The 109,233-nt window shown below is 36.8% G+C and overlaps 16 protein-coding genes across 17 annotated transcripts; 8 read left to right on the top strand and 8 right to left on the bottom strand.

Annotated features, from left to right (window-relative positions):
• Positions 1 to 1,076: 1,076 nt before the first annotated feature.
• On the bottom strand, positions 1,077 to 4,005 carry LOC118433986. Its single transcript, XM_035846542.1, has 5 exons — positions 3,682 to 4,005; positions 3,295 to 3,601; positions 2,755 to 3,226; positions 1,990 to 2,687; positions 1,077 to 1,686 (listed from the first exon to the last, which is right to left on the bottom strand). The coding sequence occupies exons 1-5, from the start codon at positions 4,003 to 4,005 to the stop codon at positions 1,565 to 1,567; spliced, it is 1,923 nt and encodes a 640-aa protein (XP_035702435.1). The 3' UTR covers positions 1,077 to 1,564.
• An 820-nt stretch (positions 4,006 to 4,825) lies between these two features.
• Positions 4,826 to 8,856, bottom strand: LOC118433984. The gene is made up of 4 exons (XM_035846540.1): positions 8,571 to 8,856; positions 8,043 to 8,511; positions 7,195 to 7,952; positions 4,826 to 5,489 (listed from the first exon to the last, which is right to left on the bottom strand). Exons 1-4 carry the CDS (start codon positions 8,800 to 8,802, stop codon positions 4,957 to 4,959), a joined length of 1,992 nt encoding a protein of 663 aa, XP_035702433.1. The 5' UTR covers positions 8,803 to 8,856; the 3' UTR covers positions 4,826 to 4,956.
• Positions 8,857 to 9,601: 745 nt separating this feature from the next.
• Positions 9,602 to 12,753, bottom strand: LOC110843117. The gene is made up of 5 exons (XM_022089082.2): positions 12,319 to 12,753; positions 11,922 to 12,228; positions 11,379 to 11,850; positions 10,585 to 11,282; positions 9,602 to 10,325 (listed from the first exon to the last, which is right to left on the bottom strand). Exons 1-5 carry the CDS (start codon positions 12,607 to 12,609, stop codon positions 9,790 to 9,792), a joined length of 2,304 nt encoding a protein of 767 aa, XP_021944774.1. The 5' UTR covers positions 12,610 to 12,753; the 3' UTR covers positions 9,602 to 9,789.
• A 6,204-nt stretch (positions 12,754 to 18,957) lies between these two features.
• On the bottom strand, positions 18,958 to 21,825 carry LOC118434144. Its single transcript, XM_035846953.1, has 9 exons — positions 20,991 to 21,825; positions 20,806 to 20,904; positions 20,580 to 20,740; positions 20,411 to 20,501; positions 20,185 to 20,353; positions 19,937 to 20,115; positions 19,700 to 19,859; positions 19,512 to 19,642; positions 18,958 to 19,422 (listed from the first exon to the last, which is right to left on the bottom strand). The coding sequence occupies exons 1-9, from the start codon at positions 21,003 to 21,005 to the stop codon at positions 19,111 to 19,113; spliced, it is 1,317 nt and encodes a 438-aa protein (XP_035702846.1). The 5' UTR covers positions 21,006 to 21,825; the 3' UTR covers positions 18,958 to 19,110.
• Positions 21,826 to 21,831: 6 nt separating this feature from the next.
• On the bottom strand, positions 21,832 to 24,217 carry LOC118434143. The gene is made up of 2 exons (XM_035846952.1): positions 23,699 to 24,217; positions 21,832 to 23,630 (listed from the first exon to the last, which is right to left on the bottom strand). Exons 1-2 carry the CDS (start codon positions 23,763 to 23,765, stop codon positions 21,856 to 21,858), a joined length of 1,842 nt encoding a protein of 613 aa, XP_035702845.1. The 5' UTR covers positions 23,766 to 24,217; the 3' UTR covers positions 21,832 to 21,855.
• Positions 24,218 to 25,095: 878 nt separating this feature from the next.
• Positions 25,096 to 25,984, top strand: LOC110863599 (protein D2). The gene is made up of 3 exons (XM_022112947.2): positions 25,096 to 25,446; positions 25,512 to 25,643; positions 25,707 to 25,984. The coding sequence occupies exons 1-3, from the start codon at positions 25,215 to 25,217 to the stop codon at positions 25,922 to 25,924; spliced, it is 582 nt and encodes a 193-aa protein (XP_021968639.1). The 5' UTR covers positions 25,096 to 25,214; the 3' UTR covers positions 25,925 to 25,984.
• A 267-nt stretch (positions 25,985 to 26,251) lies between these two features.
• LOC110863407 (protein D3) lies at positions 26,252 to 27,362 on the top strand. The gene is made up of 4 exons (XM_022112706.2): positions 26,252 to 26,357; positions 26,463 to 26,709; positions 26,852 to 26,983; positions 27,052 to 27,362. The coding sequence occupies exons 1-4, from the start codon at positions 26,280 to 26,282 to the stop codon at positions 27,270 to 27,272; spliced, it is 678 nt and encodes a 225-aa protein (XP_021968398.2). The 5' UTR covers positions 26,252 to 26,279; the 3' UTR covers positions 27,273 to 27,362.
• Positions 27,363 to 34,439: 7,077 nt separating this feature from the next.
• On the bottom strand, positions 34,440 to 40,571 carry LOC118433783 (monocarboxylate transporter 12-B-like). Its single transcript, XM_035846009.1, has 7 exons — positions 38,762 to 40,571; positions 37,733 to 37,972; positions 37,452 to 37,613; positions 36,973 to 37,119; positions 36,520 to 36,768; positions 36,282 to 36,407; positions 34,440 to 35,945 (listed from the first exon to the last, which is right to left on the bottom strand). The coding sequence occupies exons 1-7, from the start codon at positions 38,784 to 38,786 to the stop codon at positions 35,788 to 35,790; spliced, it is 1,107 nt and encodes a 368-aa protein (XP_035701902.1). The 5' UTR covers positions 38,787 to 40,571; the 3' UTR covers positions 34,440 to 35,787.
• Positions 40,572 to 40,647: 76 nt separating this feature from the next.
• Positions 40,648 to 49,312, bottom strand: LOC118433782. Its single transcript, XM_035846008.1, has 7 exons — positions 49,207 to 49,312; positions 48,741 to 48,945; positions 48,127 to 48,307; positions 42,901 to 43,016; positions 42,503 to 42,832; positions 42,263 to 42,434; positions 40,648 to 42,192 (listed from the first exon to the last, which is right to left on the bottom strand). The coding sequence occupies exons 2-7, from the start codon at positions 48,939 to 48,941 to the stop codon at positions 41,114 to 41,116; spliced, it is 2,079 nt and encodes a 692-aa protein (XP_035701901.1). The 5' UTR covers positions 48,942 to 48,945; positions 49,207 to 49,312; the 3' UTR covers positions 40,648 to 41,113.
• LOC118433784 lies at positions 46,102 to 47,910 on the top strand. The gene is made up of 5 exons (XM_035846010.1): positions 46,102 to 46,353; positions 46,419 to 46,727; positions 46,784 to 46,869; positions 46,947 to 47,169; positions 47,271 to 47,910. The coding sequence occupies exons 1-5, from the start codon at positions 46,179 to 46,181 to the stop codon at positions 47,423 to 47,425; spliced, it is 948 nt and encodes a 315-aa protein (XP_035701903.1). The 5' UTR covers positions 46,102 to 46,178; the 3' UTR covers positions 47,426 to 47,910.
• A 363-nt stretch (positions 49,313 to 49,675) lies between the features above and the next one.
• On the top strand, positions 49,676 to 52,989 carry LOC110843024. 2 transcript variants are annotated; one of them, XM_022088966.2, is made up of 9 exons: positions 49,676 to 49,998; positions 50,167 to 50,279; positions 50,408 to 50,588; positions 50,667 to 50,818; positions 50,918 to 51,106; positions 51,578 to 51,740; positions 51,814 to 52,289; positions 52,411 to 52,606; positions 52,692 to 52,989. In XM_022088966.2, the coding sequence occupies exons 1-9, from the start codon at positions 49,953 to 49,955 to the stop codon at positions 52,880 to 52,882; spliced, it is 1,707 nt and encodes a 568-aa protein (XP_021944658.2). In that variant the 5' UTR covers positions 49,676 to 49,952; the 3' UTR covers positions 52,883 to 52,989. The 2 variants fall into 2 exon arrangements, with proteins under 2 accessions (XP_021944658.2, XP_035702491.1); XM_035846598.1 differs by having other exon boundaries at positions 49,960 to 49,998; positions 50,167 to 50,211; positions 50,319 to 50,588.
• A 1,229-nt stretch (positions 52,990 to 54,218) lies between these two features.
• LOC110863272 lies at positions 54,219 to 55,311 on the top strand. Its single transcript, XM_022112533.2, has 2 exons — positions 54,219 to 54,379; positions 54,608 to 55,311. Exons 1-2 carry the CDS (start codon positions 54,320 to 54,322, stop codon positions 55,046 to 55,048), a joined length of 501 nt encoding a protein of 166 aa, XP_021968225.1. The 5' UTR covers positions 54,219 to 54,319; the 3' UTR covers positions 55,049 to 55,311.
• A 648-nt stretch (positions 55,312 to 55,959) lies between these two features.
• On the bottom strand, positions 55,960 to 58,823 carry LOC110842436 (cholesterol 7-desaturase). The gene is made up of 8 exons (XM_035845120.1): positions 58,466 to 58,823; positions 58,196 to 58,391; positions 57,758 to 57,952; positions 57,532 to 57,617; positions 57,334 to 57,426; positions 56,770 to 57,004; positions 56,326 to 56,499; positions 55,960 to 56,189 (listed from the first exon to the last, which is right to left on the bottom strand). Exons 1-7 carry the CDS (start codon positions 58,709 to 58,711, stop codon positions 56,414 to 56,416), a joined length of 1,137 nt encoding a protein of 378 aa, XP_035701013.1. The 5' UTR covers positions 58,712 to 58,823; the 3' UTR covers positions 55,960 to 56,189; positions 56,326 to 56,413.
• Positions 58,824 to 85,102: 26,279 nt separating this feature from the next.
• On the top strand, positions 85,103 to 87,616 carry LOC118433943. Its single transcript, XM_035846466.1, has 4 exons — positions 85,103 to 85,639; positions 86,552 to 86,792; positions 86,928 to 87,020; positions 87,111 to 87,616. The coding sequence occupies exons 1-4, from the start codon at positions 85,213 to 85,215 to the stop codon at positions 87,580 to 87,582; spliced, it is 1,233 nt and encodes a 410-aa protein (XP_035702359.1). The 5' UTR covers positions 85,103 to 85,212; the 3' UTR covers positions 87,583 to 87,616.
• A 15,294-nt stretch (positions 87,617 to 102,910) lies between these two features.
• LOC118433974 lies at positions 102,911 to 104,981 on the top strand. Its single transcript, XM_035846529.1, has 3 exons — positions 102,911 to 103,665; positions 104,599 to 104,839; positions 104,927 to 104,981. Exons 1-3 carry the CDS (start codon positions 103,050 to 103,052, stop codon positions 104,979 to 104,981), a joined length of 912 nt encoding a protein of 303 aa, XP_035702422.1. The 5' UTR covers positions 102,911 to 103,049.
• An 8-nt stretch (positions 104,982 to 104,989) lies between these two features.
• LOC118433990 lies at positions 104,990 to 105,821 on the top strand. Its single transcript, XM_035846570.1, has 2 exons — positions 104,990 to 105,074; positions 105,159 to 105,821. Exons 1-2 carry the CDS (start codon positions 105,025 to 105,027, stop codon positions 105,628 to 105,630), a joined length of 522 nt encoding a protein of 173 aa, XP_035702463.1. The 5' UTR covers positions 104,990 to 105,024; the 3' UTR covers positions 105,631 to 105,821.
• The last annotated feature ends 3,412 nt before the right edge of the window (positions 105,822 to 109,233 follow it).

The following is a 109,233-nucleotide window of genomic DNA, read 5'->3' as shown; positions in this document are numbered from 1 at the left end:
CGACAACGGCAGATAAAACCTTTTAAATTAAAAAAAATGAAAATTTAACTCTACAATACGAACTTTCTCCGTTTTGGATTTTTTAAACCGGTTTCCGTTATTTTTAAATTCAAATAATTTCCCAAATATGATTAAGTGGAATTTAAAATCCGACAAACATTATTAATTAAGCATTCGCTTAGAGAACAACTATTTCAGAGAAATTAATCATTCATAGCAAGAAATGTAAAATTCTAGCTCAGAAACAATTTTCATTACAAATAATTTAAAACTTGGGTTACGAGTTTGATAAAACCGGTTAATTCGAAATCCGATTTAAAACCGTTTTAAAAATTCCAAAATATAAAAATTTCATCATTAATTACCATACTCCGGGCAAATATTTTTTTATCCTACCCTACTCGTGTTGAGCTCAACACGAGTAAGTATACTATCCAAGTCAGTGGGGTATGTTAATTACTCACCATGAGTTTTCATAAAATCTCTTCTAGCCAACGGCATCAATGGATTTCCATAACTTGCAATAATTTCTCCTCCTTCTTTCACCTTTTTGAAAGTAGTCACTATCATGACAAGGGCGGAATCATGATGACGATACAAAACGTTGGCGTCAATGCAGCTGTGCTTTATTTTCGACGGGGGATCCAAACACCGCAAGAAAAGAATCCTCCTTGACAAAGTTAGCTCGAGTGGAGTTACACTCATAAATCTTCTTGATTCGAGCAACGTTAACCTTCGTAATTTTGGAATCTTCATTATCTATCAAGGACTTGAGGTCTGGTCCAGCCCACATTTTGTAAAGGTCGCGGCCAAGTGAAGGATCCAGACGGATCTTATTTGCCATAACACCAACGATGTATTTCAGGGTGGATGTGTTAAATGAAAATGCACTTTTTTCTCGTGGGCTGACATACAGCGCGGCGAAGGGTTTGCTAATCAGGAGGACTGTTCCAGGTTCGAGATCTTGAGTAGCAAAGTATCCATCGCCTTCGCCAATGCTACTCTTCCCGAGTTGCTCCCAGATTTTGATCAAATTCGATCAAGCTATTAAATACTTAGTGCCAACGTTTTAATACTTTTGGACTACATATTTTATTTTAATTTTTAATTTCACCGAACAAAATATAGCTGCTGCATTTTACCAATTTATACATTTTTTTTACAAAAGTAGAAATAGCCGAGGAAAATTTAAAATGTTATTATTCAAATATGTTTAGCTTCCCTAATTAATCAGTATCGGTGAAGTATTCAATCCCAAATTCTTTCAACTCCTCCGGAAGCGTGGAATAGGCTCCTTCACGAATATATTCCAAAGTGCCGACATAAAGACGGCAATGTTTCCTTAGTTCTTCCACCCATTTTTCCAGCTCTGCCTTTTCCTTGTTCAATTCCATACAACAAACCAAAATGCTTGCGACAAGGGAAGGATGCTGATGGTTGGTTGCGAAGTTCTTGAGGACGGCGTAAATCTTCTCCATGATGGGCAAACACACGGAATAGTGACCTTCATCTACCAATATCATGGCGACAATCACATGGATTTGAGGATTCACTAAGGCCAAATTCAGGTCGGGCGTGGAAGCAAGAAGACTTTCCAGTTCGGCGATTGCCACCAAGTCGCTGGGTTTAATTTGGGGACAATATGGGTTCGGTCCAGTTCGCATAGGCGACATTTGCAGACACACCCTGCAAAAAATATACAAGAGGAAAGTTTTTATTTGTATAAATGCAAACTACATGTGAAAAAATCTCGCTGAAATATGTTCTTAATATTTAAGGACGATAAGAATATTATAAAATATTTACGAAAAAAACGTAAAGACGATTTTAAAGTAAAAGTACAGGGATTGGTGTAGTGAAATTACTCGAAGTCCACTGTTCGTTTCAGTACCATAATTTTTTTAGCAGTTTCTCACCCTAAAATTTCATCAACGATTGACAAAATTAACATAATTTTGAAAAATACAGACTACCTGCACTTGAACTTACTCATAATTTCCATGCACTTTTTTCTTTCCAACGGCTCCAATGCTTCAATATAGCTCGCCAGAATTTCTTCTCCTTTCTTCACCTTTTTGAAAGTAGTGACCATCATGATAAGACTGATATCATGGTGATGATACATAACGTTAACATCAATACAGCTGTGATTTATTTTCGACGGGGGGATCCAAACACCGCAAGAAATGAAAGTTGCGGCGCGGTCAGAGTTGCGTCCGCGGTAGTTAATGTTGCAAATATTTCGGATTCGAGCAATGTCAACCTTTGTGATGTTTACGTCATTATCCGTCAAAGATTTGAGGTCAGGTCCAGCCCACAGTTTGTAAATGTCTCGGCCAAGATCGGGATCCAGCCGGATCTTGTTTGCCATAACGCCGACGAGATACTCGTGAGTGACAGTGTTTAATGAAAATGTTGGCTTCTCCTGTGGGTCAACATACACTCCGGCGAAGGGTTTGCCAACAAGGAGAATTGTTCCAGGTTCGAGATCTTGCGTGGCAAATAATCCTTCGCCCTCGGCAAAGCTGCTCTTCCCGATTTCAACTGGTCCCCGAAATTCGGAGATACGGTCAACCAGTTCGACCGGTAAAGGTGGCTGAGGCCCGGCAGACGTTCTTGGTGGAGGCCTTCGCACCCCACAGATAAGTTCTTTTCCGGGTGGTTTTCCCAGTTCAGGAATCAGCGATCTGGATGAAATTAAAATTTTCAATTCCAATCATTAAATTGTAGATAACTTTGGATTTTAAATAGCACCTCAATCTGAGAATATCTTTACTCTCTTCTCCAAGCGATGGGTATTCGTTCAGCTTTTCGTCCAGAAATTTGCCACCTTCAGCGTACCGTCCAAGTCCAATGAGAGCTTTGGCGTGACGATAGATCGCCTTGACATGAGCATTGTTGATCTCAAGGACTTTTCCAGTGCAGATTAAGGCTGGATTAAAACATTCCAATTTAATCAGACAGGCCGCCTTGTTGGACAGAATGTCCACTACGAGTGTCAACGCTGCTGGAGTCATCTCCTCCTCAAAACCAGGCAAGTATTCTAGGGCAACATCGTAGAATCTGATGGCATCAGTTGCTCGATTTTCGACGAAAGCCTTGTTTCCAACATTCTTCAGTTTGGTAGCAGTCTCAAGGTCACTTTGGCCAGGAGGGAATTCCCAAACGAGTGGAGAATCGAACAGGGCTCGAGATTCCTGAGGCAGATCTGATTTCCAGTGGACACCTGGAAATGACATTTACATATTGATAAGTTAGATTACACACGAATCCGAATATGTCCAAAAATATTACCAGAAAAGAGTGCTTCCATTCTCTTTGGACTCAGCAACTCGACATCGGCCGGATTATCAACAACCAGTCCAAAGCTAGGCATTTGGGGAAAAGGCTTTTTAAACACGGGATTCTTCACGATAAGCACCGTCCCCAAGGGGAGGACCGCCTCGAAATCAGATTTGACCATTTTAGCATCAATCGAGTAATTGTTGAGAGCCAGTCGCATGACTTTCTCTCCTTCGAGATCCTCCACACCAGCGTCCACTCCTTGCATCTTGCTCGACGCGGTTATCGTTCGACAAAGTAAAAACTTCCCCTTCAAGATCTTCAGGAAAAACAAAGTATGATAATTAAATCATGACTTTACTCAACTTTTGACCTGTCATCACGAAATGTGTCTCTCACCTGTCCCACATTCTTCACCAGCGTGTCGATACTGACACAATTTTCCATTTTCAATTCCACCCCCATACTCTCGTCGTAGGTGGGGTCGGCGAAGTGGGTCTCTGGAGATGATAAGATCATGTAATCGGTTTTTCCCAATTGCTGAAGCACTATTTTCATGTCAATGCGATCCCGATGGATTCCATTCATGACGGAAATGACGTTCTCTCTTGTTGTTGCGTAGCTGATAGCTTCGTCGTCGGTGAATTTCAAAATTTTCCTAGCCATGCACTCCTCCGGTTGAAGTTTTTCAGGAGTCACACTAGTCTGATCAGAGCCCTCCATGGCGTGGCCTTATTTTTTGCAGTGTACTCAAGGGGGAAGTATTTATCAACTTGGAAATATGTACAAGTTTTTATTCTGCTCTTTTCACTTTTTTTCTCGATGCTGCGGTGCGATTCCCTCGTTCGCTTTTGTATTTCTTGGTGCCCCGTCAAAGAAAAGCTTCTGAGATTAGGAATTGTTTTATTCGGCACTATTTTATTTTATAATCTTTATTTGCACCAAACTTAACATAGTTGTTGCATAGCAATTTATGAATATTGTGGGAGTAATTAAATAATATTTCCTCTATTTACATGGATTTTACTCAATTTCTCCCTCAAATGCAATGCCACCAATTTTAAATCACACGGTGGTTCAATTAAGTGGTTGAATTGCTAGTTGAATCTCACTATTTTAAATAATCAGGAAAGTTATGAAATCTCTTCTGGCCGTCCAATAAATTATACAAAGGGATGCATTTGAATTATTTTTTTTACTAGTTCCTGTGTCTCTTCTGCATCATGAATATGAATGATCATGATTCATGACCAGATTTCTCGTTTTCGTTTCGATTTATGTACATGTTCCAAATATTTATTTTTCTACAACTTGTTCGCAGGATGTAAACATATATATGTGTTCGAATAATGCAAAATAACTGAGGATGAGCCATGAATGTATGACAAACTAAATTACTGAAATGTCCAGACAATTACAACACATGGTAGTTTGTACATGATAATATGTAATTAACTAGCGCTAAATAAACCAGGAAGGTTTGTTTTTTATTATTATTAATTATTCCAATTTAATTATTACTTGGATTTTATTAGTCATTAAAGTAAGTTAAACACCGTTCAGAACCAAACGACAAAACTTAACCATACATAAAGTAGAAATTCCCGAGGAACATGTAAAATGTAATTATTCAAAAATGTAAAAAACGTGTATTTAGCATGGCTAATTAGTTATTTAGTCAACATCATTGAAGAATTCAATCCCAAATTTTTTCAACTCCTCGGGAATTGTGGGTTCACTTCCTTCACGAACTTCTTGCAAAGTGCCAGCGCCAAGAATGCAATGTTTCCTTAGTTTTTCCGCCCATCTTTCCAGCACTGCCTTTTCCTTTTCCGTTTTCATACAACAAATCAAAATGCCAGTGGCAATGATAGAATGCTGATGGTTGGTCGCGATGTTCCCGAAGACGGCGTAAATTTTCGTCAACATGGCCAAACACTCCACGTAACGTTGTTGTCCGAACAACGCGAGGCCAACGCCATGAACTCGAGGATCTGCCAAAGCCAAATTCAGGTCGGGGCTGCCCTCATGAAGATTTTCCAATTCCGTGATTGTTGCCAAGTCGCGTGCGAGAATGTGGGGACAAGATGGGTACAAATTCGTCATGGCGTCGAAAGCCAGACTTCCGAGGAGTTTCTCTCTCCTTGCAATCACAGCCGAGCTTTCTGATAGGTCAAGTTTGCAAAGGCGACATTTGCAGATAACACCTGCAAAAATATATAAAGGGAAAGCTTTTTACATGTATGTATAAATTCAACGGAATCATCGCGGAAACTAGAGGTGAGCTGGATCGTCATTTTTTGAGATCCAATCCGTCCAAATCCATTTCACCCAAAAAAATTCAGATCCAATCCATCCAAATCCAATTCACCCAAAATTTTTTAGATCCAATCCATCCAAATCCATTTGGCCCAAAAAATTTCAGATCCAATCCATCCAAATCCATTTGGCCCAAAAAATTTCAGATCCGATCCATCCAAATCCGATTCATCAAAAAAATTTAAGATCCAATTCATCCAAATCCAGTTGGATCGAATCAGGGCATGGATTATCCAAACAAATATATATATATTATATATATTTATTATATATATTTATATATATGTAGTATATATAGTATATATATTATATATACTCATAGTTAGTGTTCGGGATAAATCTGATTGGACGGTATATTTGTCACTGTGTGTGCCATGCAAAAGTATGGCCCAGTTACTGTATCGCAGTGTTAAAAAGTACACTTCCTGATATTCTTTATGGTGACGAAATTTATCCAATCGGACCAAATCCAATCCACTCAGATCCTATTCATCCAAATCCATTTCACCCAAAAAATTTGAGATCCAATCCATCCAAATCCAATTCACCAAAAATTTTTTAGATCCAACCCATCCAAATCCATTTGGCCCAAAAAATTTCAGATCCAATCCATCCAAATCCATTTCACCCAACAAATTTCAGATCCGATCCATCCAAATCCAGTTGGATTGGATCGGGCCATGCATTATCCAAAAAAAATGGATATCCAGCTCACCTCTAGCGGAAACATATCTTTACTGTTTAAGAAGAACTAGACAGTTATCAAATACGTACATAATTAGGAAAAATGTGAAAGGATTTGTAACGCTCCCTATTCGATTATGGGATTGCGTGTCCTGATTCACATCCACTTTCGCGGATGCCCTTTTTCTTTGTGATGTTGTGCAAGAAATTTGTAGTAGAAACTCACTTTTTTATAAGAATTATGATTAAATTTATTTACATCAATACCGACTGAAAAATATTGACTTTACAGAAATGCTCGTATTATGAATACGTGGGAGAGCTAATGCTATTATTTTAATTTTAACTAATTATCTAGAGAGGAACTTATTATTAAGTTTCCGAAGATTTAAACCTTGAACTTGATCTTGATGATCACTAAATCTAACCTGCTGATCTTGAATCTAAAACTACACTTTCCTTCTCTTCTCTCTCTGCTTACTCTATATATACGTGATCACATAAGCCACGCCTACTTGATCACTACCTTTACTTACGCTACATATGCACAAACTACGCCCTCATGATCATGATGACGTAGGCATCATTCTGTGCTCCTCATTCCTATCCTCTCTTCCCCTTCGTGATCTCCTCCTGCACACAATATGGTTTGGACACACATGAGAGGCGAGATACATATGAAAACTACATCTATGTATTTTGAATCCCTTGACCTTTGAAATGCTGATGTCACATTTGCATCAGCGTTCCAAAGGTTGCAGATTTAAAAAGAAAAGTGATTTTGTGTTTCAAATTTATTTTAATGATTCACTGGTTCGTATCTTTGCTTAAAATTTGTGATCCCAAATTTAATTATTGACAAAATTAACCTATTTTTGAAAAAATAGACCAACGATGATAATTACTCACCAAGACTGTCCATATAATCCTTTCTCGCTAACGGCTGCAATGGGTCAACATAGCTGGCCAGAATTTCTTCTCCTTTTTTCACCTTTTTGAAAGCAGTGACCATCAGCACAAAACTGGAATCGTGATGATTACACATAACGTTGGCATCGATGCAGCTGTGCTTTATTTTCGACAAGGGGACCCAAATGCCGCAAGAAATTAAAGCTTCGCGGTCTTTCTCAAAGTTGTTGCTGCGATGATTAATGTCACAAATATTTCGAATTCGAGCAATGTCCACCTTTGTGATTTGCATGTCATTCTCCGTCAAAGATTTAAGTTCAGGGCCAGCCCAAAGGGTGTAAAGGTCACGGCCGAGGTCAGGATCAAGCCGGATCTTGTTTGCCATAATGCCGACGAGATATTCGTGGGTGATGGCGTTCAAAGTAAATGCTTTCCTCTCCCGTGACTCAACGAACAAACCGGCGAAGGGTTTGCCAAAAAAGAGAATCGTTCCAGGTTCGAGATCTTGCGTAGCAAAGAATCCATCGCCTTCGCCAATGCTGCTCTTCCCGAGTTGAATTGGTCCCCGAAATTCAGAAATACGGTCTATCATCCCGACCGGTAAAGGTTCCTGAGGCTGATTCTGATTATGTATCACTTGTCGTGTCCCACCACGGCCATCGGTATTAAACTCCGTGTCTATGACCACTATCCGTGGGATACGGACCGCAATAACAACATTTTTTCCGGGCCGTTTCCCCAGTTCAGGAACGATTGATCTACATAATTTTAAATTAAGTTACATTCTACATCATAAAACAACTAAATATTGAAGTTGGTTTTTCTTCATATTTTGGACTTCAAATAACCTCAATCTGAGAATATCTTTATTCTCTTCTCCGCCGAGCTGACTAATCTTTTCATCCAGGAATTCGCCACCTTCGGAATACCGTCCAAGTCCGATGAGAGCTTTGGCGTGACGGTAGATCGACTTAACGTGAGCGTTCTTGATCCCAAGTACTTTTTCAGTGCAGACTAGAGCTGGATTAAAACATTCCAGTTTGATAAGAGCGGCCGCCTTGTTGGACAAGATGTCTACCAAGAGTGTCGAAGCTGCTGGAGTCTTCTCGTCTTCTCCCTCCACAGATAAGTACTCAAGAGCAAGGTCGTAAAATCGGATCGCGTCGGTTGTCCTATTCTCGACGAAAGCCTTGTTTCCCACGTTCTTCAATTTGGTAGCAATGTCAAGGTAACTTTGGCCAGGAGGAAATTCCCAAACGAGTGGAGAATTGAACAAGGCTCGAGATTCCTGGGACAGATCTGACTTCCAGTGGACACCTGGGGAAAAAGGTATTAACAAGTTATCTAAATCTGAATAAATCGTGTCCAAATATTACCTGGAAAGAGTGCTTGCATTCTCTTTTGACTTAGAATCTCCACATCGGCCGGATTCTCAACAATCAGTCCAAAGACAGGCATTACGATCAGTCCAATGATGGGCAATGCGGGTGAACTCTTTTTAAACACGGGGTTCTTCACGATCAGCACCGTCCCCAAGGGGAGGACGGCTTCGAAATCGGATTTCCCCATTCTAGCTTCAACCGAGTAATTGAATAAGGCAAGTCGCATAGCGTTCTTTCCTCCACGCCAGCGTCAACTCCGTTCATCTTGCTCGACGGGGTTATCGTTCGACAGAGTAAAAATTTCCCGTATAACACCTTCATTTAAAGAAGATAAAATAACGATTAAATTACGACTTTTGCATTACTTTTCACTAATTCATCCCACAATTCTTACCTGTCCCGCATTCTTGTGTTTCGATACTGACAGAATTTTCCATCTTCAATTCCACCTCCATATTTTCGTCGTACGTGGAGTGAACCGTTGGATAGTGCAAAACCATAAAGTCATTTTTTCCCAATTGGTCAATGACCATTTTCATGTCAATGCCATCCCGATGAATGCGATTCATGACCGAAATGACGTTCTTTCTTAACGTTGAGTAGCGGATAGATTCATTGTCGGTAAATTTCAAAGTTTTTTAGGACGATGCCCTTCGCCTTTTGAGTTTTTTTAGGACCCATCATCTTCTTCGAGTCGTGGTCTTCTTTTTGCAGTGGGGGTGTGTACTCAAGGGGGAAATATTTATGAGCTGGAAAAAATTGTGCCTTATTTTGTATCTCTTCTCTTCCTTCTTAGCGAGGCGAGGCTTAGTTTAAAATTCCCTCCTTCCATTTGCACCTCATTCGGTTTTTTAGAAAAGCTGCATGAAATTAGAAATTACTTAATTCTTTACTACTATTATTTGAATCTTTAATTGCGCCTACGTAACTGCAGCATGCAATACACACTAGACATTACATGATAATAGTAATAGATATGTAAACAACTAGTGCTAAATAAACTAAGATTTGTTAATCAACCATTTCAATTTAAATAGTAATTACATTTTATTGATCATCCATTAATTAGTTAATGGATCAAATTAAGATAGCATCGTTGAAAACCATAACACAAAAATTAACCATACAAAGAGTAGAAATAGCCGAAAATGTAAAATGTTATTAATATTCAAATACTAACAAAAACTTTAACTTTGCATCCCTAATTAATTAGTTAGTCAGTATCGGTGAAGTATTCAATCCCAAATTTTTTCAACTCCTCCGGAATCGTGGGATGGTCACCTTCACGAACATATTCCAAAGAGCCGGCATAAAGACGGCAATGTTTCCTTAGTTCTTCTGCCCATCTTTCCAACACTGCCTTTTCCTTGCCCATATTCATACAACAAACCAAAATGCTTGCGAGAAGGGCAGGATGCTTATGGCTGGTTGCGATGTTTTCCAGGACGGCGTAAATCTTCTCCATGATGGGCAAACACACGGAATAGTGACCTAGGTCTACCAACACAACGGCGACAAGGGCGTGAATTCGAGAATTCGCCAAAGCCAAATTCAGGTCGGGCGTTCCTGTATGAAGGCTTTCGAGTTCGGCGATTGCTGCCAAGTCTTCAGCAACCATTTGGGAATGGCATGGGTAGAAAATCGGGATGCTGCAAGCTACCAGATCCTGGAGGATTTCTTCTCTCCTCGCAATCACATCAGGGTTTTCAGATCGTTCCAGTTCGCATAGGCGACATTTGCAGATAAAACCTGGATAAAATGAAAGCTTTTTACATGTACTTATAAATGCAACATTTAGTAGAAATATGTTTTCAATATTTTCGAAAAACGATAAAATAATTGCGAAATATTAATGAAAAAACATACAAAGATTTGAAGGGAAATGTAAAGGTTTTTTGTGTCGAGTTTTTTGTATTCGAATTTTTCACAAATTTCTCAACTTAAATTTCATTTAGTTAGATAATGACAAAATCAATATATTTTTGAAAAATAGGCCGCCTGAACTTACCAGTACTTTCCATGGTATTTCTTCCCCCCGACGGCTTCAACGGGTTAACAAAACTCATAAGAATTTCTTCTCCTTTTTTCACCTTTTTGAAAGTCGTAACCATCATGATAAGACTGACATCATGATGATGATACATAACGTTGGCGTCAATACAGCTGTGATTTATTTTCGACGAGGGGATGTAAACACCACAAGAAATGAAAGTATCGTCATCCTTGTATCCACGGGTGTTAAAGTGGCAAATATTTCGGATTCGAGCAATGTCCACCTTTTTTACGGGGTCTTCCTTATCCGTCAAAAATTTGAGGTCAGGTCCAGCCCACAGTTTGTAAAGGTCTCGGCCAAGATCGGGATCCAGACGGATCTTGTTTGCCATAAGGCCGACGAGATGTTCATGGGTGGACGTGTTCAATAAAAATGTCTTCTTCTCCTCTGGCCGAACATACAGCCCGGCGAAGGGTTTGCTAACCAGGAGAATCGTTCCAGGTTCGAGATCTTGTGTGGCAAAGGCTCCTTGGCACTCGCCAATCTCGCTCTTCGCGTTCCCGAATTCAATTGCTCCCACAAATTCGTAGATGCGGTCAAGCATCCCGGCCGGTAAATCTAACTTAGGTTGATTATATTTCGTTCGCCGTGGGTTACGGAGAGCAATGACAACGTCTCTTCTGGGCGGTTTTCCCAGTTCAGCAACAATTGATCTACATAATAATAAATTCAGTTAAGCTACATTTAAATTCTTAATTCTCATTCAAAAAATATTTAAGTTTGTTATTCTTTATATTTTGAAATCACACCTCAATCTGAGAATATCTTTATTCTCTTCTCCTCCGAGCTGCTTGATCTTTTCATCCAGGAATTCGCCACCTTCGGAATACCGTCCAAGTCCAATGAGAGCTTTGGCGTGACGATAGATCGACTTAACGTGAGCGGTGTTGCTCCCAAGTACTTTTCCAGTGTAGACTAGAGCTGGATTAAAACACTCCAGTTTGATCAAAGCGGCCGCCTTGTTGGACAAGATGTCAATTAAAAGTGCTGACGAGGCTGGAGTTATCATCTCCACTTCTTCCATCACAGGCAAGTATTCTAGAGCAACATCGTAAAATCGGATCGCGTCCGTTGCCCTGTTCTCGACGAAAGCCTTGTTTCCCACCAGCTTCAATTTGGTAGCAATCTCAAGGTCACTTTGGTCAGGAGGAAATTCCCAAAGGAGTGGAGAAGCGAACAGGGCTCGAGATTCCTGGGGCAGATCTGACTTCCAGTGGACACCTGGACCAAAAATTTATTATTAACGTAACTACACGAATATAATTAAGTGATGAATGATGTGTAAATATTACTTGGAAAGAGTTTTTCCATTTTCTTCGGACTGAGCAACTCGACATCGGCCGGATTCTCAACAATCAGCCCAAAGATGGGCGTTAGGCTTGTAGGCTTTTTAAACACGGGGTTCTTCACAATCAACATCGTCCCCAAGGGGAGGACCGCTTCGAAATCCGATTTCCCCATTTTAGCTTCAACCGAGTAATTGAACAGGGAAAGTCGCATGGCTTTCTTTCCTTCGACATCTTCCACAGCGGCGTCCACTCCGTTCATCTTGCTCGACGGGGTTATCGTTCGACAAAGTAGAAACTTCCCCTTCAACACCTTAAGTAAAATCAAAATAAGATAAAAATTAAATTTTAAAATATGACTTTGCACAACTTTTGACCTGTCATCACGAAATCTGTCGCTCACCTGTCCCACATTCTTCACGAGTTTGTCGATACTGACAGAATTTTCCATCTTCAATTCCACCTCCATATTTTCGTCATAGGTGGAGTGGTCAGTTGGATATGATAAGACCATAAAGTCAGTTTTGCCCAATTGTTCAAGGACTATTTTCATGTCAATGCGATCCCGATGAATGCGATTCATGACGGAAATGACGTTCTTTCTTGACGTTGAGTAGTGGATAGCTTCGTCGTCGGTGAATTCGAAAATTCTCTGGGCGATGCCCTTCGCTGATTGAGTTTTTTTAGGACTCATGTTCTCACGAGAATTCTACTAGTCGTGGTCTTATTTTTGCAGTGGGGGCGTGTACTCAAGGGGGAAATATTTATCAACTTTGAAATATTTCCTGAATTTTTGCATTTGTTGTTTATTCGCCAGATTGAGTTTAAAATTCCCTCACTCTTTAATTCTTTGTGCCCCTGATGAAATTGGAAATTTTACTTTGTTCCGAAATTGTATTTTAATCTTTAATTGCATCGAATTAAATACATAACGATTTATGCATAATTACTATTCAACCGTGGGTTAGGATATATATATTTATGCACATGAATATTACTCCAATTCCTCTCTTGCTAAATGCAAATAATATTTGCATGTGCATATTATCTATATTATAACCTGGAAATGTTTGTCTGCAACGGAAGTGAAATTAATTTTCCGTGACGGAAGTAAAAATGGAGAAAGTTTCACTTCCCTCGCCAACAGGCATTTGTAGCTAATTATATAAATAGATATAATAAAAAAATAATTCGTTGGAATTATGAAAAATCCGACTCAATTTTCACGAAAATCAAATACGCTCTCGCCCGGCGGCAGACGGGCTTATACGCTAGTGTTACATATGCACATACAAACGTATGAAAACCCGTGTTCAAACCTATTTAAATATGTCACAAATTAAAACCCTGCCCATATGAAATTTTTTATAAATTTAATTTAGGATTTTTTATTAACCTTTTGAAAACATGTCATAATTTGTGTGCAGATTATGTTCAATTATCCTTTCCTCCCGATCCTGCCAGTTGCTGTAAACGCGATGAAAGAAATGATAAATGGGACGATGACCCCATAATAGAACACGGATGGATGTGTTATCCCCCAACCTCTGGTCATAATGCTGCGTAACAGACGGTTCGGGTTGGTTAGAGGGAGAGCATAGCAAAACGGTCGGTGCCACCATGGCACCGTTTCAATCGGCCAGAGCGTATCTGAAAAGCAAATAAAATTTAGTCAGAAAATGCATCTGCAAGTTGGATTAATGCAACGTAAGACTGGGTTGGGGCAACGTGAGATTGGACTGGGGCACGGTGAAAATTGCATGGGGTAATATGAGACGGTCCTATGTTAATATTGCAACGCTTATTTGAGTATGTAAACTAATTATCTACCTTATATTCCTTCACCCGGAGGAGAAGGAGTAAGAGAGATGAAGGAGAGGAAGCCTTCATCTCCTTAACCCTTCATTCCACTCACTTCTCATTTGGGCCTCCCTCACTCAGCTTCACTCACTCGATCAAACTTTTCAACTCCCTCACTCAGCTTCAATCTCCTTCACTCCCTCATCGTGAATGAAGCTTCAATTTACGAAAATTGAGTGAAGCTGCACACAGGTATGAGCAAAATTGGATTTTTGGTGGTAGTTGAAGCACCTGAAAATAGGGTTTTTTTCATGTTTTTTACACCTTTGAGTGGGTGTGGCGGGCGCAAATAGGGCCATGGCATCAAACCACTTCAGGGTTTTAGTAGACTCATAGGGTACTCCAACATATGCAAAGGGCATCAAAATCTGAAGATGACATGTAGAGGGTCTCTCCTCCTGAGATGCATATCAAGTTCATGTGGAAAATCAGACGAATTATAGAACCCAGGGGATCACTAATTAAACGGCTATAGTTACGTATGCATGTGCAGGGATTAAGGCATTTAGGTCACCACTCGCTCGACGCAGTCCGCCCGGACTCCATCCCATCCAAGATGTTCGCATCATACCTGAAAATTATTAAATTCCATTTTGAATGTTGCAAATTTCTAGAATGTGCACCCTTCGAATTCGACATGAATTCAGGGCGGATGATTTTGACTAAAAATCTGCGTCACATTCGCATGTTTAGACTTCAAAGCGTGCTCTCCGTTGTTTACGTGGGAGCCATGTTGGCCAATATTTGCTTTGGTTGGTTAACGTTGACCGAACGGTTGCAGGGATTCGTCTTTTTTTCCTTGTATTTCTTTTGCTCCATCCAAAAGTGGAATTGGAACCTGGATATTGCAGGGATTCAGGTGATCAACTCGTTCCTGGACTATGAGGATGAACTATTGGCTGGTAAGGCGATTGACCAGTTTTTCAAAAAAAGTAGACTAATTTTGGAAATTTAAAACTATTAGATAACGCCCCGCCACCACTCTCCCTTGGCGCCAAAATGATGCGGATTTTCATACCTGCCGGGGAAATCTCTCTATCTGCCGTTGCTCTGCTACAATTCCTGCTACTGCGATATGCCCCTTGTACGCCTCCATTCATCATGTCGATGCAACCAAATTGTACGAATAGGGCGGGATTTAGTGCGGTACAGCTGGGCGTACATCTGTTCGAAGGGTGGATGTTCTGGCATATGATGATGGCTGCTGGATGCTGGTTCGTCCACGTTTTCTTCACGGGAATACTCTCGCTATTAAGTTACTTCAAGATTCTTAACAGGTAATTATTCTGGTCCGTAGCACACATGTTAAAAAAATATTTATTCATTCAAAGTTCATTCATTCAAAGCTTTGAAGAAAAAATTCATTCCTTATTCAACATTTATTCATTATTCACCATTCCCTCATTATTCATTTTATTCAAAATTCACAGTATAAGATGAATTTCTCGACTTTCCCTATGCATTAAGCATTGAGTTAAAAATGAATGATGAAAAAAATATTCATTCATTATTCATTCACACGAATTGAATAGATATTCACTCAATATTCATTTATTCAAAAATCAGAATAAAATATGTCAGAGGTATGTTTTCCATGACCTAAATAGAGCTTTCTAGAATGGCATAAAATTAGACAAAGCATTTTTTATCCTAAAAACTATTATCAACAAAATATTCATTCAATATTCATTCAAATTTTAAATATTGAATGAATAAATATATTAATTCATCATTAAATGAATGAATGTGAATATGTATGGTCTGTAGAGACGGTCAAACTTGATAATCGCGCAGTACGTCACGATAAATCATTACTCAGACATCGCGATGCCCGGATTTCTGGCCTTTCCCCTCATCGCCGTCAACTGTCTGACGACCAATGTAGTCGTTTTCACCTTGGCAGCATTCGTCAACTCGGCGTCGGAAAAGGTGATGGAATCCTTGGGGAAGAAGGCGGGTGGACTATCGGGGAAGAAATTGTTGATAAAACGACAAATTCGGGGCTGTTCCGTCCTCAAGGTGAAATTCGGATCGAACTTTATCGATCGCGGGACTCCGCTGGTGATGCAGACGTTCTGCATCAATCAGACGGTATCGCTCACATTGATCAAACAGGGAAAAAAGGTTCATTAGGAGTTGGTGGACATAAATCAATATGTAAATATGTATGTACATAGATCGGTTTGGAGCAGATTGTTATTAACTTAATTGGCACAACTATGCAAATATGATGCCCACAAATGTTTAAGATTCTGAAGATGCTGCATCGTAGATTTTTAATCTCAGTCTACCCGTCACCCGTATTCATTCTTTAATTGCAAATTTCTAAAATTGTATCAATTTCATGCGTTTTTAGATAAGTTCGATGTTTTAATGTAAAGTAAATTTTTGTCTTTACAGAATCTCGAGTTTTAACAAATAGCTTATTTATTTTCCAGAGAAAAATGTAGGAGTGTGTGACCTGAATCGTCAGTCCTCTAAAACTGTGGGTGCCGAAATATGCTCACAAAATGTGGGAGAGTAAAGTGGAAAAATGAACCGACTGAAAAAACTCATTTAAACTCGGAGTACATTTTTATTTTAATGTAGGAAAAAGGTGTAGGTGTACACGTGCAGAGATTGCATGCAAAAATGAATTTAGAAGTCAATGACTATTCTAGAACCGAACTAAAATTTTAACTCTAATGGTCAATGAGGAGAGTAAACTCAAAATTAATATAATTATCTGATGTCTAAGTTACATCTTGTAAACTGAAACATCCTAAAGTGGACTACTCCGTCCTATGTCTTCTAATGTTGCGACCAACTTTTGGTAGCTAGCTCGTTTCAATTAAATGTTCATTGTGTACAAGGACACTTCGACCCAGTGTCGTTGATCAGACGACCCTGGGCTGGAATGTCACAAGAGGATAAAAAATACCTTAATTATCTCGTCAAAAAGAGAGCTGAAACTGTTTGTCTCATACAAAATTCTTGGACTACAAGTGGAGTCAGCGTTTCAACAAAATTGTTCCCAAACTCTAATCTCAATTACATTAATGTTTAAAAACATGAATTGTATTTTTGTAGATAAATAATTATGCTAATTTTAAATACAAGAATTCCATAAATGCGGAAATGTGAAATGTCCTGGAGACACATTACAGTTGGTTTATTTTTAGATGTACAGTTACATAAGAGTAACTGTTGTACTTATGTAACAACGTATGTATGTATGTATGTACATGTCAGGTCAAGACGATGTAGCGAATTCCATAAGTTCTATTTTTAGAATGAACTGTAAGGAATTGTGCGCGAGTACCTGAAAGTTCTATGTTTAGAGCTTTCAGGAATGCGCTTTCAGTTTTGGCGTTCACATTGAACGTACACCCGCTTCCATCCCGTCCGACCGTTTGGCATAAATACGGCCGCCGTCTCGGCAGCATTAACATCTAGTAACATGGCAGAGCCTTACAACCTCTGCACAAGACTGTATAGCGATTCTCAATCTGCCTCAATTGAGAATGTGAACTTGTAAATATTGTCTCAACTAACTGTATTAAATTGTCCCAAGTAGTAATTAAGTAACTGGTAGTATCAATTGACAAATATGTATTTGCAACTCAAAAATAGTGAATAAATGTTATTGTCGTTATAACGTTTAAACTTAACCAAACCGTTGTTCTGAGCAAGTTAATTCACATACAAACCAGCACACTTAAAAATCATTTATCAGAAATCCATCGCAATATTTAGCACACTAAATCACACATTTCACTAGTTACTCAACAATTAAAGATTTTTGCGTCCTCCTCTCCAACCTCGTTTTGCATCTTCCCTTACAAATTGAGATCCAGTTTATGCTCAAATTATTAAGTAGAGTCAGCTACTTATTGTGATCGTTTTGTCCGTCCGTCCGTCTGTCCGTCTGTAAGCAGGATATCTCCAGAACGAGTCAACATAATCAAACCCCGTTTTCGCCATTGTGCTTCTAATTTTTAGTTCTCGGTCGAGTTCGAAAATGAGGTCAATCGGACCACATTCCACAGACCAAGGGGGTGTGGTCTAAATTAAATTTAACTTTAATTTTCATATGGGGTGTCATTTTAAAGGAAATTTCACCACGAATCCAACGGCGTCAAAATTTTTGACCTTTTGACCGTGACGACGAGGTCACAGGTCAAAAGATACGTAATTGTCATATGGGGTGTCATTTTTAAGGAAATTTGACCGCGATTTTGGAGACGCTGATATTTTTGACCTCATCACCTTGCGGACGAGGTCAAGGGTCAACATAATATATAATTGTCATATGGGGTGTCACTTTAAAGGAAATTTGACAACGATTTTGAGGACGTTAATATTTTTGACCTCATGACCTTGAGGACGAGGTCAAGGGTCACAAATAAATAATTGTCGGATACGGTGACACTTTAAAGGAAATTTCGATCGGTCTGACGCTACTTTTTTATATTTGTTTGTAAGGGTTTATTTATTTGAGCAGGTACCGAATACAAAAACACTGAGAAGACCAGCAAAAGACAATAAAGGCATAGGAACGGGAATGCTTCAATGTTTTCCGAATGAAATAATTGCATCGTAGTGTAACAGTAAAATTTGCAAGCCTGACACTACAAGCGCCGCAACATGGGGACAGAAAAACAATGTCCCTATTACATATCTGCTGTCCATGTTATATAAACCCCTCCCTCCACTATCCTACATGCTAATGTCCACAGAGATCCCACGGCTTCCGCGGCCAATGTTATATCTATACAGCTAAGCAAGAGAATATTGGAAATTGTTCTTGAATTTAGTTAGAAGGCTAACACCGTCCTGATAAATAGAGTTTGAATAACCGTGTACACTCTAAATAAAGTTGTGGAAATTCTGCTCTAAAGGTGACCAAATTATACCACAATATTGTGTGAAATTTGGGACTGCTACGTTGTTATACAAATTTTACCCAACTCAGTTGGCCAATCACTTTACTCATTAATTGTGTAAAATTAACTAAGTATATTGTTAAATTTTGACCAATGCCAGCTGACAAACTTCATGCAATTAGAGAGTAAAATTCACACAACTCGAAACTAATTTTTCCTTCATTCATAGGTAAATTTTACTTTTATTTTTACTAGAATTTACTCCTTAGTTGATGATTATTTACTCCTTGGTTAATTAAATTGCACTTGAAAGTAGATTAAATATTACACCTTTATTTAAACCATTAGCATAATTTACAATATTCATTACATTTTTCACACATAAGAATTAATATTTATGTATATGTAATTAATTAAGCGTACGAAAAATACTGATAATTATAAACGCATGAAAGCATAAGATAAATTATCTAAAATATTATTTGAGAGCTAAGTGATAAAACGCAAGATGGAGGAGCTGTAATTTCGTTGATTTTGAATACTGAGTGGTCGAAAAAACTCCAAACGCCGTAGCATTCTTCAGGAAATTGCAATTGTAATACATGGAATATTTTGAAGCATGTATCCACCGCCTTGACGAGAGTTTCCGCAGCTATGAGTCGTCGTTCTACCATGATGTATGCTTGCTGAATGGTCAACGTTTTCAAATTTCCGACGCACAAAACAAATGGCTGCTTCCTGGTCAATTCCGATAATCGAAATGCTTCCAAGTCTTCAGTTGCCTGAAAAAAGCATTCAAAAATATTATGAATGAATTGAAAAATAATTATAATTATAATGCAATTAATTTTAAATGTTTCTTGAGCCTTACATTTACAAACTGGAGGAAAAAATAGGAAGACTGTCCTCCTGTAATTCTACGCCTTTTCTTTCCACTTCGAGTATATGCAGAATTCGACAATAAATACGGTAGCAAAATAAGTGAGCCGTTGTTGACTTGGTCTACGAAATTAAATATTATTATACGATTATTTAATTTAAATATTTTACACTCATTACCAGTTGTCCAATTATTGATATGCTGTTCAACTCCAAGCTCGTTTGTAACGTCTAATTTTGTATTTTTAGCGGCTTGCCAAATTTGTTGACCTATTTGAGTCCAGTTTCGAAGCATCAGCTCATTTTTCTCTGGGTGGCGAAAGGAGAAATCTTGATCAATCTAAAATGCGACAGATCTTGTACTTAATAATAAAATTATAGATGCTAAAACTTTTACATTTAATTAATTAATTATACCATTCCAACAGTTTCTAGTAGACGAGGCCACTGCGAAAGGGTTACCGAAATATCCTTTGTATTCCGAATCTCTGCCGTCCTCATAGGGTAGGTTTGCGCCATATATTCTAAAACCTGACTCTGGGGACTAGATGAGTAAGCCAGCCAAGATTTTTTCCCTTCGTCGTCTTCTGACGGAGCTAAACAAATTGTCAAAAATTCCATCCCATTTGAATTTTGAAGAAACTGTCGATAAAATGCAAAATTACCGTATGATTCAGAGCTACTGCTGACGACATTTATTGACAATCCAACGCTGTACTTCTTCCGTAAATGCCTTAACCTTTCTTCAATTAGTCCTGATGCTGGAATTCTTTTTCGGACACTTGATCCTGTCGAATTTGATATGATGACTGTCGACGGACTATAAAATAAATTCTGAAAAAAAATCTTATTAATTTGATGAGAAATGAGTTAATTTCAATGTTTACTAACCATAATATCCTTTTGTTGCTGATTTGATAAATTTTGAAATAACTGAGATGCCACACATTCTGCGAGGTTTTGTTTCTCGTGCTTGGATGGACTATTTACATTCAAACATGATTTCATTAACTTTACCACCATACTTACTTATATGGACAATATAGTCGAGATTACTTACTAATAGCTGTACTGCTTGACAAGATAATTAACAATGCGGCGTTTAATTACGGTCTTAATGCGGTAATTGATGACATTAGTTTCTCCAATTTCTTCTAACAATTGCTTGCCTTTTGTTGTACCTTTCTCCTCGTCAGACTTTAAAATAATCGACTTGATATCCTAAAATCACAAAAAAATATTATGAAAAAAACGCTAACAGAAATTAATAAAAAAATGTTTCATACAAATAATGGTTGCAAAATAACAACTGCTTCCGCTTGATCCACTGTCAAATCTCCAACACTCTCAGAATTTTGAGAATTGACGCTAATATTGTTGTCAATCTGTAATAAAAAAGATGGTTTAACAGCCAATTACATAGCTGTGAATTAAAACAAAATTTGAATGCAATAAAATTTATGGTTCTTACAACTATTATTTTCATTGTTTCCTCCACTTGTGCTCGCTCTGCTCGCTGTTCAGTCTCTGAGCTAGATTTCCCTAACTATATATACATATGTACAAAAAATTCTTTTAAACTAATTCAATTGGGCAACAAATTAAACCATCACCATGCGGGTCATCCAGGTTGTTGACAACCAATAATGGATATTCTAACTCTAGGGTTTTAGGGTCAATTAAAATCGGTTTCCCAAAATCAGATATTTTAAACAAAAATGAATTAAAAAAATATTCTTCACATTTTACCAGCTTTCCAACAACATGAGCCTTCTCGTCATAAATTAAGCACAAACAAATTTGCCAAAATTGCAACTCGGAAGCAGAGTCATTCAAAATGAAATAATTTCCAGATTTAACTTTTGTGCCATTAATTGTGAGCGAGTCAACAATAAGTACATCGTCGTTTGGATTGATGGAGAGTTTAGAAAATCGAACACAACCTTCAAATCGTTAAACATTGTCCTTGACCCGGACTTGTAATTTATTCCACTGCCTACTTCTTCACATAGTGAAAATGCAATGTTAAGTGATATGCGCCTTGCAATAGTCTTGGAAATATTTTTGAAATTGTACGAGTTTTTGCCAATAGTTTTTGCCAATCGATGCTTTGCTTCAAACCGCATGCACCAATATTGTTTAAGAGGTCCCAAGTGCTCTACAGCGTTGGCGTAGTGTAACAAGTGATGGAATTTTGGGGTCAAGTTACTATGAGCCAAGTTAATGAATGTTTCATGATGCTCAGAAATTAAATAATTTAGCAACTTGATCCCTGGCCTACTTATTTGTGGTGCCATTAAGATTCTAATAATCCTACGTAACCGTAAAACTAAAATCTAATGCTTATCGTCGTTAGACAATTTATCACCAAATATGGCGGGGAAAATTAAGAAAAAGTGGCTCATTTCCGATGCAGAAAAGCAGGTTTTTTTGTCTCCTTCAACAAAACCGATGTCAATTTCTGGTAATTTGGAAATGGAATGAGAATAACTTTTAATGGACGATGATATCCTGTGGTTAATTTCTGTAAGAGAGAAAAAGCCGTTTTGGCACACATGCTTTAAAAACAGTTTTAATTCCGTTATACAAATGCCCTCCAGTACATCATGCATAATATCTGGAGCAAAGTTGGATGTAATGTGAAAACCTTTAATATCATTTAAAATAGTCCCTTCCCTAATACCTGTCAAGCTAACATTATTAATTTGTAAATCATTTTCATAGTCTTCTAGGCTTCGTCTTTGTGCGATTACTTCCTCAATGGCAGTGAAAGTCTGCTGCTTACCCATCTTACAAAATCTACATCTAAAATTTGCGTTAAAACTTTCTGTGAACCCAAATAGTGTATGCAAACCAAGATTATCGCCACAAAATTGAAGTACTTGTACATGTGTAAATGGAGTCTTTGATAAAAACCTTAATCTGGTGGAATTTATGTGTAAGGAGTTTAATTCAATTACAATTGGTTTGAGAATTAAATTCATTCCATACTCCTTTAAATATTTAGACTTTACAATTAAAAGTGGAAAAATGTTATGTAACTGAACTTTTAAATGTGGAAGAAAATTGGAAATAGTAAAATAAAACATTGCAAGTTTATGAATTTTGGCTTTGGATCCTAACGGGTTACATATTTCTACATCATCATAATAAATTTGCAAACACAAAGGATTATTTTCGAAACTTCGAAATAATTTTCCTGACATAAAATTTTCAAAAATTTCTGTATTTGAATTTTGCCCTTGATAATTTGTGTTATCAAATTTTTTAGAAAGAATAAGGGGGAGCGTTTCGGACAATGGAAATTGGTAGGAATTGTCAAACTTTTCCATCATCAAACCAGAACTTCTATTGTATTTAAAGTGTGACCCTAACCTTATTTCTTTCGGGTCAACTAAAAGCGACCCTTCTCTTAAAAGTTTTTCAATTTGATACTGAGAAGAATTATTACTTGGAAATGGGTCTTTCAATGTATTTAATTTTGTCACAACTAGTTCTGGGCTTGTGATTTTGATAGACAACTGTTTTGCAATTTCAATAATACTATTAACTAAAGAGTTAGCAGCGCAAAGAATGTTATTGCACTTTGATAAAGAAATTCCTCCTGACATTTGTAATGACTTAACAAAAATAAGTTTATAGTCGGCATTTACTTCCTGAATTTGCTGGGGTGAAAATATTTCCTGATTTATGTTTGACATTGTATTTACATCATCAATATTTTCTGTGTGCGTATAATTTGAGAAAAATGATCTAATCACTGGACAAACCTGTCTTTCAACATGTTTCTTAAGATTAAAAGAGCAAGTAAAAACCATTGAACATAATGGACAATTTAATCTAACCCTCCCATTGTTTCCAGTAATCTCGTGTACATCTCTAACATGAATCCAATAATCTTTAAAAGAGGCAAAATAACTTCCGCAAATACTACAAGAAAAACGTTGTAAATTTAATTTGCTTGACCTCAACTGACTAACCTCTCTAACAGCTGCAATTAACTTTAGTCGGTGACCAACCGATGGTACAATTTCAGCTAAGAGACGCTCCTCCATGGACCCAGCGGCACAATCCGTCAAAGTCTTCAAGACGTTGTCGTCGACGTCATTATCTATTGAGAATTTGCAAAATTTTTATTATGTAAAACCTTGGTATAATAATTATTTGTGATGTCCTTACCCTTAAACTTCTCAAGATAATGCGTGAGAGCACAATTATGCAGAGCACTTTCTAATAGTTCTGTCATGTTTGATTAGTTTTATAATTAATTATAAAATTTTAAGTGGTGAATAAATTATAATCTCTTCAACTCGGTCGTTATTTTCAAGTCTTCCACCTCGCGGTGGCGTTTGGTGGTGGCATACTGAGCAAACTTTTTTTAACCACTTGTTGTCCAATATTACCCCAAACTGTTGGTTAAATTTTACCCAACAATTGTGTAAACGGAAATTTACACAACTTTTGCTTAAAAATTGGCCAACTTATTAGTAATCTTTACCCAATAATCACCAAAAATAATTTTAGCCAACACGAAGACAAATTTAGACCAACATAAGTGCAAACTAAAATTACACAATCCCGTTGTGTAAATTTTGACTCCGTTACAACTATTTATTGGCCAAATTTCTTGCAAAAATTACCAATTTTCTTTTGCACAACTGGTTGTGCACAACTTTATTTAGAGTGTAGATTCCGGTCAAACTGAATCTATTTATCTACTAAATAGATAGTTAGGCCAATATCAACCAACGAGTAGAAGATGTCAGTATGCATATCAGATTATGCTACATATAAGCTTATTTGGTGAACGAGTCCAAAATCCATAAGGTCGAAATATTTACAGATAGGTAAATTTGCTCGTAAATATGTATGTATTTATACGGTGGAAATTGCTGTGGAGTGAAGTGGAAATATTTAACCTAACGAAATGATAAGGAGTTTTGCCAATAGCTTTTAAACATGTTTTTGATAACATACTCATTAAATTGCTTGGGTAACAACGAATGTTTATTTAGTCATGACTTACATTTGTAGTTCTGACATATTTTCCAGGGAATACATAAAATAATATTCGTGGTTCATTATTTTAATACATGATTATGAAATAACCTCTGAATACAGTTCTGTATAGTGGAGATCATGGTATGGTAATGGTAAATAATTAAAAACATGACCCAATTATTGGGCCAATAATATGTATGTTGATGTTAGAAAATAGATACTTAGGTATGTATCCATGAAATAAGTGTTCATCCGATTATTTTGCATTGAAAGGTAATTTTAGAAGCTATGTGTAAAACTGAATCTTTGACCTAAAATTGTACGTAGCATAAAAATCCAAAATATTGAATATAAATATTTATTCAAATCTTAATTTACTAAATATATCTTCCCAACAATTTTGCGATTAATGACCCCCTCAAACCTTTACTTCTTCCAGCATAATATCCCCATTAAGCTCTCCTGTAACAATTAATTACCCCCAATCCTGCCTTAATTTCAGCATAATTTAGCAATAAAGTCATGTAATTCAAACAAGTTTCGGAATTTCATTACCATTTACATACATACCATTTGCTCCTCAGCCTCAAATTAACCACCTAATCTAGCAAAATTTCCAGCGCCCTGGACATCTTCCAGTCCTCAGCCAACTTTCATACCTAATCCGCAGTGAAAAATATCCATAAAAAGCAAAATGCGTCTCGCCTTCGTCACCGCCCTTTTAATCTGCCCCATCGCCTCTCAGCTTTTTAAAGGTTCCGCCGTAATAAACTTTTCGGCGGGAAATGATGCCAAACTTGAGGTAAAATTTGGCGACATTTCCATCGGCAATGGAACCCGTTTGACGACCAAACAGGTCGAACGTGCCCCCACGACGGTCAAATGGAACGCGGATCCGAACAAGTTCTACATCGTGGCAATGATTGGTATACATAAATCATGTAAAATTCCCGGGATAAATTTCTGAAAATACATGTTTAAAATTTTCCAGATCCCGATGCACCCACAAAAGTGGTGCCCGTCTTTGGCGAAATTTTGCACTGGATGGTCGTCAACGTTAAGGGAGGTGACATGTCGACCGGGAAAGAATTGGCGTCATACCTTCCACCAAATCCACCACTTGGTTAGTTAGTATTCGGAAATTATGAAATTTTGAAAAAATACATATGAATATTAATGTTTTTAGGTAGTGGTGCTCATCGTTTCGGCTTCGTCGTGTATGAACAACCCTACTTGCAAGGATTACGGGGAAGACTTACATTTGCGGAAAAGTTTGGACAAACGATCCGATCCCGGTATCGATTCTCGATGCAGAATTTTGCAAACTTGTATAATCTTGGGGATCCCGTGGCACAAAATTATTTCACCGCGGGATGGCTGGATGCTCCCGTTTTTGGGGCATAAATTTCTAAAATGCAGTTCAAATTGTAATGGTCATAATAAAGAATGGATACTTATCTTCAATTTGCATGCCATTTTAATTTATCATGAAATTTCTGGTTAACATTTTCATAAATTATTAACGGCATTGTCCAAATATTCCAACAATTCGGGGTTATCGCTTGGGTGACAACTCTTAATTTCCTTAATAATCATAATAAAACAATTGAAATCTGGCGAATAATGAAATCAGAATATTGAATACCTGTTGTACCGTGTGGTCAATTGGTTCGTATTTAAGTCATACAAGTAATTAATTAGTAATGAATGAATAATGCAGCAAAATACCTGAATTACATAATTTCGTCAATTAATATGTATGTACCAGTTGCCATTGTCTCTCACAGTATCGTGTCAACGTTCCCAGTCGTCTCAGCACATCAGTGGTTGCCACACGGTAAGAAAATAATTCAGCAAATTAGTTCGCAGTTTAGGCCTCGTTTTGATATCCATTAAAACCAAATTTGAATTTCGTTTGATACTCATTTACTTACATATTCAGTCCGACATGATGGCCCTCCTATTGCCCACCGTCTTCCTTCTCGTCGCCCACACCGCGTCTTCCCAAGTCTTCAATGGGTCCAAAGCAATCAACTGGTCGGCCGGAGATGCGACCTCGCTCGAGGTCAAGTATGGCCATGTCGCCATCGACAATGGGACTCGGATGACGACCAATCAGGTCTCCGAACCACCCACGACCGTCAAGTGGAACGCTGACCCGAATAAATTCTATGTTCTTGCCATGATTGGTAAGTATTCATTTTTTTTGGTAACAAAATTTGGTAAAAGATTTGAATTTCGCGGTGATTCTTGTGGTTACCAAGAAGTTTTGTTACCAATTTCTTTTGCGTGACCAAACTCGTTTACTTCATAAGGATATAATTTTTTAAGATCCCGACGCTCCCGCCTATTTTGTCCCGCTCTTTGGCGAAACCGTACACTGGATGGTGGTCAACATTCAGGGCGACGATATCTCGACGGGAGAACAATTAGCGTCTTATCTTCCCCCAAGTCCTCCGATAGGTTGGTCAAAGATAGACAAAATTCGGTACACATTTTTAGCGCGGTTTTGAAAATTTGTTTTCTGCCAGGCGGTGGTGCCCACCGATTCGTCTTTGTCGTGTATGAACAACCCGAGTTGAAAGGTGTCCGGATAGGATTCACTTTTACGGAAAAGTTTGACGCCACGGTGCGATCCCGGTACAGATTTTCCATGCGGACGTTCGCCAACACGTACAACCTTGGGGAACCCATTGCGCAAAACTATTTTACCGCGGGATGGCTCGACACTCCTCTGCTGATTGGGGTGTAGTGTGAATTTTGTGAAAAAGGGGAAACTTTTTGGAAAATTGTTAAATTTGGAATGATGTTTGGCTGCTATTAAAAGAATTTTGAAATATAACGCTCGACAACGTTTAAGCATGCTAAATTCGAAACCGCACCCACACATACATACTTATAGTTTATTTAGAATTACTTAATACACGATCAGCCAAATGTTTCGGACATGCCCAGGAAGTTTGTTTGTGTGAAAATTTTGTATATAAGTATTATTCGAAAGATGTCAATAAGTGAAATAATAATATAACTAATACATATATGGTGGGATATAGCCTACACGTGTAGGCTACCCCTTCATAACACAGTTTTGATCCGTGATTCTCCAGAATTTAACACAACAATAGATTGGGACTTAACACTGCATGATATCGAACAAAATCCAAAAACTTTGGCGACTCACTTATAAATTCGAAGCCAACCATAATCATCTTTAAAACGCCTGAAATTTGCCTTCTTCTCGTTCACATCATTTCGTTTCGTTCTTCAATTACGGTTTAAGTAAATAAAAAAATTGCATAATACATAATGTATGTACTTATGTAAGTGTGCAAATATCTTACTAATTGAGACGCTCGTCTAGACAACAAGGTTTGAGTAGACGCTATAAACTTGTATCAATTATTTCAGTCGCTTTAATAAATTAGATTTAAATTCAAATAGTGACTTTCACTCCTACATATTTCCAAGGGTCAATAATTCAACGGTTAAATCCAATGGGTATATGTGACTGAAAGCAGTCACGTATAAATGTGTGTAGAATTGGTCAAAGTAATTATTTTTCGGTTGGATAGATCACGAGATATAAAACACCTTACCAAGCCCACCAGAAACTTTATTTCATGATAGGGAAAGTTTATTCTGATTTATTTAAAGCTATGAAAGTTACATAAACCTTTAAGCGACGACAATCCCCAATATGATGAAAAATTTTATTAATATTCAACTGGCACCTTGTCGCGTATTTTATTTACTTACATACAATATGTACATAAACGTTAATTATTTCTCGTAATAACCAATTAAAAAACCGATTGCATAACTCATTACAAATTCTCCCGTATACGTGGGTGTTTTATTATTGATTTTCAAAAGGTATGTTCCGCACTGTTTCTGACCAAAATTTTGATGAAATAACAAACTTGGAATACATTTAGGAAGTCGTGATTTTTTTCAGCTCAATCGGTTAAAAGGAACACTCGCAATAAATCATCCAAATTTACCTCGAAAATATGCAAAAATTTACGACTTGATTCCATTATCATCCCAAAATCGTTTCCCCTTCATGCTTTTATTCAACGTTTGAAACGGATAATAATCACTAAGGGTCTAGGCTGGACTGTACGGGGGGTGGTTTATGACGGTGAAGCGTTTTTCGTCTGCAGCAGCCCTCGAAACCAGCGAGGTATTTGTTGGCGCGTTGTCGTCTAAAAAAAGGCCAACTCTTTATTTTGACCTCACGTTTCTCTTCAACCGCAGCACGCAGCTCCGTCAGGGTTCCTGCATAGGCTGCCCCATTTATCGTAGTATTTCCAGCAAGAAATTATGTAAGAAGGGGACCTTTTGTATCATTGTAAATAGTCATAATCAATTTTTTGGCAGATTTTTACGCTTTTGCTTTCATGGGCGGTGGCAACCCCCCGTGCTCCCATTGCATGAAGTATTGTTTAGTCTGCAGGTCATAATAGTAAACCCAAGTATCATATGCAACTACTAAAATATGAAGCAGGTTCCAGTTTTCATTTAATAGGTTAAAATTGGCATTGCAAAGGTCAACTCGATCTTGTTGTTGAGATGCCGAAAGCAATTTTGGTACCCAACGGGCGGAAGCCATTTTCATACCTAAGTCTTCAGTTAACCTTTTAAGCATTTTGACCATGTATGTCATGGCGAACAATTTTACACGAAGTGCCGGACGAAAACACAACAATTAAAAAGATCCGTCCTTAGTTACATATATCAATTTTTTACGAAATTTATTAAGTAATTATTGTCGACTTTTAATCACATCGCAACGTTAAAATATTCGGATTACATCCAAAGACTGACTTTTTCTCGAGTCGTGATTTTTAGCCCGAACCAGGGCTTATGTAATTGTCATGTCAGTCGAACTGTCGAACGAGTTAACCAATTTTGACCAAATTTGGTGCAGACATGTATCTGGGCAATGCAACGACCGAGTTAGAAGATGGGTTCGATCAGAAAAGTTTTGAACCGGTGGGGGTCATATAAGTGGGTAGGGTATTTTGCACCAAAATTTCAAAATTGTTGTAGAGAGCTGAAATTTGATACAGAGGTTGCTAATGGCTCCTAATAGAAAAAAATAACTTCAGGTTGGAAAAATTTTAATCTTGAGGGACCCTGTGGGGTGACCCATACTGATTTTTAGAAATTACTTTAAAAAGATGAAATCCGGCACAATGGTACTTAATGGCTTCTAATTAAAGAATATGAAGTTAAAAGTGAGTAAAGTGCAACCAGAGTGACCCTATGGGGTGACCCATACTGATTTTTCAAAATCATTATATCGAGCTGAAATTTGATATGGAGGCTGAAAACCACTGCTGGATGGCACATACATACAGCTTAGAGCTTCAGGATGTTAAAGAAGCCCACTGGTCATGGTGGTCAAGACACATGATCTGTAACTTGCTCAAAAATTTGGGACCAAATAATAGAAACTATCTAACAAACTTTTAACCATCCACAACACGGAAGTTGGTGATATTATGTTGGTCAATTCGGAAAAAAATTTAGAAGCGGGCTCTGACTTATTGAGTCAGGGACTATGTCCCTGACTCGGGCTATATGGAGTCTGCACTGTAGGTTTTATCTATTAGGAGCCATTAGCAACCTCTGTGCCAAATTTCAGCTTTCTACGACAATTTTGAAATTTTGGTGCATAAGACCCCACCCACTCAGATGACCCCCACCGGGTAACCAGTTAACCGATTTCGCCCATCTTCGAACTCGATTCCTAACTTTGTCCAATATGCACATGGTAAAAATTTCAAGTCGGTAGCTTGTGTTTAAAGAGAGTTATCCTGTTTACGGACGGACGGACGGACGGACATGACCGGTTCCATAAGCCCTGACTCGGGCTAAAAAGCTGTGAAAATTATTATTTTCGACTTCCATGTATGTCATGGTCAAAGTATTTTCTTGCAAAAACAATCGCCATGACTTTGATGGTATTGGTCCTGCAATGCAAATTTTTGCGACCATGACTAACATGGTTTTGGTCTTTCGATGTGTAAAAAATATGACATGAACACCATGGTTTAGGAAACTTGGTGTAAAATTTTTCTCCATGACATTCATGGTCAAAGTTCATTCCCCATTTTCGACTATAAAATGTAAATGCTTAAAAGGTTAACGTGGAACAAATTGTTGGTTTTGGAACACCCATCTTATCTGCTAAATAGGACAGTTTCAATCGTGGATCTCTAATTATTGGTTCCTCTAGTTTCTGGAGCCTTTCTGTGGAAGAAACTGATTTTGGGCGTCCTGGCGACTTTTTGTCCGAGACCACTTTTCGTCATCATTTGAAGTTACTGACCCAATTTATATTGTGCTTTGTGTTGGGCAGTTTTCATCGTAAACTTTAAGCATGCGATCATAAATCTGCGACACCGATTGCCCTTCCAGCGTTAAAAGTTAAATCACACTACGATATTTAATTTGCAAATCTGACATTTTTTCCGTCGAGGTAAAGTTTGCTGATTTATTGCTAGTGGTGATGTTAACCTAAAGAGCTGAAAAAAATCACAGCATCCTAAATGTATCTGAAGTTTGTTATTTCATCAAAATTTTGGTCAGAAACAATGCGGAACATACGTTTTGAAAATCAATAATAAAACACCTACGTAAATAAGAAAATGAATTTATGCACTGCGTAGTAGAAATACATAGACAGTAAACACGTGATTAATTAAAGTATGTATTAAGTGTCGTACTAGATTTCGAAGTAGGGCATTAGAACAGGCTGTGTGTGAAAAAAAACGATTTATTAGAAGTTCTTGCGTCCTTCACACCGTGCATTGTAAAATACATTCATAAAATAAATTCCAACAGTTATAATAAACTGGCGGAAACGGAGTTTTAGAAAATTTCCAAAACTCCGTTTCTGCATTTAATACTGCATTGAATACGATAATATGTTCGATGTCAATCATCGCAAAAATTTGACATTTTTGACGACTTGACATTCATGGCCATTGACCTCCTTTGACCCTGTGACCTTTCGCCCAACAAGGCTAGCTAACGAACTCCCGCTTAAGTACTTTTAAAATTAGATGTCGATATTCGCAAATAAAAATCAAAAAAGTTTATTAAATTTAAGAGTCATCATGCTGACGGACGGACAGACGAACAAATTAATATCATTTAATAGGTCAGTTCCATCCACTCGTTAATAATGAACCAAATTTCGTCTGTGTGCATATGACGATCGTCCATTTTCATACGAATGGCCAGTCACGTACGCAAAATAGAGAAAACCCTCGCAAAATAGTCCATAAAGAATTGTTGATTACTTTGTTCAGAAGCGTGTCACCTAGTCAAAAGTTATACAACTCACTCATATGTATGTATGCATGACTAATGAAGGCAAATTTCAACGCCACCTTATACATACATCTTGGGCGTACAGCTTATTCGGCATCGAAGACTACTTGCAAAAAGTCACTGAAAAATTCTTCCGAATACTTAAAACCATGTAGATTTTCTGGGTAGATTTGCCAAAAAATCCGGAAACGTAGCAATTTCTGTTGATCCCCACAGATTGTCGTTTTTAGCTCAATGCCTATGACACTCAACCTTTTCGTCGAAACTCGAAAATTGTAAAACAACACTTAATATTCTCCACACGCAGAGTTATATAAGATGTAAAGACACCTTAATTATCGCATAAAGTAAGTATATACGTCCAATTATCGCAGAATTACCAGGCCAGCCACATCACCACTTTCCCCATAAAAAAAGTAGGCACGTCAGCCACCTCGACGATAATTACTCGTAAATATTCACCCAGGAAGGAAAAATGTGAATGCGGACAGTTCGCGCGTTTCCAGTCATATGTACAAAGTCGGACGAGTTATTCCAAGAATAAAATCATTACTGTCCATTCTACATAAATCTTGACCTGAAGAAGCACATAAGTAAAACTGTTCCATTTCAACTAAACCCATCCGGGGGAAAGAATTTGTACCATTTCTTCGGTATTTTTGTAAAAAAAACTCTTGTAAAAAATGGGATTGTTTAAGCGCCACGTCCTATTTCGAATGAAGAACGCGTTACTGACAAAAGCGTATAAAATGAATTTACTCACGTTCGAGGTGCTCTGCGCGTTTTGTACCGTTCCTTTAAAAATATCCTGGGAGGAGGAGAAGGTCGTCGAAGTACGGGGAAAATTGAGACTAACGGTGATCAAATTACTGGACCTGTTTCATTTCGGGAGGACGGCCCAATTTCTGGTGGGGTTTGGGTTGAGGATGGCAGGACTGCAGGTGGGGCCTTCGGGGAAGTATGTCATGACCGATAAGCTGCTAGATTACGGGTGGATGGGCCCCATCATGTGCACGATCCTGTATCGGTTCGAGTTCCGGAGGAAGGCAAAACAAATAGTGGACTTGATGAATGAGACGCATCAGTTGGAGAGGGAGGCAGAGGAAGATGGTGAGAATTTTTTGGAGAGGCATTTTGAGATTTGAGTTATTATGTAAGTAATTACGGAGCTTCACTAGTGGTCACTTCCGGATTTTACGAGAAGTGGTCAAGTGTATCAAGCGATTCCCCGAAAAACACGAAAAGCCTGCTCGTTTGAACCTTGCCAAAATAAATTCTTGCAACACTGTTGAAGCTCTCCTGGGTTTTGGACATGTGTTGATTTTAATTTTGTATAAGCACATTAGTAAATATTTAAAAAATAAGATTTCGGTTTAAGGTATATCGATTTGAAAATATCCAAGTTTAATTACGTAAATTAATTTTATAAACCTATTCGTAACCCTCAAAAACCATAATTTATCAATTCAGGTTTGAATACCGTCTACACGAAAGGATTTTTCGGCAAGGCAAGGTCTACACGTATTCGGCGTATTCCTGCGTCTTCTCAGTGCCCATGGCAGCGGGAATGTTCTCAATGCTCAATCCATGCGAACCCGCCTTCGTCTCGTGGCAATTTCTTGCCTGTAACTCAACCACATGGACCCCATCTACTGACCAGGAATTAAACATCGTCCGCATTTCAGGCTTAATTGAAACTTTAGTTTGGTATCAGATTATTACGCTTGGAACGATGGCAAACTTATCGACGATGTTTTATCTAGCATTAGCACTTAGGGCATTCATGGTCAATGCGGCAAAGTAAGTTCAAAATTCGCACATAACTGAAATATAAACAATTTTAGTTGGGTTATGAACCTATATTGAAGTTTGTGAAATACTAAATCCCAGTTGTTTTTGGAAACCAAGATTACAAATTAAAGATAAATAAATTAACTCAAAGATTTGGAATACAACAGGGCATAATGAGATAGGGGTACAATGAGATCGAGCTCGTATGAGCACCCTAACCTTCATTACAAAAATCTGTCAATCAACTTTTTATGAATTTCTTTACAGAACCAAGATCGCCTATTTCGGCGAAGTGACGCTTCAATACTACCGCCGCTATCAAGTATACAGCACTCTGTTAAATTACTGCATGTCACACGTCGTAACACCTACAACGATCTGCGCCTGGACGACCATTCTCATCATGGGCTGGTACACCATGCTCCGCTACTTTGGGCGGGTGTCCTTCGCCCTCTACACGATCCACTCTCAACTTGCCCTCAACGGAGTGATTTGTCTCCTCACAGAATTCAAAAGCGCCGGGGATGCGCATGACTATTCGCGAAGCCTACTTTACGATTGGCGCTTTTCGCTCGGAAAGAACACTAATTTGAAATTGTCGAAGCGATGGTTGAAAAGCTGTGCCCCACTGAAAGTGCGGATCGGTGCGACCAACTATTTCGAACGTAGTACACCCATGATTATAGGAAGTCTTTGTGTGGAACAAGTTACAAATCTGATTATGGCTGAGGCAAAGAAGTAAAAGCTTGTATGCTTGATTAAAATGTGTATGTAGAAAGGTTTTTTTATTACTTGTTATATTTTAAGTTATTTATGATGTATCAGTTAAATATACATATTTTTTAGCCAGTGGAGTTTCTAAGCCTTTTAGGGGTTCCAGTCCCGGGATTTTATTCCCGAAATCCCGGGATTTGAAGAATTGAAATCCCGGGATTTCGGGATTTTTTAATTTGTCATTCAAGATTGAAAATGCCCTTCTATTTGACTTTTATTAGCGGTTTTACATAATTTGGGGTTATATTATTGGGAAGAAAAAGTTTAGACGAGCATAACCAGTTAAAATTCATTCTGAACTCCAAGATTAAGCTTTAAACATAATGTGAAACCACATTTTTTTATATGTCGTAGATAAATATATTCAAATCTTCTAGTTTGCAAGTAAAATTTTAAATATAAACTGGAACTTGAAATTTTCTAATTTCGATGTCAGATTTAACCTTGAAGGAATAAAGAAACCTTACCCTAGGTATAATTATAGAATCTGAAATCAGTTATACTCAAAAAAGCTAATATGTTAGAAGTGCATAGTTTCGAATTTTAGTCGATCAATTTAAGTCAGAATGGAAGGCTTTCTGAACGATGTAGTTCATATATGTGAACTTGAAATTTTTGAAGTGCTAATTTTATGTACAATTTTAGTTATTGTATAATAGTACCCAAACAATAAACGCGTAAATTTATTCATTTCAGGTTAAAATGCTGGCAAATTGTTGATTAATTATTTACCCATAAGTTTTCTGGAATGAAATTATTAAAATTTTTCTTGACACCTCTCCAAGAGAGAAGGCAAAAAATTAGGCTACCACATTACACCGTAATTTTACATTTACCATAGCAGGCAAAACAATATAATCGCTAATTTGTGCTGCTATCATATTCATTTTGAGAAGGCCAGAAAATTCCATACCTTATAATAATAATTATGGATGCACAGATCCCAAAAAACATAAGTATATAGGTCCAGCAGTATTATGAATATGCATATGCTGTCCTTTTTAAAGTCATGTACCCTTTTGTATGCTCAAATTTGACTTTCTGGGCTAATGGGGTACTGTTTGAATTTCGGGAAAAAATCCCGGGATTTGGCACGGCTAAAACCGGGATTCCCGATTCCCGGGATTTAAAAAATCGTCCGGGATTTTAATCCCTAAAGCCTTTATATTAAATTAATTTTTTTAAATTTCGATACAGAAATTTTTTACGTTTCAACGAAGTACTGAAAAAAATTGTATGGTTGTTACCTTCTTGCTTTTAAATGAGCAATTCAACAATGGACATAATGCTAATTTTATCTTGATAACTAATTGATAAGGTGGACATTCGAATCGTGTTACACTATCTAAATATTTCGATCAAGAATTACTTCCAAGGGCAGATGAGAAAACAGGTCTTCCAGTTTCCCATTCGTGTATCCAGCGGAGTGGGTAGCACGGAAGTGCTGACAGGATGAAGAATGCCCCCACATATTGGAAGGTACTGTCCATGTTTCCCGTCGTGTCATTCAGCCACCCTGATAATAAATTAAAAAATCAATTAAAAATAATCTGACATCAAACTATTCAAATTTTTATAAAAAGCCTAAACCAGTTTTCGGTTAACCGATTTTACTATTCTTCAAATTATAGACTCATGTAGTTTCAAGGTAGGCCGAATGGTGCGTATTAATCACATGGCACTTGGACCGAATTTCGAATTAATTTACATATTTATTAAATACACTGAATCATTTGTTGTCGTGCTGAATCATTTGCCGATTTCGGTGTGTTTAAAGTGACGATATTTCTATGTATTGCTACTTTTTTTGTGCATATCCGAGTCAATACATGCATTCCTTGTTGCCACCTACCTGCGAAAGCATTTCCACAATAGAGCGAAATCCCCATGAAGAAAATGTTCAGACCAAACGCCAAGCTGTACTTCTCCTTTCCCATGTATTGGTAAACTACGACGGAGCGGAGGGATGCGAGCACGCCTAAGTGTGTACATTAAAATGGACTGTTTAAAACCTTCAAAATTTCAAAAATCTGTCCCTATCAATTCCAAGTATTGCATACTCAAATAAATTAAAAAACCCGCCAACTAACCAATCATTTGTCCATATAATGCCGCGTAGAGAGCCAGCATCCAGTACTTTGTCGCATACACCGTCATCATGGTAACAAATCCGCCAAGCGTTAACGCCACATTTATCAGCATCAAGGAATAAACCGCTCGATCTGAATTTGCCAAAATTCCAAACCCAAATCGAGCCAAGGTGTTAGATCCTCCAATAATTGCGGGAAGCCAGGTGGCTTGGTCCCACGTGGCGTTAAATGGTGGCGCCATGGCTCGGTCTAAAAACAAACTGAATAGTTACCATTGTTACCAAAGTATTGCCGACTTCAATTTTCTTATCCGAACATGCAAAAATTTCTCCAAGAAATATTAGTTTCAAGATTTTTTTAAAATATTACGACTAAGTGAGTAACCAGCACCATATTTAGAATTTTAAGAGATGTTCTGTCTAATCATTTACATACATATTACTTACATATTACCTGCAATAAACGCTGATGGCATAAAATATCCCAATGCACCGAGTCCTCCTGTTACGCAAAGTATCCAACAAGTCGGCGATTTAACAAGTTCTTTCAACAAAGTTGTGTCTGATTTCCGGTCTGCCAGAACCTTGCAGACCTTTTCAACTGAAACGAAAGAAATGGAAACTTCACAAATTTGACAAACTCAGCGTTTTCGATCATTCAAAATTCACATGGAAAATTGAAATTTATGTACATACACTGAAAGAATAACCATTGTGGCGTTTCTCCTCAACATAAGGAAAATTGAAGATCAAACTTAGGTAAATTCAAGGAGAAAGCCAATGCTAAAAATTGATTCTACATATAAAAACACGTATGTATGTATGTACATAATTCTCAATATGTGTCGATTTTTAAATACGATAGGGAGTTTAGGTGAAGTTGCACTGGTCACGAATTTTTAATAAACGAATAAATTTTCCAGTCTACTTTACCTCGTGTCGGACATTCTCTGTACAGTGCTCCAAATCCTATCGAAACGATACAGCATCCCGACAAGAATAGCATAGACCCCTGCCAACCGTAATAACCGACTATCCACCCCAAAACTTTTGGCGTTGCAAGGGATCCCAAAGCACTCCCAGTAACGGCCAGGCCTAGAAACTTTGTCAATTAAATTTATTTTGAAGAGCAAATTTGTTTCCTTAAATGTTTCCACATAATTTTTTATGTCAAATTTTTTTCATCAGATTTTTGCATATACATCTGTATTTACCAGTCGCGAAGGGAAGATTGCTCGCAAAAAACTTCCCTAAAATGATGATACTGACGGTGAACATGAGTCCAAACCCGACCCCGACGAGAAGCCCGAATCCTACCAGGAAACCTGTAAATGATGGAGCTTCACCCCATGACCACGCCCAGGAGAGGAAGAATCCAACCGCGGCCGTTACAGATCCCAGGATTGATACGGTGCAGAAACCCAAGGTGCTACATAGGAAGGGAATCATGGGGCCTACGCAGGAAAAATATTTCTATTAAATCCATAGAATATAAAGTAATAGAAGAAGCACTCTGCTCTTTGCTAAGCAAGTAAGGGGGATGACTCTCCACGTCACATACGAGAGGTCGCCAGATGCCCTCAATGTTAAACTAAATGGCAAACTCACAGAGTTAACTCCTACTCCATCTGTGTGTGACGTGGAGCATCTCTTTCTGTGTCTTTATATCGTGGTGGTTAATTATTCGTCGCTAGAGCCCTCACTAACACTATCTCTTACGCATTTTGTATTTACCCCATTGGCAAATCCTACCCATTGATTAAATCTTACAGTTTTCAGTTTGGGACGGATATTTATGAAGGGCAGTGTACATAGCGGATTTTTTCTAAACTCATTGGTAAAACCATTGGTAAGCTTCTACATAAAAAATCCAAATTATGCTACTGTGCGGAACATTGGTCTATACCATATCGCCACCGTTTTCACTATGAAGAATTATCAAAATATTATCAAACTTGGCTAACGTGTGTATTGGTAATGCTGAAGTCTCAAGTAGTACAAAAATAATTGTCAACTTTATGCTGTTTCAATTTGCTAAATGACTTTGACTTTCGCTCCACCTATGAATGTACATGTACTTCCTTTTCTGACATAAATTAAGATAAGTGAGATTTCAACACTATGGCTTATCTCATCCTCAGTTATGTATTCCGGTATAAAGGGTGGTATAAAATATGTACCGCAAGGTAAATATATCTTGCCCACACGCGTACATATGTATTCAAATCATAATAATAATTTACCAATTATAAGTTGCGTCCCCAACATGACCGAACCACAGAGATGGAATTGAAATTCAGATAAGGATTTCTGCTCCGTAACTTTTTGGGTGAGGACGCCATACGAGAAAGATACGCCATCAAGAACAAAATTATTTAGCAGGGAGGCCGCCGCAATCACCCAGGCGGATCCACCATCCAGAGCGTATTCGACTTCCTGTTCTTCCCATATTAAGGCCGAATCTCCAGGGGAATGTTTTTTCTAAATTAATTAGCGAATTAAAAAAATTGCATATGTATTTATTTTAATAGGAAATACATATATGTAAATATTAAAGTAGGTTAAAAATCTGTCTTAGCCGCAACCTCATCGTAAATAATTACAAAACGAAATGAGGTCGGATACCGCAATTAGGTAAATTCATACATTAATTCAAATTTTAGAGGTACTTATCTTAAGATTAGAGATTAAGATATAATACTTCCAACTATTACGTTACCTTGCGAGTAATAATTAAACTTAAGTATTGACTTTTACCTCAACATTATTTTGATTGTGATAACCATTCCCAATCTTTTTAATTTTACCACACTCCATAATCAATTATTGAGATATTTTAGAAAAACTGGAGGCTAAAAACCCGACGTCCAAGAACAAGAAGATACAGATATCAAAAACATACATACATCCAGTTTTATGAAGGGTAACTTGTTTGTAAGGCTTACATATGCACTTTTTCAACAAGTGATACTTAACTACATAGTTTAAGACCACATTGTTCTACTTACATAAGTTGTCTCAATTTAAACTTTTTATTAATTTATTACTGGCCATTAAACTTATCATGAGTTGGACAGAGTGGTATGAGTATGACTTCATAATTTGTCCTCGCTTATTTATAATCAATCTGCTGAATCGAAACGGCTTTTTCTTGCGTTCTATTTGTTGTAACAATAATTTTGTACAATGTACATACAATATGTATGTATGGTAAATAGTTATTCGGGTAGATGGCGGAGACAAAATGTTTATTTATGTATACAGAGGGTGGTTAAAATGTCATGCTACAACGGAAAATTTTTCGATGGAAAAAATTCGTAAATTTCCATTAGTTACAGAAATTTTACAGAAAATGTACCACCAGACTAATCCGGTTGGAAGTTGTTACCTAACCAATACCAGTACGGAGTATGTACATATGTGACTCCACCAGATTTTTAACAGTGGTGGTCAAACATCTCAAAAAGTATACCACTACAAAATAATGTTTTGTTTATTACCTCTTCACTTAATCCTAATTTCGTAGCTGACCTAAAATTTGTCAGCCGTACTGTGTCGGCGGCACATCCACCACGCAGATCCATCCCCCTGGATTAGAAATGTATCTGATTTTTTTTGTGCGTGGACGGATTGAAGTCGCGTATTGTGTATTGATCCCAATACAGATATGTTACAGAAATGATTGATGATGAATGACAGCCAAGACAATGATGAATAATTCAGTTATGTTCCCACATCATCTGGAGTCATTAAAAATTGCCTATTTTTCTGCTTATTTAAATGGGAGGAATAACTGAGTCGTTTAAAACCAGTTATGGTCTTTAACTACGCTGGCAAAATTTACATTATTCATTAGATTTTCAGATAATGAAAAATGTCCATGGCATGATTTTACATTTAAGAGCTGAACACCAAATTTCTACTGTGCATACATACATAAGATTCAAACTTGTAGTAAGGAATTTCAAATGAAATTCTTACCACCATTTAACCAAATGTCACTGTGCATCACAAATATGAACCCAACGAACAAAAAAATTACTTTAGAGAAAAACTGACAGACCAATTATAATAAATGATTCGGCACCCGGTCACTTAAAAATTGTTTGACACACAATCCTGTTAAATGTACTTTACAATAAATATTTATTTTATCCATTAACTCAACAAAATAAATTCAATTTCATCATTACTCAACTTTGGATTAATCAAATTGTTGAAACCAGTGGCCGCGGGACAATGTCCCCACGGTAATTCTATGTCCCCAGCATCTGCCCATATTAGATAAATTCTTCCCTCCCCTATCCAACAATGTTATTAATAATGCCCCAAGATCCCCCCACAGTTTCCGAGGCCACTGGTTGGGACCAATCCGTCTGGAATTAATTTCTTCGGTTGACAGAAAACATGATGACAATAATCCATCCTACACACATCGATTTAATTCAATGTCACATGAAGGTAAAGTGGTATTATATGTACATATTTGATATAAATATTTTCATGGATTCAGCATCATCCCCATTTCTTTGTAAATTAGTATTAAATAAGTTTTTCTTAATATGTGTAGTTTCAAACACAATATTATTTATAATCTATGTAAATCCCAGGGAATTATCCTCCAATTTATTTATACTTTTTAAGTACCCTACAATCTCTCCCGCTGTCGGTCTTTGATTACCAACCGGGTTTAACATTTTTGCCAAAACTTGTCCAACCCCAGAATCCCACACACTCGACAAGTTATCCCCAACTAAATTTAATTTTTCTAAAAAACATGACAATAATTCGACATCTTGTCCCCCCTTGTATTTTATGAGATGAAATACAGCTCGTTTTTCATCCCGCTCAAAATTGTGTAACACCTCGCAGAATATTAACCCCGCGGAATAAATATCCGAAGCGGAAGTGTAATTATGCAGGACTTCTTCCACCTCTGGGGCACGGTATAAGGGCGTCGATACCAAGCTGTCATTACCCTCTAAATTACGGGACAAGCCGAAATCACCAATCTTAAATATCGTCACGTCCTTTTGTAACATTTTAAACAAAATATTGGCCGGTTTTAAATCGCCATGGATAACTTTAACCTCCGAATGTAGATAATCCAGTCCGGAAGATACTTGACGGATAATGTCCATTTTAAGGGGAGGATTTAATTGATGCTTTTCCTTATCCAGAAATTGTGCGAGATCGCCATCGCATAATTCCATCTTTATGAAGAGCGTGGTTGAGGTGGGTTCGTTTTCATGGGCACTTATCTGCTCAGGTTCTCTCCATGAGTCAAAATAACGGACCACGTTGGCATGCCGCCATGTGGAGGAAGTCTCTAAAACTGTGTCCTTGATTATTGGCTCCTCAAGTCTGGTTACTTTGACGGCAAATAACTCTTTTCCATGTCCTTCGGCGAGCCATACCGAGCCGAAGGACCCCTGGCCAATAATTCGTTGGGGGACGAGGTGACTTGATGTTTTCCAAATTTGCTTGTAAGAAGGATCGTTTCTATTACTGTGGTCACGTAGAAGTGATTGTCGAGCGGAAAAAGTTTGCGTGAGAGTTTCTGAGATTTCAATGATTTCTTGTTCCGTGGGGAAAACGTTATGTTCAGGTATCGTCGAGTCAAAGATGGTGGTTGAATTTGTCTTGGCCTGAACAATTAAAAATTTTGCGGCACCTGTTAAGCACATTATGATTAATAATTTAATTCAATGTAAAAAAAACGTGAATAAATTTGGGGCACGTACGGTAAATGGCTAAACGTTTTACAGGGCAAACATCCTCAAAGTTGAATAATTTTCCTCCTGAATTTTGGCAATCTGTACGCCAATATTTGGCGAACAGTTTTTCCGCACATTTTTTAATAGTTTCACACTTTTTGGCTGCATGCCAGCGTTCCGCAGAAAATTGAACGGCGTCCTTTAAGTAGAAATTAATAGTAAAGTAAGCATAATGTTTACTTTTGATTAAACTGGGTATTCTCGTACCACAAAAATATCCGTATTTTCTGGGATTGTTAACTTCGTCAGTGCTTGAACCGTTTGTGTATGATTTCCAAGGGAAGGGATGGAGCCTAATTTGCCCAATTGGATTATCCTGGTAAACGTTTTACTGTAGTCGAGCTGACGAAAAGTCCTTTCCAAGGCGTCATCCACGCTGCGAGGATCTGACGGGTTTACTGTTGGGCTGTCATCCGCCTCGGTTACCATGGTAACGGGGTCTTGCTCAATTTTGGCGTTTAATTTAGCATCGCATCTGTCAAAGTCCAAAATATCGGTGGGCAACGGGATAGAGTCGCTACTCGTGGTGGGACAAACCTATCGTAAATTTGAGGTGGCGTTAAGTTAAAAACTGACTTAAGATGCATAAATTTATTTTTAATTACGGATTCAAATGTCCCAAAAACTGAATTAATTATAGCTGTCTCTTTATCATTTGGCCATTCAGTTGGTTCGTAGGACCAAGGATTCTGATTTTTGTTCAGCATCCATTTCGATGCTCCTATTAAATTGATAATAATAATTTCTTAAAGATAGAACAATTACTAATACAATTAATGAACGTATTCACGACAACGCCCGTGTGAAAATGAATATGGCGAATTCGGCAGGATTCGGCAAAATCATCCTGCATAAACCATTCTGCACAAAACTTTATGGAGTTTTCTGCACAAATCTAACTCAAGATTCGGTGAATAGAATATGCAGAAAAATGTTTGCAGTTTTCTGCATAAATCGAAAAACGACAATTGACTGGTGATTTCTGCGGAGCAATTTCTGCATAAATTTTTATGTTAATTTATAAAAGTTATAAAATGCGTAACAAATATATTTATTTGCAAGTTTTAGAAGAAATTATTTTATTCAAATTCTACTGTATTCATCAATTGTGTTGCAATGGACAAACTTCCTTGGTTATCATGTTGACCAATGAACTTAAAATTTTCAATATCCGAAGGTAAATAAATTTGAACATTATTGCTTACATAGTTAATTTTAAATGATTTTGGAGAATTCGAATAATCAATAGTACTGCATCTTTTTACAAAAACCAACGCATTGCTAACACCACTAAGTATGATAATTTTAAATATAACAAACAATTTTCCATTAATTTTTACAACGGAGTTGACATGTTGTTTTGTATCACTACTACAAACATTAACAAACAATTTTTTATATAAAATACAGGATTTAAAACTAAAACCTTCAGAATGTTGATGACCAATAATTTTAAGCTTAGCTTTTTCAGAGGTACTAAAAATATACAATTTTTTGCTTCCTAATAATCTACAATTATCAATGGAATAAGAATTTTTAAAAAATCGCTTGCATTCAAGCAAAGATTCATGAAATTGCTTAGCCCCACTTCTCCGAGACTGTAGACCTTTTGGGTGCAAATAGCTCGATTAACAATTTGAGTACTGATTTCTCTAGTACCACAAAAACTATTTTTGAGAATACCATTGTAATTTTCAAACTGAAATAGAGAATATCCCCAAAGTGGGCCCCATTTTCTCACATTTTCCGCTGCGTGGGTTAATAAATGAACATTAAAAGAACAATAACTTTGGCCATAGAGGTTTGGAATAAGCATTGAAAATTCTTTGATTAATATTTCTGCTACCAATATTTCATCCATTGTTACACTATCTTGACACAAAATCGAAATGGAATCTACAAGTTTAGCAAAGTGTTTTAAAAAACAATCTTGAAGAATTCCTTTTAGCAGCGGCACCGCAATTAGCATCCAATTTTTCCATTCGTGTGCCTTCCAATATTTAATGCTGCTGAGATCCCTTATTGTCCTGCTGCAGTTCTTGGGAATTTTGCATCTTCTTAATTTTTGATTTATTTGATTTTCCTTATTTCCAATGTAAAAGATTTCCTGATGATTCTTGGGCAAAATCCAGGCAAATGTCAACATTCGTACGACTCCCAGTAAAACAGTGTGCATGTAGTCAAAAACGAAACCATCGACGATTGAAAAATGTGGAATTTTCAAGAGAGGGGAGGCCAATTTAATTCCATAACGATTTGAAATAGATGATCCAGTTGATAGCAAGTCTCGAAGTTCCAAAAGCTGATTAAAAAAATGTTCCTTGTTTCGATTCGCAGCAATTTCAGTTGGCGGAAAAATCCATTTATGACTTCTGTCCCCTGTGGACAAATTGAGCCCTTTAGCCTGACACCATGGACAACTATACTCCCCATTGAATTGATTAATTCCTTGCAAGGGGGCACGAGCGACGGAATCGGCTGCAAGCATTGGGAAAAATATTTTACTTTTAATTTCCACCCCATTAAAATTCCATTGGATTCCTTCCTTTGATAATTGATTTGATTGATTAATTAGTGGGTCAAGAAAAAGTTTGAAATTTGGCTTGCTATCATTAAACCACAATCCAGCCAAAATGGTGTGCTTTCTTCTTAAATCGTAATCCAATTCGTTGATTGAAAGAAGTAGAGGCCAAATGCATGACTTGGAAGAGTTGAAAATCGAAACGCCGTCCGTGTTGATGCAACAAGTTATGTCAAATTTTGATAACTTTAACTTTTTATATGCTTCTCCATCCATTATTCCGGATGACTCGTTATTATTAAATTGACGTTTGGCAAAATTCTTTTTTAAACATTGTGCAATATTTTTTCTCTCCAATAGTTGCTTCATGATTGTTGCAATGTCAAATGACACGAAAAAGTTGCCGTCCTTTGTAGCATTCCTTCCAGACTCTTGACAACTGGCGCAACTTCCGTTTGTCTCCAAAATATTTTGACAATTGGAGCAAAAGGGGATCTTTTTTGCCTGATCGTAGCAAGGATTCAGTTTTTTGCTTAACAAGTAGACAGATGAAGGAATTGTTTCCCCTTGTGGGAGGTGAAAATTGATTAAGGTCAAGAGGTCTGATAACGCTGATTTGCTAATTTTGTGTCGAAAGGCATATCCAAAAATTAACAAGCAGCTTTCATTTGCAGTTAGTTGAGAGTTGGGGAAAATTGGTTGAGATTGGGATTTTTCTTCGCTCTGTGAACAAATAAATCATGGGGTCATATTATATTAATTATTATTTATAAACATACTTATCTTACGTCATCATATTCTTCATCACTGGATAAATCATCAATCCCTGGCATTGAATTATCATTATAAGCAACAACCTGTATGAAATAAGAAGAATGTAAACTATTGTAATGCCAATAAAAAATTTAAAAATACATTATCATCCAGATTGGTTTCTTCCTCATGTTGTGGGCTATTGCCGTTGACCTCCTGTGTATTTTGAGTTTCATGTTGATTATCCAAATTACGACGAACGCCCTAAAAAACAAAAAATGCTGTTGCTTAACAAGTTTCAACTAAAAATTATTTTATTACCTTTTGACTAATTCTGTAACGCGTTCGGCGAGGGACGAAAAGTGACCTACTTGACCCACCAGTTGGAGTAAAATATTTTTTATAATTTTTTCGTGTTGACATTATTATTTAATTATTAATTATTGAATTAACTTTTTATATACGTACACATCGTAAACTTATTATTTTGTTAATTCAATAATTGAAGACTAAATACTGCCCTAAGCCCATGCCATCGAAGTTTAGTATTTCACACATGGTCAAAACTTTTAACTTTTTTCTTAAAAAATAAACTTAACATAAAATAAAATGTCGTTTTTATTGGTCGAATGGTCAGAAGATGACTTTAAGACATATTCTGTTGTGTCAATTGACCAATTAGAAGACGGAATTTTGCGTGCGAATCCTGGAAAACTTGTTGGAACTGTCGTTGCAATTAAATGGAAAAGGAACTCTATCCATCGTGGTCTCGTTTTACAAATTGGTAATTATTTTCATTATTTTCGAACAAATTAAAGTGATATATTTAAAATAATATATTTTTTAAAGGGAAACACAAAAATCTCTCTTTGGAAGCTGACAAGTTAGCCGTAAAAGCAGCTGACGAAGCTTCAATCATTAAAGAAAAAGACAAGAGCAAATTTGATAACTCTTCACGAATTAAAAGTAATTTTTGCAATATATTTTTTGAAATTCTAATTTTATATGAATTAATATTTTTTCCAGTGCAAAAATCTAAAAACCGAGCCAATGAAATTACAGAAATTGCATCCCAAATTCCTTCTTCTCAATCAGTTGACATGAGTTTAAATGCGGAATTTGCTGACCCTCCTTTGGATAACGAAACAGTATCAAAAGGTGTTATATAAGTATATAATACTTCTATTTACAAATTAATTGATTCGGATTTTCAGAGAAGTATGATCGTCTCAAAGGACGTCACGATAGGTTGAAGGAGAAATATCGCGAGTTGAAAAAATTGGTAGAGAATTCTCACGAAGTAAGTCATATGTGCGTATCTACATTCGCAATGGAATGATTTTAAATAACATTTCTAAGTGACATAAATTTTTTAAGGTTGAATTATATGAAGGGTCTGGAGTTACATTGCCAGCTGCTGAATTAGCTTCGATAAAGATTATGTCGAATAAACCAACAACCCTGGCCAGGAACTTGTTTCGTCGACTTTTCTCTCCGGAAGAACTAGCGAGTCATTCCCTAAATGGAAAAATTTGTAATGCAAACCAATTAGCTCCCCCACTTCCAAAAATTGACACAGCCAAATCTGATGCAGTAATTAGTAAGTGGCAAATTAAATTCTACAACAAAATCATATCAAATTTTACAATATGTATAATTTATTTATTTTTGATTTACTAATTACGGATTCCCTTTTTCCAGAATTTGTTCTTAAAGAAGAAGGATTCGACAACTCACCAAATGCTGACATTAATGAGGCCAACAAATCGTTTTTGAAGAACAAGAAGGCGGTAAAGCGAGAGATTAAGAAATCTCTATCGGATTTCCTTAGAGAGTGTAAGAAACGAAAAGATTAAAATATTTAAAAATATTTTTGCTTTAATAGTTTGTGAAAAATTCTAAAATAATTTAAAGAATTAAATAAATATCTTTTGACGAATGAATTCTACCAAAAGTTTTATGCCTAATTTATTCTGCACAAAAGTGGGCCAATTTTAGCTCCTAAAGTTTTATGCATAAACAAAACTGCAGAAATTTTTCTGTAGCTAGTTTTCTGGCTAAAATTTTCTGTACAAAAGTGGGCCAATTTTAGCCATAATTTCTGCCGAATTCGCCACTATATTTTCTGCAGAATTTGGCTCATTTTTTTCACACGGGCGTCCTATTTCGCAATTTCGCATCGCAAATAATTTAGTCATGTGCTAAAGACTTGTAACGTGAGGGGATTCGCAAAACACGACTTTGCAAATCTCGGAAATATGCTTCTAAAAAATACCTGTTTGGAAATGCATGTTTTTATTGCAATGTTTTTATTCCATGAATTTCTGTAATTTCTCACACTGGTGAAGATGAGCCTGCGAAATAATTTTGCGAAATACCTATGTAAAAATATGTTGGGTATTGGGTAATAAACTTGTGAAAAAAATCCCATAGTTTTCTGGCAAAAGTTTTGCGAAATTTAGCAAATTTCGGAAAGCTTCGCATGTTATGCTCAGTTTGCGAAGGTTGACGTGATTACGCTCAATTGTAATTGATTGGTAAATGATTAATTACTTACTGAGTATGACCACCCTTTTAATACTGGGTAATTGGTCGACCCTGCCAAATTTATTCCTCTGGATTAAGTCCTCCTCAGAAAATATAGCGCTACACAGTGTCTCCGCAATCTTTGATAAGTCAAAGTGAAGAAAAGCATTGGCCCAATGAGTCGGTAAGATCTCAATCTTCTCTTCCAATACCTGAATGTGTACAAAGATTTCAGTAAAATATTGCCCTCTAAATAATTTGGAGACAAATCCTAACCTGCAGTTGTATAATAATGCTCTACTTTTGGATAATGATTAAGGAGACGTTTTGTTACCAACGGGAAATAAGTCAAAAACCGACGTAGTTATCAAAAAATTCAATACTTTCATCTACAAAAATCCTATTTTGAATAGTAAAAATGTTTAAAATAATTAAAAAGTTTTTAAAATTACAAATTGTGTTTAATTAACGACGTCACGTCTGTTCTGCACATAAGTTTTCGACCTATTTTCCATTAGTACTAAAACGTCTCCTTAATCATTACCCAAAAATAGAGCAGTATACATACATATCTTACACCTCTGTTACATATGTACAGTGCTGATTTTTAGATTTCAAATTATTTACATAAAATCGTCAACTAACCATCGCTTCCTCCATGAAAGGCAGGAAATAAATTATGTGATCCTCGACAGTTTTATAGGACACGGAACTCTCCCTACACTCGTTTAAATATAACGTCCTGCTCGCCTTAACAATGCCGGGACATCTTTCCAGAAACCGTTGAGCTTTCTCGGGTAGTTCTTGTACGTCTCGCCCCATTCGGCGTTTCCGGTCCGTGTTCATTTCACTAATATGGCAGGGTCTTATGTAAATATGTACAGTACATATATATGCACATGTATAAAGAGGGTATTCATTATTCCCTCGTATCAAAAAATCATTTACCAAGAAAATCAAGGCGTCGTAAAAATCGAAAGCGTGATTTTCGTGATTTTTAATGAAAGAATCTTACCACGCTTACAAAATCTCGTAAACGTCATTACTTATTTTACGATACGAAGAAGTAATGAATTACCTCACGATATAAAAAAATATGGGATTTTCTTACCGAAAATTATTTCCAAAGTGTAGAAATTCGAATTATTTTTGTAACTGCAAAATTTAACTGGGCATGAACTGATTGAATAGAATATCTCTCGTGTTATGAACATACATATGTACATAAGATGACTGCTAGCATATGTACCGCATCTCCTTCATGAAACCACTCCATGCCTACCAAACATACTCTCATGAAGACATCATGAAACTTTCATGAAACATTTCATGGGCACTTTTCATTCATGAGAGTTTCATTCATGAAGCTCTTCATGAAGATTTGCATACACATATGTATTGTATTACAGCTTTGAATGCACACCATTGGATGGATTACCTCATATTGTGTAGGTATGTATTACATAATAAGGATGGAGTGACTCTCATGTCCAGTTTTCGCGTATGTGCTTATATACATATGCTAATTTGTTCATGAAATGCATATGTGTAGATACTCATGCTATACCGAGCAATGTGTTTATTGCATTTGTAGAGATGAATAAAGCGTATTTTAGTACTTAAAAAATTCTGATTCTGTTCGTCTGGATATTTTTAATAAAAAAATTAATCTTCGTTTTGATTAAATTTGGAAAAGTGTTAATCTTTAGTTTACTGAGTAAATTCGCATTTTCTTCAATCTTTACCTGATTAAGTGAGAAGTTCTCTTGTGCCAATATTTTCCAAGAGTTGCATACAAAATAAACGCATGTTTCTTGTTAATACAATTATCTGCTTAAACAAACCTATTAAATTATTATGCCACCGACCAAGAAGTTTAAAATTGAGGACCCGATTGACCTGAGTAAGTCAATAATCCTCTAAAACAAACATTTGTATATATCAGTCGATTCTATTTCTTGGACATGATTATCAATAATTTTTTTTTCCATTTGCGTATAAAAGAAAATAAACAGTCATATGTATGTACATATTTCAGTAATATATTTATTGATCTGTCTTAAACTTACAGAAAAGAAAAAAATGGCAGCAATAATTGAGGCAACGTTTCCATCCTGTAATAATGAACTTAGCCAAATTAATAAGTTGTACTATATATTTAAAACGTTAGAAACTGTACCAATTGTAAGTTAACCAAATGAATTTCCAATTTTATAATTTCAGAGGATTAATTCTCATGCATGTGTGGAAGCCGTTAATTTGGCATGATTTTACCTTTAAAATATGAACCTACAAATTGTGTGTGCTTGCAGATACTCCATACGGGAACGTATACGGAGGATATTATTATTTCACGAGATAAATGGGCCACGGCCTGCTTAATATTTAATTTAGAAGAATGCACCAAACTACTGTGCCAAGCGATCCTTACCAGCGACGACGTTAATAATCAACAAGGTGGAAATCTTACCAATAAAAAATATGCTATTATAAGTAAGTGATTGAATATGTACATACATAAAAATATGAAGTTATGCAAATACATATTTTATTAATTCTAACTACACAAAGGTGCCGTGGGATGGATCATTAATAAAGCTAATGACTTCTGGCTATCTCCTGCAAATATTGACGATAATATAATTTGGCCTACCCAAGAGGCAATAGAAGAAAGAACGATTGTATCAAATTTTGTAGACAATTTTATAGAAAATATTAAACTGGTACGTACCACTATTCATTATCTAATACAGTTGACAGTAAGTACATACATACATACGTAGATATATGGAAAATTATGTAATTCTATTTAATACGTGTAGCTAGATGATAAAGCCGGCCAGCCGGATGAATTACAATCTACCTCATTTCTCGAAAACGTGGAGGATGAAATACTCTTAAAATTCAAGCAAATTTATGATAAGGCTGTTAAAACCTCATCCTTTAAAGATTCCTACGAAATTTTCGAGTATTTAATACGAGCCTATGATGAAGGGAGGGATAAATTCATTGTGAGTGATAACACTATAATTTTACGTCATATTTTCTTAATCTTTACTGACCCTGAGCAACTCTGTGCCTCGTGAAAACAAAGAGAGGTCAGAGCAGAGAAGGGTTCAGATACCTTGTGAAGTCACAAAAATTGAAACTTTGCCATAATTAAAAAAAAACATTAACAGGGCATTTTTGTCCTTCCAAATTTTTCGATATCTCTAATACTGGGACCGTTTTATAGAATGGAACGATGTATGAAATCCCTTTATGGAAATTTCTTGTCTATAAAATACAGGTCACAGATGTGAGATATGAAAACAATTTGCAGAAAAAAACCCTATATATGTTTCCAAAATTATGACAAGTTGCTAATTTTTTGCTTGCGCGGTATTCCAACCCTTTTTTGCTTCATCCAACTGCTTCTTCTGTCAGGCACAGAGTTGCTCATGGTCAGTACGTGCAATATATAATGCATGCTTTTTAAACAGGGAGGAGTATCACTTAATCCAGACGATTACTTTAAAGCCTACTTATCACATAGTGATATCAACCTAGTGACAAATACGATTATTACATCGTTAGTAAAAGATTTAGGACACGAACACCTTAATGAATGGCGCACCTCACCTATAATAAAATTAATAACTTACCGTCAGCTCCAACACAAATCAACTCCTAACTTAAAACCGAATTCGGATAATAACCTTCTCAAAAATATTTGCAGAATGCGTAGGCCACATTAGAGCTCGTCATGCAAAGATGTTCGTTACATCGGCCAAGTCAGGAGATAGAAGATTCCTAACTAAAGAGGAGATAAATCAATTAAACGATACTGCATTTACTACGCGTCTACCTGAGGACGTTAGAACCCCAGTAGAATCACAATCACAAAATTATGTTGAATCCGTAATGTACCAAATTGTAGAGTCCAATATTTATAACGATGTCTCCATTTGGGGTCAGTTTCCATCTTCGAGTGCTGCTAACATCATGTCTCAATCCGAATATAGTGGTCTTGACCACTTGGCCACCTCAAATCAAATTATAGAATTATTTTCTGAGGAAGCGGAAGCATCATCCTCTTCTTCCGTGATAAATGAGTTTGAAAGATATCAATTAAAATTTAGTGGAGAAATAGAAACAGATCTTCCTTCTTGGACAGAAAAGGATTATATGACTAGTCAAGAGAGACCTCAAATGGTTAGCAGTTTACCAGATTTGGAAATATTATAAGATATTTATGATTTTTTTTAATGTCTAATAAATTTTCAAAAACATGAAACATCTAAAAAAACATTTGTTTCTTCTTATTGAATTTCAGCTATTAAAATCTGAAGAGATAGCAAAAATGGCTTTAATATTTACAAGCGACAGCCTAGCTGGCTGTAAGTGTCTCATGAAAAAAATATTCAATACGACTGAACTACAAGGAATGAATTGGTCTGGGAGACCATCTATTAATGGAGGGCATAAGCATGCCGCTTTTATTAAGAATCCGAAAACATTCTTCATATTTTGTAAACATAATAATTTTTTGCACAAACTTTAAAAAAATGTTTTTCGTTTTCTCTATAATTGTTAAAAAAATTTTATTTCTTATAGATTTTCTTCGCTTAATGAAAACAAGTGCCAAACTAAAAGTTAATTGGGATAAAGTACATGAGGATACATCTATTCAGTTGGAGGCTTTAACGGATCTTGAATTTTACAAGATTAAGCAACATATTTTCATTGACAAAGCAACGAAAACAAAAATAACGGGATGCATGAGTAAAGGCGATCTTAATAAGTGATATATATTTTATATTTTTAAAAAATTGTATAAAATTATAAATTATGTTTTAAAAAAATTATATAAAATCACAAATGATATATTATATTTAAAAAAATTATATAAAATCAAATGATATATTATGTTTTAAAAAAATTATATAAAATCATGAATGATATATTATATTTAAAAAAATTATATAAAATCATAAATGATATATTATATAAAATTAATTTCATAACACTTTTTATTACACTTGAATAATTTATTCAGATTCAATTTATTATGTATCACCTACTTACTGACCTGTGCTAAATAGTGGAAATAATTGTAATGATTTATGCATGTCGAAACACAGACTTACACAATAAAACATACAACAACAACAAAAACAATTATAAATCTGTGAAAATAAACAAGTACTAAATTTGATTTTAATTTTAGCTTTTATGCACTACTAAACTTCTTCGGGTTATGGGTAAAAATAAGGCTATAAAAAATTTATTAAATGTCTGGCATTAGTAACAAAACTTTTCTTAATAATTGATCTGGAAAATAATTATATATGTAAGAAGAAGTGTCTCCACACGAGGAATCTTTTTCAGTCTCTGAATTAAATGAAATCAATTTAACTACATGTTGTTCATGTATTATATACATACATACATACATATGTATACCAACCAATGTTAAAAGTTTGCCTCTTTCTTAGTCAAATGTGATCAATTTAAATCTTGTGTGAGATGGGGTTAAACATTGTTTGCAATTTTATTATGCCGAATTTTACATATTGACATAAAAATATAAACTTACATTTTGTAAATATGATGTGTCGAAAATTTAGGAATTGGTTGGGTGAGATTTTTCAGGAGGGACCGTGCCTATGTATGTACAAAGAGCTCGACCAGCAGATCTTCCTGAAAATAAACTGCGTAATTTTTGCCTAATTTACAGTGAAAGCCGCATATTTATCAGTTGCTAAATAGGACAAACTTTGTCCGAAATTTGTCTAAAGCATCATGCGCTCTTAACTTCCTTTCACAAATTCTTGGAAAAATTTGGTTAAGCTATTCAAAAATTGATATAAAGACTTATGCAAGTTACATTTTCCGTATTGCAGAACTGTCGTCAACTCAACCTTGACGTGGCAGTGCACGAGGTGTTTATTTACTTATTAGAACTGCACAAGGTACATATATATAATTATGCAGGCTAAAATCTGGCACATAAATGTTTGATTGAATGCAAGCCTTTACTCCAGATAAAATTTGCAAAGCAATTAACCCAATTTCTATGAAATTCGTAATGTCATGAATAATTTAATAAGGATATTGCATGCGCTTAAAACCCGAAATTTTTTCCTAGGTTTCATCACAAAGTAAGAACCCATTTAAGCTTCGCTAACCTAAGGTTCATAATTTAATAAAAGTTCCAAAAACTTATAAACCAAGATTTTCAAATGGTTCGACTGGAAACATTTCTCTTCCTTCTCACTGTCACTCTAGTATTTGGACAGGATGTAAGTCGTATAAATTCATGTCATTTTTTATCGGTTGATAAATATGAGAAATTCGCATCCTCAATTTTTCCCTGATATCTGTACATGAAACCACTATGCGCAATAGATTGTACGGTTAATACAGATATTTGCGGTACTTCGTTACTTCCAATTTTTCAATTTCCCAGATGGTTGTCAAGTTTACAAGTTTTTTAAAATTTTAAAATTTCCTTCATTTTTCAAAAATAGGCAGAGTACGACTCTATGGGCTACTCTGTGCGCAATCTGGAAAAGGAATATGGGGAAAAGGAGACCCTTCGCGTCTTCCAGGAGGGAAGGATCGAGGACAGGATCCCCTCCTACATAAAAGAGCTCTATTCCAAGAACAGGACGGAGGGGGAGGAGACGAAGCAAATTTATGACGAGCTACAAGCCGAACTTGGCGAGAACAGGGAGGCCAACGAGGCGTGGACCGTGGTCGCGAGGGGGAAGGCAGCCAGCATGAAGGACGTTCTTGACGCCTCCTTCCGGCTCGATGCCACATTTGGTGAGGTCAATGGAATCGTTTCCCGTGAGAAACGAGGTTTTTGGCGTTGGGTTAGGAGAAACTGGAGAAAAATTGTTCGTGTCGTTGTTACAATTGGATCAGCTCTATTGCAGAATTCAAGAAACCAATATTCGATGGGCTGATTTTAAAATTACATTCTGGAATAATTTTGACATGAAATAATTAATTTTTTTTGATCGAATTAAAACTTATATGCTAATTTCCCTTCTTAAAGTTGTCATGCTATGACAAATAAGTATGTATGTATGTATAAGGGCCAACTGTTTAAAAAATAAGTATGTTAACTCAAAATTTATGCTATTTAAAATTGGAAAAATTATTCATAATGTAGATATTTAGATTTGGCAATAAATTTTTGTTGTCTTATTATGCAGCATTCATTATACCTTTTTGATTCGTTTTATCTCAAATTCACCTTATTAGGTGGATTTGCCAATATGCCCAATGTATTCATTAAGCATAAGGTGATAAATGAGTTGAATAAAATTATTAATTCATTTGTCATGGATATGAAATGAATAACGCTAGAAACATTCATTATACAAAATTTGAAAAAATTGTTCACGCAGTGTTCATAAATTTATTGAGCCTACTCGCGTCAACCTTCGCATACATATCTCGCATATCTCGCAAATTTAGCATGTGTAGTAGCATATAATTTGCGAAATTTTGTGAGACTTGCCGGATTTAGTAAAAATTTTGCTGGACCACCATGTAATTTTTTTCGCAAAGTTACCCGACAATTGGGCATGTTCTTATTTCACAAAATTATTTCGCAAACTTATTCTCAGCATCGCCTACAAGAGAAATTTAAGAAATCCATGAGAACAATATCAAAATAGGTACATATTTCTAGTATATTTGCGACATTTGCGACGTGATATTTTGAGAATCCCTTCGCGACACAAATATGTTAAACTTCGCAAGCTTGATAAATGAGTTGTGATACGAAATATGCAAAACGTTGCCGTGAGAACGCCCATTGAATAATGAAGAATAATTTATTTATTATTAATTTATTAAATACATGAATGTGAACAGATATATGGACATACATAAGTCTAAATAAGTGAGTTTCTTGTTTCGCCTTGTAATGTGCTCTCTTCGTTATCCAAATTATCCTCAATTTTGTACCCATTCTCAAGTTCTGACTTTTTCGAGTAGAATTGTGCGACGCTGCTCCTTTATCAGTCGGTCTTCCTTGATCAACTTTGGATTCGCCAGACGAGTTTTACGGTTCCAAATCTCACAGTCTCTGTCAATCTATGGATGTAGGGAATCATGAATAATAAAAATTAAAAAGCTCTGAAATAAAGGAACGTGTACACAAATGGTAATCCGTTAGAGACAAAAACGAATAATGCGGGAATTTCAAAATAGCTAGCCCTATTTTTCGTACCTGGAGTGACTCTACGTAAAGGACTGCTAATGCAAAGGGATGGGCTAAAAGAGTCGGTTCGCTGTACATGTGCTTGATCATCCTAGTTTCAAAGGGACCGACGGGTGTGACCATCAAAAAGAAGGCCGACTTGCCAAAAAGGTCGCTCAAAAATGTCGTAATCCCTGGACCCTCCTGTAAAATAAAACAATTCTCATATTTATTACCGCATTCCTGATGATGTTCTCCAGCATGTTTGGAAAAAAAGAATATAAAATTGTACAAAGAGTTTTTGCAAAATAATTTTAGAAATTTGTTGTGCAAGGTGGCACGGCATTTTTGCAAATTCGAGGATTATTTTTTAGCAATTTTGTCAAGCTATTCGTAATTTATTTTAGGAATTGATTTAGCCCCAAAATATCGGATTTATTTGGAATCATAGGTATTTATCAGAAATTTAATTACCGATCGTCCCAAATTCTGTGTTGAGAATCGTCCTTTTGAAAACTTTATGGATTATTGCAGCCTCCATGAAGGACTCGTGTCCACGATCGGCTTCCTTGCTCACGTACCACCCAGCTTTCCACTCCTGATCGAAAATATTATCCAGCATTCGATTATTGAAATTAATTCCGGCGAGGTACGAGGTTTCATGCAGTTTCGCAAAGTGCCCCGTGTCTGCTATGTTTTCTGCGATTTCCTATATTTATTTAAAAATCCCATATTTTAAAGGAACCCATTAGGCATATTCACGGCAACTTTTGCATTACTCACAAATTATACGCATTAATATAAGTATACTTTAGTAACTTGCTAAGTTTTGTGAAATTTCTAAAATTTTCCAAAACTAAATATACATGTATATACATATTGCTAAAAACCATTTCAAAAACATATGTACATATACTGAGCACATGGGTCCACATTTTTAGCAAAATTATGCGCTATTAACGGTTTTGCTAAATGATGCATTTTGCAATGCGGAACTACTATTAAATTGACACAAGATACATACGTAAATTGACTAACTTGGGCATGAACTGATACACGAAACTCGGAACGACCTCTATATTTCCAACGGCCATTGTCCACTTCCGGAATTCTTCGAGGCGTCCATGTTGGCTAAAAATAATAATGGATTGTTTTTGATATAAGTAAAACAATTAATAAGCTAAAAGTTTTGCTCTCATTGTAACATATGTATTCTTGGTATTTATTAATTATTACCTGGAGCCCTTTATCATGATACCAGATAAAGATGAATCCGTTCATTTCGAGAGATGTGTGGAGCTTTAGTTTCGCACTTTTCGGTACTAAAAATACGAATTAAAAATTTAAAAAATTGTATTTCCACTTAATGACGTAGTACTTAAACCATGATTAAATTTATGCTCGAAATTCCAGATTTTGAAAAAATCTAAACATTTATAAACCAAAATTCATCTTCCCTTACTCGAACTGGGATCTGCATAGGGAATCTTGACACAGGTTCCCCCAGTCCCTTCAAACGTCCACCCGTGAAAGGGGCACTCGATGCAGTCTCCCTTCACGAGGCCCATGACGCCCAAGTGGGCACCGATGTGGGGACAGTAGCCATCCGCGATGTACGCCTGCCCGCTAGAACCCCGCCAAACCACGAACGTCTTCCCTGCAGATAAAAAAATCATACACCATTAGAAATCTGGCTACAATTATACCGGTCCATAAAATAAGTGCTACCGATATAGTAAAACTTTAATACCGAGCTATATATTACTACACGGTATTACTTATCAATACCACTTTGGCAGAGTCATACATATATGTACCAATACCGCATGGTATTATTTTAATACTGGATTTCTAAGAGTATGTGCATGAAAACTCCCCCTTTTAAAATATTTTTCCTTACCGAAATAATTGGCTTCTTTTGCCTCGGTTTTCTTCAGTAATCTACTCTCCATCACGACAAACCACCCATTCGGATAAAGGGCGGTCGCAACCCCGACTTTCCTCGCTTTCCTCATATCGTTAATGAAATTCATTCTGGCCACGTTGTTCCCCCCTTGTCTCGTATTTGCTTCATCATACCCTAACTCGGTCAGGTCCTTTTAAGAAATTTTAAAAAATCTAGAAACTTTCGCACAATGAAATTGACGCTTTTCTCATCAAATCTTTTTACCCGGTATCGGTTATACGGTCTCCAGAAAAGCAAGTATATCAAGAATCCCACAATCCCCACGAACCCCACGGTTCTCCAGTACACCAAAAAATTTATCACCTCCAAAAAAACTTGGAGAAAGTGTCCAAGTCGTAGTGACGTTTCAAACTGAAGGTTTTCCATGTTTTTCAAAAAATCGGAGTTTGTTTGTACTCCCTCGCCGACAAACGGATCGATTATGCTGACCAGATCGGTATTGTTAACCATTTTATCAGCCGATTAAGATATGTATAGTATATTAATCCATGTAGCCCTAAATGTTTAAGGGAGTCGAAGAAAGACTACCGTGGAAAATGGATGATAGGCAAAATACAGAGCTTATTACAGTAACTTAGAACTTTCCTCCGGCTTATACAACATTCTTCTCCGCATTAGTATCGAGGAAAATTTAAGGTATGCATGTAATGCGAAACTGCCATGCAAAAGTTACATTTTTAAATATGCAAATTGCAAGGTTATACATACATACAGATAAATACATATAAAGAATTCATAGGTCAGTAAAGCAATCAGCCATCTTCGACATGAAAAATTCTCAAGGTATATAAATAAGACTCCAGCGTCGCCTTATTTCGTGCTGTGAACAAATTAATTAATCGCACTCTAAATAATATTCTTATGAAAATTAGTCAGGGTTGAGTAAAAATCTGAAATATAAGCTCGTTTAACAATTTATCCAACCGTTAGATAAATTTCACACCTTTGTTGTCATTTACGTACTAAATTTGGCACAACTTTATTTAGAGTGCAGGTACTTAGGAATTCTCGAAAATAATTATAATAATACATACATAATAACTACTTATTTGCGTACTAATTAGACAACAGGTACCATAAATTACATGCATACACATATCACGGTTTCAATTTTTCCTGATTTAAAATCACGCCATGGACACGTTGAGGTAGGAAGATGTCAATTTAGATAGTACGGGCTGTTCAAATATGTACAGAAGTATGTATTTATTTGTAATCGAATTTCCTACACCGTGTCCATCTTGCACGGCGGCTCACGATTTATGTATGTAATTTGTACACAAATTACCTGACCTGCGTTATGTATGTATGTACAAATATTCTTGATGGTGGCACCATTTTCAGGTACCCCGTTGTTCTGCCTTATATACAATGAGGAAATGCACATTTTATTCGGGTTATCATTATGATGAGGAAAATGGATAAGTTTAATATGGGCCCGTTCAAACGTTACGTTTTCAATTCATTAGGTCTGTTTTGCCTTCTTAATTCCTATATTAAAGTTAAATAGGTATACAGGATGACGGGTATTCAGATGTGTTTTCCACCATTATTTATGATGACCTAATGTTTTAAGTGCCCCCTTTCATGTTGCACTTCCTAAATACTTTAAACGGTAAGGGTGTAACGTTCATGTCAAGTGTGACATGCATATTCGGATGATTTCCAACTGGTATGAAATAATGAATTACATAAATGCATGTATGTATGCAGGTGAATAATTACATACATAATATGTAATTATGTTTGTACATAAGGAACGAGGTTACTGAGCACGATTCAGTTTTACATAGAAATCAGAGTGATTTTTCCTGTCGAACTCATCTTGAGGTGTTTTGTAATGGCTTCATTTTAGGTACATATGTGTGAATTTGTCTTTGACTTTTGTGAATTGGATAAATGTGAAGCGCTTTTGCTTCTCCAGATTCATAGTCCCCTTAGGAGACTCTCCTACATATTTACATAAATAATATGTCGCTTTCTTCACGTAGCCATCACCGCTGACCACCAAAAATCAATCAGTTTTAAAATTAGTTTGTCCCCTCATTCCAAAAAATAAAAAGTTCAGGAGAAAAAATAAATTTCCGCATCCTAATCACTTTGAAAAATATTGCTTTGCATGTTTCTCAAAATTGGATACGTATCACAGTGCATAACTTTTTACTCGATATAGTGGACAGAATAAGGCGGGCTATAAAAATAAAATATCTGTCCTCACATGCTCGAGAGATAATTCACAAACCTAAAGTAGCATTTTGCCAAGACTTATTTACATAGACCCAGTATGATTGAGTAAAAATGAGATTATGCAAGTAAATACCTGGAGAAGGAAAAGCTAGGTACATACATACACAAGCTAAGCAACCAACCACAATTGCCTGACCTCACCTGATATATCTGCATATTTACATATTTCAAACTACGTCTTATTTTTCGACAACAGGGTTTTTCTTATCAGGGTTGCAACATAAATATATAACTTTATAACTAATTATTTCCCAACTTGACCTAAACCCGACTTCAGTTACCATGCAATTCACATCACGATGTAAGATCGTGACTGTGATATACTCCACCTCAAATGGTTTGGATGATATTCTTTATACACCACCGACCCTAAGTAATTAACCAGAGTGTTAGATACATATTTTCATGCATAACTATGTATGTAATTGAGATTAAAGTACATATTTACCTATTTATTACCTTACTATGAGTTCCATCTTGTAATTGGACGGTATTTCCCATTTCCTGTGTAAAGAAGACATGTAAAGAAGACATTTTCCATAAAAGTTGAGAACTTTAAGTTGTCCTACGTATGTACTTACCTGAATTACGCCCAGGTAAATCTGACTTTTTAGCAATCATATGACACGCGTGTACTAAAATTTATCAATACATACGCACTTATATAACCACTCAATTTGCGAAATTGCTCATTCTGTCCATTGGCAATTTTCGTACATACGGTAGATCAGCCCATATTGCGAAATGTTCACCCACACACATTCTACGTGCAAAATCATTGCGAAATTAACTTGTCAACCTACCTACTTACGCATGCCACTCATAAATAGAAATTATTCGCAAAATATAAGTACGACCACGCTCTTTTCTTGCAATTTCCACCCAACATGCGAACCCACAGTTCAAACACCTTGCGTACATACGTAACTACCAAAATTAATTTACAAACCCATTCAGCTCGTTCGTTCATTGAGAAGAAAGTCGATTTATTAAACAATTTATGACATGTGGACAATTTCATGAGCAAGAAAGAGTTGCATAGGAAGCATACATAAAACTGCAAAAATAGATAAAAAGTCCTTGAACTTTTTTTGCAATTTTTTACCCTAATTATTTTGACTCGGCCATAATCAAATTTATGACTTGTTCGATACAAAAACTCCCTGTTATCATGGGTGTGCTCTTTTCAAAATAGTTGGTCGCGCCGATCCGCACTTTCAGCGGGGCGCAGCTTTTCAACCAACGCTTCGACATTTTGAAATTCGAGCTTTTTCCGATTGAGAAACGCCAATCGTAAAGTAAGTTGAGCGAAGCATCATGCGCGTCCCCGGCACTCTTGAATTCTGTGAGGAGGCAAATCATCCCGTTGAGGGCGAGTTGGGCGTGGATCGTGTAAAGGGCGAAGGATACCCGCCCAAAATAGCGGAGCAACGTGTACCAGCCCATGATGAGAATGGTCGTCCAGGCGCAAATCATGGTGGGTGTGATGACATGTGACATACAGTAGTTCACCAGAGTACTGTACACTTGATAGCGGCGGTAGTAGTGAAGCGTCACTTCGCCGAAGGAGGAAACCTTCGTTCTAAAAAATAAAGCGTTTTTCAAATTTAGTAAAGTTTAGAATTTCGAGCTAAATTTGGAATTAATTATTTTGAATTTACTTTGCCGCCTGGACCATAAACGTTTTAAGCGAGAGTGCCAGATAAAACATGGTCGCCAAATTGGCTATTGTTCCAACAGAGATTATCTGATACCAGAAAAAGGTCTCGATGACGCCAGAAGTAAAGACAATGCTGAGCTCTTGATCGGTAGATGGCACCCACGTGGTCGAATTGCAGGCGAGGAATTGCCACGAAATGAAGGCGGGTTCGCACGGATTTAGCATCGAGAACATCCCGGCCGCCATGGGGACCGAGAATACGCAGGAATAAGCCGAATACGTGTAGACTTGCCACGCCTTCCCGAAAAATCCTTTGGTGTAAACGGTGTTCAAACCTGAAAAATTATAAAATTGGAAATTAAGAAATGAAGTGAAATAGAGAGAAAAATCGTCGAAAATCTAGATTTCCAATTTCGAAGAAGTCACATTTTTTGCGAGCTCAACGTAAATTACAAGCTGAGAGATTTATTATTCGCAAGTTGTCTAACAGAATTTTGTGCGTCAAAAATCCTTTACCATTATTTTTCCGAAATTTTTAAATCATTAAAATTGTCTTTTAATCCTTACCTTCTTGTTCCGCCTCTTTTTCCAATTTATGCGCCTCGTTCATCATGTCCACCGTCTCTTTTGACTTCCTCGTCAACTCAAACCGAAAAAGGATCGTGCACATGATGGGCCCCATCCACCCGTAATCCAGCAACTTATCCGTCATGACATACTCCCCCGACGGCCCCACCTGCAGCCCCGCCATCCTCAACCCAAACCCGACCATGAAGTGGACCGTTCTCCCGAAATGAAACAGGTACAGACATCTCGTCACCGTGCGTCTCAACTTGCCCTGCATTTCGACGACCTTCTCCTCCTCCCACGAAATTTTAAATGGAACAATGCAAAACGCGCAGAGCACTTCAAGCGTTAGTAAATTCATCCTATACGCTTTTGTCAGTAACGCGTTTTTCATCCGAAACAGGACATGCCGCTTAAAGAAACCCATTCTTTTTCTCAATGAAACTCGCTTCCTATTAAACCGGATAAAAAATTAGGTGCTTTCCTTTTCCCTCGACTAAATCCGCCCCGGTAACAAGTCGCCCTTTTTCTACTCGAGAAAATTTCAGATTTTTAATCTAGATTCATTCCACCCTGGAGTAATTATGTTTATTGTTAATGGATGAAGCTCCCTATTGAAACGGGACACGCGAGCTTTCATCATTTCTTTTTCCCTCTTCTCCTGAATATTTAAAGGTACTTATTCCCGTTCAGGTGGAGGTGGTAGTGGTTCCGTAGTTGACCTGTTATACGAAAAAAAGTCGTGTAATTTCCTGATAATTGCTTCGACTTTGTATGTACTTTGGGTGATAATTGGAAAATAAATGGATTCTTGGGTGCCTTACATAACCCTGCGTGCCGAGGGAATTAAGTGTTTCGTTAAGATTTTTATGATTCTTCAACAAGGGTGGTAAACCAAGTAAGTGGCGAAATTTAAGTAATGATGCACCAATTTCGACCTTCGGTGTGACACATTTTGACCCAACGACAGTGTAATGAGGAGAAAGACTTCGCAGGTTGGCAGGATACAAAGCTCGGTCAAAGTGGTCACGAGACTCCACCTTTTTCAATTTTGTTCCGTATCTGAAAATCTGCATGGGAGGGTGAGGGTTGGTTGGGTGTATGAAGCCGAGGTTGAGGTAGGGAGCTCGATCTTATGTATGCACATAATAAAAATTGGAATGATGTTTGTATTATTAAAGTTTGAGTATCGTCTTAATTTTTTGGGACAAAAAATGTGATGAAATTTATAGTGTGGGAAGAATGTATGTGTAGCATTGTCCTTGCTTCGTTCACAAATTTTTACTGACTTTCATTAATGATCCTAACTTGGTGTGAATGATGTGTATATAGTTATTATTCCGGTCTTAAATTTTCTTTTGCACCTCTGGAAATTGGGGGATAAATTTATTAATTTTATTGCATAACTTGCGTAATGCATTCTTCCTTTGGTAATAAGTTCTTTCATTCAAGTTTTCTTAAGGCTGCGAAAATAATGAATGGTGCCATGGCCACCGGCCACCTGAAGAAATGGGGTAAAAGACTTAATGTTTGGAAAATGTTTCGTATAGCTTATTTATACATGCATAGATAAGTAAGTATGATAAGTACTCTCGCCTTAAAATAATTGGTGACTTGACTGACCTACATCAACCGTGGAATTGTATGCCTATGCAATTATCTGTCTGTAGTTTGCAAATTCAGGGAAAGTGTAACGCTTCCTTTTACAATTTTTATAATGCGAATATATAAGTAGCTGCCAATCTTGTCTGGGGCTGGATAAATTAAATATCTTGGTTGCTTCATATGCATTGTACCCTGTTTTTGGCAAACTTACACGCATATATATTACAACTATAGGGAAGAAGTGTTATTATCCAGAAAATTGCAAGTAATACAGGAATAAGTATGAAATTGTAATTTTGAGTACGTATCTGAATTTTAATTTATGACTTTCTCCACCTTAATTTGTACATATTTCGGACAAAATTTGAAAAATTCCAGAAATTCACCAATATCCTTATGTTTCTTAGTAAAGTAAAATAGCATCAGTCACCAGAGAATGGAGATTAAAATTTTATAAGACATTTTTTAATCGCTTTGTTCATGTACGAAGAGACGTACATAGGGTTCGATCGGAAAGTAAAGAAACATTTGAAAAATGCCTGTAAAATCCGGAAAACTTAATTAATTCCAATGACACTTTTAACGGTTAAGAACAAGGTCCTTATCGTTCAATTTTTTGCTTCATATGGTCCATAGACCCCCATCCTTCTTATCTGGCGAATTATTTGCCTCGCGGTCCCCAAAAGTGCTTTGCCACTCTTTCTCGCTACCTCTTTTGAGGTTTGTGTCCAAATGTGACGGAATCTTACCAAGTTTTTGGGTGGTTTTGTTCGACGACTATACTCTCTCTTGGATAAAGGCCAAAATCGTTCAATTGGTCTTGCCCGAGGGACGGAGGGAGCATATTCCTTTTTTGCAACAAAATCGATTTTTTTCGACTGCAGGTAGTCCAGAACAACTTTTGAAGAATGACACGTTGCTGTGCCCGGTCAGAAAAGTACATTACGATTATTGATAAAGGGTATCAAGATCTTCTTTACACAATCGTTCAGATATCTCTCCGAGGTCATGGTGGCTGTGGTCACGAACGGCTTTGAGACGTCCCCCAATGAGTCCAATGCTAGCCCGATTATGTGCTCTGTGGGAAATTTTGACTTCAGCGTGTACTTGAAGGAATCTTTAAACGTTTTCTTATTAGTACATGAGTAGTACTTCCTCCCAGGGACTTCATCTGGATCAATCGAGCACTTGGTCTCATCATCCATTACCAGAATCACGGGCATGTTTTGCTTGACTCGTTTTTCAACAATCTGCCGAGAGTTGGGCTTTGCTCATTTTTGCTGACCTTGGTTGTACTTTGGTGCAGGTGTCGCCCTATTGGATTTGACCCCCAACTTCGTAGGTTTAATGGCATGTAAACTTAATTTTGATATTTTCAATTTGCAGCCCAAATTACCATCTGATATCCCAAGGTTATTTTTGTTTTCCTTCTGAAGTCTACGTATCACGTTGGGGGTCGCTACACGAGCAGGACCATTTTTTAATTTTTTGAATTCAGCATTCCTCCTCCCCTCATACATATCTAAAACTCTGCAAATTGCTCCATTATGAATTTTTTCTTTTTCGAAGTGGCTATTAACCATTATCCGGACGCGCTCGCACACTTTTTCGTAGTAGTGGCAAACTTTTTTTGCGAGTTCCTCTGAATTTTTTGTTCTCATTTTTGAACTAATCGAGATATCGACTTCCGGCTTTCTGATTTGGATAGTCAATCGCATGGACTACAAAACTACCGCGTTCCAACTCAGTGACAATTTTTCTTTCAGACAAATAAATATACTTTTTCAAGTGTTTCTTTACTTTCCGACCGAATCCTAATTTTTTACACAACAAAATCTAGCTTCTCTAACCAGTTTTTCAGAAACATAGGAACGTACCCAATACAAATTATCCATTTCAGGCGACCTTCTTTGGAAATCCATAATTTTATTTTGAGCACATTGAGTTCCGCCGGTAACAATTTATTTCCCAACGGTAGTATGCTTAACTAACGTTGTTCCAAGCAGGGTTGCAGAAATCTCATCTCACCTTCATAAATCTCATCTCACTGAGATATAGTGAGAAATAGTGAGACATGAGAAATATGAGAAATAGTGAGATTTATGAGCCATGCACTAGCGCCACCTAGCGGACGGGGTTATGAACTACAAGTTTATCTCATTATTTCTCATATTTCTCACTCAGCCCCAACTGAGATAAATGATATAAATCATTAAATCTCACTAAATCTCACTCAGTGATATATATCCCTTGTAACCCTGGTTCCAAGGTCTCCTTTGCAGCTGCATGTTAATAGGCACCTACATATACAATGGTGCAATTAAATTTTTTGCGTGGGTGAAAGCAAGGTTTCGTTAATGCCACTTTTTGAGCTTAATGCCATGACACTGACATTAAGTGACATTAAGTGGCATTAAGTGACAAGTGACATCAAGTCATAAGTTGGGGGAAAGTGAGAGAGAAATCAGCGCGGATCATGAGTTTTTTCATCCCAGCCGGTCTTGATTAAGGCAAAATTTGCTACAAATTTATCGCTTCTCATAATAAAACACAATTCAATTGCATTTTAATTTTAAAGATATATTGGGGGGCCCTACCACAGATAGGTGGGGCTTAGCCTGTCTTAACAGAATTAAATATTGTTTCATTTATATTGCGTTGCGTTTGTGTCAATTTGTACCAGTGTATTTATGTATACAAAGAAATATAAATTTATTTGTAAGTGTTTATTTCAATCTATAGGCATCAATTTAATGCATCACAATAACAAGCTGTCGGAGCAATCTACCGGGTATCAGTTGGGCATCATGCATTCTGATGATCAAATTCCTGATATTATAAGTAATTATTTTGTTATCTTTGAGTTTGTTATTTTGGAAACGATCAGCATCTTGGAGCCTATTTCTAGTGCACTTGACGAGGTACGCCAGCACGGGTGCATTATCATGACTCAGGCGTGGCTGATTATTAATATATTATCGGTTACAAAAAGAAAATACCAACAGTGCAGACGCAGTAAAATGTTGGCTTACTGTTATAGGACGTCTCCCAATTTCCATTGCTTACTCAGATTACTTTAAAGTTTAAGTGAATATCGGCGTTAAACACGTTATGAAATAAACTACTCTTGTTTTTGCTCACCAGAAAACACAAATTTTTAATTACAATATTTTGCCTTAAACCAAACTGGCTGAGATGAAGAATCTCATGAACTTATGTCTCACTTTCCCCAATTTCTGATCTGATGTCACTTGTCACTTAATGCCGCAAAATGTCAAGTGACAACAACCGGTTAATGTCACTTAATGTCAGTCACTTAATGCCACTTGTCAATGTCAACCGAAACCTTGGGTGAAAGTAAGAATTTATCAGTGCATAAAGCACACAGTAGTCGACTACTTAAAGTAAGTACATCCTGTCCATCCAAAATACCTAATCAGCCAACCCACTTCCCCAGATACATGTTTAAATTGTGCATATTTGCGAAAGCCAGCAAATTTAAATTTGCATTGAAGACTCTGGTGTTAAACGGTCATTATGAGATGGCCGAAACTGCATGAGGTGACAGGTTATTTTCGACAGAGTCTACGCATATCATAAATTTAGAAGGGATGCAGCAAACGCTTTAGTGAAAACTCTGCCTAAAGAATGAGACAATTCACGCAGTCATTGGTAACTTGTAATATTCGTACGTTTTGTAAATTAATTTTATAAACTTTTTCACAATAAAAAGACGCCCTTGATCTGGATAAGCTTACAAAACTTTGTACCAATTTTCCTCAGAAATATTTGTAAAATTTTGCAAATTTACACAGTTTACAATATTACGAAATCGGGAGACGTGTGCGAGACGTGGTAGTGTGAGGTTGCTCTCTCCGAGACTCTCTTAGACTACACTCATAAGTGGGCGTATTTAATTAATTACGAAATAATTAATTACTTGAAACTGATAATTTTGTCTTATCAATTACGTATTAAAAAATTACTGCTTGTGATATCTGAACGTTTCAACCGGTTTGTTTTAACCATTGCATCAAAAATTTGGACTCGAAATATTACATTTAAGTTGGTGAGAAATTTATCCCATCTCAAGTTGAGTATGTACATACGTAGTTTGTATTTGTAATGGAATTTATTGTATTGTGAAAATTGTGTAATACAAATACGTCGTGTCACTCTTCTGCACTGGCTGCCGTTCTACACAACTGCGGAGGAATTTTTTTTGGGTGTGGTGGGGATGGGGACGCCCTGCCTACCACATCTCGTCGACTTTGAGGGGACGCCCAAAGGGTCACACGCTGGGAACCATCAGGTCTCTGGGGACGCCCGGTCGCACCCATGGAACCTGGCATTCATCATTGCTGTAGGGAGCTGGGGGTGGAACATTCTTGCTGTCATCATTATATTGGGATTCTGCTCTCACCATGTCTGGAATGTGCTGACACCGCCTGGACTTACGCCCTCAATTGTATACCTAATTTACTTGAATATGTATTTTTGCAAAGAGCGATTACACTTACGTTATGAGCAACCTAACACCACCACGTCTCATCGCTGAGGAACTTCGCATTGGTTATTATTAAAGCACACGTCTCCGGTTACGGTGTTATACATATTACGTTGTAATGTTATAACATATTACGATCTTGTAACTGTACGCTGTTATTGTGTTGGTGTGATGTTTTGTCACATTGTTATATTGAACTTTGGTCAGATTTTAAGCAAATTGTAACACCTTGTAATACAGAATTTTGTACTATTTAGCATGCTAACTTACGACAGGTACGGCGGCTCGAAAAAGTTATTTGCTGTGAAGTGGTTTGTATTATTACGTAGCTAAAGTAGAGCTTTTTACCAGTACCAAGTTTGAAGATACATGATTAATACAATTTCTGTTATAACGCTTCGACTTTTACATGAGTAGTTGGAAATTGGTAATTGACAAAATGCAACTTGTTATTCTGCGGTTATGATGTTATGTCGTAAATTGTTCGTTTGAAATTTGTAGTTGATACAATGTAACCTGTTATATTGCTGAATCATGCTGAGAATTAACTTGTAATTCTATGGGCCATGAGCCTTGTAAGAATTATTAATTGAATAAATTATTATTATTATTATTATATTACGAAATCCTGCGTGAGGTGCCTCAATGTAAGTGTATATATGTATGTATCCAGTCTACCTCCTGCGTTTTATATTTCTTATTAACTTCCTAGGGAGAAAGTATTCCAAGGTTTCGTCATGTGCATAAGTACAGTGCAAATATTTGCTCGTCATGTTTGCCAATTCAAGAACGATACTTAAAATTGTGTGACAGAGCTATGTACAGGCTTCAAATTAAAGTTTTTAGTATGATTAGCATGATCAAGAATCACTTTGTGTGTACACATTGCCCTTTGTATGCGCAGCATTTACATATAATGAACCAACCAAAAATTGCAGATTGAAATTTGAAAAATTAAAACAATCGACTAACGAAAACCAATGACATTTTCTCAATTATGCCCAATTCAATTGTTCATGATTACCCCAGAATGCAATAATCCTGCCCCAATATTGTAACGCAAGTACACATTTTGATTATTTGCAGGAATTAACGAGGACAATGCGCAGTAGCATCAGAAATTTCGGCATTAAGTAGTATTAAAATTGAAACAATTAAACTTTGATTTAATTTCCACAAACTACATAAAAATGTACCTCAAGTGGATAATTTGAAATGGACGAAGATTCTTCGTCGAAGAATATGCATGTTCTGTATTTACACAGCAAACTGTACATTTTGTAGAAATTGTGGGTAGCAAGATTGATTTACACAAGTAAAAAATATGTGTCATTAGTACATATTAATTAAGGAATTAGATATGTTGAAGTATATATATTTATGTATATTTCTCAGCCGATTTTCTTCGTAATCTTTGCAAAAATTTGCATCCACGTCTAAATATCTACATACGTACATACGTACGTTAACTAATAGACTTTACTCAATTTTAACCAGCTTCAAATTTTGTATTGACCAAACCATGCAATTTTTTCGCCATAGTTTTCCTCCAATTTGAGCCTGCATATCTCAAAGTATTGAATTATTTACGCATCAATGTTCCCACAATGGAGCAAACCTCAAGTTAATTAACTTGTCGAGCGTTGTGTAACCTAATGAATTTGACGAAAGTGAAAGTATGCATGTAAGTAAGTACCGTTTTAAATGTATACGCTTCACATAGCGTGTCAAAATTTGCAGTGTATTAATATCTTGTCTTATATAACACTTTGCATTTCTATGATTTGGAAATATTTCAATTAGAAATTTTGCATACGTGCCTAGTAAAACGTACTGAAATAAATTGCAACCAAATTTGTGTTGCGTTGTTGTTGAAATTTCAATATTTCTGAAAATTTAACTCATTTCTGAAATGTCTATGCTTTTTGTCACTATGCGGTAATAACTCGATCACAATCAGGGTACGCTACCCCGGGTTTTTGTGGGTTTTTGGGGTATCAAATCTCCGGAAAAACCCCAATGCTTAATGGGGTTTTTGCGGGTTTTTGTGGGTTTTTGTGGGTTTTTCCGGGGTTTTTCTGTAAACTCACGTGAGACTAAATACTGCACTTGTTTATGCGGCTTTGTTAACGAATGTCTCCACACTGAATGCAACTCACAATGGGAAGAATTAACTGAAGTCGTATTTTCTATATTTCCAACTTGTTCCTGTAAATTTTGCACTAGATTACGTTTACGAAAATGGGCAGGAAGCGAAAAGTAAACACACGTTGTAATGATAAGTTAACAAATTCTCAAATCTTGGACGAACTGTTTAATGGTATGTGGCCACATTTAAAACATTTTTAACGAAATTTAGCTAATATTTTAATACTCAGATTCCAGCCCCGATGAAAATAATACTGATTCTCGCAGCAAAGTGACAGACGAACCTATTGTTTTGTCTTTAGTAAATTCAGGTATAAATATAATATTTTATATATCGTCATGATTATTTAAAAATTCCTAATTTTTAGATATCAATTCACATGGAACTGAAGGATATATTTTAGAAACCATTTTAGAAACAAGACCAGAAGGTATAATTACATACGATGCAAATTATGCATGCTGAACATTCTTTGATGCTCTTATTTTTTAACAGATTTGTGTGACTTATCGTCCATTACTTCGAATACAGACAATAACGTTTCTGATTCAGTGCCAGGCATATCAGTAGATTTAGAATATATGGTGGACCTGGAACCGAATGAATCTGACGTGGATAACCAAAATTCGCCCAATCAAATTAAGCGACCGAAAATATCCGTACGCTCAATTCTTGTTTGATTATTTTTATTTACTACTATTAACTTTCTCTGGACTCACTCGTTTTGTTTTGTAATGTTAAGGCAACAAAAAATGGAAACAATGGAGGAGGACGAAAGAAGGATGACGACATATGGATGCAATTTAGTATAAAAAAGGACAGTAATAGCAAAAGCGCAACCTGTAACAAATGTGGCGACTTCTTTAAGTGGGCCAAAGTGGAGAGGCTGAAGAAGCATTTGCAAACATGTGGAATTCAGGAACAACAATTGCCGAAACAAAATTTAAAAAATGCAAAACCTTCAGTAAATGATAATGATGTATCCGTAATCGAAGCGACAGGAAGCAAATCTGTGGAATTTCAGCAAAAACTCCCGACTATGTTTAAGAAAATAGCGAATGAACATCAAAAGATTGATAGTAAAGTAGCAAAATTTATTTTTAGATGCAATCTTCCCTTTTCCACAGCTGATAATCCAGAATTTGTGAAGCTTATGCAAAGATTAAGACCAAGCTATAAACCACCATCAGCAAAGACAATTGGTGGATCGCTGCTTAATAAAATTTATGAAGAAATTTGCGAAGACGCGAGGAAATCTGCCGAGACTAAATTCGCAACATTGATGCAGGACGGATGGAGCGCAATACAGCAGTCTCCAGTTATTTCTCACTGCCTCAGTATTGAAACGAATGGTTCGATATTTGTCAACGCTGTCGCCACCACTACAGATACAAAGGACGCTGCATATTGTGCAACGCTTGCGATGGAAGCTCTTGAAGATGCCGAGGATAAATTCGGGTGTCAAATCGAGGCGGTAGTCACGGATAACTGCTCCACCATGATATTAATGCGAAAATTAATTTCACAAAAACGACCGGATCTTTGGACTTATGGATGCGATACTCATTACCTAAATCTCGTGGGAAAAGAAGTTGTTCCTGATGCTATGATGAAAACTGTTAAAAATGTGCAGCACTTTTTTCGAGATAAGCAATATCCGAGAGAGTCCTTAAAGAAATATCACGGTTTGCAACCTGTTCTTCCAGTAGAAACAAGATGGAACACGCAATACGACTGCTTGAAGAATTTTACAGCCAACCACTCAAAATATTTGGACATTTTGAAAGATGAAAAATGCAACGCCGGTCCCATAATCATCGAGAATCTGACTGATTTAAATTTTTACAAATCTGTAGAGTCAACAATGAAGAACATGGAACCTATTGTTCATGCAATCTCCAAAGTTAGTTACTTGCCTTGTTACTTTGTCACAACAATGTTTTCACTCTTATTTATTCTCAATTTTTTTAGCTTCAAAATGAACGATCGACAGTAAGTTACGCTGTTCACCAATGGATTAAAATTTCGGAAACATGTGGACTTGACGAAATAGCTCGGTGCAAATTTGAGGAGAGAATGGAATTGGCCCTGACCCCTGTAGTGTGTGCGGCCTATTTATTAGACCCATATTATCGAGGTATTATTCATCATTTAAAATTATAATTTGTATGTAAATACATGTCTAAAAACGTTAATCCCAGGACAACGGTTACCTGCCAAGTTCCGTGAGCAAGGTCAAGTCTGGCTTGCCAGCATAAATCCGCTCTTCCTCGGAGCTCAACTAAAGCTGGAAGTAAATGACGACACATTTTACGATCCTGGGTTAATGAAGAAAGAAACTCTTCGAGGTGATTTGGGTCTTTCAAGTTCTCAGTGGTGGGATTTAATGGGAACTTTGATGGGTAACAAATTGCCCACAGGATTTGCATCACTCGCTAGAAAACTAATGCTACTTCCTGCATCAACCAGCGCCATGGAGCGATGCTTCTCAACAATGGGGTCGATCATGACTGATACTAGAAGTAGAATTGGGATAGATAAGGCTAGTAAGCTATGTATGATTTACCGATCTCTTAACTCAGAGCGCCTAGCCAAGCGATCTAATGTGGAATGAAATTTTGTTCATGTATTTCACGTGCTTCACGGAAGTCATAATTAATTTTTTTCTTGTCACAAATTTCTGTTAAAGTATTAACTAAATACGAAAAATAAATAAATAAATATAATTTCGTTTGTTTTGTTTGTTCACGTATGTAAATATCGGCTAATCGCCCAGAATTCTAGAAAAACCCACAAAAACCCACAAAAACCCAAAAACCCCAAAAACCCCGGAAAAACCCGAGGGGTTGGGTTTTTGTAGAAAAGCCCCGGGGTTTTCCGAACCTGATCACAATCGGTTCAAACGTATCTGCATAATCATGAGTATAATCAATTCCGCCCAAGTTTACATAAATCAGTTTCAAAATTATATACGTTGTACTACGTGTTAAATGCAAAAATTTGTTTGTTTTAATGTGTTTATGAAGAAATTTTAAATACAATTTTCTAATATTTTTCTATTCCTCTAAGGATTCAGGTCGCAGTTGCTATTCATTGTACTTAACTACCTCAATACATATGTGTGTGTACATGAGCATCTGCTAATTCACTTTCCTTAAACTAATGTATGTATGTACATACGCCAACCAAGCAATTATGTTGAACCATGTAAATAGCACACAACCGCAAATTTTATAATTGCATGGAGAGCCTCCGATTTCTTCATCATGTTTTTTATTTGATGATTGACAGGTCGCTACATCCCCATGAATTATTACTTTTTAATTAAATATAATTTTTGTCACATATGGCGAAAATGAAAAACTCGTAAAAGCACATTTGGTGAAATATAAATTTCGCATTTATTCATGTCAAACGCCTTAAAATTAACACAATTGCATATATAAATTATTAGATAATTCAAATTCCAGAAAATTAGGACTTATAGTCTGGAGCGCTTCTGGCAAGTTTGGATAACCAAGTTACAAATTTTTCATGATTTGCCCGAGTCCTATACTTACTCATTACTTCGCGAAAAAAGTGATTCAATCTCCGATATTTTTTCCTTTGTAACTTAGGTAGGACTGTACCGCTATCAATTTTATAAAGAATATGCTCAATAGCATTTTGCTCGCGCTGTAGACAGTACATAAATTTCCAGATGGGTGGTTTATGAACCCTAATTCTTTTCTGGAACTTATTGTGCCAGCCTTCTACAAAATTAGATGTACGCGGAATTCCTACCTTCGAACGTTCATGGACGTTCCACAAGGCTATTGGACAAATTGCTGGTTTACATGTAGTACCTATATAAACACACTCAAAGTATTCAGCAAGTGGCATCAGCATTGGATCTAAGTTTGCAACAACATGAGAAAATCTCTTGGCGACATCCTTTACAGGGACGAACGCTAAGCATGAGAGAAACTTAATTTGCTCTCTAATTATTGCATCATTCTGGTAGCACGATTGTAGGCCTAACTCCTGAGCTTTTCTGAAAATACTCTGACAGAGATGGAACCAACATCCGTAAACGTGTTTCGATTAATCATTCGTCCGATCGTATCATCCGAAGGACAAACGGATTGAGCTCGTAATGATCCGGTTGAAATGGTCTTATCCATAATATCTTGGGCAGACAAGGAAGGTTCCTTTCGAGCTAACTATTTTGCTTCGCATTTTAATATTTCTGCCTCAGCCCCCCTGAATGTATTAAAATATATTTTCACATATGTACATATGTTTCAATACAATCATGACTTACTTTGCAAAATCAGGTGGGTGTGAACAATGTTCCCCATCATCAGTCCAAAACTTTTTGCATTTGAGAAAAACACCTTCCCGTTTAATTAGAGAAGCACTACATTCGCTTCTTTGAGTACAGTAGTGGTAGTTTGAAATAATGCCCACTTTATTCGTCACACACTTTCGCCGAAAAAATAGATATCCAGCGTAACTAACCATAAAAGTATTTTCTCTGCTGGTGAACTCAATAAATTCAGACATGATCTTTGTTGGACTGGGGAAGGTGACTGAAAGTAAAAACATAATTGAGGAGCTGAGAAGGAGAAGATTAACATAGTCCAGCTATAACGTGCTTATGCAAGTACATTCAGATATGAAAATGAAGAAAATATGTAAATTCTTGTGGTATTATCATTATGATTTAACATACTCATGAAATCTTCATTTTCGCCAAATGTGACATTTTTTTCGCCAAAAGGTACTTTGAAACCCTTGGTCTAAGAATTTAGCAAAGTGGGTGAAATTTTTTTTTCGCCAAACGGGATTTTTTTGGCGATTTTTTTTCGCCAAACTGTCCGACTTCCAATTTAAATATTAGCTGGTGTGAGAATGTCACAATAGGGCAAATGTTCGCATGTCTAGCTATCAATTAAAAATTAACATAATTACTCCAGGGTGGAATACATCCATATATATACATTTACCTTTACCAAGACCATCCCCCCTATTCTAAATCCGGGATATAAAACCGGGGAGCCCGATCTTATGTCATAGCAAATGGAAAATGCTGCGACAAGAATGCATAACACTGACGTTGTTTCATTCACAATTTTTTTCACTTTCTTGGCGTGACTGCTGTGTAATTAAATACAGTCTTAAATCTTCCTTTTATACGTCGAATTTGGGAATACATTCATTGACTTTATTGCATAAACTGGTGTTATTTATTTGAAAATGTTACCAATGCATTTTTCCTTTAGTAAAAAATTTGTGAACTCAAATTGACTTACTTCAAAGTACTTAACGGATTATGCTACAAATTAATTTCTAAAAAGTTGAGTTTCATCTTGGTTCTGACCGGGTTAAGCCGCAACCGGACTCTAATGCCTAAAATTCGGATTAAGGAAATCAAGCCCTATTCATTTTCGCAGTTTAAAGCTTGTCAATTCATCGACAAATTGAACAATTTTATTTATATACAGTTTTTTTTACATATGTATGTATCTATGTATCGTAACGAATTTTCTAAGTAATTAAAAACTTTTTCAGAAATTTTTCCATCCTATTTTGCCTCCGCCATAATCAGATTTATAACCTGTTCTACACAAAGACTTCCTATGACCATGGGCGTACTTCGTTCGAAATAGTTGGTCGCACCGACCCGCACTTTCAGCGGGGCGCAGCTTTTCAACCATCGCTTCGACAACTTCAATTTTTTGCTCTTTCCCACCGAGTAGCGCCAATCGTAAAGTAAGTTGAGGGAAGCGTCATACGCATCACCAGCACTTTTAAACTCCGTCAAAAGACAGACCATCCCGTTGAGGGCGAGTTGAGCGTGGATCGTGTAGAGGGCGAAGGACACCCGGCCAAAATAGCGGAGCATGGTGTACCATCCGATGATGAGGATGGTCGTCCAGGAGCAAATCATGGCGGGTGTGATGACATGTGACATACAGTAATTCACCAGAGTACTGTACACTTGATAGCGGCGGTAGTAGTGCAGCGTCAGCACGTTGAATAAGGTAACTTTTGTTCTGAAACGAAACATTTAGAAATATTTGAGACATTTTGCAATTTTTTTGCAAAATTTGACCAGGTAGAAATACGCTCATCAGTGTAAACTTGGTTTAGATACATAAATAAATAAGTTGGGATACGAGGATACCAAATTTTCGCTTCATAATTTTGCTAAACTCATGTATGCAGTTTGAGCTTGAAATTTGCCCTAATTTTTTAATACCCAAGCCATGCAAGTTTTTCGCCAATTTAGACTTATCTTGAAATATTGAATTATTTAAGTACGTATCAATGTTCCCAGAATGAAACCGGTTAATTAACTGGTCGAGCGTTGCGTAACATAATTACGATGACGTGCGTGCAGCAGGAAAATATAGTAAGTACCGTTTTATAAATACACATGCTTCACCATGGCGTGTCCAAATTTTGCAATGATTTCATCCTTTAATCGCTTATATAACTTCGCCTATGTCTAAACTAGGGGCACATTTCAATTAAAAATTTGCCTACGTGACTAGTAAAAAGCAGTGCAAAAGACGGCTCGATATAAAAATCGGGACGGAGTTTTTAACTCTATTTACTTTGCCGCCCTGAGCATAAACGTCTTCAGAGAGAGTGCCAGATAAAACATGGTCGCCAAATTTCCCAAGGTTCCAACACCGATGATCTGATACCAGAAAAAGGTCTCGATGACGCCAAAAGTGAAGACAATCCTGAGCTCCTGGTCAGTCGATGGGGTCCACGTGGTAGAATTGCAAGGAAGAAACTGCCACGAAATAAAAGCTGGTTCGCACGGATGTAACATCGAGAACATCCCGGCCGCCATGGGAACTGAAAAGACGCAGGAATACGCCGAGTACGTATAGACTTGCCACGCCTTGCCGAAAAATCCTTTCGTGTAGACGGTATTCAAACCTGAAAAAAGATGGAGCTGTTTTAAATGTCGAAAATTTCTAAAGGTTTGAACAAAGGTTGGACTGCATTAACATTATCAACCTACATACAAAATAAAATATTAAGGTGCAATTGGACGTTGCGTTAGGTTGATGAGAAATCTATGATACATCAACGCATCATCATAGCACCTTAGCCTTAAGATAAGACACCCGACGACACGTTAAACAGCAGACCGGATTCAAACCTGAAAAATACTAAATTTGCAAATAGGGGTGATGTGAGAGAATAATATACGGGTAGGAGATCAGTTGGCAAAAGACGATAGAAGTGCATAGCATGGCTTCGTGGCCCGATGGGTGTGACGTTCGGGCTAGACCGAAAGGTCGTAGCTTCGATGCCGGGCGGTAGCATGCATATTTTTTGCACATGTTAAGTTTTACGGCGTGGATCGCCGTACAGAGTCGCGAGAACATAATTATCGGAAAAGGAAAATCGTCGAAAATAAAAATTTGCAATTTTAAACGAATACATTTTTCGGCTATTTAGATCCTAACAAATTAAAAGTCTGGAGGGTTTGTTTTCTAAAGTTAACAAATCGCTCAAAATGTACATACATACATCCTTAAAAATTTCTTCAAATCCTCACCCTCTTTTTCTGCCTCTCTTTCCAAGTTATGAGCCTCGTTCATCATCTTCACCATCTCTTTCGACTTCCGCGTTAATTCAAACCGGAAAAGGATCGTGCACAAGATGGGCCCCACCCACCCGTAATCCAGCAGCTTATCCGACATGACATACTCCCCCGAAGGCCCCACCTGCAGCCCCGCCATCCTCAGTCCAAACCCAACCAGAAAGTGGACCGTCCTCCCCAAATGAAACAGGTACAGACATTTGGTCACCGTTCGTCTCAATTTACCCCGCACTTTGACGACCTTCTCCTCCTCCCACGAAATTTTGAGGGGAACGATGCAAAATGCGCAGAGCACTTCAAGCGTTAGTAAGTTCATCCTATAGGCTTTTGTCAGTAACGCGTTTTTCAAGCGAAATAGGACGTGGGCCTTAAAGAAATCCATTTTTTCTTAATAAATTTGAAGTGAAAGTCAGGTATCTACTTTCACCAGAAATATTCGACTTTTAATGAACGTTAAGTTTGTCTGTAAAAGGAAGATGTTCTTGCTACAGGTAAATATTCCACCCTGGAGTAATTATGTTTATTTTTTACATATTGATAGCCAGACACGCGAAGTTTTGTGACTTTGTCACCCAGCTATTACATAAATACTGATACCAGGTAAAATCATACGGTGTAACGGGTTGAACTATATGAATAGTGAATTAATAGCTGCATCTTTCTTGCTTATGTAACTCTGTGTTTGAAGCAGATCAAAAGTTTAGATACACATTTAATGATTATTTAAATAGCTTACTTGTACTGAAAGTGAATGTCCAGCTGGGCATAAATATTCGAAGGACAAAATTCTGAATTCTAAAGACAATTTGAATTTCTGTCATGTAAATACACATGTCATGGTCAGTCTTTCTTAATAAAAAATAATAATTGGCATAAGTTCCATGGGTTTTGTGCTGGAAAGCTAATTTGCATGAGACTGATATTTGCGAGACATGAAAAAATATGGCATAACATACATGTGTACATGGTTCTGGTAAGTGGTAACTTATGCAACGCTACAGTGGTGGCGGAAGTTGGGGTGACATATGTAACATGGTGAGATAGGAGGAGGAGGGCTCATTAACATGGGGAAGATAGGACTTTTCTGAATTTCCGCGGAGACTATGTCCCCCGTTCCTCGACCACTGAGCGTAGATATATCACAATGATATTTATGGTTAAAGTCCGTTTTTAATTTTTTACTCCGACACCTAAATGCTTAAAAGGTTAAACATAATTGCTGGGTTGGCAAAAGAGTCAAGCTGTGACAATCTGTGATATAATTACTGCACTTTTCTCATCCGGAACTACATATCTACATTGACGGTGCAGCTCATGCAATTTATGTGTTTTTAAGTCAGAAAATATTTAATTGGGACGACCTGTCAATCATCGGATAAAAAAAGGTTCAGGCATAATTTTAAAATTTGTGGATGTGTGCTATTTACATGGTTAAACATAATTGCTGTGTTGACTCATAAGTTTAAGGAAAGTGAATTAGCAGATACTTATGTATTCATGCTGGTCCTTGTGGATACAATGGAATCAATTTTGTGCCCAATTTTATGTACAGTGTATGCACACAGGAATATGTAAATATGTTGGGAAATATGTATCTATTTAATATTAGTATGTAGCCATAAGTCTTGCTTGGTATAATCTTTGGTCTGTCTGTTACAAACCGTGAAATTACTTCTCATTCTCTTATTCAAAATGTTTTGGTAAAATAATGTTAACACATGACATTCATTCACTCCCAAACTTCTCGACTCCCAAACAGGGGAGTCAAAAAATATTAGGGGATTTTATTTCAAATAACATTTCGTAATACAAAAAGATAAAAAAATTAGAAAAAGAAGGATTGTACATATTTTGCATATAATCTTCGCGAACTTACATATACCCTGTAAACTTGAAACTAGGGGACATTGATTATAATTTTTGCATAAACTTGTTTCATACAAAAATTATGATTTAAAAAAAGGGATTCGAGTTCGAGTGAATGCAGAACGTGCTTCTTCTTCTTCCAAATCTTCCACCTTAAGTAAGGTTTTATTTAGTCTATGTATGAAATTAAATTAAAGTTGAATTAGCTATTTAAATTTTAGCAAGACTTTATGTCAAAACTTCGGATATGTACCAATAACACCTGCGGGTTGTGGCAGTGCGCAGGGTCTTCGCTAATTCTGGGAAATAGTCAAAATATATGGTTGCGTTACAATTTTGAGCCAGGATTATTGCATTTTGGGGTAACCTTGAACAATTGTATGGTAACTTGAAACATGCATCGCTAGTCGCTGTTTTTAAATTTTTCAAATTTCAATCTGCTAGTTCAATACATCTGTTTGCATATACAAACGGCAAAGTGCAAAGTTTATGCACATAATTTTTACAAGATGGACACAATTTATGTATTCACTACGTAGATTGCAAGCATTCGAGTGAATATGTACATAGTACACACATGTATTTACATACTTACATAGGTAAGTACTTAGGACATACGTATTCTTCTCCCATAACAAATCTTCCACTTTACGGTTGTAGTTTATGAAATTAAATTAAAGTTCAAATATTTCAATTTTAGCAATCCTTAATGCCGAAATTTCTGTTACCACTGCGGGTAACAGTATACCATTGCACCAATGCAATATCATCGTTACTCCTGAGAAATGTCGAAAAAATATGTGCTTGCGTCACAATTTTGAAGCAGGATTACTGCATTTTGGGGTAACCTTGAACAATTGAATTGTGATTGGAAAACTGCAATGAGTTTTCGTTAGTCATTGTTTTTAAATTTTTCAAATTTCAATCTGCAATTTTTTGCTAAATAGTGTTTGCATATATGTACAAAGGGCAAGGTGTACATACAAAGTGATATTAAATCATACTAAAAACTTTAATTTGGAGCATGTAGTGCTGACATATATCGCGCTTATCGTTAAACATGGCTAGTAAATATTGGCCTTGTGCATACGCACATGGTGCAACCTTGAGATATTTTTCCTTAAATAGTCGGTAAAGACGTTGTTGAGACATATGAAACGCATAGGGTAGACTTGACACAGTTACATTGATGCAATTCATGCAGTCCTTGGTAACTTTGTAAAATCGGTAAACTCTATAAACTTTGATAAAATTTTACAAATATTTACAAAGAATATTAGACTATGAATCTTTGTAAACTTGTTCAGATCAAGGGTATCTTTTTATTTTCAGTGGCAGCAGAAACCTTGGGGACATCCGGGGACATTAATATTGACAGATTGCGGAGGGAGGTAATCTCAAATTTTTTGTTCCTATTTGTTTAAGAGCATTTAATAGTTACGGACGCGAACCTTCGAATTGAAATATTTCTATGTCATAGAAATTTGGATTGTTACATTAGAAAAGATATTAAAGCCAATGCAATTTTTGACAAAGATATTAATTACAATGAAAATAGCAAATTTTGGACACGCTATGTGAAGCGTATACATTTAAAACGGTACTTATGTACATATGTACATACATGCATACTTTCACTTTCGTCAAATTCATTAAGTTGCACAACCCTCGACAAGTTAATTAACTTGAGGTCCGTTTTATTATGGGAAGTGGGAACATTGATGCCTAAATAATTCAGTATTTCGTGATAAGAAAATTTAAATTGGGGGAAAACTATGGCGAACAAAATTGCAAGTTTGGTCAATAAAAAAATTTAACGAAAAGTTGAAATTGAGTAAATCCCTCAAACTAATATACCACTGCGATATTATGGCATTTATTTACACATAGATATGTAGTTATGTACATAGATGCATGTAAATAAATCCCAACATTTGCGCGAATTTGCAGAGATTAGTATACAGGGGGAGCTCGCCCCGCTGGATACGAATTTGACCTTGAATAACCCCGGAACGGTTTGGCGTAGCGAGTCAAAATTTTGAATAGAGGAGCATGTTATCCTCAAATATGTGTGTTCAAAAATTCAACTCTCTACTTTAAAAATTACCTCCCCCACAGCCCCTAGAAGTTGAGACACTCGTTTTAACTCTTTGCAAACTCCGTTTTAAAATTTGGTTTGCGCAGAAAATTTTTTCTTTTCAAGTATCCAACCCCAAAGAAGTCCATTTGACTTACATCGGGAGATTGTACAGGTATTTCACTATTCGAAATGATTTTTATCCCTAATTTATCTTCAAGGTCTTTTGCATTATCTTGGGTGAACTTTGCCGTCTGGGAAGACGTTGCGTGATCATGAAAAATCACCTTATTTATTTTTTTACCACACAATTTAGGAAAATGTTGCTCTAAAAGTGGTTTCAATACACGGTCTACATAATACTTCGAAGATTCCTTCACTTTTTGGGGGAAGTTGATAAGTGGGAGGACACCACGACCCGACATTGCGCCCACAACCACAAAAACTGTTTAAAAAAGTTCTCCTCATGGGGAAGCACCAAATTTCGTGAATTTTTTTTCGGCATTTATCGTGTAGTAAGCTCTTCGAACCCAATTAGTAACTTGTAGGAAAAATAGTGCTTCGTCGATTGTCACCAATAACTCACTATTCCTCAACAGAAATTTCAAATAAAATTTTTGCAACGACGTTAAAGATTTTTTCTGGAACAAGTTGAAATGACTGTTTCAACTTCTGGGGGCCGTGGGGGAGGCAATTTTGAAAGTAGAGGGTTGGTTTTTTGCACAAAATTTGTTGAGCACAACATGCTCGTCTGTTCAAAATTTTGACCCGCTACGACAAACCTTTCCGGGGTTATCCAAGGTCAAATTCGTATCCAGCGGAGCGAGCTCCCCATCTGTATAAGGAAATCGGCATAAAAATATAGTCCAAAATACCCAATTCCTTAGTTGATACCCATGACATAAAATTTTACAAAATTTTTTTACGAAATACACAGTTTAATAGGTCGCAAGCACTAGATTAAATGTTTAGTGCCATAGTGTTCATTTGTAAGAGGAAAATGTGTTGACATTTATACTGAGATATGAATGAATTACATAATTACATTAATGTGCTTTCTTTCACAATTGTTTTCATTTTGCTTAATGATGTCAACTTGGTGTGAATGTCGTGTAATTATTAGTCAGAAGTTTTCCTTTTACACCTCGAATTTGCGAATGAATTAATTGATTTAATTGGATAATTTATAACTAACGAAAGCAAATTATTTAATTGTACCTTAGCCTCTAAGAAAAACGGGGGAAAACAAATTTATGTTGGTAAAATGTTTCGTAACTTATTTACAGATAAGTACACTCTAAATAAGCTTACGTAAAATTTACGCAATGTTGATAAAAAAGAGGATGACACACCCAAGAGGTAAAATTTATGCAACATTGTGCAATAGTTGTCCAAAAGATGGATAACTTTTACCCAATTCTTGTGTCATCAATGATGACTCATCATCTACAAATATTTTACTTAATATTAGTAAATTTTACACACATATGTATGTAGATACATAGTACAAGGGTATCAATGACACCCTTGTCTTATGATTTTAAACAGATGTATTTTCATATTTCTTACCCATATAATTAAACTACCGTTGGTCACCAGACGAGGGTGGAGATTCTCCACTAAAATTATTTAACATCAAGCCGGATTTAGTATAGATACTTAAATATACACATACGTACATATGTACATGCTTACATATGTGCATATATTTTGTAGAATTGTAGTTGCAGGTCACCTCATTTGCATAAATCTGACTCCTGAAAACAATGGAACAAGTGTGCATATAGATATGATCAAAGTTTAAAGTATGGTGTTCATTTTTCCGACAAAAATGTGATGACATTTATGTATACTGCGACAGGAATGCACATGTAACAGTGACGCAACTTCGTTCACAAATTGTTTTCGCTTTCTTTAATGAGGCCAACTACTTGGCGTGAATGCTGAGTAAGTAATTACTATTCACGTCTTAACTTTCCCTTCTAAATACACCCCGTCTTTGGGATTTAATTTACTTCCCTTTCTCTCATGTACGTCAGCCCAGCAATTACTTACACTTTAACAAAGTAAATAGCACACATGTCAATATATATCAACAAATTATGTAATTATGTACGTATGTCTGAGGAGGCCAGGTTCTTATCCGATGATTGACCCGTCGCACCGTTTCAATTAATTATTTTCTTAATTAGGTACAGATAAATGGGCTGTACAAACTTATAACGCGGAAATTTCCAAGTGTCAGATACTTAATTGTTGACCAATCTTAAAATTTCTAGGTGAACTATTCGAGTAATTTTCGTCACCTAACAAATATGTAGACTAAGTACATAATTTCAATATTCAGTATGCTTAATAGTATGAGTTGTCTAAGCAGGGAAATATTAAATTATGCCAATTTGCTTATTATACGTTACGTACGGGCTATTATATACGTACTTGCTTGAAATATTTAATGTCGTAATGCTGAAATTCGTAGGTATGTACACATTTACGTACGTATTTAATTATGTTATTTATGTAACGTAATTTAATTACTCTAGAGTGGAATATTTACCGTTGGGAAGAACATCTTACCTCATCAGACGGAAGGTCGAACTTCACATAGAAGTGAAAGTGGAAGATTGACTTTCACTGCATTTTATTAAACAGAAAAGGAAGAAAATGGATTTCTTCAAGGAGCACGTCCAGTTTCGCTTAAAAAACGCGTTACTGACAAAAGCGTATCGAATGAATTTGCTAACGCTTGAAGTGCTCTGCGCGTTTTGCATCGTTCCATTCAAAATTTCCTGGGAGGAGGAAAAGGTTGTCGAAGTGCGGGGCAAGTTGAGACGAACTGTGACTAAATGTCTGTACCTGTTTCATTTGGGGAGGACGGTCCATTTTCTGGTTGGGTTTGGGTTGAGGATGGCGGGGCTGCAGGTGGGGCCTTCGGGGGAATATGTCATGTCGGACAAGCTGCTGGATTACGGGTGGCTGGGTCCTATCTTGTGCACGATCCTTTTTCGATTCGAGTTGACGAGGAAGTCGAAAGAGACGGTGGACATGATGAACGAGGCGCATAAGTTGGAGAGGGAGGCGGAAAAAGAGGGTGAGAATTGTAAGAAAATTATAAGGATTAAAAGTTGGATGCAATAATAGTGAAAAGATTTGTGATGCATAATGCGCTATGTGTGAACTTTTGAATCCCAAACCTCCCGACTTTTAATTTACTATGACCTAGCCAAAGAAACGGATTTGTTTCTCTGTAGGAATTAACGGCGATCTACGCCGGTAAAGTTTGGTATAAGACATGTCCAAAAAGTATGCATGCTACCGGCCGGCATCGAAGCTAGAACCTTTCGGTCTAGCCCGAACATCACGACTATCGGGCCACGAAGCCATCCTATGGAATTCTATCGTCTTTTGGCTACTGATCTCCTATGTTCTTGTATATTATATGTTCTCACATCTCCCCAATTTGCAAATTTAATATTTTTCTGGTTTGAATCCCGCTTGCTGTTTAACGTGTCGTAGGGTGTCTTAAGGCTAAGGTGCTATGATGATGCGTTGTTGTGTCATAGATTTCTCACCTACCTAACGCATTTTCCAATTGCACCTTAGTATTTTTCTGTATGTAGGTTGATATTACGGTATTCCTCTAAGCTTAGGTAGTCCAGCCAACATTCTTACGGTGCATGGTTTCTATTTCTCGTAAGGTGAGACATGGTGAGTGAACCCGGGTTCGCATCACTCCCCATGTCTCAACTTACGAGGAATACCGTAATAATCTTAATGCCGTCCGAACCATGGGCATGGATGACTGAACAAGCTACGCTTGTATACATACATGGCTACTTGCATAAGCAAGTTTCTCGTGGGATCTAGTGACCGACAACTCATATAGCATGAGGATTGTTTCCCCATAGAGTTTTGTTTCCCCTTCCAGTTAGATATTGGTATTTCATACGTCCGAGCTTTGTTAGAAATTTTCGACATTTAAAACAGCTCCATCTTTTTTCAGGTTTGAATACCGTCTACACGAAAGGATTTTTCGGCAAGGCGTGGCAAGTTTACACGTACTCGGCTTATTCCTGCGTATTCTCAGTCCCCATGGCGGCCGGGATGTTCTCGATGTTACACCCGTGTGAACCCGCCTTTATTTCGTGGCAATTCCTCCCCTGCAATTCGACCACGTGGGTCCCATCGACTGACCTGGAGCACAGAATTATCTTCACTTCTGGCGTCATCGAGACCTTTTTCTGGTATTTACTTGGATATTTTTTTATTTTTCCCCGTTTATTTATGAATTGATTTCATACGTCTATGTTATCCAAACGTACGTAGTAGAAGTTGCGCCAGATGGCGAACACATTTCATTTTATTTATTATATATTTAGGTATCAGATCATCTCTGTTGGAACCTTGGGGAATTTGGCAACCATGTTTTATCTGGCACTCTCCTTAAAGACATTTATGGTCAGGGCGGCAAAGTAAATTCAAAATTTGTATCAATTACATATTATCAACTTTGGCGCAGAATTTCGAACTTTAATGTGAAAACCCCTTTAAAAATTTTTCAGAACCAAGGTCTCCTCCTTCGGCGAGGTGACGCTTAACTACTATCGCCGCTATCAAGTGTACGGAACGCTAATGAACTACTGCATGTCACATGTCATCACACCCGCCATGATATGCTCCTGGACGTCCATCCTCATCTTGGGCTGGTACACGTTGCTCCGCTACTTTGGGCGGGTGTCCTTCGCCCTATCCACGATCCACGCTCAACTTGCCCTCAACGGGATGATTTGCCTCCTCACAGAATTCAAAAGTGCCGGCGATGCGCATGAAGCTTCGTTAAATTTACTTTATGATTGGCGCTATTCGATCGGAAAGAGCAAGAATTTGAAGTTGTCGAAGCGATGGTTGAAAAGTTGCGCCCCGCTGAAAGTGCGGGTCGGTGCGACCAACTATTTCGAAAAAAGTACGCCCATGGTCATTGGAAGTCTTTGTGTGGAACAAGTCATAAATCTGATTATGGCAGAGGCAAAATAAGTTAGAAAAAATATTCTGAAAATAGCTGCTTGGTTGCCATCTTAATTTTGTTACGATTTTAAAATATGTTTAAAAATTTATTTATTTTGTATGCATGTAGATGAATGTTGACAAGCTTTAAACTAATGAAACAAATAAAAATTTCCCTGCTAATTCCAAGTACCAGTTACAGGCTAGTGTGATTGCATGCCATTGTCAGCAATGTATGCGTAATTTATTTCGGCATATTTTAAAGGCGCCGTCACCATCATAGAATTCATAGTTATTGACCTGCTAATTGTAATTTTGGAATAAAATGCAACATACCTAAGTGAAATTACACAGGAATAGCAGGCGAAATACTGATCTGGCTAAGTTAGAATTAATCGAAAAAAATCCTAATGTAACTATTCAAATTAAGTAGTTAAATTTTGCAACAGACTTTCTTCGATACCAAAATTAAGAAAGTCTAAAATATTTAAAAGATATAAAGCCTGAAAATTAAATTAAAGTTTAATTATTTGGGTTTTAAATATAATTAGTGGAGAAATTTCGGATGTTTCTGGGCGATGCACGTACCAACATATCCTCTTTAATTCTGGAGAATTGCTCAAGCTAAACTATTGGGTCAGGATTATTGCATTCTGGGGTAGCCATGAACAATTGAATTGCAATTTGGAAAATGCCATTAGTCGCTGTTTTCAATATTTCAAATTTCAATCTGCCATTTTTCGTTAGCTCAATATAGTGTTTGAGTGTACAAAGGGCGATGTGTAGGTACACACAAAGTGATCCTAAATCAACAGGGGTGGGCAAGATATGTATTTTGGCAGGACAAAAGTTAGATAGAAGATACAAGATAGTATTTTAAACTTGTACCTATTTTCGTCGCCTGATCAGAGAATGCCATATACAAAATCTCGAAAAATAAAACAAACATTAATATAGATTTTTAATGCAATTTATCTTCCTTTTCTGCATGTTTAACTAATACCTACTCGTAATTTGTAAGATAATCCACTTAATTTTTATGATGTGATAAATTGTGATAATATGTACATATCCAAACCCATTCATGTGTACATATACATACATATTGTATTATTTTATAAATACTATAAATATTTGCTACGCCCAATACAGTATTTATGTAGATACTATTTAACACATACATATGTTGCGTATTTACATGATATGTACATACTTATGCTTATTTAAAATAGATATGTATTACATGAATGGAAATTATACGTTGAGCAGAAATGCTGTAAAAATATTATGAATGTCGCAAAGGTATACATAAGTATTTTATTTAGGTATATTTAGACCTGGTTTTTCCAAATTTCCAAATTTTTTGAAATAAGGACACTTGCTATAAAATTTTTAAAGTGATTACGGAACGAATTTCACATTTTGTACTGAATAGAGTTTCTGTATTTAAATTGTTCAATATTACTTTTTAATTGAATATGAATACCAACATAAAAAGATAGTACTATAATATTTAGTAGATATCTTAAGATACATATTATGTACATATCTTGCATCTTGACTACTTACTAATTTTTAAGCAAAGTATCTTGTATGCTGTATATGTACTTGAACAAGATGTATTTTATATCCGGTGTCTTTCATGTATATTATCTACATAAGAAAGTATCATCTTGTATCTTACAACGAAAGTATTCTGCCCACCCCTGTAAATCAGTCTAATCACACTAAAACTTTAATTTTACCGACACACAAAGTTCTGCCACAGACATTGTTCCTGAATTGACAAACATATTGGCACTGTACTTATGCACATGCAACTTTATAATACTTTTCCTTGCTTTAAAGTTGTTAAAGTAGTTAATGAAAAATATAAAATGCATAGTCAGAGTTTTTACTAAGGCTTTTGCTGCATTTCATCTAAATTTATAATGCCCAAAATCGCCATTCACCTCAGTTTTGGCTATCTGACAATGACCATTTTTGGCGATTTAAGTAAGTCTCCTGACATATATACGCGCTTAAAACTTAATATTTAACACTGATTCCAGAATTAGTTGCAATTTTCTGGATAATAATATAACCTCCAAAGCGATGCAATACCGTAGATACTCCATTTGCAGCCGGGTCTGAACACGGTACAAATCCGGGTACAATTAAAAGCCGGCATAATTGGAGACCTGGCTAATTTATTTTTCAGTCATTCATAACTTGAAGCATTTAAAAATAGGCCTAAAACGAATGCCATAATTAGAAACATGGTTATTAAACTTTAAAAACTTGGGCTCAAGACCCGACTATAAATAGGGTATTTACGGTATATCAGTTTGTGAAAAACAGGGCACAGGACCATGTAGCAACGACATATTTAGTTAATTTATCCAGACTGGCAGTCAGCTACATACATACATATTGGCAGTTTAAAAATCGTAAAAAACCATTCTAATTTTCCCTTATTCAAAAAGTAATTGCGGATCAGTATGTACAACTCCAAAGTTCGTGTAGGTCAGTCAAGCCTGCGAGACCGAAGTATGTATTATACTTTTCCAAAAACAAGCTACATACGAAACATTTCCGTACTCGACAATTGCATCTAAAGACTGTACTAAAGGAAAAATATATTTGCCACATTTTAAAATAATTGCAAGTAACTTGTGATAACAATAAATTCATTCTGAAATTTCCAAAGGTGTAAAATAAAATTGAAGACGGGAATAATAATTACACAACATTCACGCCAAGTTGGCACCATTAAAGAAAGTGAGCAAAATTTTGTGAACGAAACTTCGTCAATGTAATTAATGCATTCCTCTCGCAGCGCAAACGTCATTTCTGTCTAAAAAATGAAGAAGATACTCAAACTTTGATAATACTTATTTACATTGACACACAACGTTGTCATTTATTACATAAGAAGATCGTGCTCTCCATTTTTGCCCTGTTTTACATATACATATCCAAGTATTACAATTTTGGATTAGATGGGATAGTACGTTCTTGTTAAAGGTAAATATTCCACCCGAGAGTAATTATGCTTAGTTTTAGGTAATTCATAGCGAAAAATGTGAACTTTTGTCGCTCTGTGACTTACTCACCCAGCTACTGTTATTTATATTTAGGTATACGTACATATATTTCCATACATATATTTCCAGGTACTGTTTCTGTTTCTACTGGTTACACAAAAGGTTGCAATTTCATGGTAATTATTTTCCCCGATCTCGATTATTTATCTCGATCCGTTTTGCCCGTTATCTTTCTTACAGACAGACGGATAGACGAACAAAGTATTCGCTTAATAATGTTTTACCCTGGAATCTATGGAAACTTAATTAAAACAGAACTGATTGTACAGGTTTGTGAAATAATAGTTTTTTGCGAATCCCCCATGTCACACTTTTTTTATACTTCGACTTTTGCTTGGGCATTGACGTGAAAATTTCCTAAATGAGTTGCATGCTAAATGTGTAAGACGTCGTGAGTACGCTCATTAAAAACATAGATATGTATCTAAATGCAAATACTGACACGAATTTGCAAACACATTACTAAGCGACACGGTTTAGAAATGTAGTCCAAAATACACACCTCATTAGCTAGTTGATAGTATCAACTTGATACCGATGACACATATCGTTTAAATATAGTATGGTCGGTTAGGAAAGAAACTTTTCAAAAATGCCTGTAAAATCCGGAAAACTTAATTAATTTCAAATAAATTTTCAGGGGTTATAAACAAGGTCCTTAGAGTCCAATTTTTTGCTTCGTACGGTCCAAATACCTCCATCCTTCCTATCTGGCGAATTTGTTGTCTCGCGGTCCCCAGAAGTGCTTTGCCACTCTTTCTCGCTACTTCTTTTGAGTTGCGTGACAAAATCTGACGGAATTCTCTCAAGTTTTTGACTGGTTTTGTTCGACGACTATATTATCTCTTGCATAATGCCCAAAATCGTTCAATTGGTCTTGCCCGAGGGACGTGGGGAGCATATTCCTTTTTTGCAGCAAAATCGATTTTTTTCGACCACTGGTAGTCCAGAACAACTTTTGAAGAATGAAAGGTTGCTGTGTCCGGTCAGAAAAGTACATTACGATTATTGATAAAGGGGATCAAGATCTTCTTTACACAATCGTTCAGATATCTCTCCGAGGTCATGGTGGCTGTGGTCACGAACGGCTTTGAGACGTCCCCCAATGAGTCCAATGCTAGCCCGATTATGTGCTCTGTGGGAAATTTTGACTTCAGCGTGTACTTGAAGGAATCTTTAAACGTTTTCTTATTAGTACATGAGTAGTACTTCCTCCCAGGGACTTCATCTGGATCAATCGAGCACTTGGTCTCATCATCCATTACCAGAATCATGGGCATGTTTTGCTTGACTCGTTTTTAAGCAATCTGCCGAGAGCTGGGCTTTGCTCTTTTTTGCTGACCTTGGTTGTACTTTGGTGCAGGTGTTGCCTTATAGGATTTGACCCCCAACTTCGTGGCTTTAATGTCATGTAAACACAATTTTGCTATTTTCAATTTGTGGCCCAAATTACCATCTGATATCCAAAGGCTATTTTTTTATTCTTTATGAAACCTATGCATCACTTTGGGGGTCGCTACACGAGCAGGACCATTTTTTAATTTTGTGAATTCAGCATTCCTGCTCTCCTCATACATATCTAAAACTCTGAAAATTGCACCATTATGAATTTTTTCTCTTTCGAAGTGGCTATAAACCATTATCCGGACGCGCTCGCACACTTTTTCGTAGTAGTGGCAAATGTTTTTTGCGAGTTGTTCTCGATTTTTTGTCCTCATTTTTGAACTAGTCGAGATATCGACTTCCGGTTTTCGGATATGGGTAGTTACAGAGGGGTGGGACAGAAGAAGGAGCCACTTTGCCTGAATTTATTGCGGCTTTATTATTCGTTTGTGAAGTTTGGTAATTGGTTCAGTGTGAAGCCCTTTAGTTTATCTAACGAGCCTCAGTCGCTTTTTCCAACCAGTCTTGACATTTGACACCATTTTCAGAGTGATTCTGCACCACTCGTCCTGAACACTTTTCCAAAGGCCATCAAAACGCAAGCGTTTTCCTTTCAAGAAGGCTGTTTTAAGTACTCGAATCCAAAAAAAACATCGGATTGATATCAGAGGAACTAACGAGAGTTTCTGTAGTAGGAATAATTGTTATACCCAAACTTTTTTTAAAATCCTTCGCGTAGGCTGCTATTTTGTGAGAAATAAGTTGGTTGAGAGCATTATCTCGGGATTTCCTACGAGTCACTCGCTGTAGGTCATTGCGAATGACCCTAGAACCTGTTCTCCTACTAACGTTTAACATTTTCGCCATGTAACTTTTAGTTGGTGGATTTACCGTTTTGGTGAAAAAAATTGATTTTCTGGATCAACTTTTTGGTTCAGGCGGATCTTGGGTATCCTTTCCGTGGGTGGAGCTCTAACCGCTTTTGCCCTCCGCTTGATTCCAACGTTTTTAAGTACATTAGAAACGTACTTTCGACCGACGATAAATCTATTTGCAGCAAATTTTCCAACAATCGCTCTCTGGCTCAATATGTCTTTGGAAAACACTTTTATTAGTGCCTCGCACTCTGGGGGGTGCTGTAGGGGCATTTTTAACCACAGGGAAAATGTGAATAGTGCAAAATTTTCGTAAACAATCTGGGTATGACATATGCAAATTTTGAAAATGCCGCAAGTGTGTATCATACGCCACCCCCAAAATTCAAGTGGCTCCTTCTTCTTGCCCAACCCTCTGTAATCGCATGGACTAGAAAACTACCGCGTTTCAACTCACAATGGAACCTCTTTTCAAGCTACACCGGGATTGACTAACGAGGTATATCAAAAAATTAAGCCAAAAATTAGGAATCACATGGCGCTTATCATTCCGTTGAATGGCGCCTTTGAAGGAAAATATTGGCGGCAAAGTTCAATTTTTTATTAAATTTTCTCTCCCTTTTCCTCCACTAGGCGAAAACCCACGGCGCTCGTGGGGACTTTGACCCCCAATATTTTTCTTCAAAGGGGCCATTCAACGGAACGATAAGCGCCATGTGATTGCTAATTTTCGGCTTGATTTTTTGATATAACTCGTTAGTCAATCCCGGTGTAGCTTGAAAAAAGGTTCCATTGTCAGTGGCAATTTTTCTTTCATACGAATAAATATATTTTTTTAAAGGTTCTTTCCTAACCGACCATACCTTATGTAAAAACACGCACAAGTTTTGCGAAATGTACATATGTACATAGTAGACTATTTAGGCTGTAAGCATCCGAGTGAGAATATCTAGTAACAAATTTCCAAATTTAGGTAAGATTTTAGCTCATGATACCAAATTGAAGTTTAATTATTTAAATTTTAATACTCATTATTGTCGAAAGTTCTGATACGACTGCGCGTCTATACCAATTTCCTCGTTAATTCTGGGGAATTGCTGGAATATCTACTTACGTAATAATCTTGGGTCAAGATGATTGCCAACCTGGATTGCCAATCCAGTTGTTCCTGGGGAACAATTAGATTGTACATGCATATGTACACTCTAAATGAAAGCTGCGCAAAATTTACTCAAGGTTGAGTAAAATATATGATGGCACAACAATTGGGTAAAACTTATCCGACGGTTAGATACATTTTACACAACTTTCATTTAGAGTGTATGTAATTGGGAAATCCCATTAGTTTCCATTAGGCGTTGTTTTTCATTTTTCGAATTTCAATGTGCAATTATCGGTTAGTTCAATTTATGTACCTGTATCCTTACAAGGGGGATGTGTACAGTACATCAAAGTGATTCTACATAAATAATACCAATCACACTAAAAACTTTGCAACTTACATATGTACACATGAAGAGTTCTGACATCCCATATATCGTTTTTGAATTGGCAAATACGAACAAATATTGGCATTGTAAACATGCACATGTTAAAACATTGGCATACTTTTTCCCTACTTGACTAGATTTAAAGTAGGTAAAGAATTTAATGTAAAGTATAAACCGCACAGAGGGGACTTGATATAGTTACACACGTACATATTTTGTCATAGTCACCAGGTCCTTGGTAACATTGTATCATCTATAAATTCTGTAGACTTATAAACTTTTACAAAATTGTACAAATATTTTGAAGGAAAATTAGTTACACATTTTTTAAAACTTACTCAGATAAAGGGGATCTCGTATTTTGCAAAAGTTTGTAAAATTATTTTACAAAACCTTCAGATTTTATAATTTTATAGACATCATTTTAAATAAGTGATGACCTTTACTGCATCTCTTCTAAATTTATGATGTACTAGCGTATAGCCCGGCCAAGGCCGGGTTCTAGGGTTCCAGTGGGGGGTGTGCCCAAAGCGAAAAATTCGTCATACTATACTTTAAATAATTCCCACTGGAGATCATACCACATGCATACATCAGAGTGAGGGTTTGCCCAAGTCATGCTGCATTTTAATTAATCTGGTCACAGTACAATTTGATTTCCCTCTGTGGGAGTAGTTGAATAGCTAATTACTTAAATTCCCGTCGCGTGGGAGTAACTGCATAGCTAACTATTTAAATTCCCACGCTTCACGCTCCCGTTAAGTTCCATAAACCCCGTTAGCTTCTACAATTAACGCCAAGCTATTGACGGATTCGGATTCAGCGTCAAAAATATATTCAAATTGATATGCGACATCACGAATACGCCATATTTGGACACCACGGTCACGGCAAGGTCACGCGGGCCTCGGAGGTCAAAACCATTAACGGCGTTGGATTTAGTGTCAAAAATACATTCGAATTGATATGCGACATCACGAATAAGCCATATTTACCCCCCACGGTCACGGGAAGGTCACGCGGGCCTCGGAGGTCAAAACCATTAACGGCGTTGGATTTAGCGTCAAAAATACATTCGAATTGATATGCCACTCGTTGCAGGTGGAGTGTCTCAAACTAAAATAATTAATTAATAGTGTTTATCAAGATCACTTATCATGATAACCACTATTGATGAGTGATGTGATGTATGTATGTATACTGCACACTCAATTTACTTGCACACTGTGTTTATATATTAAAACATTTAATTTGAGTTTGATGGCAAGTGTACGTACGCGAAAGTCACGTGCAGGCGAAGTGAGACTCATGCAGAAAATTCATGCATGCAGTTTTTGCTCCGCTTTCCTCTTTGTCTCCTCTACGGGGCAACTTGCATTGAGAGCCACAGGGACTCAGTCAGCGACTTAACACTAACGCTTTATTAGAGTGGATAGTCTGCCGAATAAAGCTTGACATCTCAGGTTCAGCTGTGTCACAGTAACCATGACCAGTGGCCGCCGAAGCGGGGGGACAGAGGGACAATGTCCCCATGGTTATTCGATGTCCTCATCAACTGCCCATGTTATATAAACCCTCCCCGATCCCACAATTTTTGTGTCCCAAGATGTCCTCACAACGTTCGCGGCCACTGACTATGAGTTTTCATGCAAATTTAAATTTGCTGACGTACGCAAAGATGCGTTAATGAGGTGCCTGGGTATTTTGGAGAGACAGGATTGACTTAAGGTATAAAGTTGACTACTATGTGTGTTTTGCCCTGATGAATTCCGATTTCACCCACGCACAAAATTTTAATTACCGAATTTAAGTGCCTATTAACATGCAGCTTAGGAAACAATGCTCGTTACGCATACTAATAATTAATTTGGAGCCAAATTGTTACCGCGCAACTTAATAAAATTATGGATTTCCAAAGAAGGTCGCACGATATTAATAAATTGAGTTTTGTGCGTTCCGACGCTTCTGAGAAATTATTGGTAAGTTTAACCAGCTCACCGTTTTTGACTGAAATTGGATTTTTTTTGTGCAAATATTACAGCCCTGTGTAGACAAAGCCTTTGGTCGGGTATTACAAAATATTGATCTTGACCCTCCTCTGGTGACCGATACTTTTTTAATTGGGTAAGAAATATGGATATATGTGTTGAAAATTTGGTATAGTCAGGCTGCTATTGATTTCTCGGTATTAAATTTGCTACAGCTTGGTATTAAACTCATACTGGTCCGTAAAAATTTGCCACCGACATGGTGATTTTTCTTACATCAAGCTATCAATACGGTGTGCGGAACACTCCAGCCCACGGACCCCAGCCCGTGGGAGTCCAGCCCACCATTTCCAGCCCGTGATTAACTCCAGCCCGTGATTAACTCCAGCCCGTGATCTCCAGCCCACCAACTCCAGCCCTTAATTATCTCCAGCCGTAATTATTTCCAGCCCGTAAATATCTTCAGCCCGTGTATAAAAATCTATCCGTACAGCTTTGCTTAGCTCGAACCAGGATTTATTAGAAAACTCAAGTTTCTTAAAATGTTCTTTTCAAAAATTTTGAAATTTAACCCTCCTATATTCTAATTTTCAATTTATTTTTCGACTCCATACTAAATTTGAGCTGAATGTACCTAGTCTCAACTTAAAAAGTGATAGTAGAGTAGATGACGATATTAGGTTAGTTTTAAGGAATTTCAAATTTATTTTTATTCCATTGAATAGCCAGTTAAATTTCATGTAGGAAACATGTATCAGACTTGAAAATATATTCCTCTTGTGACCATTAGAAATTGGTTACCAGAGGAGAAGCCTCTATCAAAAATACGCACGAAATTTATTGAAAAAGTGTATCATTCCCGGGTCAGAAATTTTTTTGTGACCCTGACACTTCGATGGGGCTCAGAACAGACCTTTTCCTCAACTTTAATCATGATTTGGTTGTGAAATCAATTTCGGTTCGAAAATACCAAGGACAAACTTAAATCGGAAATGAAGTCAGAAATAAATTTCTTCAGCCAGGTTTTCACTAATTTCGCTGCATTTTTGCTGTGGGGCCCTGCACATAGGTCGGTGGCTTTCCACCCAATATGGACTGGTCGAGGGGGTGTTCTATCTTCATTATGACGTTAATCAAATATTTTTTTTAACTATCTCCTCTCCATAATCGAGGAAATTGGGCGGTTTTTGTCCGATTCCGCCTATTCCCGCCAAAACCATGAATGCAGCCCGATAAGATAACATTCGATCTCCTTTTCGTAATCAACTAACCCTAAGAATATTTAGCATAAATTCTGCTTCTTTTTTGTGGAAATATGGTTCCATCTTAAAGAAATTCCCATCGGTAAATGGAAAATTTTGTTTGTTTTTATACCGTACCGCTGGGAGAGGGAGGTCGATTTATTGACCTTAGCTTGGGTCTGGGAAATCTGTAGCGCGTGACGCTTTCTACTATAAAAGGCCTCCATCTTAGGATCATTTTTCAGTGCTCATCTCATTTCTAAAGTTGAAAGGTCATTTGTATGGCCAAAGTCTTCGGCGTCAGATAGAGATTTTGCGCTATTCTGGCGTTCAAAGCTTCGGACATCACTGTAGTCCTCCTTGACATTGGACAACCGGAACTTTTATGTCATAAATAGTCACAGTCCCTAGGGTTAATTTAATAGGTTGGGCAACCAGATCGTAGTTGTCCTTGAATTTCTACCCTATATCTAACATTGTGAATTTTTTGTCTCGCGTAAAATGTGAAAACTTATTGTCGCGCGCGTGTGGTAAAGCTCCTCTAGCTTTTGACCTCGTGAAGTCAGGCAAATGAGGTTAACAACAATGATAGCCACTGAATGCAGGTACATACTGCAACATACATTTTAATTTTATGTTGACCAGGTCAAATACTACGCTCTACTATCACTTCTTATGGTTAGACTAGGTATAAACTCTTAGAAATCGGTGTTGGTCACCCCTTAGTACCTCTGGTTACTTTTTGTTCATATTTGACTTCATATTATTTCATGAGAATCCACCAACTATCACCCTGTCGAATTTCAACTTCTTACGACGATTTCTAAAAATCGGTATTGGTCACCCCATAGGGTCGCTCTAGACAAAAATTTTACCAATTTCACTTCATATCCTTTTATTAGGGATCAACAGCAGCCTCTTTGCCAAATTTCAGCTCGATTGGATTTTCTCTCCAGATGTATATAATGACTGCTTTTTGCACTATAACCCAAAATGGGGTACAAGGGTGTGGCTCCCTTGCTGACGACTCGGTTTTCCAGCTTGTGTGGTGGCACAAGGACTAAGCATACTCGAAATCCCGTTTTGATATTCATTTAGTATTGGGGCTGGAAATAATTACGGCTGGAGATAATTAAGGGCTGGAGTTGGTGGGCTGGAGATTGCGGGCTGGAGTTAATCACGGGCTAGAAATGGTGGGCTGGACTCCCACGGGCTGGGGTCCGTGGGCTGGAAAAATCCGCAAATCTATCAATACCACGCTGTTAGAGTCATACATATGTAGGTATGTGGATACCGCTTGGTATTCTAATACTGCATTTTTAAGAGTGTAAGAACTACTAAATAAGAACATATATATTTCTGTAAGTGCATACACTTGGGCTGAAATATATACAAATTAAGGAAATAGTAAACTAAATTTCGTACAGATTTGAAATCCAGTATCCAAATAAAACCAAGTTACATTGATAAGGATGAATCTACTAAAGTGGAGTGAGATTGATAAGTATTACCGCGTAAACTACTCGGTAATATTTATCAATATCACTCCACTGTAGTACATTCCTACAAATTTGCCCCCTACGCGTAGGGAGCCAATTTGTGCGAGCCGTTATAACTTTAGTACCAAGTGATAGCAACTTTAATCTCGAGAAATCAATATCTGCGTGACTATACCAGCTATCTATGTACATAATTGTGCATATTGTGTGCGTACTAAAAGTTAATATTTCACACTTATTCCCGCACATTGTTTCCAATTTTTCTGGATAATAATGCTTCTTCCTAGCGATATAATGTATAAGCCTACGTTTGCCAAAAACCGGGCCACAATACCTACAAACGTCACAATTAAATAATTTATTACCACTAAACGAGTTTGGCAATTACATACATATTTACATACATGTTCGCAGTAGAAAGATAGTAAGTAAAAAACCATCCCACTTTCCCTTGGTTTGTAAAGTAAAAGTGGTGGCATGTGTGCATAGGCATATGTACAATTCCACAGTTGACGTAGGTCAGTCCAGCCAGCAAGACGAAGGTATGTACATATCAGACTTACCTTTCTATAAATAAGCTTGGAAAAATTTTACCAACCGGAATGTGTTCTTGTTCCCCCGTTCCTCTAATAAAGTAGGTCTCCCAATTTACATATTCTCACATTGCATATATAATAGATATTATATGCAATATTTATTGTACTCCCAAGTTTTGCCCGGTTTTATGAATGCATGTATTTATGCATACCCAACCATCCCAAATTTACCAGTATACCTAGATTGCAGGGGAGTTTTACCATTTTGTGACTTTCCCACTCAGCTATTACATATTAATATTTAGAGGTGTGTATGCACTTATGTAAATAAGTTCTGGTAGGACTTTTCCTATTTCATTATCTGAGGTTGTCAGCCTATATTTACATATGTATGCAGACCAAATTAAAATTAACTCTTTATTGCTGTGTCTTAATTAGTAAGCGGTGCAATTTATAACTTCTTTTCGCTTTAAAAGGGGATACCTTAACGATGATAAACTAAATATTCTTACCGTTTCCTTGGGCAGATAAGTAGTACATATGTATGTAAGATGTACAGGCAAGATTTCTCGTGACTTAAAATACATGTCAATAGTTGCACATATTTATACCCAGTAATTCCACCTTTAGTAACTTAATTTATATCTGAAAATCAGAGGCTGATAAGGACGAAAATAGACCCGATTTGTAAATTAGGGGGGTTTCGATTTTATACAGCATGCGCATTATCTTACTGGGATAAGTATGCATCCAAACATAAATAAGTAAACGGACATTTTATTGTATAAGTGCATATTAGTGAGTAGCATTGTTATGGGAGGTGCTCTTATTTTAAAGAGTTATATATCCTCGTGACAAACTAGACGTTATTTATGTATGTGGAGCCCACATTAAAGCCTAGAGTTCAAATTATGAAAATGGGCGATTCCTACCAAGCGGAGTAAGCAAACCTCACTTCCAATCTTTTCAAAGGGGAAAATTGCCCATTTTTCAAGTTTGACATTAAATATTTTTACTAATTCCAAATATCACACAAACTTTCCCAAGAAACGATGGTTCTATTGACTTGGACCACATAATTTTAAACACACGCCGTTGCAAATACCAGATCTTCATCCCACTGAATGAATGTGAAAAAAGTGGGGAAGAGTTGGTTGGAAGCGTTGGGGTCAGTGGGTCCCAGTTTGCCCGCTGCACCCCCTCAAAGAGTAACCAAATGCTAACCTAGCTGTACCAGAATCTACGCCAACAATCCTATCTTGCTCGAATTTTAGTAATTTTTCATATTCTTGAGTTCTGATGATCAGACTCTGAACTCTGATGGTTGCTTTGTTTTGTAGTTGAATATGAATTCAATTACAATCCCAGTTTCTTTTAAATTTCAATACTCGTGAAAAGTTACTCACTCTTTTGGAGTTAAAGTTACTCCAAAAATTGAGTTTCATGTCGAATATGATGAAGCAACTATGCATGAAATCAATAGCATAAAAAAAGTCCAATCAAAGTACAAACTAAGGACACCAGTGGATAGGATAATACACGCTTTTGTTCAAAGGTTCTATGCATTACAAACGAATTTCAATTTTTCAATTTTTAGCCCGAACCAGGGCTTATGTAATCGTCATGTCCGTCCGTCCGTCTGTTCGTCTGTCTTTCGATAACTCTCGAACGAGTTGACGGATTTGGACCAAATATGGTACAGACATGTATCTGGGCAATGCAACGACCGAGTTCGAAGATGGGTTCGATCAGAAAAGTTTTGGACCGGTGGGGGTCATCGGAGTGGGAGAGGTATTACGCACCGAAATTTCAAAATTGTCGTAGAAAGCTGAAATTTGGCACAGAGGTTGCTAATGGCTCGTAATAGATAAAAATGAGTTCAAGATGGAAAAATTTTCAACTTGAGGGACCCTAGGGGGTGACCCGTACTGATTTTTCGAAATTGTCATATCGAGCTGAAATTTGGTGGAGAGGTTGCTTATGGGTCCTAATGGAAGAATGTGACATGAAATTGGTGAAATTTTTATCTAGCGCGACCCTATGGGATAACCCATATCGATTTTTAGAAATTAACGTAGAAAGCTGAAATTTGGACCAGAGATCCTTACTGCTTTCTCATGAAATAATATGAAGTTAAATATACTGAGAAATATGGGTTTACTAATCCTGGTTCGGGCTAAGCAAAGCTGTACTGATAGGTTTTATAATTTGTAATTTAATTTTAATTTACCTAATTAATTTGTTCCCACCAAAACCTGAATTTTCGACGAGATCCTATTCGACGATTTCCCCAGACCCGATAAAAGCATTCACATGTGCCGAGACAATTTTAATTGCCGATATAAAAGCTTTCATTCAGGCCATTAAATTCATCTTGATAAAAGCTTTCATTCATATATGTAATTAATAGAAGGTTGCATGCAGGCATTTTAAATCACCTGTATCAAAGCGACATGAATCTTCACTACTATCATTAGCAAAAGCAACATAGCAATTTAGTATGTTAAACCATGTGTCTAAATAGCAGACATATGTATCAATTTCAATATGGTGAAACGCGTACCACGTCGTGTTACTGTTACGTATGACATAAGTAGTTTTGTAAACATATTTACGTAATGTATGCATACTGTCCGTAATGCCAACTTAGTCCATAATATTCACATCAATTGTGTGCACTTTGTGCAAAATCGATACCGCCCTTTATCTACAAATCGGGTCTATTTCCGTCCTGACCAACCCATGATTTTCAGATAATTGAAGAATAAGACAGAAAAGGTGGAACTACTTGGAACAAACACACCTATTTCAGGTAACGAGAAGTTCCGCCCTTCATCTTACATCATATCTATTCCATTGTGAAATTGTTTTCCACTGTCAGATAATTAAGCTTATCATCCTTGAGTTATAACCTTTTAACCCGAGAAGAAATTATGAATTGTTCCTCTCGTTAAAACGGTTAGCAAGTAAGAAGTTAATTTTAGCTTGGTTGAGTGGTTACCTTGCGTGCAAGAAAAAAACATCGTTAAATTCCTAGCTAAACTTTTAATCCGATTCACATGCGGAGTTTTACCAGTAAAAGAGATCCAGTTGTTTCTAAATTCACTGTCCAAGTAGTGCAACCTGTTCAAGAATATGAATTTATCTACTGTGTCAAACAATTGTCTACTTTCTCTGCTAAAATGCATACATATTTCAATAATTGCATGTTGCATGTCACGCAAACAACATTTATCGAGACACCATGCAAATACTGAAGATGTTGCAATTAACATGAAATTGCAACCTTTTGTATAACAACTAGAAACAGGTATTCGCTGTACATGTACGTACGTGCAAACATAGTTGTAAATATTAAAAATAGCTGCGGGAGAAAGTCACAAAACTACAAAAGTCCGTATGTCTCGCGGCTATCAGAAATCAACTAAAAATAATCATAATTCCTCCAGGGTGGAATACTTACCTTCAGCAAGCGCATCATCCCTCAACAGAACGATACACGAACGGAACGTTCGTAAAGAGTCGAATATCATTTGTGAACCTAGAAAACTGGCGTCCCCTTTAGTTTTATTTAAAAAGATGAGAGAAATGGACTTCCTTAAGCGCCACGTCATGTTTCGCCTGAAGAACGCGTTACTGACAAAAGCGTATCGAATGAATTTACTCACGTTCGAAGTACTCTGCGCATTTTGCATCGTTCCCTTCAAAATGTCCTGGGAGGAGGAGAAGGTCGTCGAAGTGCGGGGCAAGTTGAGACGAACGGTGACCAAATTTATGTATCTGTTTCATTTGGGAAGAACGTTCCATTTTTTGGTGGGGTTTGGATTGAGGATGGCAGGGCTGCAGGTGGGGCCTTCGGGGGAGTATGTCATGTCGGACAAGCTGCTGGATTACGGGTGGATGGGTCCAATCATGTGCACGATCCTTTTTCGGTTCGAATTGACGAGGAAGTCGAAAGAGATGGTTAAAATGATGAACGAGGCGCATAAGTTGGAAAGAGAAGCGGAAAAAGAGGGTGAGGACTTTAAAAAAATTCTAGCATTATAAAAAACGATTTAATGATACATATGTAGTGGATTTTTGATGTACTTATGTATGTATATATGCAGTACATGTCAATTTTGCGATATCTGTGATCTTAAGAATACACAAATCTTCTGGAATTTACGCCTGTTGTTAACTTATGCTTTCTACTTTCTCCTTACCATCAACGTTCACTTTACTTTCCCATTACTTTTCCATTGGTAATTTTAAGTTAAAACGAAAACTAGTACTTTCACCGTGCTTTCACCTTTCTCTTTTTCTTTATGTGGCAAACTTAATATGACAAGATCTATTATAGTAGCAAAATTATTTTCTTAAATTGGTTGCTCTTATGAAAATGGTGTCGAATAATCTAAAACTGATAATCTAACGATAGGTTTGTAAAAATCACCGAAATATAAAATTTGGTTAGCTAGGCTAACAACTCGAAGATGAAAACCACAGGTTTTGATGATAAACCAGTTAACTATAATTAAAATCAATTAACTTTTTTTGAATATTAGCTGCTCGTTCGTAATTTTTATGATGAACTTTCAATTTCTAATTAAATAGTTGCATGAAAGCAGTTTAAAACATTTGCGGTGAAAATTACTTTCACTTTTCCATAAATTAGAATCGAAATGTACTTTTACAGGTACGTACTTTTATAACAGAAAAGTTCTCGCAAAGTTGAAGTGAAAGTTGAGTAAAATATCCCAAAGTAAAACCACTGGCAATCCTTGAGTATTACTGTAGCCTTGCCTTTGGAGTTAATATTCGACAAATGGAAAGTAAAATGGAAAAGTGATGACAAAAGTAGTGGTAAATCCCGAGTTAACATTAAGTGTTTTAGTTTAATTTAAGTCCACCGAAAACTAGTTTTCACCCAACTACTAAATAAATTGCCAAATGTTATATTTCTCAGGTTTGAATACCATCTACATTAAAGGATTTTTTGGGAAGGCCTGGCAAGTCTACACGTACTCAGCCTATTCCTGCGTCTTCTCAGTCCCCATGGCGGCTGGGATGTTCTCGATGCTAAATCCGTGCGAACCCGCCTTCATTTCGTGGCAGTTCCTTCCCTGCAATTCGACCACGTGGGTCCCATCGACTGACCAGGAGCACAGAATTGTCTTAACCTCTGGCGTCATCGAGACCTTTTTCTGGTATTTATTTACTTGTGTCTTTTTCCAGTTTATTTATGTATTGATTTATTTATGTATTTCATACTAATGTTATCCAAACGTACGTAGTGGAAAGTTACCCCAGAAGTTGTTCACATCTCAATTTTATTCATTCAATATTTAGGTATCAGATTATCTCGGTTGGAACCTTGGGGAATTTGTCGACCATGTTTTATCTGGCACTCTCATTAAAGACGTTTATGCTCCGAGCGGCGAAGTAATTAAAAATTTGTGCCCATTAATTCCTAATTTTTTTCGGAAGAAATTTTTAACGTTACTACGGAAAATTTATATTTTTCAGAACCAAGGTTTCCACTTTTGGTGAAGTAACGCTTCGCTACTACCGCCGCTATCAGGTGTACAATAGTCTAATGAATTACTGTATGTCCCACGTGATCACACCCACCATGATTTTCGCCTGGACGACCATCCTCATCATCGGCTGGTACACGTTGCTCCGCTACTTTGGGCGGGTATCATTCGCCCTCTACACGATCCACGCCCAACTCGCCCTCAACGGGATGATTTGTCTCCTCACGGAATTCAAAAGTGCCGGAGATGCGCATGAAGCTTCATTAAACCTACTTTATGATTGGCGGTACTCGATCGGAAAGAGCAAGAATTTGAAATTGTCGATGCGATGGTTGAAAAGCTGCGCCCCGCTGAAAGTGCGGATCGGTGCGACCAACTATTTCAAACGTAATACACCCATGCTTACAGGGAGCTTTTGTGCGGAACAGGTTATAAATTTGATAATTGCAGAGGCAAAATAGGTAAGATGAAAGGAGTAATTGTGCAAGAAATGCAAATATATAAAGTTTAAGGACTTTGCGATGATGTTGTAAGACTTCGTAATGAATGAAACGGGTCCTAATATGTTTTATATTTATCTATGTAAATGTGAATGTCATTCCGGATTCCGGAAATGTGATAATTTATTTTTAAATTAAGAAATGTTTGTAAATATTGCCACATACATACATACGTTACGTATGATACGTATTACTGATAATGAAGTTAGTATTTTAAATAAAATTGATTACAACAAATTATAAATGTACGAGTAAATAATTTTACATCATGATCGTTTTATTTACTTTACATACATTTAATAACTCCATCTGGAGAATGTTACACCAGTTATACCAGTGTTACACGTTAAAAAAAGTCAAATTAGTTATGAATTAAAAAAATTAGTCTCTTCGCACTCGTTTTGATGACAGGTTTAGATGCTTTTCTTACATATACTTATTTAGTGGTTCTCCACTATATGTCAATTCTTTAAATACTCCAAGAAAATTTATTATATTACTAATTGCACCCAAAGGTAAGTGGATTCCACTGCACAGAAGTTGTTATTCTTAAAGAGGTAGGCGGCCCTACCCTTGCAAACTGTGGAAACTAACTCTTTAACTTGGGGTTTATTTTTTTACCCATTTTCCAAACGAATTTCTGCGGATTTAAAGATTCTTGCAACTATCTATTGAGTTGGTTAATATGAGATGCAAACGATCAAGGGATGTCCCAGTTACAGTAATATTAAATTAATATTATTAATGGGGTAACTGTGATCATATTTACTTAACATGGAGGGACACTTTTTTGTTTATATTGTAACCTAGTTAATAATATCTAATTACCATACCCCGGACAAATATTTTTTTATCCTACCCTACTCATGTTGAGCTCAACACGAGTAGGGTAGGATAAAAAAATATTTGGCCGGGGTATGCTAATTACAGTGTTGACTTACGTAAGTTTAAGGAGACGCAATTAAATATTTACTTGATGAATGACAGTCACTAATAGAAAAATTGACTTTTATCGAGGCATTACATTTGGCGTAATAAAAGCTTTCATGCACGCAATTAAAATTTGCAATTGATAAAAGTTTTCATACACGCAATTTTTACTAAAAGCAAGCACTATAATTTTTTGTCACTGTCTTGATACTACATACGAATACCAATATAAAACGTTACATTGATAATAATCTCTTCAACTTAACCCTTTTGACTTATTTAATTGTTGGACTCAATTGTGCAATTGAGGGGACGTTCGTAAACTTCGTAAAGCAAAGGGGGTGGGTGGGGGTCAGGGCCCAATGATATCGTGCCTATGTGACACATGTTAAAGGGGGTGGGTGGGTGTCCAAAAAATCAAAACTTTGCGTTATGAAGTTTACGAACGTCCCCTGAGTACTAGCACACTTTGCTGCACAGCAAAGTGTGCTGGTACTTTATTGCATTTTTTTGCATTATCCAAACTGTATTTTTCATATCAAACCATTAGACGTGCATACATACATAATTCAGAAGATGACTTCGACCCAAATTGATATACAACCCCTTTATTCGTTCGGATAAACCAGCAACAGCTCTCTCATATTATATGCACATGCACCAACCTATGCACAAGTGTTAACTAAAACACGAGGATGTCTAGACAAGACGGGTGAAATAGCGTTTAATAAATTACAAGCTCACTTTGATGAATTCGTTCTCTTAAAGACATTGCTACATTTCAATGGAACTTTTCAAAACTTATACAATATGAATACAGTGAGAAACAGGTGTACGTAAATAGTAGTGATGGTTTATTTCGCATTGACACAGATAATTAAGTCGCCTGCATCGAACCGTTTATCCATTGAATTTTAATTAAATGTGTGAAAGCTTTTAGAAAGTCAAACTTTATGCCGTAATAAAAGCCGATGCTTTTATCCCGGCACTTACATAAAACTGCTCAGATAAAAGTTAATGGTTTTATCAGATGGCTAACTGTATTCATCAAGTGCCTGCTGAGTAATTCCCTCTTCTTAAACTTATGTATGTTAGCCAACTCAGCAATTAGGTATGTTAGGTAACCATGTAAATATGTAAATAGCTCATCTGAACAAATGTGCCTACCTGAACATAATGTACATACGTATGTACATACATAGATATATTGATATATGATTGACAGGTGACTACGTGACTTATAATGTGTGACTTTATTCGTATTCTTATGCATACTTACACATGTGAGATAATATTCGCACCGTGGTGTGCATGACATTGACCAAACCTTAATTTATCAAAACTTGTAAATAGAAACGATTTGATCATTTCTATTTTCACTTTGCCCTCGGATTTCTATATGCAGAAAAAGATGCATATGTAGAAAGGGTGCAATTACTGGGTACACCATTACATATACTACATTACAATATACTATACTATATTACATATACTATATTACATTACAATACACCATTTTAGGTCACGGGGCAGGCCGCGTTACACCTTACATATGTAATATCTTCTGAAGAACTTGTCCTTTGCTGGAAGAATGTCTAAATAGTTTACCACATTTAGAGTGTAACCTTTTGCCGGAGTAATCTTCTTGTGATCTTGTGTTCAGGTCTAAAATATTTGGGCTATTTTCTCCACTAAAATACATATGTATGTATGTATGTACTTGACTACGTACGCGTACATACATATATCAAATATCTAGTTGCAGGTCACGTAGCTCGGTACCAATTATCGCGACACGGCGGAAATACTAACGGTGTATCTAACAATTAACACGAAATTGTAACCTTTTATTTCAATCCTAGGTAAGCAAGTATGTACATGCATATGCACCTACCTATAAAAATTAATAATTACTACCTGGGAAAGTCAAGACATATACTAACTCAAGGGTGGAATATTTATATCTTCCCTTTATGTCGAATTGAATGTTAATTACACGTAGAATGTCTTTTGTGAAGGTAGAAGACTGGCTCTCAGTCCAATTTTGTTAAGCAAAAAATGGAGAAATTTAACTCTATTAAGCCTCACATCTTGTTTCGCTTGAAAAACGCGTTACTGACAAAAGCGCATCGAATGAACTTATTAACGCTCGAAGTCTTCTGCGCGTTTTGTGTCGTTCCCTTCAAAACGTCGTGGGAGGAGGAGAAGGTCGTCGAAATGCAGGGCAAGTTGAGACGCACGGTGACCAAATGTCTGTACCTGTTTCGTTTGGGAAGGACGGTCCACTTCCTGGTTGGACTTGGACTGAGGATGGCAGGGCTGCAGGTGGGGCTTTCGGGGGAATATGTCATGACGGACAAGCTGCTGGATAATATATGGTTGGGTCCCATCCTGTGCACGATCCTTTTTCGGTTTGAATTTACGAGGAAGTCGAAAGAGGCGATGGAAATGATGAACGAGACATATAATTTGGAAAAAGAGGCGGAAAAAGAGGGTGAGGATATTGAACAAATGATAATTTGGAAATCTAAAAATAATAGTTTCTTTAATCTCACGCAACCCCAATATCTCTACATGCAAATTTCTAAAATGGCGTCAAAAATCGACGTCAGCAGCGCTTGATCCTAGACATGG

This window comes from Folsomia candida, unplaced genomic scaffold (genome assembly GCF_002217175.1).
Source record: "Folsomia candida strain VU population unplaced genomic scaffold, ASM221717v1 Fcan01_Sc001, whole genome shotgun sequence".
Classification (NCBI taxonomy): Eukaryota; Metazoa; Arthropoda; class Collembola; order Entomobryomorpha; family Isotomidae; genus Folsomia; species Folsomia candida.
This window is presented reverse-complemented; position numbering and strand designations above follow the sequence as displayed.

What these genes read in the sequence shown, in the direction of transcription:
- LOC118433782 (XM_035846008.1), bottom strand. Translation starts at nt 48,941, where the DNA reads ATGAACACGGACCGGAAACGCCGAATGGGGCGAGACGTACAAGAACTA. An exon ending in TTTTTGGGACATTTGAATCC is followed by an intron (nt 42,833 to 42,900) that starts GTAATTAAAAAT and finishes AATTTACGATAG; the next exon opens with GTTTGTCCCACCACGAGTAG. An exon ending in AAAACGTTTAGCCATTTACC is followed by an intron (nt 42,193 to 42,262) that starts GTACGTGCCCCA and finishes TGTGCTTAACAG; the next exon opens with GTGCCGCAAAATTTTTAATT.
- LOC110863407 (XM_022112706.2), top strand. Translation starts at nt 26,280, where the DNA reads ATGTACCAGTTGCCATTGTCTCTCACAGTATCGTGTCAACGTTCCCAG. An exon ending in CTATGTTCTTGCCATGATTG is followed by an intron (nt 26,710 to 26,851) that starts GTAAGTATTCAT and finishes TAATTTTTTAAG; the next exon opens with ATCCCGACGCTCCCGCCTAT. An exon ending in TCCCCCAAGTCCTCCGATAG is followed by an intron (nt 26,984 to 27,051) that starts GTTGGTCAAAGA and finishes GTTTTCTGCCAG; the next exon opens with GCGGTGGTGCCCACCGATTC.
- LOC118434144 (XM_035846953.1), bottom strand. An exon ending in TTATTTTGCAACCATTATTT is followed by an intron (nt 20,741 to 20,805) that starts GTATGAAACATT and finishes TTGTGATTTTAG; the next exon opens with GATATCAAGTCGATTATTTT. An exon ending in AGCAACAAAAGGATATTATG is followed by an intron (nt 20,354 to 20,410) that starts GTTAGTAAACAT and finishes ATTTTTTTTCAG; the next exon opens with AATTTATTTTATAGTCCGTC.
- LOC118434143 (XM_035846952.1), bottom strand. Translation starts at nt 23,765, where the DNA reads ATGACAGAACTATTAGAAAGTGCTCTGCATAATTGTGCTCTCACGCAT. An exon ending in TTATCTTGAGAAGTTTAAGG is followed by an intron (nt 23,631 to 23,698) that starts GTAAGGACATCA and finishes AATTCTCAATAG; the next exon opens with ATAATGACGTCGACGACAAC.
- LOC118433784 (XM_035846010.1), top strand. Translation starts at nt 46,179, where the DNA reads ATGTCGTTTTTATTGGTCGAATGGTCAGAAGATGACTTTAAGACATAT. An exon ending in TAACGAAACAGTATCAAAAG is followed by an intron (nt 46,728 to 46,783) that starts GTGTTATATAAG and finishes TCGGATTTTCAG; the next exon opens with AGAAGTATGATCGTCTCAAA. An exon ending in TGGTAGAGAATTCTCACGAA is followed by an intron (nt 46,870 to 46,946) that starts GTAAGTCATATG and finishes AAATTTTTTAAG; the next exon opens with GTTGAATTATATGAAGGGTC.
- LOC110842436 (XM_035845120.1), bottom strand. Translation starts at nt 58,711, where the DNA reads ATGGTTAACAATACCGATCTGGTCAGCATAATCGATCCGTTTGTCGGC. An exon ending in AAAAGAAGCCAATTATTTCG is followed by an intron (nt 57,953 to 58,195) that starts GTAAGGAAAAAT and finishes TTTTATCTGCAG; the next exon opens with GGAAGACGTTCGTGGTTTGG. An exon ending in CACAGAATTTGGGACGATCG is followed by an intron (nt 56,500 to 56,769) that starts GTAATTAAATTT and finishes TTTATTTTACAG; the next exon opens with GAGGGTCCAGGGATTACGAC.
- LOC118433943 (XM_035846466.1), top strand. Translation starts at nt 85,213, where the DNA reads ATGGATTTCTTCAAGGAGCACGTCCAGTTTCGCTTAAAAAACGCGTTA. An exon ending in GAGGGAGGCGGAAAAAGAGG is followed by an intron (nt 85,640 to 86,551) that starts GTGAGAATTGTA and finishes ATCTTTTTTCAG; the next exon opens with GTTTGAATACCGTCTACACG. An exon ending in TTTATGGTCAGGGCGGCAAA is followed by an intron (nt 87,021 to 87,110) that starts GTAAATTCAAAA and finishes AAAATTTTTCAG; the next exon opens with AACCAAGGTCTCCTCCTTCG.
- LOC118433990 (XM_035846570.1), top strand. Translation starts at nt 105,025, where the DNA reads ATGTTTTATCTGGCACTCTCATTAAAGACGTTTATGCTCCGAGCGGCG. An exon ending in TTTATGCTCCGAGCGGCGAA is followed by an intron (nt 105,075 to 105,158) that starts GTAATTAAAAAT and finishes TATATTTTTCAG; the next exon opens with AACCAAGGTTTCCACTTTTG.
- LOC110843024 (XM_022088966.2), top strand. Translation starts at nt 49,953, where the DNA reads ATGCCACCGACCAAGAAGTTTAAAATTGAGGACCCGATTGACCTGA. An exon ending in AAGGGAGGGATAAATTCATT is followed by an intron (nt 51,107 to 51,577) that starts GTGAGTGATAAC and finishes CTTTTTAAACAG; the next exon opens with GGAGGAGTATCACTTAATCC. An exon ending in GAAAACATTCTTCATATTTT is followed by an intron (nt 52,607 to 52,691) that starts GTAAACATAATA and finishes TATTTCTTATAG; the next exon opens with ATTTTCTTCGCTTAATGAAA.
- LOC118433984 (XM_035846540.1), bottom strand. Translation starts at nt 8,802, where the DNA reads ATGCGACTTGCCTTATTCAATTACTCGGTTGAAGCTAGAATGGGGAAA. An exon ending in AATGCAAGCACTCTTTCCAG is followed by an intron (nt 8,512 to 8,570) that starts GTAATATTTGGA and finishes CTTTTTCCCCAG; the next exon opens with GTGTCCACTGGAAGTCAGAT. An exon ending in AAAGATATTCTCAGATTGAG is followed by an intron (nt 7,953 to 8,042) that starts GTTATTTGAAGT and finishes AAAATTATGTAG; the next exon opens with ATCAATCGTTCCTGAACTGG.
- LOC118433986 (XM_035846542.1), bottom strand. Translation starts at nt 4,005, where the DNA reads ATGGAGGGCTCTGATCAGACTAGTGTGACTCCTGAAAAACTTCAACCG. An exon ending in TGGTGAAGAATGTGGGACAG is followed by an intron (nt 3,602 to 3,681) that starts GTGAGAGACACA and finishes TTTTTCCTGAAG; the next exon opens with ATCTTGAAGGGGAAGTTTTT. An exon ending in AAAGTGCATGGAAATTATGA is followed by an intron (nt 1,687 to 1,989) that starts GTAAGTTCAAGT and finishes TATTTTTTGCAG; the next exon opens with GGTGTGTCTGCAAATGTCGC.
- LOC118433974 (XM_035846529.1), top strand. Translation starts at nt 103,050, where the DNA reads ATGTCTCGCGGCTATCAGAAATCAACTAAAAATAATCATAATTCCTCC. An exon ending in AAGAGAAGCGGAAAAAGAGG is followed by an intron (nt 103,666 to 104,598) that starts GTGAGGACTTTA and finishes TATATTTCTCAG; the next exon opens with GTTTGAATACCATCTACATT. An exon ending in GTCATCGAGACCTTTTTCTG is followed by an intron (nt 104,840 to 104,926) that starts GTATTTATTTAC and finishes AAACGTACGTAG; the next exon opens with TGGAAAGTTACCCCAGAAGT.
- LOC110863599 (XM_022112947.2), top strand. Translation starts at nt 25,215, where the DNA reads ATGCGTCTCGCCTTCGTCACCGCCCTTTTAATCTGCCCCATCGCCTCT. An exon ending in CTACATCGTGGCAATGATTG is followed by an intron (nt 25,447 to 25,511) that starts GTATACATAAAT and finishes AAAATTTTCCAG; the next exon opens with ATCCCGATGCACCCACAAAA. An exon ending in TCCACCAAATCCACCACTTG is followed by an intron (nt 25,644 to 25,706) that starts GTTAGTTAGTAT and finishes TAATGTTTTTAG; the next exon opens with GTAGTGGTGCTCATCGTTTC.
- LOC110843117 (XM_022089082.2), bottom strand. Translation starts at nt 12,609, where the DNA reads ATGAGTCCTAAAAAAACTCAATCAGCGAAGGGCATCGCCCAGAGAATT. An exon ending in AAAGATATTCTCAGATTGAG is followed by an intron (nt 11,283 to 11,378) that starts GTGTGATTTCAA and finishes ATTATTATGTAG; the next exon opens with ATCAATTGTTGCTGAACTGG. An exon ending in AAATACCATGGAAAGTACTG is followed by an intron (nt 10,326 to 10,584) that starts GTAAGTTCAGGC and finishes CATTTTATCCAG; the next exon opens with GTTTTATCTGCAAATGTCGC.
- LOC110863272 (XM_022112533.2), top strand. Translation starts at nt 54,320, where the DNA reads ATGGTTCGACTGGAAACATTTCTCTTCCTTCTCACTGTCACTCTAGTA. An exon ending in CTCTAGTATTTGGACAGGAT is followed by an intron (nt 54,380 to 54,607) that starts GTAAGTCGTATA and finishes TTTCAAAAATAG; the next exon opens with GCAGAGTACGACTCTATGGG.
- LOC118433783 (XM_035846009.1), bottom strand. Translation starts at nt 38,786, where the DNA reads ATGTTGGGGACGCAACTTATAATTG. An exon ending in GCCATCAGCGTTTATTGCAG is followed by an intron (nt 36,769 to 36,972) that starts GTAATATGTAAG and finishes GTTTGTTTTTAG; the next exon opens with ACCGAGCCATGGCGCCACCA. An exon ending in TTGTGGAAATGCTTTCGCAG is followed by an intron (nt 35,946 to 36,281) that starts GTAGGTGGCAAC and finishes ATTTATTATCAG; the next exon opens with GGTGGCTGAATGACACGACG.